At 38.2% G+C, this 144,179-nt stretch overlaps 1 protein-coding gene across 1 annotated transcript; it reads right to left on the bottom strand.

The window, feature by feature from the left end:
- Nucleotides 1-2,178: 2,178 nt before the first annotated feature.
- On the bottom strand, nt 2,179-69,678 carry LOC145991679 (leucine-rich repeat-containing protein 59-like). Its single transcript, XM_083127741.1, has 6 exons — nt 69,629-69,678; nt 56,208-56,334; nt 51,798-51,857; nt 48,348-48,470; nt 15,259-15,475; nt 2,179-2,546 (listed from the first exon to the last, which is right to left on the bottom strand). The coding sequence occupies exons 2-6, from the start codon at nt 56,295-56,297 to the stop codon at nt 2,179-2,181; spliced, it is 858 nt and encodes a 285-aa protein (XP_082983867.1). The 5' UTR covers nt 56,298-56,334; nt 69,629-69,678.
- Nucleotides 69,679-144,179: the final 74,501 nt, after the last annotated feature.

Below are 144,179 nucleotides of genomic sequence, written 5' to 3' on the forward strand. Positions count from 1 at the left end.
GCTTATTTTACATTTCTTGGATGTGAAGTGAAAGAAAGTAATAATTCTTTTCCCACAATTTACGCATGCGCCACATGCATCGCATGCACCCAGAATATGCCTCTGCAAATCATTAACTGGGTTGATGATCTTTACTTAGCCTATGTGGCTTTTATTATTTCTAACAGTTTCACTTTCTTATGAAGTGTTACAGGGAACAAAGAACACGTTTTGAATGAAAGTGGTTACCAGAAGTTGTCGGCTACAAGGCCAAGAGATGCTCACTCACGGGAACCTGCTGAACTCTAGGTCAGAGCTGGACAGATAGTCCAGACTTCCAAAGCACCACGCAGCTGTATTTTGGAACATTCCTGCGATCTTATCTCTAATTTCTCAAGGTGGTGTATTTATAGATGAAAGAGCTTGACCTGCCATATACATACACAAAGACTGCACGTCCAGCACAGTCATTTCGGTCTGTGTCACTGACATTGACTGTCATTGACACTATTGGATGAAAGTGAACCTCAACTTCATGACAATGAACAATTTTATCATATTCTAAATTTTCTTGCATTAAATCAATTTTAATCTTTTCATGAATCACTCAGTACCTCTGCTTGTCTTTGCAAAACCCAAGGCTGGTTCAAAAATTTGGACTAAGAATATTGATACAAGTTGAGACTTTGGTTGTCTCATTTATGAAGCTTTTTAATAGTTTCCAATTCTAAATTTAACATGCCATTTGATGTAATACATACACAAAATATATGAAGAAAGCCACTAAGAAACAAACAATTTAAAAAATGAATAAGCATTGAAACACAATTTTCTTTCCTGTAGAAATCATGTGTGTCTTATCAATCCTGTTTGTTTGAGGCCTCCCGATGGCACAGTAGTTGCATCGTCATCTTGTAATCAACGGGTCCTGGGTTCAATAGCCGGTGGAGGCACATAGTGGTTTGGATCCCACTTTAAACTGTAGGTCCAGTCCCAATTAGCCTTATTGTGCATAAAGTGAATTTAAAACACAAAATCACTCACTCAATTCTGTTTGTCAAACATTTCATAATGACCACAAAATGTTTCCAACTAAGAAGCTTTTAGTGTAACTTTGGACAAGGTCAAGGCTGTAAGGATGCTGTTTATATTTTAATGTATGAAATACGTTAAAATATTCTTCTCCTATGATCCAGATTTTGTACTGATGACAGGAACCACAAATTACCTGCTTGCGTAATGCTTATCTACTGCGAAAATTTCAATTATACAATAGATTGTTTTGGACAAACTTACATTTTTCAGATAGTGGAACTCACCCCAAATGCTAACATTTTTCATGAAGTAATGTTCAATTTCTGGTACACAACTCTACTTTTCTTTCACTTTCACCGCATCATGTGGTTTCATCTGGCCAAGATTGAGATTAAAACATGTTTAAAAAAAAAGCTCGGTAAGTTCAAAACAAGAAAACAACTGTGTTGAACCGTAGGTGGCCATTGTGATAATACAAAGTTTCTAATTAAACTTCTGTAAGATTATTTCCCTTACACATACTTAACTAGATATGTAGTTACTGTAATCCTAATACCATAGTGTTGATCCTCACTCAGTGACTCAATACACAGCCTAAGCCCCTGGAACTACAAACCTAAAAGTTTAAGGGTGTCTTCCTTTTATGACATAAGCAGCCATTAAGAATGAATGTTTGGAAATTCAACCCCTAAGAGATAAAAAATGGGTGTTAAGATTTTTTTATTATTTTATTTTGATACCATTACAGTCCAAAACTCTAACATAGAAACATGAAAATACTTCATTAAATTAGGCACACACAGGAGATGTGCTACATATAATTTTCAGCAAAAAAAATGCAGGCTCGACCAGGACTCGAACTTTGGTCTCTGGCATACAGTCCCATTGCTCTACCACCTGTGTGCCTAATTTAATGAACTTACATCTCTATGCTGGGAGGAACCAGGCAATGTCGATGTCTACAGTGTTTCAAAGGCAACATATCTCTTTGCGGTAGCACTAGCAGAGAGGATTCCATGGAGGTAAAACAGCAGCAGAGAAAAATCAGGTGAAAGCAGGCCGGCTTGGTAGCTTAGTGGAAGAGCAATTTGCTGAAAATTCTATGTATGAAAATACTTATATACTTTACACATCTCAATAAGATTGTGGTTTGCAGATATGCACTTAGGGTTCCTGAGTAGCCAAACAGCTAGTGCTTTCCCTTTTGAGGTGAGAGGTTCCAAGTCTCATTCCCAGTTGGAACCCCATATTTCGGCGTTGTAAATAGATTAAATGCACATGGATTATAGATACACTTTGAGACAAGAAAAAACAAAAATACATACCAGTTGTTGATCTCCTTGAAATAGTCTTTGTCCGTTTGCTAGGAGTGGGGCTGCTTTCTGCTGGAGGCTTAGCAGTTTTTAGTGACTCAGTTGTCCCATTCTCTTCTGAATGCCTTGGGCCATTGTGCACCTTTTGTTCAGTTTTAGCATTTTTTGATTTTTTCTTCTTCTTTTCTTGCTTTTCCTTTGGAGTGGTAGTCTTAGCCTCTGAATAATGGAAGTAATAAGGTTATACTATAAGTACATAATAATATTTGCTACTATACCAGTTTTCTTTGGCACACTCTTTCACATGAGAGGAAACAACATACAAAGAAGGCTGTAAATTGATCACGAGATGGCATCAGCGTGTACATTTGATCAATTAGAGAAAGAAAATAATGGCATCACATTTTATCAAAGTACCACATATTTATGTAATGCGAGGTTGTACCATCAATTGTTGATGAAAAGCATCAGCTTAATGATTTTTTAACCATTTGTGATTGTGTGTAATGGAACGCTATGAATTTTTTAATTGCAAATGACACTGAGTCAGGTAGAAAATCTGTGAACATCAGCCAAAATAGTGGGAAAAGATATAGTCGGGCAGCTGGGGGGGATGATGTGATGTGCCCCTGACCAGCTTTACGCCTTAAGTTTCCTCCAGGTACCCACTTTGTATGATGCTGGGTGGGTGCTGGAGCCGCTTGAACAGGTGGAAGAATCCCAGTTCTCCCCCGTGGGGGATCGGACACCCTAACAACTGAGCTTCTGCAGCTGGATGGTAAATTCTGAAATTAATTGTTGCCAAGCTAATAGAAGTTTTGTTAAGGTTCTGTTAAGCATTGTCAGTGAGTGATTTGTTGTTGTAAAAAACTTTATGTGCAAGTGAAGGGGAGGAAGTGAGAAGGTTGTTCCAGCAATCGCAAAACAGTGTGTAAAAAGCCAACCAGCGCCATCTCTTGGCATTAAATATTAACAACAACAATAGATCATCGAGAGGGCAGCAGACATACAAAGGATAGTTGTTCACAACGCAGTGTACTTTCATGTATTTTTATGTATATTTACAGTTCGCTCATGCTTTAAGAAACGTATAATCAGTATGCAAGTGTTTTTATCATAATCTTGGCAGTACAGATGCACAACAGTCCGGAACTGCAACATTTTGGTTCTCCAAATCCAGATGCAGCGAGATTGAGCACACCATGGATGTTAACCGTCGCATCGCAGCAGCAACAACAAGGTAGGTAGTGAGTGCATGCAAGTTTCGTCAATTTCCTATTCAATTACATCCTCACACCCTATGTGTTACTCTGTGTTAGTGTTCAGTGAAGTGTAAGTGAACTTTCAATAGTGCAATGAACATTTCCAGTGCATCAGTGTCATGACAAAACAGTTTGAATTTCTCAATAGCAACAATGAATGCAGACAGACTGAAAGAGCTTATCGTTAAGCAGGGACAAGTAAAGGCTAGAGTTACGTGTTTCAGAGCATACATTGATAGCCTCACAGAAGAACATGGAATCGCACAATTAACATTACGTCATGAGAAATTTGTTGAATCGTGGAAAGAATTTGAAAACATTCAGTCAGAAATCGAACATTTGAAAGATGAGTCATTACAGGAACAGGAAGGTTGCCAAAAGATACGCAGGACAATATAGCAGTGAAATTGCCAGTGATAAACCTACAGTTATTTCATGGACATTATGATCAATGGTTGCCTTTTTTTGATAAGTTTCAAGCACTAATTCGTCATTGCAAGCTATTCAGAAATTTCACTAGTTGCGTTCTTCGCTGCGACTTCTAGACAGCATAGTGAAACATTTACATGCTTTAAAATCGGTTGGTCAACCAACAGAAAATTCGGACGCTCATCTTTTTCATTTAGTCACAAGTAAATTAGATAGTGTTACTCATAAATAATGGGAAGAAACAATTCCACGTACAGAACATCCGTTGATGTCAGAACTCATTCAGTTTCTGCAACAAAGTTGTCAAGTTTTAGATGCCATAGATAACAATCGGCCCACACAAAGTAAACCTCAGTTTCGCAACAAAGGCTCTTATTCTCAGAAGAGTGGATCGGAAAGTAAGAATACGTTCAAAACAAACGTTCATCTTTCATACAATGAACCAAAGTGCAGGTTTTGTAATCAAGCACACTTCCTTTATCAGTGCTCTTTGTTCAAAACAAAATCAGTACCAGAGAGAATAAAGGAAGTAAAACTTATTTCACTTTGTCTCAATTGTTTGAAAGCTGGACACAGATATGAGACATGCCCTTCAGGTAATTGTAAGATTTGCAATTCAAGGCACAATTCCTTACTGCATATTTCTCAGCAGTCATCATCATGCAGCACTTCATCATCATCATCATCATCATAAGTCGTTTTTCTCAAACAGAAAACTACGTCACTCCGAGTGCAGGATGGAGAGATACAGAATCTGTTACATGTGTAACACAGAATACTCAGAAACAAACAAACGTAATGTTGTGTACAGCAGTTATTTACATTAGTCATGCACAAGGATCATATCATAGTTGGCGAGCGCTTCTCGATTTGGCATCACAATCAAACTTTATATCAGTTCAAGAATGGCGCAAATGTTGAAATTGAAAAGGACCAACAGGGTGTCTCACATAATGGAATAGGCGCATCAGAATCAAAGGCATGTCACAGCATTCAAGCCATTGTCAGATCAAGATTCAATGCTTTATTCTGTCACATTAGAAATCACGCAAGAACTGCCAGCACTTCCAATTATTATTAACAATTGGAATATTCATTTCACAGATCCACAATTCAATACACCTCAAAGATTAGACTTACTGATCAGAGTGGGAATATTCTTTGATCTGCTTTGCATAGGTCAAATACGTCTTGCACCAGGATTGCCAACTCTACAGAAAACCACTTTCGGTTGGATCGTGGGAGGTAAATGTATGTTGTCTTAGCATAGAAGAACAAATCGAGGATCGACTGCAAAGATTCTGGTCACTTGAAGAATGCAACACTAAGCCTAGCTTATCTGCAGAAGAGCTTGCTTGTGAAGAAAATTTTAAGGCTAATTTCAAGAGAGATGAAACTGGAAGATTTATTGTTAGATTGCCAGTAAAGGACAGCATAAGCAAATTAGGTGATTTGAAGGAAATAGCAACCAGAAGATTTCATTTAATGGAGAAGAGGCTCATCAAGAATCCAGAATTGAAAGATGGTTATGCCAATTTCATGAACGAATATGAAAGTTTGAACCATATGCAAAGTATTGAGGAATGAATGTCACATTTCAGAATGTTTCTTGCCTCATCTTTGGGTTACCAAAGAAAGAAGCTCAACATCGAAGCACCTTGTTGTTTATAATGCATCATGCAAAACTTCCAGTGGATTATCACTCAATGATATTCTAATGGTAGGACCCACAACACAAGATGACATATTCACTATTGTCACACGATTTAGACAACACAAATACAAACTTACTTGTGACTCAGAAAATGTATAGACAAATTAGGATTCATTCAGAAGATACTTGTCTGCAGAAAATCCTTTGGCGTGATTACCTCAGAAACCTCTCAAAACATTTCAGATATCAACAGTGACATATGAGACAGCTTCAGCACCATTTCTTGCTACTAGATGTCTTGAACAAGTTGCACTAGATGAAAAACAGGACTTTCCAAAGGCTACAGAAGCCATACTCAGAGATTTCTACGTTAATGATCTTCTAACAGGTTCCAATACAAAGGAAGAAATATTAGAATTGCAGAACAGCCTCATTGCATTATTACAACGTGAAGGATTTCAATTGAGAAAATGGTGTGCTAATGACCCAACATTATTGTCTCACATTCCAGCAGAACATCAATAAACAAAACAGTATCACATTGACAAAGCACAACAAACTATAAGGAGTTTAGGATTATTATAGAATCTAATCACAGATGAATTTTACTTCACAATAAAAGATACAAATCGAAATGAAAGAATTTCCAAATGATCTGTTTTATCCACCATTGCTGGTATCTTCGATCCATTAGGAATAATAGGACCAGTCAAAGCAAAGGTATTTCTTCAGCATCTGTGGAGACTTAAACTAGATTAGGATGAAACATTACCATCATCACTGCATTCAGAATAGGATCACATTCGTAAGGAACTACCACAGCTAGAGAAACATCATGTACCCAGATGGACAATGACCGAATCAACATCAGAAGTAGAGATACAAGGGTTCAGCGATGCATCTGAGCTTGGTTATGGATTTATTTACATTAAATGCAGATTCAAATGGACACATCACGTCTACTTTACTTTGCTCGAAATCTCGCGTTACCCCTCTAAAAACTCTGTGGAGCATTACTTCTTGCCAGACACACACACCGAAGGTCACAAAAACTCTGAAATGGACAGGAATCAAAATTATTTTATGTTCAGACTCTACTGCTGTACTAGCTTGGCTGAAAGTGCCTTCATCACAATCGAAAACTTTCATAGCCAACAGAGTGGGTGAAATACAGAAACTGACAAGCAGTTATGAATGGAGACATACGAACTAAAGACAATCCAGCAGATCATATTTCAAGAGGCTTGTTACCATCACAAATGCCAAATGCTAAATCTTGGTGGCATGGACCATCATGGTTAACAAATGAACTTATTGAACACAATGAGATTGCAGTTGAACCTCAGGAAGTGCCTGAACAAAGGAAAACTAGTCACATTAACAACTACAAACTCATTTGAGTTACTTGAACGATACTCCACATTAGAACGATTACAAAGAGTAACATCATATTGTATGAGATTCGCTCACAAGTCAAGAAAGTTACAGAACAAATGACAGTTTGGACCATTGACAACAACTTAACTGCAATCAGCTATTACATGCATAATAAAACGTACTCAACAACAAAAATCCAGACTGACTACTTTGATAGCTGCAAATGAGCACAGAAAACTACTCCATGCTGGACCTCAACTTCTGCTGATGTCACTAAGACAATCGTATTGGCCCCTCAGTGGACGAAACTTAACGAGAAAAACAAACCGAACACATTTGAACAGCTGATGGGAGACTTTCCAAGTAGATCATTTTTACACAGAGGTGTAGATTACTGCGGTCCATTTTACATCAAAACTAACAATCATCGTGGCAGCAGACTAGAAAAGGTTTACATCACAATTTTTGTCTGTCTGGCTACAAAGGCTGTGCATATCGAACTAGTCAGCAATTTAACCACAGATACATTTATTGGAGCATTGAAACGATTCATCTCTCGATGAGGAAGATGTGCTAAAATTTTATCTGATAATGCAACAAACTTTGTAGGTGCAAAACGTGAATTACGGGAGTTACAAGCATTGTTCATGTCACAAGTTCATCAAGAAAAGGTTCAGAAATGCCTAGTTTCTGACAACATTGAATGGCAATTCATACCCCCAAGATCGGCAAGTATGGAAGCCCTCTGGGAAGCTGCAGTGAAGTCGCTGAAGCATCATTTGAAAAGGATAATAGGAAACGCCTCATTCACGTAGAAAGAGACTTACACATATCTAACACTTATCAAAGCTTGCTTAAATTCTAGACCCTTGACTCCTTTAGCTAATGACCCAAACGACCTTAACCCTTTAACCCCTGCTAATTTTCTAGTTGGTGAGGCACTCACTACCATTTCAGAACCTGATTTGAACTTAATTCCAGTGAATAGACTATCCAGGTGGCAGCATATGCAACAGTTATATCAACATTTTTGGAACCGGTGGTCACGTGAATATCTCACAAATCTTCAACAACGATCCAAGTGGAAACCGAAGAACACAAATCTACGAGTTGGAAACCTGGTCTTACTCAAAGAAGACAACCTTCCCCCTTTGAGCTGGAAGTTAAGAAGAATCACCGAGCTACATTCTGGAGGTGATGGACTTGTTCCGGTGGTGTCTATAAAAACAATCCACGGCCAGACGAAGAGAGCAGTCGGAAGACTGTGCCCCCTTCCAGTGTAGTGTAGCTAGTGTAACTCAATTAGGTTAAAGGCATGTTCCATCAATCGCAAAACAGTGTGTAAAAGGCCAACCAGAACCATCTCTTGGCGTTAAATATTAACAAAAACAATAGAACATCGTTGAGCAGACAGCAGAGACATGCACCAGCACGAGAAAGGATAGCTGTTCACAACTTTCATGTATTTTTATGTATATTTACAGTTCGCTCATGTTTTATATACAATAACGCCACATATAATCAGTACGAGAGTGTTTTTATCATAATCTCAGCGGTACGGATGCACAACAGTGTGGAGCCGCAGCAAAGGTATTTCCGGATTCCATTGTGGATCAGGACAAGCCATGGTAGCCTAAAAGGCAGTTAAAAAACTTAATTTTGGGCATTTTTCGGAATGAAGGAGAATTTGTACAAATATTTTGCTCCATTCAAGAAAGCCAGGAGTACCATTTTGATACATGGATTTCGCAGGAAAACAGACTATGATTTTGTGTGATGAAACGATCTCCTTATATGAATGTTGGCTTCACTTCAAGCTAAGGAATTAGCATTTGCTCTTACGAACTCCTGGAAGGCAATGGCAGAGTGAAAAGTTTATTTTATAAGTCATGGTTCACCATTGCAAGATTTCCAGTAGCCATGATGGAATACAATTTTTCCATTGGTTGCAAGGCATGTTTGCGAGGTTAGAGCATAATAAAGATCTCTTCCACATAAGTGTAACGTTGCATCTTGTGATTAATAATCGGTACGTAACTGGCAGTCACAATTATGAACTAAAGTTCAGTGTAACATTACTTTAAAACCAAACATATACATGTGCTTTATTTATTAAAACGTATGCAATCCATATGCAGTTGTATCGTATACTGTTGCACGTTGATTCAGTGCCATTGTAATAGTGTTGTAATAAATAATTGTACAAAGACAATGCCTTTATATTCTACATAAAAAGAAGAATTTTACGAATGTCTGGATTAGTATAAAAAGTTTCGTATTACTTTGGATGAAAGTAAAATATATGTAATGAGTGAATAAACGAGGGGATCGCCAATATTTTCTGAGAGCAGCCAAATTTAGTGCACATCTAAATGCCATTAAAATGCGGGTGATCTAAGCTACCGCATAAAGCAGCTCTGGAGCTCAGCCAGCCTAAAATAAATTTGTACCTGGGGGCAACCTTGGGGGGTAAAAGCTGCCCAAGTGCGGTGCTGATATCATCACCTCCAAATTGTAAGAGATCAAAGAGTATGTGGGATAAAGATGGCTGGAGCATGGTGCTGATCACAAGATCTTCCACATCCCCTATAGTATATGCATCATGGCATGGGGAACTTTAAATTCGCCTTTTCCTCATTTGAAGGGGGGTTTGCTTTCTCATGCCCCCCTATGGTATCATCACTAGTCATGTAAATACTGAAGAGTGCCAAGTATTGCTGCCCTTACATTCTTGCTTGTGTGGAAATGAGCCCCCTTACACTAGACACCTTAACCAATTAACATAAAGGCGAAAAGAAATCTGCCATCTTCATTCCTCTGAGGTCTAAAATTACGCAGTTCCTCTTGAACCTGAATGTGCGTATTCAACGAACATAGCGTACTGCAAGTAAAAAGAGAAAAAGACTTGAGCCGGTTTTTCATTCTTTAATGAAAAATTCTTGCTCCTATGTCTGAAGCATTGACATGGCAACATGGGAGAGTGTCAAGCAGTGATTCCTCCTCCCCCCCCCACTTCCTACTTTTCTTTCTGCAACTTGACCAGGGCGCTCCACCACCTGTTCGTCTCCCCCTTCCTGTCCCTACCTACCTACCCAGTCGGAGGGGTGTCTGCAAGCAGCAGGCAGCTGGCGCCAATGTTTTGTCTCCTGGCTTCAGAGCCATGACTCATTCAGTCTGAAGGGAAGAAAAACGGAAGTGTTTTGAATCTACTCTCAGAAGGTTGTTTTGCTTTGACGAGCAGCAGACACGATGCGAGAGTTAAAAAAAGACGAGATAATTTTTCTCTTATTCTGCTTCTGATAACCGCCTTGCAAACACAGAGCAGTGCAGGAAGGAAATGCACGATGCTAAGAATGATATAATCCCTGTTTTCTTCAGAACCATTTACATGCTGAAAATAAATCACGCAATATTAAAACGTTGTAACATAATGATGAAGTGTGTATTACTCACTATCAAATATAAAAGAGTAAATACCTAAATAGTATCAAAAATTCACAACTTACGTGAGTGAATATAATTTTATCCAAACTACGTTTCGGAGGTCAATACTTCCTCCTTCTTCAGGTCCACATGAATATCTAGACACCAGCCATGGTGTCACGTAAAAAGTGTTATATAGGGATATAGATTGAAGGCTAGGGTAAAAACACTTATAAAAATCCTTGACTCTGACAAAGTAAAAGTTCCTGTGTTCCTAAAAAGCCCATACAAAAATACTAAAAGGTTAAAAGCAGGTCCACTGCAGCAGCCCAGGAATCCAATTCAGCTGTGAAGCAAAGCGTGTGGGAAAAAGTCTCCGTACACAGAGTTGAAGGTTACCTCCCCTCCATGGGACTGATTCTCCTCAACTCTCATTTCGCCAATCCAATGAAAATTCACGTTCTTCCCCTGCAGCTCGAAACTTCGGCTGTGACATGAAAATCTAACTCAGCATAATCATTACCAGTTTTACCCCCCTTTTTAAGAAAATGGACCCACCCCTCCTCTAAATTGCCCTCGTCTCTATTAAGTTTATTATCATTTCCGGTGCATATATGTGCAGCCTCATATACATTCCGGTCTAATTTACTACTACTTTTTTTAATAACTTCCCTTTTTAGGATTCTATGTTTACTTTCAATTATGTGTTCCGAGAGGCCGGTTTTAGTAATCCCTTCCCTAATTTAAGATAAAAAGGGAAATTAAGAAAAGCATAGAAACTAGTATCACCCTGGGAAGTGAGGAGAAAAATACACTCCTAAAAAAGGTTAAAGAAGGTAACATTGCTACCGCATTCAGTATTCTAAAGACCCATAAAAATGGTATCCCTCTTAGACCCATCATTCCTACATATGAACACCTGGGTTATGGACTGGCTAAGAAACTGATAAAGAGAATGAAGAAAATTACTGGGAGTACCCAATTTAGTGTTAAGAATTCAGTTGAAGTCAAAAACTCCATTGAAGAGTTGGAAATTGGGGAGAAGGATGATAATATCAGTAGTTTTGATGTAGTAAATTTGTATCCCAGTGTAAAAAGAGATAAAGCGGGGGACTGCCTTCAGAGGTGGTTGTTGGAGGAAGGAGTAGAAATTTTAGTGGCATGGGAATATGTTAGATGGTTTTTCCTCATAACTAGTTTCAACTACTTTTACATTAACGAAAAGATATTTAAACAGAAAGAGGAGTTAGCAATGGGCAACCCCATAACCGGCCTCGTGGCTAATATCATCATGCATTACATCGAAAAAGCTGCCTTAGACCAAGTAGTGGGAAGTTTAGAATTCTATGGTAGGTATGTTGATGACATCCTCATTATTGGGAAGGAAAAGGACCAAACCTTGTTTTCACTGAAATGGGAAAACAGAAGGAAAGGATAAAATTTACTAGGGATGACCTAATCAACAAGAAGATTAATTTTCTTGACCTAAGTATAACAAAAACTGATTGCGGAATAATGACGGGTGTATTTCATAAGCCCCTTACAGGTGATTTATACATAACCAGGAGATTTGAACATTCATGTAGAGTCAAATATAACATTTATCTCAATTTCTTTATTAGAGCCGAAAGATTGTGTAACAACAAAAGTGAGAAAGAGAAAGAAATAGCTTAGATAAGGGGAGTGGGCTTGAAGTACGGATATTCAATCTTGGAGATGAATAGAATCGCTAGGAAAGCTGGGAGAGTTGTAAGGAATGAAATATCCAATATTGGCGATAGGAAAATTAAAAAAGAGGAGGGACGGAACAATGGAGTTTGCTTTGTCGGTATTCCCTATCATAAAGGAATTTCGGAAAAAATAGAAAAAGCCATGAAAGAGTACGGTGGTAAATGTGGAGCAAAGCCTCCTGTAATATTGAGAAGTATTTTACTGAATATAAGAAAGGGGGGGAAGGAGACCTTGAAGGGCAGAACGGTGTTTACAGAATTGTGTGTGAATGCGGGAGGGAATATGTTGGACAAACCGGAAGGAGCATGCGAATCCGATGGAGGAGCATGATAAAGATATTAGGGAAGGGATTCCTAACACTGGCCTCTCGGAACACATAATTGAAAGTAAATATAGAATCCTAAAAAAGGAAGTTATTAAAAAAAAGTAGTAGTAAATTAGACCGGAATGTATATGAGGCTGCACATACCGTGCGTTCATTTCAATCTTCAGCCAAAAGATTGGGAGAAGCGTGGCGGGCGGCGCTGATGGAGATGCCGACATTTGCAGCCTGTAATGCCCGCTTATTTTTATGGACGTATGCAGACATTTATATAAATATTGCAAAACGAGCACTAACCTGTGTTATAAGAGTACGGTTTTAATTTTAGTAGCTTAGTGGCTGTATGTGCTGATGATTTTGACACGCCCATCTCCTGTGAAACACGGTGTAGAGGTTTGTTTGGAAAACGTTCTAACGCTGCACCAATTTCATCGAATTTTGCTTCGGTTAGAATCCGTCGTTTTTACTTAGGTGTTTTAAAACTTAACGATCCAGTTTCTCGTAATTTAAGGACAAGATGTCTAACCGTATCTCCATGTGGAGGTGAAACGCCAGGGAATTTCTGTACAAATTGCCTACACACGTCTCAACACGAGTCTATTTTCACATAAGTGTCATACATAAAAGTTCTTTGTTCTAACGTGAACCTTACGGCTGGCATTCCAATCATCTCACTGACACAACACACTACAAGCAGTGGACCTGCTTTTAACCTTTTAGTATTTTAATATGGGCTTTTTAGGAACACAGGAACTTTTACTTTGTCAGAGTCAAGGATTTTTATAAGTGTTTTTACCCTAGCCTTCAACCTATATCCCTATATAACACTTTTTACGTGACACCATGGCTGGTGTCTAGATATTCATGTGGACCTGAAGAAGGAGGAAGTATTGACCTTCGAAACGTAGTTTGGATAAATTTATATTCACTCACGTAAGTTGTGAATTTTTTATACTATTTAGGTATTTATTCTTTTTTAAAACGTTGACGGGAAGACAAAAAAAAGGAAACAAGTTATTTGCAGGGAAATTATTGATGGAAGGGGTGTTTGCCCTCCACAAGACATCTAAATCCAATAATAAATCATCGATAATATGGATGTAAAATAACACTCAGTGACATGCCCAAGGGGGGGGGGGATGATGGGGTCATACCCCCCCCCCCCCTTTGGCCAGTATTTCTGGGGGAAAAAAGGAGAACGTCATAGGCAGGAAAAGATGGTAAAGTGAGGGCTGACATGTGTTTATGTAACCCCATCCCCTTTCGAAAATCCCGCACATGTCACTGATAATTTCTTGTGACTTCTAAAAATGCAAAAGTTTGACAAAGCTTGTTTTGTTGACTTCATGATGTTAGACTGATTGGGACTGGATACATATGCATCTCAAAGTCGAATCTGAACCATTCCTCATGTCTTCGGGATACTTTGATTGCAGTATATAAAGATGCTTGATGTCCGGCTATAAATAATCACCTACCCCTCCAATAACTGGGTCTTTAAAAAAACTAGCAACCATGTTTACAGACTAAATGGAGACCCCACACAATCAAATGCATCAACTGAACCTAACAGGTGACAGTTAGAAGCAGTCATCCACCATCCCTACCCTACGAAAGTGGGTACCATTAATACGTCATTGACTTTCACAGCAGGTCTTGCTTTTTCCTTAGAAATTCATAATCATACATCTATCCCGTTGTTAAAACAATTTTTGATATAATATACCCCTAAAAAGTCAATTGTGTAGTCAATACTGACACTTCAGTTTCCCCCTCCCATATGCTTTCCTGCTTTTTTCGTTCCCATTTTACATTTTTTATTTATGGGCCCATGAAAAATGTAAAATTGGGGTTTGACTGTACCAGTTTACAGAGTAAAGGTCAGAATTTTTCGAGCCTTGTCCCCACATAAAACAGCGATGGGGTTCATCCAACATCAAATATAAGGGTATCTGGGAACAACCCTGGGGAGGAAGGGGTGGGGGCATAAAGGCAGAGTGGTGCTGATCAGATCACCTCGAAAATGGCAGAGATCAAGAATGTGTGTCAGGCCCTACACCCACATCTCATAAATGTGTCTTCATGGCACATGCACAGGGAACTTCACCTTATCTTTTCCAGAGTAAATGAAGACCACACACAACCAGATGCATAAATTGAACCTAATAGGCAGCAATTAGAAGCAGTCATCCACAAGCCCCTACCCACGAAAGTGGTTCATGTTAATGCACCACTGATTTTCACAGCATGTCTTGCTTTCTTCCATTGGGAATTCATAGTCATACTTCTTTTCCATTGTTAAATTATTTTTGACACATTATACTCTCAAAATATTCGATCGTGTAGTCGTTTCTTACAGACACTTGAATTTCACCCCTCCCTTATGCTTTCATCGTTTTGACTTGTCTCACATTTTACATAAAATTGGGGTTTCACTGCATTGACAGATATTAAGCTATTTAGTATTCCACTGCAGTTTATGCATCAATTTACTAGTTAAGCTTAAAAAAAAAAAACATTGGAATATTAAAATAGTTGAAGTTTAATCACAAAATATATTCTTTCTCACAACAATGGTGAACTTTGCTAAAGTGTTAACATACCCTGTGAAATAATCAAACTATGGAAAAGTATTAGCTGCTGCAGATATCAATACATCAATATCAATTAAGTCCTAGTCTAAATGTTTATTACTTCATCATTGTATAAAGGTTCAAGATCATTCCACGTTACCTTTTGCCATTTGTTGCTGCCTCTTAAGGCGTTCCACTTCAACTTGCTGGCCTAGATCTTTCAAGAACTGCACAACTTTACGAGCACACTGCTGGCACTGAGAAGAGTCCAGGCACGGCCCTGCAATATCTGCCAGTGCTGGTACCAAAGGGTTGTTCTTCAGATCCAGCCACTTCAAATTTCTCAGCTCACCAAAACTCAATGGCAGGCGTGCAATCTAAAAACAGAGGAAAAAAGTTTTGATTATATTTTGTTACTCTCAATATGATCAGTGATTTGTAATTTTTAGGGATTGATTGATAAGAAATTGTTGCTGCTACTCACAAAGTGCAGATGTAAAGATTTACAAAAAACAAGGTGATACAAAGTTGCTGATGTTCCACGAAGACCCTGAATGGTTCATGCATTTCCTTCATTAACACATGTAATCAGTAGAGGCACATATTTTTGATAAATAAAAAAGGAAAATTTCAGTACAAAAACAGTCAATTTCGGGTGCAAAAGCTGTAAATAAAATGAAATTTTGCTGTTATAGTGGAAAAAAGCAGCATATAAAATGACATTTTGGTTTTAAAAATGTGAATATAATCTCAAATTTGATTTAAAAACTGAACTATTACACAAAACAAGTGTATCCCTTCTAATAACACATTAAGTCATTACCAGAATATTAAGTTTATTCCTTTATAAAGGGGTCCATTTTTGCTTCTCAAATGTTTGCAGCAGAATTAATCAATTTTACGTGAATTGCATAAATCACAGGATACTTCAGACTTCAGAAAGTCTATATATAAATGGTAAATTTCGTGTTTAAGATTCTATTTTGCATTTTACAGTTCATTTCATGACAAAACAAAACCCTCTGGAACAAGTCGTTGTTTGTAAAAATTTTGTTCCAGACGTAGCACGACAATTTTGAGGGGCTGTGTAGATTCTCTGGAACGTGGCACGTCGTGGAGTACTTTACAAATTGCCTTAACAAGGGGGGGGGGGGGGGGATTTCCATGATCCCTTGTAGAGTAAAGCTGGAACATGTTTCAGCATTCTGGCTCGCAAGCTGGCGAATGCTGTCAGGATACTGGACACGCTGCCAGTCGTTCCTGGTTCGACATTTTCCTTTCGGGTTTGGGAATGCCGAATTATTCACCTTGGCTGTTCTCTGGCCGACAGCTGATAAATTTCGAATTTGTGACAGGTTTAAGGTAAAGGTAATATTAGCTTAGATTTAAGATAGGAATTTTTTTCCGGGAAAGGATTATTTTGATCCAATCTTTTTAGTACAACATTCAAGAATAATATTTTGCCACTCATGATTTTAAAATGTCATTATCAATTGAAATATACTTAAACTAGTAATAAACTCTTATATTATACCCATTAAAATATGACTAAAATGCTAATTCCTAGTGGAAAAATATAAAAAGAAATATGATGAGAATAGCTTCGTGAAAGCTACCATGTTTATTCCAGAATCTAGAAAGAAAATAGGATAGTGCCTATAAAGCAATCGGAATTTTAATTTATTTTTGTCCCCGTAAAGTACCAATGATATATGTCGTGATTCGATTAATTGAGTTTAATTCATTATTGCTTGTTGTGAGTTACTATTTGACAATGTTCTAACAATCTGGCAACCTGTTACAGCCTAAATAATTTATAGCCGTCATCATTTCTGCTTACAATAATTTTCCTGCTTCAATTCTGCATGTCTCCCTCGACCGGGGTTTTGCTGGCCAGATACCTGATCCCCATAACGGGAGAGGTGCGGAGGGGAAATTCTTAAGTTAGCAAAATTCTTCGTCCGGTCGTAGATTCGAGCCCACAAGATATGTAAAGCTGTGTAACTGAACTCTGGCCGCTGCTGTGTTTCTCAGATGCCGTTGAAATGTACCCTTTGCATCAATAATGTATTGCTTGCATCTACATCAATGCCTATGTCCTTAACATGCTTCTGCGTTTCACTGTACAATGACAATGAGGAAATAGATTCGTTTGCGTATGTATGCCCAGTTTGTTTATCAATTACTTCTAAAATACATGATGATTTGATGTGAAATACTGGTCGCTAGTAACTTTGCTTGAATGTATTGCTTCTTCAACTTTACTTTTGATGAGAAAACCAGTCTTGTTCATTTAAAATGAAAATACCACATTACTATAAGGACATATAAAAATGAATTTAAAGCTAAACGAGTAATAATGTTATTTTTCGCCTTGCACTTATTTTCCCTACTGGTTACATTTACTTGTAGAAGCCTGTTTAAACTTTGCTGTGTAAAAAAAAAAATATTATTTTAGTCTCTTATGTTACTCATAGTGTGCAAGTGGTCATTAAAAATTGTACTTAAATACAAAATTACATGGGAAACAATGCTAATTTAAAGTGTACCATCCAAAAAATAAAATAATTAATCTATAAATATGCGATAATTGCCTTATATTATGCGAACATCACTAAAAATGAAGAATCTATCATTCTCTCTATCCATTCTAAAATATGCTTAGCATATTATTGTAGCAAAGCTTAAAACTAAAACCGTTGTGGTTTAACCATAATCATTCTGTGACAGCAAAATGGATTTCCAGGACTTTGGTTGTGATCCAATATCCTACAAAAATACTTGTTATTTGGGCACAATAAAATCTTGTCGTCGATGTACAGGGTCTGTTTTGAAAGCATCCGAACTGTCCGCAGCGCAGTGTGAGAATTGGTTGAGGGTTCGGGTAAGCTGCACCAGGTAGCAGTGGGGACCTTAACCTACAAAACAAGGCCTTGCTCAGTTGGCTGCGAGCAGTGGTTGAGGTGCAATCGCTTGTGTTGTGTACATGGAAAAAACGTCGTGTCGAGAATTTGCAGTTGGTGGATTTGGTGAAAATTGAGCGCACTTTGGAACAGCGCTACGCTGTGAAATTTTGTGTTAAATTGAAAGAAAAAACTTTACGAAGACTTTAACCATGCTACGGGAGGCTTACGGCGAGGAACTGATGTCCCGCACGCAAGTTTACACATGGCACACGGCGTTCAAGGAAGGACGGGAGGTGGTCGAGGACGAACAATGCTCAAGGAGGCTGTCCACGTCAAAAACGAAGGAAAATGTGGCCCGTGTGAAAGCTCTGTTAGACAAAGACAGGCGTTTAAGTCTCCAGTTGATTGCAGAGGAGGTAGGACTGGCGAAAATGCAACTTTTTGAAATTGTTACGCAAAATCTGTGCAAAAATGGTTCCGAAGATTTTGACGGACGATCAAATGCAGTGTCGTGTGCGAATTGTCCGCGAAATTGTGGAACGTGTGGACGGTGACGAAACATTTCTCGACCGAGTGATTACCGGGGATGAAACCTGGCTATTCGAGTATGACCCCGGAAGCAAGAGACAAAGTTCAGAATGGCACCCCCCCCCCCCCCCACCCCCCGCATCCCCTCATCAAAAGAAGGCCCGGATGTCAAAATCAAAGGTGAAGACAATGCTCCTTGTCTTTTTCGATGCAAAGGGGGTCATGCACAAAGAGTTTGTACCTGGTGGGACCACTGTGAATGCAGCTTACTACAAAACAGTGCTTCAGCATCTCCGACAGAGGGTCCAGCGCGTCTGGTCTGACATCGTCGACAGGTGGGTGCTTCACCACAACAACGTGCCGGCTCATACAGCACTGTTGGTAGGTGAGTTTTTGGCCAACGTACGCATGGCAATGCTGCCTCATCCCCCTTACAGCCCAGACTTGTCACTAGCCGACTTCTTTTTGTTTCCCAAGGTCAAAAGGGTGCTCAAGGGGAAGCATTTTGCGTCAATTGAAGAGGTTCAAGCTGCCACGACCGCAGCATTAAAGAGGACTGCTGTGAACAGCGGAAAAGTCGCTATACACGCTGTATTGAGGCTGAAGGTGCCTACATTGAAGAATATTGACAGCAGTTGTAATTGTCATCAATAAATTGTTTGCAAATAAATAAGTTCGGATACTTTCAGAACGGACCCTGTATTCATATTCATATGAAATAAATATTCTCAATAATTTGAGCTTGATACAAAACTTTGCTAATATAAATGTTTACCTTCTTCTGAAGTATAACTAAAATTTTAGTGATGTAACTACTAAACTAGTATAAATTATACTGCTTAAACAAAATATTATCACATATTATGAAATTTGAATAAATTAATAGAAACTAATGCCTTGACAAAATTTACTTTGTGCACACTTGAGTCGTGTAGGACCTGTTTAATGTTAATAAATGCCGTAACTTGAAGCAAAAATTGCAATGTTTATATTTTAAAATTTAAAACAATCTACATTTTAAAGTTTTTAACATTCGAAGCTATAACATGCTAAGGATAAATATTCAACTGTCAAACAAAACAATATTTCGGACAGAAAAAAAATATATAAACATAATATGTAGCACAAAAAAAATCTCGGTAATATGTGAGAAACGTCTGCGCCATGTAAAGTGCTCTCCTAATTCTCTTTTAGTTATCCATATTAATTTGGCTTTGCCTAACTGTGGTGCTTAAAGCATAAGTATAAGTATATATGTGTACGGACTCTTTCACGTCACTACTGCTTATTTGTGTATGGACATTTCACATCACTACAGCCTATTTATACATCTATTACTTCTAAACTAGAACTTTTAATTAATCGGACGGTTTATACCCTTGATCATGGTAAGCAACTCAACTATATACACTTGGCGTAATTGCGGACATAATTGTACAGCATGTCGAGGAATATAATTAGCGTTTAGTCTCTTTAACATGAAATTAAAAATGAGGCAATGTATTCCTAAGTTAAGGTAACATACGGCAAGTGACTATCTCGTACATTCTTGACTATCTCCTTAATCTAAGCTCCCTTCTTGAAGTGCTAGGAGACTTTAGTCATTAAGAATATAAATGAGTGGTCCTCGGGACCTTATTCGTTCCCAAAACTATATATTTATTAAAATGTAATATCCTCGTTGCAATAATCTTAGCAGTTATAGTTCAAGCATTCTAAGTCATTTACAAGTTGCAGTCAGTTTTAAACCAAATTTAAATTGAACTTTTAAGGAATTTCAATTAATAATAATAACAAAAACAAAATTTGTTGTAATTTGGTATTAAACTGATGACTCGTTTTCATTTAAGAGTCATTCCATGCCAAATCAACACAGCTTTTGACCTGACCATCTCCGATTTTCATGAAATTTGGGGAATTGAAACTATGCATGGAACTTAATAACTATGGAAATTTTTAGTTTCGTGCGTCTTGTAATTGTTAAATTATTCAAGGTCAAACTTAGCATAAATTGCCCTTTTTGAGCCCGCTTAGCTATACTAAATCTACTGTAACTCCGCCCCTATTTTGCCTAGGAAGCTCAAATAAAGCTTATTGTACAGGGAATTGAACAAGCTTTCCAGTGATATATAACAAGCCTACCTTTGGATAAAAATATAATTTTGTCACGTGACCTTGACTTTTGACCTTGAATATCTCAAAACATGTCATCACCAAAAATCGTGAAAAAAATATATTTGGTCACTCATTCCATACTCTAAAACATATCAAAAAATCATTCTGGGACTGCAATGGGATCAGAAGATACAAAATAATATGTGTAACTATGTGACTGATAAAAGCCCCATTACATGAACTATGAAGAGTCAAATGTCCCTTAACACCCCCTACAAAATGTGAAGGAGTTATCCTGGGTACAATTGGTCATGAAAGAAATAGGTTAGGCACAGGGAGATCCCTAGCCATGTGTGTCAAGCGCAGATCCGGCATATTGTTGACCGCTATATTGAATTCAACGCAAAAATTTCAAAGGAAAGGGGGTGATGTGATATATCAAATCAGGCTAGAATTTCACGAGAAATGAAGTGACGAAGGATTTTCCAACGTATCTTACGCCAGCAAAAAGTTATACACATACCTTTCACTTACGATATATGCACATTATAATGTTGTCAATGTTCCTGTGAGCACACTCGTTGACGTCTCTCACACTCGCATAGAACATTTTGCAATGTAGCATGTGCAACAACATCGCAATCAGCAACTATGCCTTCTCTCAGATGGTCAATATCAGGGACTTTTAGTGCATGCACCATTCTCTTCAAATGTTTCTGAAGGTAAAAGTCCTCCTAAGATGTTAGATCTGGGGAATGTGCAGGCCTTTTAATAGATCCCCGTGTGCCCATCAATCTACCTAGAAATTTACCATGAAGAAATTGCGAAAATGTCTACATAGTGTGGTCACACTCTGTCCTGTTTCAAAACTCTCGAAAAGTGACATATCCCGTAAGCATGGGTGAAAAAACCTGTTCACTTAACAAATCCAAGAAGCCCTCACCATTTAAGGTTCCGTTGTTGAATATGGACCAACCATTTCCGTTCGCCATACATTATACCACATAATTAGCTTACCAGCAACAACCATTCGACTGAGCAAATCACAGGTATTGCATATTATTTTTATTAACTTCACCGTGAACATAAAAATTTGCCTCGTCACTGAAGAATTTTTCATTCCAAAGGAAGTGTCACGTAATTGTTTGAGATACTTTTCCCAATATTCTTCACTATTCAACTATTTGGTGAATGTAGCTGATTAAAATCATATGCAATGGTGCGTATACTTCTTTCTCTCAAAAAAGGTGTCAGCGGGATCTCGATGAGTTCCTAGCACGTTAGGAGCATTCCAATGCTTTGTTTTTAACACCTCGAAAAGGAGAAAATGGTTACAAGCATGCAGTAATAAATTTTTGCTGGTTAAATATATGTTGGATAAACCTTCGTCACTTTATTTCTCGTGAAATTCTAGCCTGATTTGATATATCACATCACCCCCTTTCCTTTGAAATTTTTGCGTTGAATTCAATATGGCGGTCAACAATATGCCGGATCTGCACTTGACACACACGGCTAGGGATCTTCCTGTGCCTAACCTATTTCTTTCATGACCAATTGTACCCAGGATAACTCCTTCACATTTTGTAGGGGGTGTTAAGGGACATTTGACTCTTCATAGTTCATGTAATGGGGCTTTTATCAGTCACATAGTTACACATATTATTTTGTATCTTCTGATCCCATTGCAGTCCCAGAATGATTTTTTGATATGTTTTAGAGTATGGAATGAGTGACCAAATATATTTTTTTCACGATTTTTGGTGATGACATGTTTTGAGATATTCAAGGTCAAAAGTCAAGGTCACGTGACAAAATTATATTTTTATCCAAAGGTAGGCTTGTTATATATCACTGGAAAGCTTGTTCAATTCCCTGTACAATAAGCTTTATTTGAGCTTCCTAGGCAAAATAGGGGAGGAGTTACAGCAGATTTAGTATAGCTAAGCGGGCTCAAAAAAGGCAATTTCTGCAAACTTTGACCTTGAATAATTTAACAATTACAAGACGCACGAGACTAAAAATTTTCATAGTTACTAAGTTCTATGCATAGTTTCAACTCCCCAAATTTCATGAAAATCGGAGATGGTCAGGTTAAAAATTGCACATATCTGTGTTGATTTGGCATGGAATGACTCTTAAATGAAATTTCAAGAAAAACGTAATTCCGGGTGTGAATTTTTTTGTTTGTTTTTTTCTTGTGTAGTGGTTGTTATGTGTTTGTGTGTCTTGTCCAGTAGTTGTGCTGTATAGTGTGTGAGTTTGTCTTGTGTAGTAGCTGTGGTGTCTAGTGTGTTTGTGTTTGTCTTGTGTAGTAGTTGGGGTGTGCTTCTACGTGGGTTTGCCTTGTGTAGTAGGTGTGCTGTCTAGTGTGGTTGGGATTGTCTTGTGTAGTAGTTGTGCTGTCTAGTGTGTTTGTGTTTATCTTATGTAGTAGTTATGCTGTCTAGTGTATTTCTGTTTGTCTTGTGTAGTATCGGTGATGTGTATGTATGTATCTTGTGTTGTAGTTGTGCTGTCTAGTATGTTTGTGTAGTAGTTGTGCTGTCTAGTATGTTTGTTTTGTCTTGCGTAGTAGTTATGCTGTCTAGTATGTTTGTTTGTCTTGTGTAGTAGTTGTGGTGTGTAGTTTGTTTATGTTTATATTGTGTAGTAGTTGTGGTGTGTTTGTGTTTATATTGTGTTATAGTTGTGATGTGTTTGTGTGTGTTTTGTGTAGTAGTTGTGCTGTCTAATGTGTTTGTGATCGTCTTGTGTAGTAATTGTGCTGTCTAATGTGTTTGTGTAGTAGTTCCTCCATTCATATTGGGGGTTAGACGTAGAGCTGACAACTCTGCACTGTAAAAAAAAAATGTCAAGAAACAGCTATATAAGGCCATGGATGTTCCCAAGGTAAAATATTCCGGAGGTAAAATAGTCCCCCGTTCGGATCTCCGGGTGGGGACTACTTTGGGACGTCCCTGGACTAAGGATAAGATCTACGTTAGGAATAAGGATATTAAATTAGGCACCTGGTATGTTCTGAGCCTTTACCGGCCTGGGGCATTTCAGTGTACAGTTAATGAGATAGTTAAGTATAAATTAGATGTAGTAGCTGTCCAGGAAGTTAGGTGGCCTGGAGAAGGGAACTGTAAAAATTATACTTTTTTCTATGGTGGTACTGAAAATCATAATTTTGGAACAGGCTTTTTCATAAATAATAGAATTATCTCGGCTCTTAAAACAGTAGAATTTATTAATGATAGGATATTATATGCAGTTTTACAGGGTAGGTGGTGTAAAATTATTTTAATAAACATACATGCACCAACGGAAGATAAAGATGATAATACTAAAGATGATTTTTATAGAGTTAGAACAGGTCTTTGATAAATTTTCTCAGTATGATATGAAAATTCTGTTAGGTGACTGTAATGCACAGATTGGTAAAGAAGAGACATTTAAACCCACGATTGGTAAAGAAAGTCTTCATGAATTAAGTAATGATAATGGTATAAGATTGATTACTTTTGCAACCTCAAAGAATTTAATTGTGAAAAGTACCACTTTTAAACATAAAGATATCCATAAATATACCTGGTCTTCTCCAGATGGTAAAACTCATAATCAGATAGATCATATTCTCATTGATAAGAGAAGGCATACTAGTATAATTGACGTTCGTACGCATAGAGGTGCGGACTGTGCCAGTGACCATTATTTAGTAATTGCTAAATTAAGAGAAAGACTCTCAGTGATAAATCATAAGCAACAAAATCTAAAAGTTCTAAAATTTGATACAGGAAAGTTTACTGATGAAAGAATTAAGAAAGATTACCAAATTAAACTGTCAAATAGATTTGATGTTTTGCAGGATTTAAATGATGATGAAAATATAAATGAAACAGACGTAAATAAGAAATGGGAGCACATACGTAATGCAATAGAATCAGCAGCTAAAGAAAGTATAGAATACCATAAACCGAGAAAAAGTAAGCCATGGTTTGATAATGAATGTCATAATCTAATAGAAATAAGAAATCAGGCTAGACTTAGGTGGTTAAATAACTCGGATGATACAAATCTAAACAATTATAATAGAGTAAAGCGAGAAGTTAAAAAGAAGTAAAAAAAGAGATTACTTGAAAAGCAAAATTAACGAAATTGAAACAAACAGCAAAAATAAAAATATCAGAGATTTATATAAAGGTGTAAATGAGTTTAGAAAGGGGTGGCAACCTAAAGTAAACTTGATAAAAGATAAAGACGGTGATTTTCTAGCTGACCCAAGCGATATTCTAAATAGATGGAAGAACTACTTTAATGATCTTTTAAATGTTCATGTAGGAGATAAATCAGAAGTAAATGAAGTCCACACAGCAGAACCTTTAGTTCCAGAACCTAACTTGACTGAAGTTAAGGATGCTATTAAAAGGCTAAAGAATAACAAAGCACCTGGCATTGATTTAATACCAGCTGAGTTAATTAAATATGGTGGAAATTCATTAATATGTCAAATTCATAAATTAATTTGTTTAATATGGAATAAAGAAGAAATTCCTCAACAATGGAAAGAATCCATAATTGTTCCTGTGTTTAAAAAAGGTGATAAAATGAACTGCAATAATTACCGTGGAATTTCTCTACTCTCAACAACATATAAAATATTATCAAACATTCTTTTAACAAGACTAACGCCATATGCTAATGAAATTATAGGTGATTATCAATGTGGATTTAAACGTAACAGATCAACTACAGATCAAATTTTTTTCATCAGACAGACACTTGAGAAAAAGTGGGAATATAATCAAAATGTCCATCAGCTATTCATTGATTTCAAAAAAGCATATGATTCGGTCAAAAGAGATAAATTATATAATATATTAGTAGAGTTTGGAATACCTAAGAAGCTTGTTAGTATAATAAAAATATGCACCAGTGAAACAGAAAGTAAAATTCGTGTGGGTATTAATATGTCTGACAAATTTACAATTCATGATGGGTTAAAACAAGGAGATGCATTATCTCCATTGCTCTTTAATTTTGCCTTAGAATATGCTGTTAGGAAGGTAAAAGAAACTAAAGAAGGACTAAAATTAAATGGTGTGACTCAGTTGTTAGCATATGCAGATGATGTAGACTTACTGGGGGATGATGTGAATACAATTAAGAATAATGCTAAAATATTTTTCAAAAGTGCTAAAGAGATAGGTTTGGAAGTTAACAAAGAGAAAACTAAATATATGCTTACAGGCCGAAACCAAGTGTTAGGCAATAATCAAAATTACTTCTCTCTTCATAAACTTTTGTCTTCTCGTTTAATATCTAAGAAACTAAAAGTTAAAATATACAAAACAGTAATTTTGCCTGTAGTATTATATGGTTGTGAAACTTGTTCCCTTACATTGAAAGAGGAACATAAATTGAGAGTATGTATAGGGGGGAAATCTCCTGAAAATACTTTTTCTTTTAAAAAATGGGGTTTCGCCCCCCCCCCTGCCCCCCATATAGAAATTATCGCTGGAATGTAAGAAACAGAAAAATATTTGCATCATTGTCGTATGACCAATGTAACTTGAGTTGTACCCCCAAAAGGAATGGTGGGCACGCCACTGATTCAAGCTTCAAAATGCAGCGGTACCTTGAAATGACTTTAGCTCAGAGACTATTTGCCTGGAGATATGAACGATATACCGTTGTACGCAGAATGAATCACAGATTCAGACGATATATAATTTATGCACATTCGGCGTACATATGGAGGGGGAAAGGGGGGAAATCCCCTCAAAAATACTTTTCTTAAAAAAAAAATGGTGTTTCCCCCTGCCCCCCCCGAAAAAAGGTCAAAATGCACAAAATGCAAAATTTATGCAAATTTGGCGTATATATGGAGGGGGAAGGGAGAAAACCCCCAAAAATTATTTTAAAAAATGTCACTTCACCCAAAAAATGTCCTCGCACTTGGGACCAAAACGACACCTACGCACAACATTCACGGACGAAAAGCTAGAACGCAGTGAAAATGAGTGGCGATTCTTGCAGCTGCTTGAAATTCTATTTTTAGACAATGCAGGGTAACCCCTGTCGCAACTTGTGGACACTTGTGCTAACAAAAAAAGGTTTCCTTCAGCGTGCTTCGAAATTATATTCTCACAACGCAGATTCAACAACCAGTCTTCCCCCTCCCCCACCCCGCACCCCCTGCATGCACCCTCACGGAAAACTTTCATTTTGACATCGGATACTGATAAACAAGTTTCCTTCGAATGCAGTTAACAGACGGGAGTGAAAAGCATTGCTTTAGAACAACAAAGCCCATCTTCCTTTATTGGCAAAAATTTGACGTTGAAAAGAGCCGCAAAAGAGAAGTACCTTTTCCCACCTATTTTCATGAAGACAAAAAAAAAAAAAATGCAAAAAACCATTTCTGTTAAATACATGTGTTAGGAACAATATAAAAAAATAAAATCGAAATTCTAGGCAAAAATAGAAAAGTTATAACGTAAAAACTACGACCTTGACACAGCATCTCGATCGAGACGCTTGGGACAGTGAGGGTTACATTTAGGTATCTCGTTCGAGACGCTTGGGCGGCAAAAGGTTAAAAAAGAAATAAACTGCACAGATCAACTGAAAATCAAAGTTTTGAGTGATGAGTTAGTTGTGCCCGGACCAAATTTTCCCAGGATTTTAGAAGAGGAGGGTTATGAAAACTATTTTTGGTGGTCAGTCCTCATTGCCATCTTTTCCTGTCTTTGACGTTCTTTTCTTTTTAAGGAATACTTGGTCAAATTGGGTTATGACCTCACCAACCCTCCCTTGGGCACGTCACTGGAGATAAATGAGTAAGCATTTAATCATATTGGGGGAAGAAACACTAGATGTGTTGGGAGCGGAAGGGTTTTCACTGTGAATTAATTGTTTCGAACTGTATTCGAGAAGACTTACTTTGTTCCGTGCCAACATATGACAAGACTGCGGAAGCTGTGACAGACAATTGTGAACACTTGCGAGTGCTTTCTCCTCAATATGAATACTTTGGTGGGTTTCAGCTTTCATAAGAACTGCAAACATGGGAGGACAAGACACAGTAGTGGTGTTCAGGCTCGAATCAGAAAGAAATATTCGAGAACTTTCTGCGTCCAGTTCGCAGCCCACAGTTTGAGTCTCTCGTTGTCGAGTAGATTGCCCACGCTGTGTGTGTGTGTTACAGCTTCGGAAAAACACTCGAAAACGCCATAGATGTTTTGATGCCTGATGAGAAGAAATGCACAAACACACATACTGAGATGGTTCCGGCACACAATGTTAAGGCATGGAAACAGAGGAGTTGAGTGGAAAAAAATGTTCCGATTTCACGTTCTGAATAATTTGACAGCCTTGAACAGTGGCAACGATTTTGGGGGTAGTTTCTCCCCATTTTTTTTGCCTTCACACTATGGCCTCTTTATGCTAACCCTTGTATACCAAGAGAAGAGAAAGTAAACTTTTCTTTCACCACCCACTCCCATTTTGAACCCAATTGCCACCACTGGCCTTAAACATACAATTGTGAGGTTCTATATATACCCATTAAAAATATGGTGTTTAGCCCCCACGAAAGGAATTCCTGGATACGTGCCTGACTCACAGAGAATACCTATGCCCATGCTGGAACTTGAACCGGGAACTTTGGAGGCAAAATCGAAAGTCGACCACTTAACGCCCTCGGCTACCAAGCCGGTGAATGAATTACATGATGGCTATTGTATAAAGGGTGTCTTTTCGGGAAACATTCAAATAGCAATATTTCTTCCAGGTAATATATCCTAGGAACTTCCTTCTTGTGGGCTTACTAGGCTCTGGCATGTAGACCAACAATCTGTGTATTACTCTGTACTGTTTGTGATCATCCCTACATCCATTTCATCTACTCACCATTCATTTTCATCTTTGCGATTAGCCAAGGGATAAATTATACTTGAAATAAAACAAAAGCAATACAAATACAAAACAAAAATAATGGAACGAATATGCTGTTACGTTTTCTTGTATTTTAGGCACGTCGCATTTATCAGCCAACAGTCAGAGATTGCTTTTCGGTTGAATGATACTTCTAATAATCGGAGGTAAATGCAAGCTGAGAATTATAATTTGGTCTCTGATGCACCTGAGTTGAGGATCTAAATTTTTAGATTTTATTTGTAACAATACTTACTACTGCGAGGAATAAAAAAAAAATAAAAAAAACTTACGGCTAATTTCGGCATTGCCTTCCTATTCTGTAATAGTTACATTTGTTGTAAGAACATAATACATTAATTTACTTTGTATAAATATTACATTTTCCATCACTTTTCCTAATTAAATCTCATACCATATCCAACACACACATAAAATGTGTTTTACTAATAATACAGTGCGCAATTAGAAAATATGACTTATGAAGCAACACAATATGACCTTCCCGATGGCCTAGTGGTAGCGCCATCGCCTTGTAGTCAAGAGGTCCCAGGTTCGATACGCGGTATAGGCACATAGTGGTTCGGATCCCACTTTAAACTGTAGGTCCAGTCACAATTAGCCTTTCTGTGCAAAAAACTGACTTAAAACACTAATTCAATCAAGCAACACAAATATGAAATATTAAATCTAGTTTTTTTTATTTAGTTTATTTTACTTCACTTTTCTGCCAATTTTGGCTAATTGCGAAGATGGGGATGAGTCATGATGATAAAATTGATGAATGAACACTCACAAACATCCATACCCAGGCTGGGATTCGAACCTGGGACCCTTGGCGTCATAGCGCGATGTGCTAACCACTCTGCCACAGATGCCGGCTATTAAATCTACATGGAAAGAGTTTCTGCAGTATGTTTGAGTTGAGTCAAACAAATTTCATAATGTGTATTCTCGCGGCATGCATTCAAATGTGTACTAATACAGGGCTAAGGCCTACCTACCGACTGCTGGCCTCACTTCCACCTGCCGAGGTGGGCGATCATCCAACCTGTTACGAGGTGACTTGTGGTCAGCACGACGACCACCCAGTCATTTTTGTAAGTTTCCATGACCGCATTACGCTACTCATTTGTAGCTCTCCAATTTCCTCACAATGGTGGGTGGCCACCAGTCTCATACACAGTCCGAAACCTCAGAAGGAAAGTTGTTATGCTTCCCCGAGGAGACTCCAACCTGCATGTTCTGTAGCCAGAGCCCAAAGCATGACGTCTTAGACCGAACGGCCATGGTGCGCAACTAAATATGCACTAAGTTTTAAAACCTTATGCACGTTGTAACATGCCATGAATGAATATAGGGATTATGATTCACAGTCCCGGCCATTTATGGAGGTGGTGTTAGCATCACGTTCCGGCCTCCAAAATACTATTTTTAAATACCCCTGGTGAACCTCAAAGCAGTTTTCATGCAAGGACGTTGCTGAGAAAATTCCCTTCGAGACCAACCACCCAGGGAACAGAATCCTCGTCTTGAGCGTGAGTCAGATTATTTACCAACTGAACCAATGAGGCTTTTTAAAGCACGTATAAAATAAATTAAAGCCAGCAAAATAGTATTATATTTGTACGATATCTTTAAATTATAATGTATAATAGACGTGTAGCCTATACAACATATTATATTGATAATACAAAAATCATTGATAAAATTTTCCTTGCTTTGATAAGTATGCTTTACATTGAACAGCTTCTTTGGGCATTATTTACATGACAGTTCTTCTAATTGATTGACGGGAAGATTGAAAGGATGTGCAGGGGAGAAACGTCTGTCCTGTAAGTCGTACATTATATTTTCAGCACAATTTCTCAACAAACGCACATAAAGTAAATTAACACAGTACAATTGTTAATTAGTGTTGGCTACTTACGAGATGTTCAAAGTATTATTTTCGTGGGCGATGTTTCAACTTCAAAGCTAATAAATCTTATCGTGCACTTAATATTCAATGAAGCAATACTTTGAAACTGAGTTCCGATTGTGTAAAGGTTTTTGAAAGTTGCATACGTGATGATACGGAAGGAGAGTGTGGAAGTAAGGCCAGAGGCGCAACCACAAATTTTTGTCTGGAGGGGGCAAGTACCAGGATAAACGTACCAATAATAATATTATTAATAATAACAACATTGATAATGGCATTATTATTACTAGTGGTAGTAGTATCAAAGACGTTATTATCCTCATAAATTGTGCAAAAAGGGAGGTAGATGTCTGTGCTAAAGCATTTATTTAGAACAAACGATTTGAAATATTTTTTCAACACCAGAAATTTTACATTAGCTAATAATTGAAAACAAGCACACAATCTGTATTTTTGAATGGCAGAAAATGAATGATAAATGCATGCCAAAGATATTTTTTTTGTACATATAACATGTATAACTTTCATATGATCACTTTATTCCAGGCGATTTTCTTCTATTATTATTGCACGTGGCAAGAGCACAAACAGGGTGATTTGTTCTTATTCTACCGGCATTCAAGAAAAGGTGTATATAAGTAAATAATCGATCCATTTATCTCAAGCTTCTGTATACGCTAAAGAAGTAAGTTCCATTCTGTCCTCTTAATGACATCATAGCGTGCACAGAATCATGGAAAAAAATCTCGGAACCTCGGGAATGGCCTACCTGATAAAGGTACCTTGGAATAAGTTCTTCGAATCAATACACGATAAGTGGCGATGATGGATTGGATACATTTGTAAGTTTAACAATTAATGAGATTATTGTAGTTGAATAGAAGATTCAAATCTTAGAAGCTAGAAAAATGAATACGTTGCCATTCTTCGAATCCTATGAGGTAGGAAGTAATATTAAAGCTTATGTGTGAAGATTTGATTCATTTCTAAAAGCACAAGAAGTTAAGGAAGATAAAAAGGTTCATTTATTGTTATCAGTGATTGGAAATAATGTGTATGAGGCATTGTATATTAAATTAGCTCCAAATGATCCTAGTAGTTTTCCTGTCGAGGTTTTGCTGACAGAACTCGTTGATATTTATGAACCTAAAACAAACAAGTTGCTTGAGATATATAAATTTAAAAATGCTAAAAAACAGCATGGTGAATCAATGGATGATTATATATCACGAATTAAAAAGTTGTCATTAACATGTGGGTTTAAGCCAGAAGATTTTGATGAAGAATTAAAGCAGCAAACCATTTCTGGACTTGAGGAAGGTACATTAAAAAGGAAGTTAATTATGGAGACTCCAAAGATGTACAAAGATGCTTGTGACTACATTAGGAATCATGAAGTACTAGACAGATTTGGTAGCCATATTCAGCAAGACTCAAACATTCAAAAAGTTAACACGTACAATCCACGAAATATGTACAAGGGCAAATTAGAGGTAAAGAAATGTTATAAGGGACAACTGCAACAGGACAGTCCAACAAATGTAACTGGATTTGCTATAGATGTGGTTCGAAAAAAAAAAAAAAAAAAAAAAAAAAAAAAAAAAAAAAAAAAACACGGAGCTGAAGGTTGTCCAGCTATGGGGAAAGCTTGCAGATTTTGTGGCAAGATAAATCATTTTTCTAATGTTTGTAGATACAAGAACGAAATAAAGGATGTAGATAAAAGATCACCAAGGAAGAAGGTAGATTTCATGTATCAAAGACAACCTAACTACACCTCAACGGGTGTGCAATATTTAAATAAGACTACAGCATCAAATGTAAGATCTTCTTCTACACCCTCTGAGGAGGAAGATGTGATACACAAAACCCCGAGGTAATAATTTTGACTGCAGAGGAAGCCAGCACAATATATTCATTATAAATTAATAAATACTGTACAGCATAAAAGTAAAGAAAGTAGCAAGGATGCTGAGGAGTTATTATGCAATGAGATTCAACCCTTATATGTTGAGCTATATATCTACAATGAACCAGTTAAATTCATAGTGGATACAGGAAGTTATGCTAACATTCTACCTAAGAGTAGTGTATGGAAAAGCAGAGACGTTTTATGATTGAATCCACTCAAAAATGGATATGGTACTATCACAGGAGAAAAGTTGAAGTTTGAGTGTCAAATTTCCTTACCTGTAAAGAACTGAGTTATGAAATGCCGTTTATAGTAGGAGATTTAAATGACCTATACTTGGTCGAGCAGGATTGCGTATTCTCTTTTGGCGATTCGAGAAGAAGTTCGGTAATTGATACTGTACAAGGGCAAATGGAAGAAAAAATTTGGAATAGTATTACAAGGAGCTTGTACACAGACACATCAAATGGGGAATCAGCGATATTTTAGTAAAATTTAAAATTTTGTTCAATAATGACATTTCAGAACCCATAAGAAATATTAATGTTAGAATTCCATTGAAGCCTGGATTTGTACCTGTGAAAAGGAAAGGTTACAATCTACCTTACTTTATGCGTGATGAAGTAGGCAAGGCAATAAAAGATTTGTGCCAGCAAGGAATCTTAGAAGAAATAGAAAGTTCTGATTGGAGTAGTCCTGTAGTTGCTGTGTGAAAAGCAGATGGAAGTATTCGTGTATGTGCTGATTATAGCAAAACTGTAAATCCAAATGTAGATACTTTACAATATCCACTTCCAACTTTTGACGAGCTTTATCATAAGTTAGGTTCACATAAGTGGTATACGAAGATGATCTACGTTCAGCTTTTCATCAAATATTAGTCGAAGAGAAGTCTCAACCTGTTCTTACCATTGTAAATGAAGGTCATTTATATGTACATAAACGTTTACAGTTTGGAACTAAAATAAGTTCTCAAGCATTTCAAAGAGCCATGGACACAATACTTGGTGGTATTGATGGAGTGGTATCATTTATTGATGACATTCTTTTAGGAGCAGATACATTGTATGGCTGTTACAAACTAACTGTAGTAGTTTTGGAAAGATTGATGCAGTACAATGTGAAAGTAAATTTGCAGAAGTCTGAATTTTTTGTTCATGAAGTAAATTTTCTAGGAAGGAAATTCACGGAACATGGAATTTTACCTACAAATGAACATGTTCAGGCAGTAATAAAATGTAAGGTGCCTGAGAATAAAACAGGAATTGGTGACTTTCATGGGTTTAGTGGCGTATCATGCACGATTTTTGCCTAATTTGAGTTCTAGGATACCTAATCTTTACTTATTGCAAAAGAAGAGTGTACAATGGTTTTGGAATGAAGAATGTGACAGGGAGTTTCAGCTAGTTAAGCAGCTATTAGTTTCTGCACCTGTTTTAGTATCGTTTGACACTCGATTGCCATTAGTTTTAGTCACGGATGCAAGTGGCTATGGGATAGGTTGTCAGTTGACACATGAAATAGAAGGAGTGCTGAAACCTATTGCATGTTTTTCAGATACTTTAACAAATAGTCAAAAAAGTTACTCTCAAGTTGACAAGGAAAGTTTGGCAGTAGTGTAAGGTATAAAACATTTTCATATATATTTGGCAGGAAACAAATTTAAAATTCTACAGATTCTTCAACAGGTAAATCGATATTAGATCCAGACAAAGAAATTTCTCCTACAGTATCTATGAGATGGCAAAGATGGAGGTTACTTCTAGCAAATTATGATTATTCCATTCATTACACGAAGAACGTAGGGATGGCTGATGTCTTGTCCAGATTACCTGTGTCATGTTTAGTGAATGAAGAAGAGGATTTACCTATTTATTTTTTGGATAATCAGACATTGATGAGTGAAGATCCTTTACGAGTTGAGGAAGTAATTGAAGCAATGAAACAGGATGAAACATTGTTACTAGCATATGAAGACACAGTGAAGGATTGGAGGAATATAGCACGTAAAGAAGCTGATGGAGAATTGAAAATTTATTCTCAGAATAAAAATGTCTTAAATCGCAATAATGAAATGTTATGCCATGGTGAGCGAATTGTAGTGCCAACATTATTGAGAAATAAGGTTCTAAAAGACTTGCACAAATTTCATTTTGGAGTTGTGAAGTCCAAACATGTTGCAAGAAAGTACTTTTGGTGGTCGAGCATGAACCAGGATATAGAGAATTATGTTCTGTCGTGCGATGTGTGCAGAAGACATTTAAGAGCACCAAATAAACAAGAGTATGTTTCATGGAAGCCTGAAGATGATCCATTTCACTGAGTACACATAGATCATTTTTTCTTCCATGGATATAAATTTCTTATTTTAGTGGATGCATTTAGTAAATACGTAAATGTTTGGCAACTTGTTCATTTAATGGCTGAAGAAACTGTTGATAAGTTGAGAAATCATTTTTCCATTTTTGGAATACCAAATACCATATGTTCTGATGGTGGCCCACCATTTGCAAGCAGGGATTTTCAGATATTTTGTACCAATCATGGAATAAAATTAATTCACAGTCCACCGTATAGACCGTGTGCAAATGGAGAAGTTGAAAGGCACACACAAATCATCAAAAGGTACATGACTTTAACAGGAGAGATAACAAAAGGCTTCTGTGGATAAATTCTTAAAGAGAATGTTGTTCTATCACAACAATACTGTAAATGTGATTGTAAGGAAATCACCAAATGAAATTTTATTTTCATACAAAGTAAACGCCAATAACTTAATTGACAATGATATAACAAGGGTAATTTATGAGGCAGAGCATTATAAGGAAGGATCTGGAGTATATTATTATTGTCCAGAAAAAAAGTAGTATGAAAAAGGCAAGATTGTAGGACAATTATCGCACTCAAATTTCAAAGTTAAGAGGGACAATTACACATGAAATGTTCATTTTTCGTTTTTGAAGCCAGAGATTTCTAGAAGGAACGAGATTGGAAGATATGGAAATGGTGAATGCTCGATGAATTTGCTAACTTGGACTATATGGAATTACCTTCTGTGGCTCACAATGAAGAAATGGAGCAGCAGAGACAAGGAGAAGCAGGGCCTGGAGAAGCCAGGATGTTCAAAACAAGAGACCGCTGCAGCAGCAGCATTTCCACAAAAGGTCTGCAAGGATACATAAACCACCCTGCAGATATGAACCAGTGTAGAATGGTTATGATTGTTGTTATTATTATGTTTTATTTTGCAACCAAGGGGAATATTGTTATATATTAGTGGAAGTTAAGTTATGAAGCCATGGGCTGAAACAACCTAAATTTCAAATGATATATATTGTTGATATGGTTCCTTGTTGTTGATTTTATATACATGTGTATTGGAATTAATATAAAAATGTTCAAACCCAAGTGTTTCATTGAATAAGTTCTTCGAATTAATACACGATACCCACTCAATCAGTTCAACCAATTCCCTGCAAAAAAACATGTTGAACATTAAGACGTTTATCTCGATCTTATATTTACCGTACCCCTTTTTCTCACTTTATACGTTTTCCAAGCCCTGCTGATGACAAAATTTGCCAGAAGGCTGTTCCGTATGCAAAGCGACCTCTCCCTTGGTTTTGCAGCAGTCTCATTCATATGCCATGTGCCCTTGAACACTTGCCTTACCATGGGGGAACAAGCACAGTATTGCAAAAATGATAATCACTAAATACTGTTTTCTCTAGGGTTTTAACACATTCTAAAAGTGTGACTCAGGTGTCTTTGTTGTCCCTACATCCACAAAAATGTATGTGGACAATTGAGAACTTGGCTCAAGTAGTATTTACACTTCTATACAGACGCTTTTGCGTAATCCTTCCTAGTGACTTGCTTGGAAAAAATTCCTTGCTTCTTATTTGCCGGGAAGAAGTAAGAAGAATTTGCCAACTGCAGTTATCTGATATTGGTTTATAAACAAGTGAAAAAAGTCTCTAATATGCTCTTACATGTTTTTGTGAAAACAAAATTTCCAGACTTTTCCAGACCAAGAACAAAATTTTTCCAGACCAAATCATTAGGGCAATTAATGTACATGAACAAGTATGTACAGTAGCAGCGATTAGGGGAGTGTGTGTGGGGGCGATTGTCTCCCTACTTTTTGCCCCACCAGTATGGTCTCTTAATGCTATCCCTTATCTACCAAGACAAAATTAACTGTCCTTGTCCCAACCCCAAAGTTTGGCACCCACTCAAATGTGATATATGTAAGAAAATCAGAGCACTTAGATGAAAATCCACACTTAGTCACATTCAAGTTTAAAACCGTAAACTGTAGTATATCAGATTAATATTTTCGTCACAAAGCATACTTTATCTTCTTATATCTGTATAATTATTGGAATTTACCAATATACTAGCAAGCTTTCATTATCACACAGGGTGGCTACAAACAAGCAGAAATGAAATTCCCTGACTTTTCCAGGTTTTCCAGGACAAAATTTACATTTTTCCCTGACAATTACAAACTAAACTAAATCGATGTTTTTGCAAATGGGAATAATAAACTCCTACAGATCCACGTATGGTTTTTTTTAAGTACCAATATTATCTTCTATGAAATTGACTTAATTTCTCTATTCTCTATTATTTGAATTCAAAGTGTAGAATAGTGAATTTGGAAAATAATTACAATTTATATACAAGCTAGGGAAGGATTACGAAATTTTGTCATACGCAGTAAGTTTAAAATAAAATACTTGAATATTTTTAAAGTTACGACTAAATGAGATAAGAGTGAAGTGTGAATGATTAAGAAATACAATTTGTAAGTTATTAGTCTCCTTATACATTCTCGGTATTATATGTTGATATTTCCACTGAGGTTTGGAACCCTCTGCATACAAGAACCATGAGTGCAGACTGCGGACTCATTTTTCAATGCATAAAGCTACTTCTCACTTCTCTGTAAGGCAAACAACTGAACTCTTGCATATAAGTGAAACAATTGAATCGAACAAAATAAAGTGTCATATTTCCTTACATTATCAATGGGATTTCGCTTCAGTACAGTATATCCAAGTGAAGTACTGTGAAACTGACAACATGCAGTTATACCATTAATGCTGACGAAAGGGGTATGTGGGTATTAGAAATTTAACGCAAGGAATTTATAGAATTGCATTGTATATGTACCTGATTTAGCTAACCTCACATTAAAACAGGAACATTCTAATAATAAAAGCTTCTGAAAGTTCATATACGAGGGGCATCCCGAAAAAAGCTCCAATGGTGCCTATACGCAGCACTAGTGGTCGGAGAGCGACACACACACATGCAGGCAGGAAGAAGTGGCATGTAACTGTAATAGGTACAGTTGCAATGCAGCCGTTTTAGGACAGTTCTAGGTTAAATATTGCAGCTCTCATACAGTCTCCCACCGACTGCGATGTAGCCTACATTGCACGCTCAGAATTTGGCACAGAGTCACCAGCAATCGTGTGAGGTGTGCAGACCGGACGTCGTGAGTGATAGTATGGTCAGACGATGGTGCAGACAATTCAAGGAAGGCCAATCGAATGTGCACAACCCCATACAGCTGATTACACACGGGCCCTTTGCATCACTTCAGGTGAGAGATCTTGGACCACTTCCTGTACAGCCCTGGGCTTGAATGTACAGACTTTCATCTCTTTGCTTAACTGAAGAGGTTTCTTGCAGGGCAAGGATTTGACAGCTACACTGCGGTAGAGATAGTTCCAGTCTTTTCTGTCAGACACACATGCCGTGGGCATACAAAATTTAGTGCCATGCTACGACAAATGTCAGAACAATGGTGGTGATTATGCCGAAAATTAGGTTAGGGACTCACTGTTACTAATGCAATAAATTACAACTGATATTCTTGTTTTATTTATGCCTAATCTGTAGGGACCTTGATATATTTTTTTTTAAAAAAAATTGGTTTATTTTCTTATTTTTTAATTTTTTACTATGCGGTGTTATTTTCCCCAAAATTCACATTTTCATTTTAGCTCATTTTTTGGCAAATATCTGAAATTATACCTTCATGTTAAACTACTGTTTCAAATTGTCAAATTGTAAGTCACATGGCTTACGCCACTTCGTGAGAGTTTGATATCTTGAAAGATATTTTGGGAAAGTTATTTTCCATACCCCTTTTTTAATATTAAGGTAAGGATTTTAGATAATGGAATTTTCTCCGTGTATACTGAAGGGTGCATAATGACCATAAGTGACGATGCACCCAAAAAATTTAAATCAAACAATCTCATGTGACACATACCGATATATTATGGCACCAAAAATTGGCATTATCTTTTTGTGACTTGTTAGTGTTACGTTTCCCAAAATTCGCGTTTTTGTTTTAGAACATTTATCTGCCAAATATACCGAAACGTAATATTCCATTGTGCTTTTAAACTATTTTTTTAAATTGTAGGTCGCATGGTCTACGTATTTTCGTGACAGTTTGATATGTTGGAACAGATTTTTGAGGAGTTAAAAGTAAAGTGCTCCCGTGAACTTTTCCATGAAGGTGTATAGTAAGGGTGTGGAGTTAGGGCCCCCACACTTTCTTGATCATAGCTGAAGGTAGGGGTGATGTGATCAGCACCACGCTCCTGGCTACCTTTATCCCTCAAAGTTTCCTCAAGGTACCAGCTTCATATGATGCTGGGTGGGCGTCGGAGCAGTGTGAATAGGTGGAAGACATCCCGGTTCTCCCCCGCAGGGGATCGAAAAAATCGTGGGAAATACATGATTTAATGTGGCTGTCGGAATTATTCCGTGCACGTATAACTCTATAGTTTACTCTTGAGTAAAATGTTGGAGAACATCTATGTAGGGGAGACCGGGGCACATTGTCACAAGGGGCACGTTGTCACAGTAGCAATTCTGAGAAAAGCCTAAACGTTAGCGAGCTGGTGCTGCTTTCTCCTTTACCTACTAGATATCACTTCCAACTGTACTCGCTTAGAAGTGTGCGGGAAACACGTGGCTGAGTCAGTTGAGTTTTGTCTGTTTTCAGTGCTTCAGTGTAAATTTTTTGAGTCCTGGAATTTTCCTACTGTGTGTTCGTGAAAGCGTGAACGGTAAGTATCTTCGTGTGTGTTATGTAGGTTAGAAATAGAGCTTCATGATGTGGTACTCTGAATGCGCTTAATCTTATTGCTTGGTACAGATATTTTTAAAAAAGAGGAACTACGACGCGTGGGGCAAGTTGTCACAAATAAGACGGGGCATGTTGTCACTGTGACAATGTGCCCCGCTGTGTGTTAGTCATGATACAAGTGGTGTATTCCTCTTTTAATAAGTGGTTCTGTCGCTTCGCAGATGGTGAGAACATACAAGAGAAAGACTGAGAGGAATGCCCCGTCCATGGGAGACCTACTGGCTGCAGCAAGAGCCGTGAAAAGAAACGATAACCCCGTATCAATACGTAAAGCTGCCAAACAATTTCATGTCCACTACAGAACATTGGCGAGATTTTGTGCACGTGTTACAGATAGTGAACTACAGTCCGGGCAATGCTCATTCACATTGGGTTACTCAACATGTAACAGAGTATTTGCGGAACATGAGGAAGACTTACTAGTATCATGCCAAAAACAAGCTTCGGACATATATATATAGGAATATTTTTGCAATTTATTAACTCTAAAATCACAAGAAAGTTGAATGCCACTGGCAAATTTCGTGTGTTGGAAGTGTAGGCCCTATCTTTTGCAAATGTTCTTACTGAAACAGTTTTCTGTAACCTTTAAGTTTGTAGTTTTGATTCATTATCTACTCTGTAAGCTAGTGTTGTTTTCATGAAGTTCTGGTTTACCTACAAAGATTGATGTAACAATATATGTATCTTTTGGGATGAAGAAAGTATACAGGCCCACCTACTTTATTTCTTGTTATCTAGCATAATTTACCTATTAATTTAATTAGCTTTTAAGTCTCTTTTACATGCTAAGTATTTAGTGCTAGTAACATTTCCAGTCTTTTTCTAGGAGTTGCATTAATAATATATACCTATTTAATGAAACTGCCACTAGAATAGCATGTGACAACTTGCCCCAGATATTGTGACAACTTACCCCGCATATGGGGTACATTGTCACAACTGTATTGACCATAAAGAAGAGTTAATAAGCCCACTTCAGGATGAGTTACATTGTACAGAGGAACATATGTTGTGCACAAGATAACTAAGTATTTGATTGTAAAAAATTATAATTCTCGGCCTTACGTGAGAGCCACAAAAAAATAAAATGTGAAAATTGTGACAAAGTGCCCCGGTCTCCCCTACACAAACATGGCCTAGAAGAGACAAGAATGTTGGATTTCATGGAATTTTTCGTTGTTTTAGGACATTTCTTTAAAAAAATCGCTAAAAACGCCAACAATTCACATTTTATGCCAAATTCGCATTATTTCGATATTCGAACGGGCGAAAAATGTGTCCAGACATCACTGCACCAGACGTCCTAAACATAACTTCGCAGCAATTACTATTTTTCACGGTTTTGGCGTTTGCGAAAAATCAATGTCCCTACTACTTGGAAATTCCTTTCTGGCCACCCCTCGTATAAATCAGTAGATGGAAAGTGAAAATTTAGCAGGGCTGGCAGAGAAAAGTCAATTCTTGAAGAAAGTGATTTGCTTTTATGATTGAATGATTGGAGTAAACACGAGTATGATATTAAAATATTTATGTATTTATTATTAGTATTTTATTTCATAATATTGGACATTAACCTTACTCAGTGAGAGATTAGTGACCATCTCTCACGCGTTTAAAGAGACAGGACAGAGAGTGGCGTTAATTTCATTGCAATACTAGTGTTGCAGTAAATTTGAGGTTGGGAGCATGCACTTGCCAATTTTTATAACGTTCACCAATGCAGATTTATGTTTCACTTTTTGTGATAGTATTCAATATATATCCCATTTGGTTGGATTCTTCTTGATATCTAAGAATAGAGCAATGTCATTGTAAACGTATGTTAATTTGTGCGAAACCAGTAATACGTCAGCATGATGAAAGAAAACCTTCGTAAGCACTGCTACATGAAATAAGATGAGGTGAGCCAGAAGAGTAATAAAATTCCTGCAGCACATTTGCAGTCTAAAGCTCTTCTTGATGCAATTTCTGTCGCATGTTGTAGTGAGATACTTTGTCGGGAGGCGATATTCGACAAAAATCGTATGTATCAATGGAACCTATTTGTTTTCATCTTCCTTCAGTTTGCCCAACAAAATACTTCACTACTACGTCCGACAACTATCGGACGGAACCACCCGCTCTTATCCCCTCCATCTGTTGACAAGTCCCCTTACTACTCCCATACGGACAAGAAAAAAATGATAATTCAATGCATTTTCCACGTAACATTTAGTGGCTTAACCTTTACTCTCCCGATGAGTAAGGTCGTACTCGCCCGATGATACCATATGGTATCATGGTGCTGATTACGAAATGAATGTCCTTATCGGACCTTCATACTCATATGTTTGTGTGGAAACTCTGACACAGGTGTGGAGCAAGCCTGGGAAATTCATAATTGATGACCAATCTCCCCCCTCTCCGCAACATATCCATGCCACATTTCCGAACAGAGTTACACATTTCTCACTATTCAACTTGTATGGCACCCTGGAACATGAAACATGTTTCAATCTCTTTGGAAACGTCCATTCTTTGAAGAAAATACTAAAGTTTGCGACTTCTCCCCAAAATAGCGGAAGAGGAGGGGGCAAACACAAGATTTGTGTTTTTTTCATTGAAATTCGGTGGTCGCGCCCCCAAACCCCCCTTCCTCGGTTCGGCGTTCTGAATTGTACACGGTTGCATGCGCTGATGTTTTAGCTGAAAAACAAAAGTTATCCGAAGTAGATTGCTCCCATAGTACCCGAGTTATAACAATTTTCCTTCAAAGAGTGTTCGAATTTAAAATTCCCGCCGAGAAGCCAAGGCGAGAGAAATTTCTCTCTCTCTCTCTCTCCTCCTGCCATCACTGGTTTCTGGCGTCGTGGTTGTGTTGCGCATAAAAGGGGCCTAAAAGTTGAGGCCGAAACTTACGAACGAGATTTCCTGTTCCCGTGCAGAGTTCCATAACGATATCTTTAAATAAATAATAAAAAAAAAGTCAATGAAGACGAAATTCCCTGACATTTCCCTGACTTTTTTTGACACCTCAAATTCCCTGACTTTTCCCGGTTTTCCAGGTTTTCCAGGTCTGTCGCCACCCTGTCACATTATGTGAAATTATTGATGGCCTCCCTTCACCCCTTATAGCCATCCGATCGACGCACACATTATAAAATAATTGTTTTACCAAATTTTTTGGAGTTAATGTATTTCCATAACAATTCAGTAGTCATACGAAAAATGATATACGAGGTGTGACAAAAAAAAAAACTGGATTGATTGCATAAGTGAAAAACAAAGAGGAGTTGGCAACAACAGTTTTGGTGACGTCATGCGACACCCCTAGTCTATCTGTGCTGCAAGTTTGGACTCACCCGATCTCACCAGTTGGGAGTATTGCATCATTGAGTGAACACCTGCAACCATGTTCTGCCGAAAAAATGTCTAGTGTGAAAAGTGAACAAATAATCAACATCAAATTCCTTGTGAAACTTACTTCCAGGGTCATGGGTAAAAATCCATGTCTCATCGCAAGTAACAACAGATTCCAACAAACTTGGCTCTTTTCTAAGGCATTGTAACATGTCCTCACTCAAGTCTTTATGACACAGTTTTTTGTCATCTGACAGAATGTTTGGTACAACCTTCACACAAATCTTCTGTATGTTCAATTCCTCTGTTAAAATGCATCGAACAGCTTCCCTATCCAAGTTAACTAACTCAGCCACTGCACGAACACTCAATCTTCGGTCACCTCGTACCACTTCAAGAACTCTTGCAATGTTTTGTTCCGTAATCGCAGTTCGTGGGTGCCCTGAATGTTCATTGTCATCCACACTGTCCCTTCCCTACAAAAACCATTCATGCCATTCAAACAAGCATGTCCTAGACAAAGTATCATCTCCAAAAGTCTCACTAACATTTGGAAGGTTTCTGTTGCCAATTTCTTAAGTTTCACAAGGAATTTTATGTTAATTCTTTGTTCACTATTCACACTGGACAATTTTTCGGCAGAACACGGTTGCAGGTGTTCACTCAATGACGTAATACGTACTCCCAACTGGCGAGACCGGGCGAGTCCAAACTTGCAGCACAGATAGACTAGGGGTGTAACTGGATGTAATTTTGTACAATAGTTTTCTTCCTTTAAAATAAATGCACAATTTGAATATTTGAAATGTTTTTTCTAACATATAGAATTGGTGTTCATTAACATGTGAAAGTTTCAAAAATTGCCAGGTAAGATTATCAGTGGCCCACGCTCCACTCTGTCAGACGACCACGTCAAGGTCACGATCAAGGCTTCGTGTGGCACCGTTAGGTTTCCACCTTGATCTCCGGGGACTGGACCGCCCATTGCATGCAATCCGTGGTCGTCTGACAGAGTGGAGCCTGGGCCACTGATAATCTTACCTGGCAATTTTTTGTATATAGAGGTCCTTGTGACCGACAGACACGGTGGAGCCTAGGCCACCAAGAATAATCCTCCTAGGCAACCATTTATGTATGTGATCTAACAGACTACACGCTACCCTGAAGACGGAGGCAGATTCAGCCTCCGAAACGTAGGTAAACCTCTTTAAAAAATAACAGTGGTTAAAAGTCCAAAACTAGAATCCACTATTTTCTTCTTTAATGCTTTCACCTTTTCAAGTTCTTGGATTTCCTTTGCAGATCTCTTGAGGATTTTAGCATTCTTTATACTCAGTTCTTTCAGTTCTGCAATACTTCTTTTCCTCTCTTCTAAATGAGTCTTCTGAGTTTCTGTTGTATCATGCTTCCTTCCACTTTCCATTTGCATTCCTTTCTGCATGGATTAAATTTTTTGTTATAGGGACTTTTTCAACCCCTCTTAAAGTTACAATTGCATTACATTGTTGGGCAATAAGTGTGTCCTCATCAAGATTATCTACAAGGCATTGCTTATTTACAGAGACACGGCACTCAACATAAGCATTTCCATGTGAAAGCATTAAAATCTTCTGGACAAACAGTATACAGGCACTGTTGTTACAGTCTTCAAGAACTGTCATCCACATCTGATCCAGCTGATCAACAGCAATGTCAAAATGTTTCATTCTTGCAATCGCGCTGTTATTACTACATAAGTTAGTATAGATCCATTTTATATCTGCAGCAGGGCCAGAAAAATGGCGCTTTTCAACTAGGACTTGTAATGCCACATTTACTTGGTCTTCACCTACTTTCCATCCGAAACAGATGCTGGAGACAAACATCCTGCACCATATGTGAGCCTATAGGAATTTCAATGGTGATTTCATTCATATCTTCTTACACAAACATTGTAATATTTTCAGACAATCTTCACAAAAATGTAACACCTGAACATCAGATAGTTTCACAGATCTAAATGCTGCTCGGGTTGCAAATCAAATGTCAACTTCTTGTGCAGAACACACACATTCTGGATCGGTTAGATTTAGTTTCAAAAGATTTTCAGAACTTAACAGCTTCAAGCAGAATGGACTTATAAACCTGGACATAAGGGATTTCAGTAGCTTGAGCAAATGTTCATACAGGAAAGGCACCATTAGTGAATCAAACTGAAACCTCACAAGAAAGGGTTCTATATCAGCTGCAATAGTCTGAAAGAAAGCTAGCCTGACGAGGATTGCTCACTTGTGACTTAATAGTTTTAAAGCTTTCATACCTTGGTTGTTCCTTGGTACAGTCATGTTAGAAAAATCTGTCGCATGGAATTTTTCTAAGTCCAACGTCTTACCAAATTATGTTGGTAGCTCTGAAACAAGGAACTGTTGTGAAATATACGATCCTCCAATCAGAGTGAAGTTCATTTCAGAGGAGCAGGGGGCGTGGCTCACGGTCTTCTTCACAGGAAGTTCAACCAATGCAGCATTTTCTGACATGAGATAAGTCCCCATTGGTTAAATATTGTTTCAATAACACGAATCAGCAGAAAGATTGCGCAAAAGTTTACATTGTCACTTTAATTGCGTTTAATAGTTTCAAATTAGTATTAAATTGTCCCATTTATAGTTCACGAACTTAATATATGTATTCACGTATGTGTTTGACAATATTATATCACTAATTTGAACAGTTTTCACATTGTTTTCACTACGTGAGATGATACTTCATTTACATTTACGATAAAATAGTGGTTTGCTTGTAATAACAGTTTTCATTAATTAATTTACAGATGCATTTTCTTTTTGTTGAATTTATGATTAAGTTAATATGTTATTTTTCGAGTAAAGAAGGAACCACAGCTGAAAAAAAATACACAAATTTCATTATTGAGGTCAAGATTTAGTAATAACATCACTTTTTGAACACACAGGATAATCACGACTCGGGATACATTTGAATTGGAATCTGAAACATTATGCCACCTAACTGGAACTCGGAAAAGACACTCTGATTACAAGACGTCGATACATTACCACTATGCTCTGGGGAATGCCTATAATAATGAGGGTTGTGTGAGAAGGAGAGGGTTGACGGAAAATAGAACATAAATAGTATTTTTTTGAGTATTGAATTTTATATTTATACACATACAAGCTTACGAAAAGATTTATTGTGGTGTATGTGTTGATTGATTGATTGAGTTGGTGTTTTAAGTCCACTTTGTGCACAGTAAGGCTAATCGGGACTGGACCTACAGTTTAAAGTGGGATCCGAACCACTATGTGCCTCCACCGGGTATCGAACTGGGACCCCTTGATTACAAGACGACGTCGCTACCAGTGCGCCATCGGGGAGGCCCTGGTGCATGTGTGTGGGGGGGAGGGGGAAAGAGAAGAACAGAAAGATTTTGGGTGAGATCAGATGAAGAGGTGATTATTTTAGTTGTAGAACATGTTTTTTTGACGTTCAGTAATAAAAACAATCAATAATGATTATCTTATAAATGCTATACTTAATGTAAATTTATTTTAGAAATGGGAAGGGGGGGGGGGGCTGGGAGCTGTTTGTTTAAGTTCAGTGCAGGATAACAAGGGGTTCCGGGTCATATACCCGCTGAAGACACATAGTGGTTTGTATCTCACTTTAAACTGTATGTCCAGGCCCGATTAGTCTATCTGTGCATAAAGTCGACTTAGAATTCAGTAGGGAAATAACATCATTCTATTATTTTGGATTTTTGATGCTTTGAGACCACTAAAATTACCAATTCTTATAATAAGAAACCTGTCCTCATCTTTTCATTTTGAAAGAGAGAGTTAATTGTATAATCTTTCGTTGTTAATTTCAAAGAAGACTAATTCAAATAGTAACAATGATCCCCACTTCAATTTCTCCTCATCTTGATATTTGAGGGGGGGGTAGCCCCCTAAAACCCTTTTTTCAGCTTAAACACAAAAACACGTACTTCTTCTTTGGGCCCCTCCATACACCTGCCAAATTTCATGGAAATCGGAGTGGTACACAGGGGACAGATCCTCGCGTCAATTTGTCTTCATCTTGACCTTTGAGGGGGGTTTTGCCCCCTAAAACAGTTTTCTTTTAGCTGAAACACAAAAACACGTGAGGGGGGCTTATACCTCCCTTGTAAGTGTATTAATTAATTATAAATCACGTACGCGTGCACACACACTAATAAATCAAACCTTTTGCAATGAAATTTTGCAGATTTTCAATTGTCATACCTTGTAATTTTAATTTATGGTAAGTCAAGTAATAAAACCTTATGTTACTATATTTTTTGAGTCTTTATTTAACCCTAATTTAAAAAGAAAAAGAAAATACTTCATTATTCTAAGTATGGAATGTAGTTTAACCTTACTTTGCAACATCAGAAATTAGGTAACATACGTTACCTCATATTGACCAAAACGAGTTGAATCTAAAAGTTGATATTTTTACTGTGAGTTAGGTTCATGAAAGGCTTCCTATGTGCCAAATTTCAGAATTTTTAAAGGGGACCCATCTGAGATATTTAACCCCGAAAACTGTCAAAATTCAATGAACGGCCATGTTTGAGCCCATGCTGTAAAAAAGGGGTGCATTTCTAAGTGCTGATATTTTATTTACAGACACCCTGCAGGTAGGACTACACGTGAAAAAAATCAATCCTTAGACTAAACCCCTTCATTAAAAAAAGCGGGCTTAAAAATGGAATTTTAACACACACATGTTGCTTATCTTAGGCTATAAGGTTTGTTTGCACTTTAAAATAAAATCATACGTTTTGTACGAGACATTTACAATCACAAGAATCATGTAGTCTATCGGTATCATAGTACATTTTTTTCGCTCCCTGACAAAAATAAATGTCAGTATCAACTGTGAATACTTGTGATGTGGTTAGAAAATGTCGTTCTTCGAGGATTCGTAGCATCGAAATGGGCAAACATTATCGAGTACATGAAAATTGTCTGTACAGGTGCAGAAGTCAACAAAATGTTATATAGTATCAACATGTCTTAAACATGTCTCCTCTCAAGTAATTTCCCTACAACCTCCCCTCCCCTCTACATATACATGTGTGTGTGCGTGAATGTGTATGTGAGAGACATTACAGTACTTGTTGTGCACCTCCAGAGAAAATTTCTAGATTTGTCTATGGATCCTGGGTACCAGACTGCCACCACACACACACACACACACACACAGAGAGAGAGACCGGGGAGGGAGGGAGGGAGGGAGGGAGGGGGAGGGGAGAGAGAGAGAGAGAGAGAGAGAGAGAGAGAGAGAGAGAGAGAGAGAGAGAGAGAGAGAGAGAGAGAGAGAGAGAGGAGAGGGAGAGGGAGAGTGAGTGAGTGAGTGTGATTGAGAGTGTGTGGCACTCTGTGTGTAAGTTTTGACTTACTTCATTGCTGTAAAGATCCAAATGTTTCAACTGCACCATAGAACCAAAGTCTTCTGGAAGTTCCGTCAATGAATTCTTACTGAGGTCCAATTTGACAATGTGGGTCACTTGTACAAAATTTTTCTGAAAAAATGAGAAAGCATAGTACTATTATACAATAATAATTCTTAGTATATGTACACTAAGAAATAATTAAAAGCCATCTATGCATAAGAACTTGGAACATCTGATGCAGATAATCATGAAACTCGTCTTTCGATTATATATTCAACAAAAATAAATTAAATTGTTATTCTGGAGAGACCTTTATGAAATTTATAAATGCTGTAAATAAAATTATTTTTTACATATTCTTGGAATGCAGAGCACTAAAAATGATCTATCTTAAACCTAGACATCCTGTACTTCAAAATTAATAGTATTATTTGGGCTTTCAGGATGCACATGGTATTTAGCTGTTACTACAATGTTTGACCTTCCTAACATTTAAAAAAACTTCCTGCATCACTTATATGTGTGTATCAAGATTGTAGAAAATTACATTACATTAATTTTTCTATTAATGTTAATTTAAAATCACTGTTATTGCAACTGGCCTATAACACTGTTCAACAATAAAAATGTAAAATAAATAAAAGTGGCCAATTATTAGTTTGGTGGAGCTGAAAATGAATATGGAAATGAAAATTGTAAATTAACTCTGATTTGTACTGTACACAGGGTGGTTAAAAATAATGGAAAATTTGCACCAAGATAGGAAACTACTACTTTAGGTTGGCAATATTGTATGAAATTTCATAGTAAAGATTTTTTTAAAACTTAATTATGCATTTTATATTCTGGAAGTAGAATTTCAGTGTTCTTAAATGTGGATATAGTGGTTACATATGAGGTGCATTTAAAAAATAAGAGCTGATTAAAGTGACTAGCAACATTGATCAGATTGCACCTGTCCAGTAACAACTAGTCCATTGGTGACACAGCATTCATATTTTTGCTAGTTGCTGTCAGTTAACCTGTGAGTTAGATCATGCTAAAATAGCTGCGTGATTACACAGTATACTCCAGTATAGGAGTATGGTCTGTGAATCAATTGCTTGAAGCCAAAGGTCATAATGCTGCAAAAATTCACAGAGAATTGTGAAGGTTATGTCCTGAGTGTCATGAGTGAAGGAAAAGTGTTCACACACACCCAAAAAAGGCAAAATAGTGTACGAAAAGTCACAGCAGCTGTTTTCTGTGATCAACAATGTGTGCTTTGGTGGATTTCATGAAGCCAAAGAAAAACGACAACTTGGCATGCTGCACTCAAAAACTGTTCTTACCCATGGCAACACATACAGTTGCCCTCACTCTCTAGGCTATTGAAAGGTTCGGATGGGAACTTTTTGATCATTCCTTGAATAGTTCGGACATTGCACCTAGTGACCATCACGTCTTTCTGCACGTAAAAAAGTGGCTTGCTTGTCTATGATTTGACGAAACTGAGATGTTGAAAACGGTAGTGTTGGATTGGCTGAACTCTTAGGCAGTGAAACTCCATGCAGAGGATATAAAAAATTTTGTTCAACAGTGCTAAAAGTGCTAGGAAAATAACTGTGACCATGTAGAAAAATAAAGTGGATGTGTATGTAACAACAAATATAGTGTTGCTACACTTCTTTTCTTGTTTGATATAATCAATCGGCCCTTTCTTTTGAAATATGCCTTGTACCTTGTATGTGGAGAAGTGACAGTTTGAGTCTAATATTTGTTTGAATAGAGAAAAATGCCACGAGGATGTGAGTTCTGTCTGTCATCAGTGCTACATGCATGAGAAAGTGTAATTTTCTTCACAAAAAAAGCACAAAATACTATTTCATTACAAAAACCTAGTATTCTCACTTAGTTGTTTATCAAGGATTCAAGATAAAAACCCAGAAACTGAGCATTGTTTGCAAACATTTATGTCCGCAATGAAAATAAACAAGATTAGTGCGAAAGGACATTCAATGCCCTTTGCTGTGCATAGTTTGGAAATAGCCCATTGAACACAGGCGAGATTGCCCTGTGGTATTTCATTTTCGCAAGATTTTACCACAGCCAACAAACACATGTTTTGTAATTTGAAATGAACAAGGCTTGCTCAAGGCAGGCCAATGGCATGCTATATTATATAATACGCTCCAAGAAACTGGTCATAAAATGTAAACTGAAAACAGCAAATGGGTCAGTTGAATAAACAAAACAGGAAACAATTCTTAACAACAATACTGGCAAAAGAGAGACAGCAGCTGCTGATCCTTGTACAGACCGCTGCTACCACCATTGTATGTTGTAGAGACTTTTTGCTAAATCCAGCTATTTTCCACCATCAGTTTTTTGTACTTGTGCAAAGTTTATGTTCTTCCTTGCTTCTTTTTTATAGAAAAGATTTTTGAAAAACTTGTGAACATTTCCAACGATTATCTTACTTTGTATTTTAATGTCCGTTTGGAAGGCATGCACAGAACCATTACTTCCACCTGCTAATGTACCACATGTAGGACACTTCTCCTTAATGTCATTCATGATGAATATTAAACCTTGCACAATACACCAGTGAAGATGAAATCAACCACATATGTACAACTTAAAACTACAGTTGTTAAATTGCCAAGTGTAAACTCTACAGTTATTCAAGAAAAAATCAAGAAATTATAATATTTTGGATGAGCGTGGACCTCAGAGCCATGCAGAAACAGGGAAATGCACTTTCTTCAATTCACTTTTAATTTCCAAAGTGTTCTTTCATGTTATCTTGGATCAGATACATTCAAAATATTGTATGCAGCTGGCAAAACTGTATGGCACACACCATGAATATGCACATAAAAAAATTAAATGTAAGAAATTCAGAGATTTACCCTACCAATTTGCAACCAACAGTTTATCCATCCTTCAAGAAATATTAACGAATCAAATTTTTTGATAGACAATAGAGTGGAACCGCAATTAGACATTTTCTGTGGATTGTAGCTAATAATTTCAAATCATAGACACGAGTGAATAATCTGGGAAAATTTATGACATTTTGCTTCACTGGAACAAGAAAGGCATACTACATAAAGCAGGAAAATATAAAAACCAGGAACACACGAGAGGTTCATACGTTTAACTTAGAACTGTGAAGTGTCAACAATTTGGTGCCAGCAATAAGTATTTCCCAAGTTTCAGATTCTTGCTCATAGAGGCACCACTAGGTTTGTACTCCAACAGCTAAACATGTTTTAGAGTTATTTAATGTGCCTTTTCCTCAAACCTGTCTTTAATAGTTATGCCACTTGTGCTCTGAACCACTCATATAATTGGGGTTCCAATGCGTAATGAAATGGCATGACTAATATCAGCAATTAGCTCATTAAAAATGTGTAATGAAGGTAATTTTTCTTTTAATTTCAAAACTAATGAAAATATTACAAATTAACTTACCCCAAGGCTTGTCAAATGATTATTAGAAAGATCAAGACTTGTTGCCTTCTTGATTGCCATCTAAATTAGAAATAGAAAAAAAATGTAAGAAATAAAAAAACAAATGAATGTTACACTAAAATAATTTACTACTTATTACGGAAAGAAATTTGAGAATTGGAACCTTCAGCTTACAGATGGTATAAAGTATTTCAACCACCCCATGTATTGACGCTGAGGACAGATGGTCGATGCAACAATTGACATGACATTTCTTGAAAACTAAACATGGTATTTCAGTTGTCTTTTTTATCTTTAGTATACATATGAAGGTATGGCATACTTGAATTACAAAACAATACAGGGTGTACACGATCAACCTCCGAGGTTTCGATGCAATGTTAAAAATCAGAAAATAAAGTTAGGACAATCCAGTCTTTTGTATTTGGTGCCATATACGCTGAATTTTGCTGTCGTAGTTTTTGTGAAAATGGTATCTTCTCAAGAGAAAACACACGCTGTAGTATGGTTTGCGGAGTCAAAATCAATTGTTACAGTGCAGCGTTAAGTTTTGGCGTGTCTTTAACAAAACACTCCTACTGGACAAGAGTATTGGGGCATGATACAGAAGTTTTCTCGAAACAGGGAGTGTATTTAAAAAGCCAGGGAGAGGAACGCCACACGTCTCCGACGAGACAGTTGAGCAAGTTTGTGATATTTTCGTCTGCAGTCCACGGAAGTCAAACAGGCAAGCTGCAAGAGAACTGCAAATGCCTCCTTCAACAGTTCATAAAGTACTACGAAAATGGCTGTGTCTGTACACATACAAAGTTCAGATTTGTCAAGAAATTAAAGTGGGAAACAAGCCCAAAAGGACTAACTTTGCAAACAATGTTAACCCCGAGTTTCTGAAATTAAGCAACATTTCACATATCAGGCAAAGTTAACAAACACAACATTCACATATGGAGATCAGAGAACCCACATGTCGTTCAGGAGCACATCAGGGAGAGCCCGAAACTGAATGTATGGTGAAGACTGATGAATAAGAAGATTATAGGCCCATTTTTCTTTTGTGAAGACACTGTGCACTCTGACAATTATCTGGGCATGTTGGATCAGTTTGCTTTTCGCAAATTGCAAATCTGTATCCAAATATTGTGTTTCAATAATATTGTGTCCCTCCTCATTGCAGTTTACATGTTCGCTGTGTGTTAGACGAAACTTTTAAAGATCGTTAGATTGTGCGAGGGGGCCCTATCCTCTGGCCACCACATAGCCCAGATATCACTCCTCTGGGTTAAGGGTGCAGTTTACTCAATGAAGATGCCAAACGTGAATGCTTTGCGTGACCGAATTGTTGCTGCAATCCCTGATGTGTTGCACCGCACGTGGTGCGAAGTAGAATACCGGCTGGACATTTTTCGTGTCACTAAATGTGCTCACATAGAAGTGTGGTAATTCTTTTTAAGAAACTTTTTGAGTTGCTCTTTGGTATAAAATTTCAAAAAAGATGTGCAGGTGTGTTAGTTTTAATTTCCCATCACTTCAAAACCCCAGAGGTTCATCCTGTATATCCACTGTGGCCAGGCCCGTAGCCAGGATTATTTTGAGGAGAGGGCCAAGCCCGAAACCTTGGTTATATATATAATTGTCATGAACTATATGTCAATTATTAAATAATTAATTAATATCATGAATGAATGAATTAATTAATATATATTTATAAACAAATTAATTTGCTACATTTATAAAAAAAATAGAAGATAGGTGAAATGTTTTTAATAAGTGTTAGATATTATTTAATTATTGCTTTTTATTAAAAATGATAATTAAATCTTCATACTTTCATTGTGTTATGTTTTTATAATGGAGTCGAAAGGAAATATCTCCTTATCAGAATTGATAAGTATGCCCCTACCTAGATGTAGCTGGCATACTTACATTGTAGAAATTTTATGTACTTACTCTTTTCTGTTAAATACGATGAAAAGAAAACTTAGCATTCAAGAAATGTGGCTAATAAAAATAAAAAGACATCCCACACCATTTTCATTGAAGCAGTCTGTCTTATTGTTAACATCTGCAAAATCGATTGCAAATTAAAGATAACTATACAACTTTTCTGGAGGGTCTGGAGTAGCAACGGGCAGAGGCGAAAGCTTGTGGGCAGGATCACACTAGGTGGGGAAGGGTGCGGGATGAAAGCAACGAAGTTTACTACAGAACTACTGGACCGCGAATGACCAGTCGAGTTGCCCCCTCCTCCACAACCCCTCCCCTCTGTGCATTCATTGGACGAGGCACACACCCGCAGTGTGCGTCCAGGATGCATTTGTGTTCCTTTACTCCAGACATTCCGGAAAAGGAGTTTAGGTGGAGGGACAAGAAAATGAGAAACTTTAAGAAGACATTAGTTTCATATTAAATTCACATGTTTATGCTATGCTATGTTTATTCCAGACGAAAGGAGGTGAGAAATGGAGGAGAAATGACAAGTCAGTCTAATTTCTATGTTCCAGGGGCCTAGGGTGACAATGAGAACCACCTTCGCAGCTACAGCTCCATTTCTTACTACAATTTGATATAATTTTAATTTGATTTATTTTATTTTATTTCCCGTTTTGTGCCTCTTGGCTAATTTGCAAAGATTGGGATGAGTGATGAAATGATCAAAAATTGATGAATGGACATTCACAAACAACCATGCCCGAGCGGGATTCGAACTCTCGGCATTGCAGTGTGATGTGCTAACCACTCAGCCACAGGGTCCGGCAGATATAATTTTAAAATCATATCTATGACTGTAGAAGTAAGTTTCTGCCCCATACTGTTACCAGCCCTACATCTCCTGTTCTCTCTCTCTCTCTAAGATATGTATGCAAGATTCACACACAGGCTGACATCATTCTTTGATCTTCCTTCCTTGTATGTGTTTATGATGTTATTTTTAGTAAACTATGTTTGAAGTCAAAACTAATTGCTTACCTTTGTTGTTACAACACAAACTCTTACCCTCAGAAAATTTTAATGGGGGAAAAATTTTAATAGAACAAGATCGTTGGTGGGAAGGTGGGAGATCTCTCTTCCGCCATGGGAATTTGTACCCTGGATTTGTCCACCAACGCTATGGAATTATCCTTATAATGAAGAACATGTCACAAAAAGAGGACATTTTCTCATCAAGACTGCAGTTGTAAAAAAGCCAAAACAGGGTGTAAATATGGTGAATTGTCCCGACCAAATTGGAACATTTAGTAGCTTCGCATAAATGGTTATAAAACTAAAATTACTGAATATAGTAGACTGCAGACTTCTGGAGTCTGCCTCTCTCCAGAGACAACCCATTCATTTATACAAGTAGAAAATCTAAATTCTAATGTTATTTTTGAATTAATACGTTTGGAACAAAATATTTCATGTCTCGAGGGGGGGGCATGGCTGCCTCTGATCAGGGTTTTTCATCAACTCAGATGCAATGCAGCTGTAGAAGGGTATTTTGCAAAACATATGAAAAAACACTTCTGGGTTGAGATAATGGCATTGGGAGCACTGCATTTCCGAAATAGTGTGAAAATGGACTTCACACCTCCATATGCCGACAAATAGTACTCATAAAGAAGATGTGGCACGATATCCCCAAAGAAAACACACCTGGACTAGCGAATGATGCACAAATCGCGTGTCGAAAATGAATGCGGCAGGGATTCCCCACAAGAAGTGAGGCATTCCCGGGAATATGTCCAACATGGAACGCAGGTATCGAATGGGGGTACAAAGGAAAATGACGGAGGTCACAGCACATGAAGAACATTTCGCCAGGAAGTGTCCGAAAAGCAGGCTGCAGAAGGGGATTCCCCAGAGAAGAGGGGACACAGACAACATGTGCAAGAGGTGTATGATGACACACACGTACACAAGTAGTATTCTTTATTGGCTGTGAAAATGACATCCGAGTTGTAAACGGAATTTTACACAACCCTGTACATTGAGATTATGTTGAAAAATAAAAACTACTTGGAAATTGTTAATTCATTCTTCCATTGATAGGCTGAGAACTTTTCAGACCACCATTGTAACCTGAATCTATTGTTATGTTCTCACGCTTTATCCTTGAATTTTTCTCATGATAGATAATCCAGTTGAAAAAAAAATCATAAAAATTCCATTCACAGGATACATCTACCAACTGGAAACACTTACGTTGAACTTTTCTTCATTGATACTAATTTTAAAAGGTGGCTATAACAGCTAACATTTCCAGACTACTACAAGTAGTATACACAAAACAAATCACTAATGGTGTCAAGTGTATACACAAGAACAGGAAACTAGAAATTATTATTCTTTACAACTTCATTTTATTATTGTAGAAATCACTGGAAGTGCCTTTGCTTACTGTCCCCTTAATTATAAGACATATTCACTTACAATTTCTTTGACTGGAACATCTTCCAACTCTGACATGCTAAGATCAAGCTCTCCATCTTCCAGTCGGTCTCGATAATTTATCTTCGGCATGGTTACTGGCTGATCACAGAAGAGAGAGTGAAGAATTCTGTAATATAAAAGAATGAGCATGGATTAAAAAGTCTGAATATACAAACTTCACTTGCAAACTATTTTTTTTTTACTGCAGGATATATGTTCCCCAGAATGCTATTTAAGGCATGTAAGTCAGGATAGGCTCTTTTAAGTATCAAGCAGGCCAATTTAGAAATTCAGTCACATAAGTGCTACAGGCTAACACAATAAGAAAATATTTACTAAGGACAGAAACACATGGTGCCAAGCAAAGAGGAAAGGAAACAAATCATTGAAGCTAAAGTTGAAGGACATGTGTGGAAGTATAAAGAACAGAACAATGTGGAAAGACAGCAATCACGATATAATAAATAATGGGAAAATGAAAAGAAAGCAAGCAAGCAACCAAACCCAGATGCTGAATAAGATGAAGTGGGGAATGTGAAAAGTAGAACAAGCTTTACTGGTTTGTTCTTGTACTGTGTTTTGCTCCTACTTACAACCCTATGGCTGTGCATGTAATATCCCACATCACCACGCCAACTGAAATGAGGTGAAAGATACGGTCTGGAGGATGTGCTTGTGACAATTCATATCCACACTTCAAATGTACCCGGTATACTATAAATATATACATATATTTGTGTTTACACTAATTTACAAAAAGGTTAGCCTACATGATACATTCTCGTAAAAATTTACACCATTGAGATTGCAGAGTGGAAGAAGGTGCAAAATGATACACAGTTCATTGGTATAAAGGATTCCCAGTTCATACAATAGTTGTGAAACTACAGGAATGGAGTGAAGTGAAAACTATCAAAGTGAATCAATACTGTGTTGACTTGACCTACAGGGAAAGTAAAAAACAATGAAACAACTTTAAACAATTATAATGGCGTAACTGTTTATGATAGAAAATTAAACAAGGCATCAATATAGCGAAAATCTCTGGAAGTTCTATTCCCACTTGGTGCCCTTTCCTGCTGCTCTGCTAGGATCGCTAGTGTGGCAAATGATTAAGTGAGCTGCAGAAGTTGTATTGTGTGTTGGAGTTAGCACAGACTGATTTGATCACAATGGCACATGCGTTTTGGTAGTAGTCCACAGTCTCGACACAACATCTAGTGTTCATACAAAACATTTAAACAGATTGAGTCTGTGTGTAAAAGGAAAGCACTGGTTGGTTGCATGTACCCGGTGAGTCTGTGAACAGAATTAGAAGTGTTCGCATGAAGCCCACAAAAATCCACTCACCTTGCAAGTCATGAACTGCAGCTCATCAATGGTACATGTTTTTACGAGTTGGTGGATTACTACCAAAATGCGGAAATGTCTCTGCACAATTGTGATCGAATCAGTCTGTGCAAACTCCAACATAACAATGCACCTTCTGCAGGTCACTCATTTGCCACACCAAGTGGGAATATAACCTCCAGAGTCTTATGGATTGTTTGATTTCCTATCATAAATAGTTACATCATAAGAACTGCGTAAAGTTGTTTCATTCTGTTTAACTCACCCTGAACACACAATAGTCATTTTAGCCATCTGCACTCCTTTACACAGATTGGTCTACCATGCTACTATTCTAAGGAATTATTTAACTTTTCAAAGGAGAAAAAGATTTGTGTTTTTGCTTGCTAGTACTCATGGTCTGCAGTTAGAGTGGAAAGCAGTTTGAAAAAGAAGGGGAAAAAAGTTATTTCACCCCATGGCTTCTTTGGTTGGGCTCTTTCTTCAACTGTTTGAAATCAATACAAATACATTAATTAATAGGGCCCAGGACTTCATGTTATAACATATTTTTTATTTGGCATCGGATCGAATACTGGGGTGATATCCTTATGTATCTCATGAAAATCAGCCGAAATAAACGAACTTGATAAGGCATATTTTGACATAGGCACATTTCAAGTATTTACAACATATTTATTGTAATAAGACATATTTTTGTATAATTTCGTACTTGTCTTGCATATAAATGGTTATTTTATAACTTATTCTTCATATCTTTAGCACAACAGCTAGTTTATATTATCAATGGCAGGATAAGGAAATTACAGATGAAGATAATAAATCAAAAGCAGATGCTATCTTTTCTTACCTACTAGTACAGAACAATAATAACCCCATTTTTTATCCTGCTGACAATTGATAGCCACGTGAACATTATTGCGGAAAAATGTTCTTAGCCATTGTTGTGCAGACACGAGAACTACCTGACAGATTAAACAAGTTGCAATTGTTCTCATTTCTTTACCTTTCTCTATCCTTCTCACAACAATCAAGTCAAAAGTAAAAATAACATTCGGTACATTACAGCCCCTACTTGATCGGCAATCAAGTATGGGAGTTTCAAGATCACGTGTCGTTTAAGCCAGGCACGAATCACTGTGTAACAGTGTGAGTGAATAAAATGTCATGAACAGGAACTTGCAAGATTGTAAGTGCATTGTGAAACAGAAACGTATTTAGTGTAACATGTTCTGACAAAAATTTTGTGGGCTGTTTTCAGATTCTACATAATTAAGATCTGCCTTAAAAAGTGGTGTTTGTGTATTGATTGCCTAGATTTACCAGAGCTGTAGCAAGCTACCAACTATGGTTTCCACAAAGGTGTAAATGTGCCATAGTAGTAAATGAAACTTAGGATAATTGCATTGAACCTCATTATATTTTCAGTATTTTCCCAATACATTCTCAGGTTAAATAAATTCTGACTTCATTTAATACCCCATCCCTACCCTATATTCGATATTCCCATATAATGAGAAATTTGAAAGTATCTACTGTTGTTTATATTTATGGCTTTGCTGGAAATGTTTTTGCATTTTTTGGACATATTTTCAATTATCACAATTTCTAAATTTTATGACATAATTACATACATATTTTACAGATTTATAGTCCAAGGCTTGTTGCATATTTTTTTTTTTTCGTTCCCATGCTATTATTTCCCTAATGTTAAAATACATTCATTTCTAAATTGAAAACAGAACTTTTGACATCTAATTCACAGCTAGACAAAAGAAGCAGAGCTGCACTGGAAATGTATATTTTTTCCCAGATTTTAGTAGGCTTATTAAATATATCTACAGAGTGTAAACATGCACATAACTTGAGTAGTTTTGTATATGTTTTTTTGTAAATAAAAACCTCATAGAGTCCCTGCCACGAAAACTGTCCACCTAGTGTTGCCAATAAGCAACAAATTCAAATTTTAATAATAATTCCGAAAAAATGTTAGAAAATACTACTACGTACAAAAAGTACCCAGTATTTGTGAATAAAACACATCATCAGGGCTTGAAAAATCTGGGTCACCAGGTCGCCATGGTGACTAAAAATTTCAGCCTGGTGACTGTGATCTTTTGATGTAATATTGCCATTTTTTTACGTTTGCATGTACGAAATAATGAAGATTATAAGTTCAAATTGCAGTACAGTGTAAGTTAGTTAGCAAATGATTTTTTTATCAACGTTGTGAACATCCCATAGAATCAGTAACAATTTTTTACTCTTTGTTCCCCCCCCCCTCCCCCACTTTCCGCTTTCTCATATGATTCAGCTTCTTATAGATTGTTTGATTTTTTTATTGATTTCCTTTATTTTACTTCGCTTTTTATGCCACTTTCGGCTAATTTACGAAGATTGAATTGAGTGATGATATGATGAATAAACACTCACAAATATCCATGCCCATGCCAGGATTCAAACCCGGGACCCCTGCTGTCGTAGCTCAATGTGCCACAGGGGGCCGGCCCAGCTTCTTACAGTATGCACTACGGGTGTGTGGGACATTTTTTTTTTTTTTTGGTCGGGATGGGAAATTTTTAAAATCCCGATATTCGGGACGGGAAATGATCAAAATTTCCTGAAGCTCTGAAAATTTTGAGTTCTACACGTCATTTTCACCTTAAATGATTGTTTTTGCATTTCTGGTACAAAAACTTATCATTTCCAATAAGTTCCAGACATTTACAGTGCAGAAAACGTTCAGAATTAATGACCATTCGGCATTTCTCGACTGCTCAGGATCCCAAAAAGTCGGGAAGTCATTTTCTGAAGTCAGGATCAGAACGGAATTTTTTTTCCAGATGCCAACTTTTCGGGATCTTGCACACCCCTAGTGTGCACAATTGCTAGTAGGTGGTTTCCTGGCGACTGATTTTCAGATCTGGCACCTAGGCGAGAACATGTGTTGAGTTTTTGGTTAAAAAAACTCCCGAACAAGAGTCGCCGCGTGCGACATAAAACTCTTCATTTACAGTTCGTCTCACTGGAAGGAATTCTGAGTGCACAACACCACGATAATCAAAGAAAACAATGAGCATGACCTTAATTTTTGAGCAACTTTGGTGTGGTTTTTTGAGTTCTGGCTCATTTCCGAAGTGAAATTCCGAAGATTGTTGACCTGTTTGAATGCCATACTCATACACCCATGTCTCATCACCAGTTATGATGCGTTTCATGAAGGTTGAGTCACTAGAGGCTTGCAAAATCATGTCTCCAGCAACATCCCTGCGATGTGTTTTTTGCAGGAAATTCAGCTCCTTCGGAACAAGTTTCTTGTATTTGACACGTTTCATGCCTAACACATCAGTCAAAATCTTGTGAACGGACATGTGTGATATGTCAAGCTCACGAGCCACCTCTCTCTCACACACACACGCCATTTTTCAGGCACCATTTTCCTAAGTTATCGACGTGGAAGGTCGACCAGAATGGGACAAATCAGCAACAACTTCTCTGCCTTCTTTGAAAGCCTTGTACCATGCATACACTTGTGTTTTCGACAGACACAAATCACCAAAGGCCTTTTGTAGCATTTTCAATGATTCAGCACATTACAGTCCGTTGGCAACACAAAATTTCCAACAAATTCTTTGCTCGATATTTGTCTGCAAATCGCAGGACACTCGTCAACACAACTAACGTAAACAGCGACTGTGCACAAATTGATGGAGATATTACTCTACCCCTCTGCGTGGTCATTCAGTACAGTGCTGCCATCCTACGGACAAAATGAATTCTCGATACCTCCAATGTGGGACTTTTACGAGCCAAATTCCGGGATTTTTTTTACTGAAGGTAGTACTTAACATAAAGAACATTACTATGTAATTTTTACACTGAAATACTTTCTTGGCCATTCAGGAAAAAATAAAAACATGTTTCCATGAATTTCATGAGGAAATCATTATTTTTTACTTCAAACTGTAAAAAATAATTAAAGCAGTGACACAAGAGTGTTGGAAAAAATAGTGACACATTCTTAAGGTTCATAGATGTCTACACTATATATTTATTTATACACAAAATGTAATAGCATGTGAAGTAAAAAAGTAAAATGTTTCAAGATTCGCAAAAATGTTTGGGTTATGTAATGTAAAATACAGTCGCTGGTTAACTCACATTCTATTTGATCACGTAAAAACTTTCAGCAAGAAACTTTGTAATAAAACATTGAAATTAATTTTAAGAACATTTAGAGTGATATTTCAGCTACATTTTATTTTTCATTTGAACAAATTTTGCTGTGCATCGATCTTGCACTCATTTGAGTACAGCATTCCCGGCTACTTTTATTTACGGGGGAAACAAAATATTTCCCATACGTCCACATATTTGTACTTGGTCCACAGTAAGAATCATCACAATCTCTCTCCATAACAGTGGCGGCAGGAGGATTAATCATCTAGGGTTGCTGAGGGGAATGCGGAATCAAATTAAGGGGATACTATATTATGTTTACACTTCAGGAAAGTAGTTATAAAATGTAAATTGAAAATTGCTGAATAAACAAAAGGGGAAACAATTATTAACAAAAATGATGGTGAAACTGAGACAGCAGCTGCTGATCGTTGTAGAGACCACTGATACTAAAGCAAACAAATGTTAAAATCGTGCAGTTCAGTGTTTTTGCGTTCAATTTTGTAACTCTCTTTTGGTGACTCGGACAACATTCACACCCGCGCCCAAGTACTGCTAATACGTTGTACAGAAAATCCCAAAAGCTTCCGCCAGCAGTTTTTGTACTTGTGCAAAGTTGATGTTCTTCCTTGCTTCTTCGTTATATGCAAGATTTCTGAAAAACTTGGAAACGTTTCCAATGATTATATTACTTTTGTTTTGCAATGTCCATTCGACAGGCATGTGCACCACCATCACTTCCACCTGCTATTGTACCACACGTAGGACGCTGCTCCTCAATGCCATTCATAATGAATGCAAAAGGAAAAAATCTGTACACAATATACCACATATGTACAAAGTATGAAGTGCCAACTGGGCAACTTAGAAGTGTGGCAACCCTGGAGGGCCAGGGCTGTGGATGAGGCAAGGAGAAGCTCCGCCATTGATTGGACAGTTTCGGGCAGGGACGAAGTATGATATCATTGCAATGTTTGAATTTGACAAAAAAGTAAATTAGAAAAGTCCTACACTTTAACACACACCAAATATTCCCTCAGTGATACCATTCTTTCTCAAACTATTTCTAAAGTTGATAATTATATTCAATGTTTTAGTCTTCTCAACTGAAGTTCAGAAAACTCCATTGAAAATCTAGTAACAAGCACCTTTACATTTCCATATTCTTGATCTATGCCAATTTGGAGGTGATATGATCAGCACCATGCTCTGGCTGCCAGAGTTACTCGCAGGTACCCATTGATTTGAGGCTGGGTGAGCTCCTGAGCCACTTTATGAGTGGGATAAATCTGGAAAAATTCCAACCTTAAACCACCCACTCTGGGGATTGAACCAAGCCTCCCAGATGGCAGTCACCCTACCGACTAGACCAACATGGCTCTAATTCCATATAACCAAAAATATTTCTCAGGAGCTGCCAAAGCATCAATAAAGCTGCAGGTAAATGGGTTAAGTTACTGAGGAGAAATTTTTTCATTTTAAAAAATTCAATCCAAAAGATCGTTTTCCAACAAGAATACCTTTGGGCTCTATGGGCTAAATTACATGATAATCTCCTTTGTAGTATCAAATAAAGTATATAAAGGTATTTAATAGGTGTACTTCTGCATATATATACACAGTCCATCCAGTAGGAAACGTAACTGACTTTTTTGCCACAGAACCAGAAGTGACATCTATGGAGAAGTACATGTACTACGTAGCGACACATTTATACACTTCCTTCAGGCAAAGTTGCAAAGCACTAGCGTCAACAGTCGACACATACGGATCTTGTGACTGACAGTACCTGCTGAACGTCGGTCGGAAACAGAGCAATGTGCCAACATTAAATTCTGTTTCACATTGGGTAAAAGTGCAACAGAGACATTTCAAATGATTCAAACTGTTTACGGTAGTGAGGCATTGAGTCGTAAGAAGGTGTTTCAGTGGTATGCAAGATTTCGTGATGGTCCAGGGTCTCCAAAATCGAAGAAAGTGCGCATGCAGAAGAGCCAAATCAAAATCCTGCTCACGGTTTTCTTCGATTCCAAAGGCATCATCCACAAGGAATTCACTCCAGACGGTCACACTGTGAACGTTGAGTATTACATGGATATTTTGCATCGTCTATTGGCCAGGATTCGTAGAGTTCGGCCTGAATATAGGGAACAGGGCTCGTGGTCTCTGTTGCACGACGTTGCACCCATGCACAAGAGCAGGTTGGTATGCCAGTTTTTTGGCCAAAAAAGGGATAGTGGAGCTTAATAACCCCCATATTCTCCAGATTTAGCTCCATGCGACTTCTGGCTATTTCCAAAACTGAAATTGGCATTGAAAGGAATGCGTTTCGGCACCATTCTAGACATCCAAAAGGTTTCGACCGCGATTTTGGAGGCAATTCCGAAACAGGAGTACCAAGACTACTTCACAAAGGTCTACAACCGCTTCAGTGCATGTATTGACTCACAAGGTGTCTATTTTGAATAAACGTTATTGTAAACTACCAGTCCACATCATCTTGAATTTCATTTCTCATTAATCACCTTTCCCACTGGACGGACTGTGTATATTGTGATTGATAAAGTTTTCAACTGTCATGAAACATTTATTATTTTGACATAAGCATTTGTTTCATATTTTATGGTAAGAGAGGATGATTAATTTGATTTATCTTACTTTCCCATCTAGTTCGCTACACTTTTTGATTCTCTGTGTCTACTTTACAACATTTGCACTATGTTCTGGAGCAGTACAGTGTGGTGTGTGGTCATGGGTTATGCACTAACAAATCAAATGAATGCAGAAAGCAGTAGGCAGGCATTTGTTGAACCCTCTGAACTTGAACATAGCTCTTCTTGTATTTGTATACAGCATTTCCTTGGTTGAACAGTTTACTTGCATTTCCCATGCTAACAATAGCAGGTACCTGCACTACACGTAGTGTCAAAAAGTGCAGCAGACTGGGCTATTATATAATAATAATCCGAGGCACGACAGCCCTTGAAGGGCCTTGGCCTATCTCCAAATGCCAGTCTACCTCCACAATCCTACTTAGAGATGAAGTTCTTCAACAGGTAATGGGGTGACGTGGGGGTCAGCACATCGAACCCCCAGCCGTTATAGGAGATTTTTGAGACAGGATCACACTACTCACTCGCAGCTCCCCAATCTCCTCACGATGGTGGGTTGCCACCAGCCCTATACACAGGCTGAAAATTCCTGGACACTGAATCCGGGATCGAACGCAAGCCGTTCCGCAGCCGCCGTTCAAAGCAAAAAAATGTCTTAGATGGGGGGGGGGGGGGATGCTATTATATGGGTACTTGAAAAACATGGCAATCTAACCTATACATTCACAACTGAAGTTTCAAGTGCAATAGGTCGGCCGCATTTGGCAAAAATCCATTCAAAAAAGCTGACTTGTTTGCAACTCTAGCAAATTTTGCAAACCGGGCAGATTAGGGTAGCAGTCTAAATATTTTGAAAGTTGTGTCATGAAGAGGGCTATGTACTGAATGGTGTGACGTCATGTTTACATGATATCTGAAAAATGCTGTAAGAGAGAGGGGGATAAAAGAAAAATGAAATAAAAAAGTAATATTACAATTTGTTATATGTTGAACATATAAACTTCTACTGTAATAATAATAGTTTTGTTTTCTTGTATGTTTGAGCATCAGACATTTTCAACAATAAGTAAAACTGTAAAAAGCTACTGGTTTTCAATTTAAATTTAACAATTTGCTGGTTGCACCACAACACACTATTGCTTCATTTTTTGGTTGTTTATTTTTTCAATGCAAATTGTGGATAGAATAACACAAAAAAAGACAAAATCTCTGTCCCTTCAGCTAATATCAACGAAGAAGTCTCATCATACCCAAACTTTCCAAATGTTGAATGGTCAGTTTATTTTATATAGGAACACAGAAAAACGATCACCATCTACAAATTGTTTAATGATTTATTGCAAATATTATACTGTACATGTATTGAACTGTTTTAGAATACTGGAAATAATCATGGGTGTAAGTTCGAAGCTTGGAGAAAGTAATTAGCACAGTTCAAAAGCTTCACTAAGTATTACTTACCGGAGAAAATATTTTGAAATGTAGCTTGCACGAGCAGGCATTTTTGATTACTTGTTCGATCTCCGGTCAACACCTCTCACTAGTTTATTTCTTAATATTTAACATTTGTATTTACCTATTCTGCATTGTGAAAGATTGTTTAAGGTGGGGTTTTGCTTTTTTCACGAAAATAATTTCAATTTTTAACATTAACACTAATTATTGTTCTTGCTTTTTACGCTTCCGTAACACACAATATGGCAGGCACAGCTGTGGATCATGAGTGGGTATGCAGTGTTTCCAACTTTCTTAACCTAAAAATGCCCCACGAACCATTCCCGCATAGCCCCAAATACCATTCACGGTAAGGTTGGGTTACGGGTCCACGAACCATTCCCGCATAGCCCCACACACCATTCATGCTAAGGTTAGGCAAACATAGTTAAAGTTTGGGGTCGTAGTAATATCAGGACTGTATATTTCGTTTTTTTCATATTCTTGCAAAACAAAGGCTTGGTTGGAAACACTGACAGGGGTTACGTCATCAAACGTACGCAACACGTAGAGAAAGCAAGTAAAAGCAACGGCAATTGTGCGTCGGAAATATATTTCTCTTCAAAAATACATGAATTCCGGGTCTAATAGATTCAACGATGAAAGAAAATACATCCACGAACTTTCACAATGCTACAGAAACTCATTTTCGTAAGTCGTTTCGGTACTAGTTTACTATTGTTCAGACACATTTCTTCATTTCTACAGAAGAAACTACTTACCGTAATAAGTTCCTGTAGTATTGTCTAACATCGGGAAGGTGTTTTTGAGTGATGTGGAAATGTATGATAGAGGAAATCCATGTTCATTGTTGAAAATTAATTCTCCGACGGACAATAGCCTTTGGCGCGTACACCTTCATACATCATCACGCGTTGTGATTGTGTGTTTTTTTTTTCATGTTCATTGGGTATCCATGTTTCGAACTGTCTATGTTTGCAACGAAAGTTAGAAACATGACGTGTAGTGGATGCGTGGTGAAATTCAGGTAAGTTTTCCGTATCCTGGAAATGGATTTCTTCAAAATTTAAAAGTTTGGGGCTCATTTGGGGGCAGGTGACTCCGGCCAATTTCAAACATGCCATTAACAGGGACTCTATAGAGAAAGCCGGAGCGAAGCAGAGGCGGGGCCACGTCAGCGCTTGGGGGCGGTAGCTCATGGGTAGAGCCCGGAATCGGTGGGAAATTTGGACTCAAAAATTTCAAACGAAAATTTTTTTTTAGTTTAAATTTCCCACCGATTCCAGGACAGATAGCCCCAAAAACCATTCACGGATAGCACCACGAAACATTACAATTTTCTTCGTAAAACAATGTGAAAAAGTTAGTAAAAAAATGTGATCAGATGAGCTTTGATCACAGGTATTTCTTGGGTTCCGAAAGTTGAAACACTGCATAACGAATGAAAATCGACAAAACACAAGCACGACGCGCGATTATGTGGAAAGGTGTACGTGCCATATTGTGTCTCAGGCAAGTGAAAAGACTACAAGAAAGAAGTACTTGTAATGTGAAAAATTGCAATTACTTTGATGAAAAAAAGCACACCTTAAGGAATGTTCTGTGAAGGAGATAGGGGTAACAGTTAGATATAGTGAAAACAGAGTTCTTCAAATTTATAGGATAAATGACGGGATAGTACTTACGGAATTGAGTTCCTGTGGAATTTTGGAAGCTGGGAATAGTGTTTTTTCCATTAGTGCAACTTATTTGGCCGGTAAATAATGTCATTTTCGACATTCATGTATCTCCATTGAACGATAGCTCGTGCCACCATTACCGTCGACTACGTAAATCAAATTTTCCATGCGTTCGAACATGTAACCCACTGTCAGTGTAGCAACCATGCAGTAGTTTTACAAGATGATGTGTGAGCGTTTTTTGTTTTTTTCCAATTTAATTTTATTTGCCTAACCTAACTGAACCTAACCTTCCATGAATGGTTTGTGGATCAATGTTAGCCTAAAAAACCATCATTTTTCGGTTAATAAGTGTTAGTGTAGCAACCACGCGGTAGTTTTACAAGATGACGTGTGAAGGTTTTTTTTCCTCAATTTAATTTTCTATGTTTGCCTAACCTAACCTTCCGTGAATGGTTTGTGGATCAATTCTTGCGTAAAAACATTTTGTGAATAATTTGTGTGGCATTTTTCGGTTCATAAGTTTGGAAACACTGCATATCAGCTGAAGATAGACAATGTGAGTCAAGATTTGACCGCCATATTGTGTGTAACGAAAGCAAATTAGCAACAACCAATAAATACTTGTAATGTAAAAAGTTACACTTTTTTCAGTGAAAAAAACATAATCCCAAGTTGAAAAATTTTCCGCTATGCATATAAGGTAAGTACAAATGTAAATAATTCGGAAATAAATGAATCAAATGTGTTTTCACTAGTACCCAGATGGGTAAGTACGAATGTCAAAAATTGAAGAAACGAAGTAGTTATAGGTGTCCGAAGGATAGTAAACTTGTAGTTTCTTCTGTAAAAATGAAGTAATCCGTTTACCGGAGATCGAACAGTTACCCACCGTGTAACCAAATGGACGCACGAGTGCAAAGTCAAAAAATGCAGCGAACTAGACCCATGATCAATTTGAAATTAAACAATCAGAACTTGCACAGTGGCCAACACCTGTGTTCAAAGTTCGTTAAATATGCAATATCGCCCGAACAGATTTCTTTAAATTTACAGGAGAAACTATTTACTGAAATCAGTTTCTGTAGCATTGTTGAAGTTCTTCGAGGTATTTTCTTTCGCGGAAACTGAAAACTTCAGCATAGAATGCTGCAGAACAAGAAACAAAAGCTTTTTATGTAAGGAACTTGCATTTTCTGTAGAGCGACAACATTCTGCCGTTGTTTCCATTATGTACCTGCAGATGGCGCGAGCGTCGAAAGTCACGCGGTCTCGCCAGTGTTTCCAAACGTGTCTTTTTTTTTTACGAGAATTATTTTTCTTTTTTTTTTAACTATGCTTACCTAACCTTTCCGGAAATGGTCCGTGGGGCTATCGTGAATGGTTTTTTGGGGCTATCTTGAATGGTTTTTGGGGCTATTCATCAATGGTTTGTGGGGCTATCCGTCAATGGTTCGTGGCGCTATCCGTCACTGGTTTTTTGGGGCTATACGTCAATGGTTTGTGATGACATAATGAACACGAAAGTAGGTATTTTTCGGTTAAGAAGGTTGAAACACTGCATACCCACTCCAAATCGACAAAACACAAGCACGACGCGCGATGATCCTTGCCGAGTGCACGCCATATTGTCTGTTACACAAGCGAAACAAGGAAGACAAATAATGACTCGTAACATGAAAAGTTGACACTATTTTATGGAAAAAAGGCATAACTTCACCTTAAAGAATCTTCCGGAATAAAGAATAGGTAAGTATCAATGCTAAAATTAACGAAATAAACGCGTAAGAGGTGTTCGGGCGATATCGCATAATTACCCCAAAGTTCAAGTGAGAAGAAAATCTATAAAAAGAAATACCAAGAAGCATCCCCTACGAATTTTTCAACACAATTCGTATCCGATGCATATTTTAACACAACTCATTCAAATAGTAAGATAAAAACCACAAAATAAAAAATAATATATTGATCCTTGTGAGTTATGCAACTATAATCATCACATTTACCTTTGCAAAAGGGAGAACAGCAGTACCTCTAAACAAAAATCTTCCGAGAAGAGAGAATATCAATATGCTAAGTACACCGGGTACCCGTCCTGTCATCAATGAGAAGAAAGTAGAAGAAAGCAAAATATTTTGACACGTACGCGTGTTGCCAGGTACAGCCAGATACAGCATTTCTTCCACAGATTAGAAATAGTTTTCTTCCTTTTACAGCGTTCGGCGAGCAAGACAACTCAGGAAATACGTCACAACAAACTTTAAAATCAGGCGCTTTCCAGAATCCAGCGGTGCACTGGCGTTTCGTTTTCACCGGTGTCCACAGCAGTGGCGCAACCACTGGGGGGGGGGAGACAAACAATGAAGTAATAAAAGCAAGACTAGCAGAATCTAAGAGTAACAGGACAAAAGGGTCTTCACGTATTTCTTGCACTTTTTTCCGTCCAGACTGCCAAACGCACACAGAGATGTCCATTGGACATTTCCACTTTGACATGAAAAACGTTTTAAAGCCATTCATTTTACAGATAATGACACAAACATGAGACGTGCAAAATATCTCGGCGATATTTGTTTCGGTTCTCGAGAAACACGCCTTCAAACACCGCTGAAATTTACCTACTACCATAGAGGAGTTAGGGAGTAGAGGATTACCCCACATTTAAACCTCGCTGCGCTTTGAAATTGCATTTCCATCGGTGGCCAGTAGATGGCACGGCCGTCTTCTTTTGCTGCTCGCAGTAAATAGGGGGGAAGATTCATTGTCCCACTGGAGTGTCCTTCACCACAGAAAGGACAGGGGTGGGTTGTGAAACAGGTTTTCTGAAAACGAGGGGGGAATATATGTCTTTTTCTGATTTCATGCAGTTCGTGAATTTACGGAATGAGGACTTTGCCAGGCTGCTACATACCCTACCAGGGCGCGAAATCATTGAAGATTGATTTTTTTTGGGAGGGGGGCAAGAAGATTGTGGTCTACACAGACATACACAAACTATACATATATATTATGTATGTGCATGAAACTTTTCAAATTTTCTACCAAGCAACTGAGAAGAAAGAGCCTATATGATTAATATTTATAATGTTATTAAATATAAAAGTAAATTACTAAACATGTAAAAATACATTAGTATTTAATACATATAAGGGAATTTATTTGATATTTTTTATGTATCAGATATTTATAACTGCCTTCTCGATTGCGCCGTGAATAAGTATTCGCCTTGCAATCAAGGAGTCCCGGGTTCGATACCTGGTGGAGGCACATAGTGGTTCGGATCCCACTTTAAACTATCGTTTGATTGACTTGTTATTGATTTTTAGTTTTGGTTATTATGTATAGGGTTTCTACCTACCTGTGGGTGATCGCGGCGATAGGGTTGAAATAAAACATTATCTCTTATGCCTTTAGAATCGGTTTGGATGGAAGGGGGAAGGGTGCGTGGTATTCGCATTAACACAAGGTTAGTCGAGCAACTGTGCAGAATAAGGTTGACTAACAATGGCAGTGAGCCTAAAGTATCCAAAGTAAACATATATTGCTTAAATATGTCTGCATTATACAGTGACTCAACTACAGGGGGGACAGGGGCTAATGCGAGCAATTACCCCTTCGATTTCAAATTTTATGCAAATAAAAATTCATTTTGTAAAATTTTCTTGCTTGTTTAGCTCGCATTATCTGCTATTCTTGTTTTCATCAAGTTCAGAGGGGCGGCGGGAGCCAACCATTGGGCACGAATGATCTAAAAAAAGTTGTAAAAAGAGAATGCCATGGCGTCCAGGGAAATTAATTGCGCACTAATAAATCAATATTGTTTTCAATTGCACAAATTGGATCTAAAAATTTTTGAGGTATCTATCTGCATTTTTCCGGACCTTCTCATCGGACTAAAATGTATGATATAAAGTAATCCCCTCACATTAGCCTTCTAATACTAATAGTAACTAATGTGTTCAACAATGTGCTCATTTCTGTTTTGGGGGTTGAACTGGACCTCTAGATTTCCAGTGTTAACCCAGCATCACAAGTTCAATTGAAATCTAGTAGAAGGAAATATGGTGGAACTCCAGCCTTGAAAGACGGGTAATAGGGCGGTGATGGGACTTCATTCACTGAAAATTCGTCACTCAATGAAAGTCGATCAGAAAGACTGAATTCCGAAAAGGATTTCAATTTTAATAATAGTGGACATTATTAATAATAATTTCAACAATAGCATTTCTTTTCGATATATTTCATGAAACAAGACCTGTTTATATTAATAATAGATCATCAGTGCTGGAGTTGTGGGTGTGGAGAAGGAGTGCAGAGGGGTGTTTTCCCCCCAGTTATGTACATTTCCATTAACCATCCCCTCCTGTTAGGATAATTTGCATAAGCATCCCCCACTTCTTCATTGTCTCCATGCTGATCTACACAAAGACCCTCCTCGACCAAGAGGCCTCCCCGATGGCGCAACGGTAGCGTCGTCGCCTTGTAATCAAGGGGTCCCGGGTTCGATACCCGGTGAAGGCACAAGTGGTTCGGATCCCACTTTAAACTGTAGGTCCAGTCCCGATTAGCCTTACTGTGCATAAAGTGGACTTAAAACACCAAATCAATCCAATCCTCCTCGACCAAGCATTCCAGCTATAGGAGTATCCACTTCGAGCACTGTAGATCATAAAATAAAAACACACTGGAAAGAAGGAAATGTCCACAGAATTTCAATATGGAAGAAAAATTAACTTCACAAAATGCCCCCAAATAATGGTAACATTTAACCCATACGCTGTGAACCCTTAGGGCAAAGGGATAATTCGACTCCACATCAAACTGAGTTTTGGGACCACTTTGAAGTAACATGGAACAGGTGTAAACTATTTTAGAGTTTTTTTCAGCTCTTATTTGAATATAAAAAGGCTTAGAGCCATCTTGAAAATATTTGATGTGAAGTTACATTCAAATACCACACGTAAAATTAAAATTAGTGATAAAAGTTCATGATTTATCAAATTTAATTCTTTATATTGTGCAGCAACAAAGCAACGACTGGTTGAGTAACTGGATCTTTCTATACTGGATTCATGCAAGAAATAATAAGTTATGTCAGCGTTTCGTTAAAAAACGCAACAAAAGTTTTTTAGTGCCTAAAAACCTATTTTGCTTGTTAGAACCTATTTTAGGTTCCACTGTTACCTGTGCAATACAAAGTGGTCTGATCTGTGTGGTCTTGCTCACTTTGGCGTCACTTCCATGCTTTGTGGCATTCACGCCTTGCAAACTAACATTTCAGCATTGAAGTTTGCACCACTCACTATATTTTTGTTGTAAGATTTTCAGAATATAAGATGATCCTCACAGACAAAATTGCGCAGTTTTACTGTGGTTAACATGAAAACAGATTGGTGTCTAACTATACGGCGATGAGTGGATTTTAATAGCAAATTTCCAATGTTGAGTTCTGCCATCGCCGTAGGGTTAGGCAACACACATAACGTTATGCAAGATAGTGCATATTTCAGGATATATGTGTCCCATTTTCATTGCCGGTGACTATACCTAATCAGCAGTATTCAGAAATTTTGAACTATTTTAAGTTTTTTTAACCTACTTCAGGATTTTTCGAGTCTAACTTAAGATTTTTAGGACCTATTTCAGGATTTTTAGAACCTATTTTAGGGTTTTTCGAACCTATTTTAGGGTTTTTCGAACATATTTTAGGATTTTTCGAGCCTAACTTAAGATTTTTAGGACCTATTTCAGGATTTTTAGTATCTAAAGTCCGAGGTCTAGTTATGAGATATGGGATTTTTCCTATAGATGTCCACCTGCGAGCAAGGAAGTTAATTCTGCATTTCGGAGGGGACACATATGTTAAGTTAGCCGGTCCCCTCTGGCCGAACCAGAACGCCCCTGCTTATTATCGAAGATGTCGTATCATATGTTACTGGAAACCGGATTTCTGTCTTGTAAATTAAATTATTTCATAAGCGACACTTCCTGTTGAATTTCAAAGCTATATAAAATTTCAGAAGCAGAGAGAGAGAAAGAATATGCCACACCCTGCATTGCCGGGCGGCCACTACGCCACTGTCTCTAATTATCATGATCAATTGAGCTTTCGTGGCTCCCTTCAGTAGCTGTTATGTCAATCTTCGCAGGTTTCAGATTCAAATCTTCTGTGGAAAAATAGCGACGCATTGGCTTCGAGGAGGAGGGCGGGGGTAACCTTGAGTTAGGACTCACTCACTGTCGTAATGTTCCCAAGTTTACGACCGCAACCATTACCCCGATGCCCAAACTCCTCGTGGATCTGATTCAGGTTTGGCCCGCTTTTGAAGGTCCTACAGGCATTTTCTTCCCCCAACTCTCGTGTTTACAATCCCGCCAGAGCCAGTTTCTCTGTGACGCAGGCCCGTAGCCAGGAATTTTTAGTAGGGGGGGGGGGCGAAGTCAATCCTAGAGGGGGCAAATTTTTAATATATTGTGTTGCATTGGAAGATGCCCCCTCCCCCTCCTCCAAAAGTGATAAGTAACAGGAAAGGGATGATATCTTGAATGAAACTCCAACGAACAAAAAAGTTCGAGCAACATCAAATAACAGTATTTCGATAATGACCTTTTCGGACTACCTAGGCTAATCGGGACTGTATCTACGTTATATTTACAGGTCAATAATGTTCATAGACGATTAATATGTACCAACAGCTTTGGGCTTCTCTGCAGAACTGATTAAGGAAGACGTTTATAAATCGTGCTTCATAATGTTTTCCTCTAGTTTCCAGTATGCAAGATTTTTACGCACAAAGGAATCTAACGAGAATCCAAGAACACCATTGTGTTGTGTTAGGCAAGAAAAATAGAATTAATTAAATAATAATGGTTACATATTATCTACACTTTGATGAATTGTGTAAACATTTACATTTTATTAGACTTACTTGCTAAAACATTAAAATGGGTCCCTTACTCCACCATGGATTCTATTTGCTTCAAATGAAAGACTCTTGCATCACTTCAGACAATCTTTGCCTACGTTAACCATTTTGCAAAATATTGTGTTGACACCTTACAAACAAATAGGAATCCCTTGATTGATCAGCGACTTCTTGGATTACACTGTCATCATTAATATTTCATGTTTTATCAAGTTTTATCGAGGGAAATGCTGTATCCTCTTTACATTTTGAAAAATACCTTCCTTAATGACTATGGTACGAAACCGAAAGATATAAGGGGCCTCCTTCGCTTTACCCCATTTGAGCGGCACGAAGTCTCTGAGCAGCTTATCGTCACCACTTTTTGAGCAGAAGAGTACAAACCCCAAATATCAGGGATTTTTATTCTGATACTAATTTTTACCAGTCACACAATGGCTTAAGATATATGAATAAAATTAGGAGAATCCACTACATAGCAGAAGAGTTGACATAATTATTTGTCAAAAAATTAGGTTGTGCCTGAGGTAGGTTTAACAGACAACTTCTGCTACAGACATAATTTATTATTATAAATATAAGAAAATAAATAGAATGTAATTTGAGAGATTTTCAATCGTATTTATTTCACTGCAGCTTTTTTCTACTTGTCATTTTCTTGAACCTACATTCATAAGGTGCCGCCTGATAACATCGACAACTTTCACAGTGTGTGCAGGACATCAAGGCAAGCAACTTTTCTCAGTCACTATTTGCGCCTCTAATTCATCTTTCGATGTTACAAGCAATCAAAATAGGCATCTTCTGTCCTTAATGGATGCAATCCCATTGTAAGCTTCGTAGTAGCAAATGTCATTTATTTTTACTGCCGTTTAAAATTCTGAGAGCAATATATAACATGCTATTGAAACGATATCATGCAAACAGTCAGGGTTAAAACTTAACTTTTCCTTTATAAAATGGATATCATAACACACACCTATGTTGCTTACCATATTTGATGCGTTTGCATAGAGAAATGATTCATAAGATTTGAAATTGATATTTACACTCCATAAGATGCTTAGTGTAACCCTATCGAACTACAAATTTTATCGCTTTCTAACCGAAATAATAATTGTGAAACACTATCACATTTTCATCGTGTTTGATAATAATTTGAGCCAGTAAGCTGTCCTAGATCTTTCACTAGCCGACCTACATGGTAGGATGGTTACATAACACACTGCGAAGCCAGGGGTTCCAGGTTCGAGCCTGGGCATGAGTCTTCTTTGTGAGCAGAGGCGAATTGTTCATTTCAAGTAAGCTACTCTTGTGTAGGTGGAAGTCGAGAAAAAAATTTCCGTGTACAAAGCTCTCTTGTCCAAAAACCGACAATCATTCGTTGTGTACTCTAGGGATGGCCAGATCCGGATCCTAGCGGATCCGAAATCCGGATCCGGTTGGTTCCGGATCCTAAGGATCCGGATCCTAAAATTTTTCGGATCCGGATCCAAAACTTTCGGATCCGGATCCAAAACTTTCGGATCCGGATCCGGTACTTTCGGATCCGGATCCGGTGCTTTTGGATCCGGATCCGTTTTGCCATCCCACATGCGCTTCTTTGGAAAATAACAATGTGCTTATAACATATTGTTACCAGCTAATATACATATAACAGTTGGGCTGAAAAGTTCGTAGGCTAACAAAGTAAAAAATATTTTTTTGACAAAATTCGATTTTATTATTCAATATAGTTGCCTTCGAGGGCGATACAACGATTATAGCGGTCATACAATTTTTCGATGCCATTGTTATAGTACGATTTCTCTTTAGCCTCAAAATAGGCCTCAGTTTCGGCGATTACCTCTTCATCAGTGCTAAATTTCTTTCCAGCGAGCATTCTTTTAAGGTCTGCAAACAGGAAAAAGTCACTGGGGGGCCAGATCTGGAGAATATGGTGGATGGGGAAGCAATTCGTAGTCTAATTCATATAATTTTGCCATCGTTTTCATTGATTTGTGACACGGTGCATTGTCTTGATGAAACAGCACTTTTTTCTTTTTCAAATGGGGCCGTTTTTTCGTGATTTTATCCTTTAAACGCTCCAACAACGCTATGTAATAATCGCTGTTGATGGTCTGGCCCTTTTTGAGGTAATCGATGAATATAATACCATGCGCATCCCATAATACTAATGCCATAACCTTGCCAGCCGACTGTTGCGTCTTTCCACGCTTTGGATTCGGTTCATCACGTGCAGTCCACTCGGCTGACTGTCGATTGGACTCTGGAGTGTAGTTATGGAGCCATGTTTCATCCATTGTAATATATCGACGGAAAAATTCGTGTTTATTACGGTTGAATATCGGTAAACATTGCTCCGAATCATCAAAACGTTGTTGCTGTTGATCGATTGTGAGCACGCGCGGCACCCATTTTGCACACAGCTTTCGCATGTTCAAATATTCATGCACAATATGTCAACACGTTCCTTTGATATTTTTAAAGTCTCAGCTATCTCGATCAACTTCACTTTACGATCATTTAAAATTATTTTGTGGACTTTTTTGATGTTTTCGTCGGTAACAGCCTCTTTGGGGCGTCCACTGCGTGCATCGTCTTCGATGCTCATTTCGCCTCGTTCAAATTTAGCAAACCACTTACTTCTCAACGGTTGATTTTCCTGGTGCAGAGTCCGAATAATGTTTATCAAGCCAAGCCTTGGCTTCAACAGTATTTTTTTTCGCCAAGAAGCAATGCTTTATTAACACACGATTTTTTTTTATCCATTTTTTCACAATAACAAAAGCTGCTTCACTCACAATGATATATCTCACGAACTAATTATCCGGCAGCTGTGAAATTTATACACGTATATTTTGAAGGTTAGTACTAAGTAAAAATCACATCGATTTAATTCTAGTAACGCCATCTATGAGTCAGCCTACGAACTTTTCAGCCCACCCGATATATATAATATACATACACACACATATATATATAGTGTGTGCGCGCGTGCGCGATTTGTAATTAATTAATACACTTACAAGGGAGGTCTAAGTCTCCCCCTCCGATTTCCATGAAACTTGCAGGGCCCAAATGAAGAAATACGTGTTTTTTTTGTTTCGGCAAAAAATTTGTTCTAGGGGGCAACCACCTCTCAAATGTCAAGATGAGGACAAATTGAAGTGGGGATCTGACCCCTGTGTTCCCCTCCGATTTCCATGAAACGTGGCAGGTGTATAGTAGGGATGGTCAGATCCGGATCCTAGCGGATCCGAAATCCAGATCTTTATTTTAATTTGTAGAACTGTAACTGTAGAACAATTGTATAATTTTTGTATAACATTTCTATCTTGTTATATGTGTTAAAGGTTTCATCCTGGAATGGAATTTCTCACATTTATGTGTGTTTTCATCCCCCCCCCTCAAATGTCAAGATGAGGAGAAATTGAAGTGGGGATCTGACCCCGAAACCACGTAAATATGGCATAGGAAGAAACAAGGGGCATACGGACTCTCTATACACCTGTCAAATTTCATGAGAATCGGAGGGGGACACAGGGATCAGATCATCCTCACGTCAATTTGTCCTCATCGTGACATTTCAGGCGGGTTTTCCCCCTAAAACAGTTTTTTTTAGCCGAAACAAAAAAAAACACGTATTTCTTCCTTTGGGCCCCTCTATATACCTGCCAAGTTTCATGAAAATCGGAGGGGGACACAGGGGTCAGATCCTTACTTCAATTTGTCCTCATCCTGACATTTGAGGGGATTTTGCCCCCTAAAACAGTTTTTAGCTGAAACAAAAAAAAAAACGTATTTCTTCCTTTGGGCCCCACTATACACCTGCCAAGTTTCATGGAAATCGGAGGGGGACACATAAGTCTTAAACACTTAAATTTGTCCTCATATTGACATTTGAGGGGGGGTTTGCCCCCTAAAACAGTTTTTTAGCCGAAACAAAAGAAAAACACGAATTTCTTCATTTGGGCCCGTTTATACACACACCTGCCAAGTATCATGGAAATCGGAGGGGGACACGGGTCCGATCCTCACTTCAATTTGTCCTCATCTTTACATTTGAGGGGGTTTTGCCCTCTAAACCAGTTTTTTAGCTGAAACAAAAAAACACGTATTTCTTCCATTGGGCCCCACTATACACCTGCCAAGTATCATGGAAATCGGAGAGGGACACAGGGGTCAGATCCTCACTTCAATTTGTCTTCATCTTGACATTTGAGGGGTTTTTGCCCCTTAAAACAGTTTTTTAGCTGAAACAAAAAAACACGTAATTCTGCCTTTGGGCCCCACTATACACCTGCCAAGTTTCATGGAAATCGGAGGTGGATACTTAGATAACCTCCCTTGTAATTATTTAACACTGCATATATTATAATGTTTTATTTTAATTTGTAGAACTGTAACTGTAGAACAATTGTATAATTTTTGTATAACATTTCTATCTTGTTATATGTGTTAAAGGTTTCATCCTGGAATGGAATGTCTCACATTCATGTGTGTTTTCATTTCCAATACATTCGAATGAATCAGTAGCGTACGCAGGATTTCATCAAGGGGGGTGTTATTTCTAAAACTTTTTTCCAAATTCACATTACCATTGTTTTATTATACTTTAATTAAATAATAATAATCACAATTAATTAATAATACTTATAATTAATTAATTAGCTGGATTAATACTAATAATACTACTAATACCACTACTACTACTATTAAGTAGTAGAGATCTACATAAATATAGTATTTATGAAAACAATAGAACGAAATTACTTTCTAGTCATTCGATTTTTATCAAATCCCGAGAGCATTTTTTTTTCTTTGTTACGAAATAATTGCCTGGTCAACGAGGTGAGACATTTCAACGCCAGTGTGTTGAACATTGTTGCAACTGAGATACAAAACAACTTTTTTCTCTTTTAAATCATAGTTATCCTAACCTAACCTCATAAACTCGTGTTTATTTTCAAGGCATCAATCTGAAAGACGCATGTGTTTGGAATGCTCTGCTTTTCTCCATGCTGCATGGAAATAATAATTCAAATTATTATTATTATTATTATTAGTAGTAGTAGTAGTAGAAGTAGTAATAGTAATATTATTGTCCCAGATGTTTGACTGTGAAAATTGGCCATTTTTTTCCACAAGCTCAAGGGGGGGGTTTAAACCCCGTAACACCCCCCTTGCGTACGCCACTGGAATGAATACATATTCGTTTCAATGGCATTTACAAAATCACCTCTGACATGTGTGCACGAGTGTGTTAGCCGATGCGTAGCAAAGTATTTTAGGAACAACACTTGAAAAAAATTCTTGTTGGACTAACGAAAAATTTCTTTGTAATAGAAGATCATAATTCCTTTTAAGTTGTGGTAATATTATAATGGGATTGAGATACGAAACTCTCGGATCCGGATCCGGATTTTCGAATCCGGATCCAGATCCGAATCTTTCGGACCCGGATCCGAAATTTTCGGATCCGGAACTTTCGGATCCGGATCCAGATCCGAAACTTTCAGACCCGGATCCGGAATTTTCGGATCCGTATCCAGATCCGGATCCGCGGATCCGGAACTCTCGGATCCGGATCCAGATCCGGAACTTTCGGATCCGGATCCAGATCCGAAACTTTCAGATCCGGATCCAGATCCGAAACTTTCAGATCCGGATCCAGATCCGAAACTTTCAGATCCGGAATTTTCGGATCCGGATCCAGATCCGTAACTTTTGGATCCGGATTTTTCGGATCCGGATCCGTTTGGCCATCCCTAGTGTACTGTAACTCACTACTTAAAGTGTAAAAGATGACAAAAAGTGAACTTTCTTACTTGTACTACCACCATACGCAATGAGCATGTGATAGATACTGTAACGTTGATTTGTAATTTGAATTTCTCTTGGTAGTTTATAAATTTGTTTTAAAAATCTTTCAGAATTTTTAGGTCATTTTTCTAAGTTTATAGGGCATTTTCTTGCATGTATTAGGTCATAAATGCATTTACAATGTACTTAAACCTGAGTTGAAGAAATAAAGATGAATAAAAAATAATAGAAAAATTGGTATTTTAGGCAATATTATATAATATGGGCAGACCCGTACCCAGGGGAGGGACAACGGGGGGCATGCCCCTCCTCGAACTATGAAATATTTAAATGTGAACTTACAATAAGCTACGAAAATAACATCGGCGATTTTTCAAATTTGTAAAATTCCAATTTTCTTCTTGCAAAAATGAATGTGTTTGTTGTGTAGAGAGGCAGACATCAGAAGTTTGCAGTCTGCAATATTGTGTATTTTTAGTTCTATTTTACAATCATTGATGCAAGGGGGGATTCTCTTCGAGATTCAGACTTCGGGAAATGATTTCGCAATTTTCAATATCTAGAACAGTTGTGGCATTTTGAGTAGTGTTGTATTAAAGTTCCCTAATGTGTTCGGATGTTTTTCTTTGATGTGTTGGTATGAACTTCGAACTGCATAAATTTTTGATTCCCAAGTCTACCTTTTGGTAATATTGATTCATATCATATGAATCATATGGTAGAGAGAGGGAGTGGATATTTGATTTTTGTTACTTAGCGTTGCTTTTCTGCCTCATCTAGCTTATCGCAACAATGAGTGATGACCTGAAATTGATGAAGAGACACTCATATACAGTGCCGCAACTACAGGGGGCAGGGGGCATTGTCCCCTTCCCCCGACATTGGACGGAAGTCCATTCAAGGGGAAGCAAACATTGAAGTAAAAAAACAAGACTAGGAGAATCTAAGAATAGCAGGACAATTGGATACTCATGATGGAATTAGTTTTTACGTGTTCCTTGCATTTTTCTATCAAATTTTATACAAATAAAAATACATTTCGTAAAATTTTCTTGCTCGCTTCGCTCGCAATATCTGCTTTTCTTATAGAACAAGTTCAGAGCCATAAATAGCTGTGGGGCGACGGGAGTCGGCCCTGGCAGCCAAACGATACATATGAAAAAAAAAAAAAAAAAGAAATCTTAAAGAGAATACCATGGCGCCCCGCCCTATTAAAACTATTTCTTTCTATGAAACTTAATATGAAATATTAATGATGACACTGTAATCCAAGAAGTCATTGATCAATCGAGGGATTCCTATTTGTTTGTCAGGTGTCAAAACGTGTATTTCAAATAGCAATATAATACTGAACAATTCACACAATATTTTGCAAAATGGTTAACGTAACCAGTAGGCAAACATTGTCTGTAGTGATGCAAGAGTCTCCCCTTTGAAGGAAATAGAGTCCGTGGTGAACTAAGGGACCCATGTTTTAATGTTTTAGCAAGTACAAAAATGTATTACAATTTTTTACAGAATTCATCAAAGTGTAGATAATATGTAACAATTATTATTTAATTAATTCGATTCTTCTTGCATAACACAACACAATGGTGTTGTTGGATTCTCGTTAGATTCCTTTGTGCGTAAAGATCTTGCATACTGGAAACTAGAGGAAATCATTATGAAGCATGATTTATAAATGGCTCCCTTAATCAGTTCTGCAGAGAGGCCCAAAGCTGTTGGTATATATTAATCGTCTGTTAACATTATCGGCCTGTAAATATCAAGTAGATACAGTCCCTATTAGCCTATTTATGTTAAACTTTATATTCTTTGGCAATCTGGAAAAGTCATTATCGTAATATTGCTATTTGATGTTGCTCGAAGTTTTTTTTTGTTCGTTGCAGTTTCAAGATATCATCCCTTTTCTGTTACTATCTCTTTTGGGGGAGGGGGCAAGTGCTTCTATGTACCCTGCCAATGCGACACAATATATTAAAAATTTGCCCCCTCTAGGATTGACTTCGCCCCCCATACAAAGAATTCCTGGCTACGGGCCTGCACTGATGTTCCTGTTTCTATACGCTTCCACGTGAACACATCACAGGAAGGCAAGTTCTTCGAGCCGATGTGACGATGACGTCACAGAATTTTCAGACCGCGAGGGTTGACAAAATCCGATTCATTCTCTTTGCAAAAGGGGATGAGGCCTTGCACGAAACAGGTTTTATATCCCTGCAAAAGGGGACCTTCAGGCAGTGGGAGTGGGCAGAGAACACAACTATACACAACGTAACCCGACTGCGGGACAGAAGGGATGCCTTCTTGCGAGGCATAGAGGACCAGTCGTCCTTGAGCGAGGGAAGGTTGGGGGAGAGACGGATCCATTGACCATAGTTTGATGTCGTGCGTCAACGATTTCTTTAAAAACAACCCGTAAACTCCGTGCTGTGACTTCCTGCGTGATGTAGGCTTTGTCTTGGTTACGACCAGAGGCGCAAACACGAATTTTTGTCTGGGGGGGGAGGCAAGTACCAGGATAATCGTACCAATAATAATAATAATGTTAATAAAATAATGTTAATAATAATGTTGTTAATAATGTTATTGTAACATTATTATTATTATCGTTATTATTGATTTACTTTATTTTACTTCTCTTCTTGTGCCGATCACCACAAAATATTCCCGAATCAAACGATAGTATGTTTGTTAGAAGTTTTAATTTAAATTTTAGATTAACTGAATACTTAAGAAGAAATGATACCTCTCGCGTTCGTCTCCCGAGTTTTCCCCGTTTACTTCTGAAAGAAGTAATCAATTCCACTTCTCCGTAACTATTGGACTTACGACCTTCAAATTTTTATGGGACACTTTTCAAAGGTTTATTTCATAATCTATTCATTCAAATTTTCATTCTCACAAATGGTTTGATATTTGGTTTTATTTACATTAAATTTGGCAATGTTCATTCCAAATGCCATAAACAGGCGAAGTCAAAATCGACCCTTTACACGGGACGGGGTCTTTCCCGGCGGTTGGAGTTTTTTCCCCCTCATTTCGGCAGAACCGCGAAGGAAGGGAGGGGTGCTGCTAATGGCCCGCCTGCTTTTGACCACGGAATGCTTGAACCTCCTTTCAGTGTGTTTTACGAAGCAACGGGAGTTTGTGTTATTTGTAACAAGTGCCAACCCTTCGTTGGAAGAGTAAACCTTCAAGAAATGGAAGATCGAAGAAAGAAAAGGCGCAGAATACCACATTCAAAGGTTCCAAAGAAGAAATCTCGGCAGGGTGCTCTTCTTCGGAATTAATGGAAAAACCTCCATTCATCTCTTTTCATTTAGATCGTTCGGCGCCCAAGGCCGACTCTCGCCACCCCCAGCTACGGTTCGGAACTTGATAATACTAAGAAAATCAGGTACTGCTAGCGAAGCGAGGAAGAAAATTTTACGAAAAGTATTTTTATTTACATAAAATTTCACAATATTTTTTTATTAGCTTTATTTTTACTTCAACTTTTGTTCACTTTTTGGCTAATTTGTGAAGACGGGGATGAGTGATTATATGATGAAATTGATGAATGGACACTCACAAACATCCATGCCCAGGTCGGGAACCCGAGACCCCTGGCGTTGGAGCGCAATGTGCTAACCACAGCGTCATGTAGGTCGGCGATTTGGTGTATTAAAAATAAACAGAGAATCCTTGTGTATTAAATCATTCTTAAGCGAAGTGATAGTAAGGGACACCAGATCACCAAAAATAAAAAAATAAAGACAAAATGAAATAAAAATAAAGAATACGGCTTCGGTAGTCTACTCGGTAGGGCGTTTGACTGCCACGTGGGAGACACAGTTTCGATTCTGGAGGTGGGCCTTGTCCCCTCATAAAGCGCTCTGAGGTTCACCTAGCGGCTAAAAATATGAAAACAGTAACGTATAAATTAGCAATTACAGCGCAAAATAAAGGCAATTATCAAGAGGAATATCATCTGTCCCTGAACAGTACGAATGTATATCCTCTAGCGCGACACAAATGAAAAGTCTCATTATAGCTCAGTTCATTGCTGATGCAGGACAAATTTCAAATTCATTTTTCTCTCTTATATAAAAAAAAAACTCGATAAAACTTTATTAGTATGAAGCGGAAGGATGGTAGTTAAAAATATTCAAAAATGAGAAAAATCGATGGGGGGATGTTTTGAGCTGTTCAAACTTGAAATTTGAACATTTGAACAGCGTGTTCAAATTTTACAAAGTTTCAACATTTTATCATCTCATAATATGCAACCGTTTTTCCCCTTTACAACGAGCTCAAGAACGCTTCTGTATCTTCGTTCGTTCCCGAGATATACTTAATTGAAAAGAGCATGTTGCTCAAAAATGACATTTTGAACAACCATCATATAATTCGTAATAATCATATTTCAGCAAAATCCTTTCACAGGTCTTGGAGCAAAGCAAAGCTGTGTCCGAAATATCATCAACATCGTGACTATGAGGGTCAACTCCTGCCTGATTTGACATGGAATGAATGACCCGACCCATATATATATATATATATATATATATATATATATATATATATATATATAATGTCATTAAATGTCTCAAATTATTTTATAAAATATACAATATATTATATCAAGTGTCTTTCATTCAAAATGTATAATTGCAAATAGATGAACAATGATGTGCATAAGGGAGGAGGGATAAAAAATAAGATATATTAAGATGATAATAGTTTCATGTATAAAATTCACATATAAATGCTATTACGTGTTTTATTAATATATCTATGTACTTCGTGGTTGCTAACGAAAGACGATGAGAAATGGAGAAGAAGTAACAAGTCGGTCTAATTTCTGTGTTCTGGGGATTGATGGGTTTAGTGTCCTTAGACAATACTTTTTGTATGTTCTCGATATTATTCCAGTCATGTATATTCAAATCTCAAACTAATTGTTTATATTTGTTGTTAAAACAAAAACTCTTCCCCCCTTGGAAGTATTTTGTGGGGGGAATTTCAAGACAAGATCGTTGGTGGGAGGAATTCCCCCCCTCCCCCGGGATTCCGTACCCTGGTTTGGAACATTTATGTTACATATTATGCTGTTCATTAAATCACATTTTTGTAATCTGTAATTTTAAGGCAGTATATTGTTTGAAATAAAATATTCCAAACCATTTCAAAGGTCAACTGACCCCGAACATATCGTCAACTCACTCCACATACAGGTTGAATTGACAATTGTCACTCTTCAAAAAAAAAAAAAAAAAAAAAAAAATCAATAATTTTACAAGTTTTTTGGAGCATGGTGAATTAAAAATTTGTAGTGGTTGAGGAAAATACAAATATTGCTCGTAGGATTTCATCAATAGTATATCTTAATTTTTAAAAGCTGCAAAAATTTAAACATAAAAACATGGTCAAGTACGATTTGATGTTGCTCTTAAAGTAGGGTGACCATAATATTTTGACCCAAAGGTCACTTTACTCCCTCCTGAAAAATTGGTTAGGCCTAATTAGCTATAAAATTATTGTCATTAACGTATTATTATTATTATTTATAGTAACCGCTGTAGCTCAGTCGGTGGTCGGCCTCCGTGGAGGAGTGGTTAGCATAGTGGTCCCGGGTTCGAATCCCGGCTGGGACTTGGATGTTTGTGTTGTCCGTAAATTTAGAAAACCGAGAATATAGAGAAAAACTGATATGTACGAATGTTGAGAAAATGTGTGTGAATGACGGGGGATACCACCGAATAGGGGTATTTCTTTATTTTATATATATCAAAAAGTCGGTATGGCGTCTGACTACCATGCGAGAGGCCCGGGTTCGATTCCCGGCTGAGAGAACCGGGACTTTTTCCACCTGTTTATGCGGCTCCGGCGCTCGCCCAGTGTTGTATAAAGTGGATACCTGGAGGAAACTCTGGGAGGTAAATGCGGCCGGCGGCGTGGTGCTGATCACATCACTCCAAGCTTCGGCCGAGATACGCCTTCATGGCGTGGTGCAAAGCACAGGGGAGCACTTTACCTTTCTTATTATTTATTATAGTATGGATCACATAAATGATACATCATGAACAATATCTATGTAAAATATGATCTCTCGTTGTCAAGAGCTATTAATTTTTATAATCTCCGTATGACTACTATGCCAGAAGTATTTTGCAGAAGGACCAATGTTCTTGAGAACAACTTTATTCTTTACTAACCGTTAATAAAGCTCCCCGAAAAAGTTGCATCACATATTAATATCTAACACAAAACGCGGGATTTGACATTTGAATTTCCGCCAAGACACAGAAAGTCATTCTTTTTAAGAATCTCTCAAATTTCAGAAGCGTGCGGTAAGGAAAGGCGGGGCAAGCGCCGCTTGCGTTGTTCAATGCCTCTATACACATTAGAATGGAATTTATTTACTATAAGATATTTACATTGCAGAATTTTCATTTCCTCTATTTTCTGTTCTTTTGGCTTGAAACATAAACCGGCTACACCCTTGACGACGCTGGGCGATGCGCCACGACTGACCGCGTTTAGAAGAAGAGGACTGCTCGCCTTTCTCCCCGCTTTTCGAGTGACTTATGCAGTTCTTGCATGGACACTGTCCATCCCCGTTTACGAAGAGAAAAGGCCGAGGGCAAGCAACACCAAGACCGCATCTATCTTTGGCAAGGGTGGTGGAAAGAATTCGTCCACACGGCCACAAGTGTTGCTAACTTCCAGAATTTTCTGTGCATCCGGACATAGAGGAGTTAAGGAGTAGAGGATTACCCCACATTTAAACCTCGCTGCGCTTTGAAATTGCATTTCCATCGGTGGCCAGTAGATGGCGCGGCCGTCTTCTTTTGCTGCTCGCAGTAAATAGGGGGGAAGATTCATTGTCCCACTGGAGTGTCCTTCACCACAGAAAGGACAGGGGTGGGTTGTGAAACAGGTTTTCTGAAAACGAGGGGGGAATATATGTGTTTTTCTGATTTCATGCAGTTCGTGAATTTACGGAATGAGGACTTTGCCAGGCAGCTACATACCCTACCAGGGCGTGAAATAATTGAAGATTGATTTTTTTTTGGGGGGGGGGGCAAGAAGATTGTGGTCTACACAGACATACACAAACTATACATATATATTATGTATGTGCATGAAACTTTTCAAATTTTCTACCAAGCAACTGAGAAGAAAGAGCCTATATGATTAATATTTATAATGTTATTAAATATAAAAGTAAATTACTAAACATGTAAAAATACATTAGTATTTAATACATATAAGGGAATTTATTTGATATTTTTTATGTATCAGATATTTATAACTGCCTTCTCGATTGCGCCGTGAATAAGTATTCGCCTTGCAATCAAGGAGTCCCGGGTTCGATACCTGGTGGAGGCACATAGTGGTTCGGATCCCACTTTAAACTATCGTTTGATTGACTTGTTATTGATTTTTAGTTTTGGTTATTATGTATAGGTTTTCTACCTACCTGTGGGTGATCGCGGTGATAGGGTTGAAGTAAAACATTATCTCTTATGCCTTTAGAATCGGTTTGGATGGAAGGGGGAAGGGTGCGTGGTATTCGCATTAACACAAGGTTAGTCGAGCAACTGTGCAGATTAAGGTTGACTAACAATGGCAGTGAGCCTAAAGTATCCAAAGTAAACATATATTGCTTAAATATGTCTGCATTATACAGTGACTCAACTACAGGGGGGACAGGGGCTAATGCGAGCAATTACCCCTTCGATTTCAAATTTTATGCAAATAAAAATTCATTTTGTAAAATTTTCTTGCTTGTTTCGCTCGCATTATCTGCTATTCTTGTTTTCATCAAGTTCAGAGGGGCGGCGGGAGCCAGCCATTGGGCACGAATGATCTAAAAAAAGTTGTAAAAAGAGAATGCCATGGCGTCCAGGGAAATTAATTGCGCACTAATAAATCAATATTGTTTTCAATTGCACAAATTGGATCTAAAAATTTTTGAGGTATCTATCTGCATTTTTCCGGACCTTCTCATCGGACTAAAATGTATGATATAAAGTAATCCCCTCACATTAGCCTTCTAATACTAATAGTAACTAATGTATTCAACAATGTGCTCATTTCTGTTTTGGGGGTTGAACTGGACCTCTAGATTTCCAGTGTTAACCCAGCATCACAAGTTCAATTGAAATCTAGTAGAAGGAAATATGGTGGAACTCCAGCCTTGAAAGACGGGTAATAGGGCGGTGATGGGACTTCATTCACTGAAAATTCGTCACTCAATGAAAGTCGATCGGAAAGACTGAATTCCGAAAAGGATTTCAATTTTAATAATAGTGGACATTATTAATAATAATTTCAACAATAGCATTTCTTTTCGATATATTTCATGAAACAAGACCTTTTTATATTAATAATAGATCATCAGTGCTGGAGTTGTGGGTGTGGAGAAGGAGTGCAGAGGGGTGCTTTTCCCCCAGTTATGTACATTTCCATTAACCATCCCCTCCTGTTAGGATAATTTGCATAAGCATCCCCCACTTCTTCATTGTCTCCATGCTGATCTACACAAAGACCCTCCTCGAGCAAGAGGCCTCCCCGATGGCGCAATGGTAGCGTCGTCGCCTTGTAATCAAGGGGTCCCGGGTTCGATACCCGGTGAAGGCACAAGTGGCTCGGATCCCACTTTAAACTGTAGGTCCAGTCCCGATTAGCCTTACTGTGCATAAAGTGGACTTAAAACACCAAATCAATCCAATCCTCCTCGACCAAGCATACCAGCTATAGGAGTATCCACTTCGAGCACCGTAGATCATAAAATAAAAACACACTGGAAAGAAGGAAATGTCCACAGAATTTCAATATGGAAGAAAAATGAACTTCACAAAATGCCCCCAAATAATGGTAACATTTAACCCATACGCTGTGAACCCTTAGGGCAAAGGGATAATTCGACTCCACATCAAACTGAGTTTTGGGACCACTTTGAAGTAACATGGAACAGGTGTAAACTATTTTAGAGTTTTTTTTCAGCTCTTATTTGAATATAAAAAGGCTTAGAGCCATCTTGAAAATATTTGATGTGAAGTTACATTCAAATACCACACGTAAAATTAAAATTAGTGATAAAAGTTCATGATTTATCAAATTTAATTCTTTATATTGTGCAGCAACAAAGCAACGACTGGTTGAGTAACTGGATCTTTCTATACTGGATTCATGCAAGAAATAATAAGTTATGTCAGCGTTTCGTTAAAAAACGCAACAAAAGTTTTTTAGTGCCTAAAAACATATTTTGCTTGTTAGAACCTATTTTAGGTTCCACTGTTACCTGTGCAATACAAAGTGGTCTGATCTGTGTGGTCTTGCTCACTTTGGCGTCACTTTCATGCTTTGTGGCATTCACGCCTTGCAAACTAACATTTCAGCATTGAAGTTTGCACCACTCACTATATTTTTGTTGTAAGATTTTCAGAATATAAGATGATCCTCACAGACAAAATTGCGCAGTTTTACTGTGGTTAACATGAAAACAGATTGGTGTCTAACTATACGGCGATGAGTGGATTTTAATAGCAAATTTCCAATGTTGAGTTCTGCCATCGCCGTAGGGTTAGGCAACACACATAACGTTATGCAAGATAGTGCATATTTCAGGATATATGTGTCCCATTTTCATTGCCGGTGACTATACCTAATCAGCAGTATTCAGAAATTTTGAACTATTTTAAGTTTTTTATAACCTACTTCAGGATTTTTCGAGTCTAACTTAAGATTTTTAGGACCTATTTCAGGATTTTTAGAACCTATTTTAGGGTTTTTCGAACCTATTTTAGGATTTTTCGAGCCTAACTTTAGATTTTTAGGACCTATTTCAGGATTTTTAGAATCTAAAAATCCAAGGTCTAGTTATGAGATATGGGACTTTTCCTATAGATGTCCACCTGCGAGCAAGGAAGTTAATTCTGCATTTCGGAGGGGACACATATGTTAAGTTAGCCGGGCCCCTCTGGCCGAACCAGAACGCCCCTGCTTATTATCGAAGATGTCGTATCATATGTTACTGGAAACCGGATTTCTGTCTTGTAAATTAAATTATTTCATAAGCGACACTTCCTGTTGAATTTCTAAGCTATATAAAATTTCAGAAGCAGAGAGAGAGAGAGAGGAAGAATATTGCGGGGATGGTTCTACACCTCGCCAAACCCTGCATTGCCGGGCGGCCACTACGCCACTGTCACTAATTATCATGATCAATTGAGCTTTCGTGGCTCCCTTCAGTAGCGGTTATGTCAAACTTCGCAGGTTTCAGATTCAAATCTTCTGTGGAAAAATAGCGACGCATTGGCTTCGAGGAGGAGGGCGGGGGTAACCTTGAGTTAGGACTCACTCACTGTCGTAATGTTCCCAAGTTTACGACCGCAACCATTACCCCGATGCCCAAACTGCTCGCGGATCTGATTCAGGTTTGGCCCGCTTTTGAAGGTCGTACAGGCATTTTCTTCCCCCAACTCTCGTGTTTACAATCCCGCCAGAGCCAGTTTCTCTGTGACGCAGGCCCGTAGCCAGGAATTTTTAGTAGTGGGGGGGGGCGAAGTCAATCCTAGAGGGGGCAAATTTTTAATATATTGTGTTGCATTGGAAGATGCCCCCCTCCCCCTCCTCCAAAAGTGATAAGTAACAGGAAAGGGATGATATCTTGAATGAAACTCCAACGAACAAAAAAGTTCGAGCAACATCAAATAACAATATTTCGATAATGACCTTTTCGGACTACCAAAGAATACAAAGATAAAGTTTAACATAAATAGGCTAATCGGGACTGTATCTACGTTATATTTACAGGTCAATAATGTTCATAGACGATTAATATGTACCAACAGCTTTGGGCTTCTCTGCAGAACTGATTAAGGAAGACGTTTATAAATCGTGCTTCATAATGTTTTCCTCTAGTTTCCAGTATGCAAGATTTTTACGCACAAAGGAATCTAACGAGAATCCAAGAACACCATTGTGTTGTGTTAGGCAAGAAAAATAGAATTAATTAAATAATAATGGTTACATATTATCTACACTTTGTGATGAATTGTGTAAACATTTACATTTTTTTAGACCTACTTGCTAAAACATTAAAATGGGTCCCTTACTCCACCATGGATTCTATTTGCTTCAAATGAAAGACTCTTGCATCACTTCAGACAATCTTGGCCTACGTTAACCATTTGGCAAAATAGTGTGTTGACACCTGACAAACAAATAGGAATCCCTTGATTGATCAGCGACTTCTTGGATTACATCATTAATATTTCATGTTTTATCAAGTTTTATCGAGGGAAATGCTGTATCCTCTTTACATTTTGAAAAATACCTTCCTTAATGACTATGGTACGAAACCGAAAGATATAAGGGGCCTCCTTCGCTTTACCCCATTTCCGCGGCACGAAGTCTCTGAGCAGCTTATCGTCACCACTTTTTGAGCAGAAGAGTACAAACCCCAAATATCAGGGATTTTTATTCTGATACTAATTTTTACCAGTCACACAATGGCTTAAGATATATGAATAAAATTAGAAGAACCCACTACATAGCAGAAGAGTTGACATAATTATTTGTCAAAAAATTAGGTTGTCCTTGAGGTAGGTTTAACAGACAACTTCTGCTACAGACACAATTTATTATTATAAATATAAGAAAATAAATAGAATGTAATTTGAGAGATTTTCAATCGTATTTATTTCACTGCAGCTTTTTTCTACTTGTCATTTTCTTGAACCTACATTCATAAGGTGCCGCCTGATAACATTGACAACTTTCACAGTGTGTGCAGGACATCAAGGCAAGCAACTTTTCTCAGTCACTATTTGCGCCTCTAATTCATCTTTCGATGTTACAAGCAATCAAAATAGGCATCTTCTGTCCTTAATGGATGCAATCACATTGTAAGCTTCGTAGTAGCAAATGTCATTTATTTTTACTGCCGTTTAAAATTCTGAGAGCAATATATAACATGCTATTGAAACGATATCATGCAAACAGTCAGGGTTAAAACTTAACTTTTCCTTTATAAAATGGATATCATAACACACACCTATGTTGCTTACCATATTTGATGCGTTTGCATAGAGAAATGATTCATAAGATTTGAAATTGATATTTACACTCCATAAGATGCTTAGTGTAACCCTATCGAACTACAAATTTTATCGCTTTCTAACCGAAATAATAATTGTGAAACACTATCACATTTTCATCGTGTTTGATAATAATTTGAGCCAGTAAGCTGTCCTAGATCTTTCACTAGCCGACCTACATGGTAGGATGGTTACATAACACACTGCGAAGCCAGGGGTTCCAGGTTCGAGCCTGGGCATGAGTCTTCTTTGTGAGCAGAGGCGAAACCACAATTTTTTATCTGGAGAAGGGGGTTAAGTACCAGGACAAACGTGCCAATAATAATAGTAGTAATATAGTGGTGGTAATGGTAGTAATAATAGTAGCATTACAAGACGTTATTATCGTCGTAAATCATGCAAAAGGGGATAGAAGTCGGTGCTAAAGCATTTGTGTTTGAACAAATTATTTGAAATATTTTTTCAACACGTTCAATTTCATATTAGCTAATAATGGAAAACAAGCACACAAACCGTATTTTTCAAGGACAGAATAATGACGAACATTATTATTTTGTACATATGACAAGTATAACTTTCATGTATACAACATATATTTTAAACATATGTAACATAGAGCGACATAAAATAAGAAAACACATATGCAACATGTTAACGCTAAATTGTGTACGTATTCAAAGTTTCTTTAATATATATATATATATAATTTAAATACATTACATGGTCAATTCATCCGCCAAATTGTCTCTGAAATGTGAACGCTCCATTTCCTCAAAAGAATTGTTCATGCACTTAAGCAGCAACAGTCTGAAGTATATATCTGGCCTTACTTCTCTCTCGGGTAATTTAGAATGCATTACAGAAAATAATCATATTGGGATCGAAGCGAGCAGGAAAGTCTTTAGTATCAAATATTTGCAAACTGAAAACAATATTTATTAAATAGGGCGCAACAAATTCTCACGGGGAACATGGCATTCTCTTTAACATTGTTTTTTTTATTTAGATCGTTTTGGCTCCCAGGGCTGACGGCCGCCGCCCCCTAGCTATAGCTCTGAAAATGGGATTATAAGAATAGGAAATATTGACTTTGCGAGCGAAGCGAGCGAAAATTTTACGAAATGTACTTTTATTTGTAAAAGAAAGTTGAAATCGAGGGAGCAATTGCCCCTCTTTGTCCCCTGCAAGTGCCCTTAGCCGTCTGGAGGAAAATAGCAAGAAACACTTGAAAACTAATTCCAACTTGAATATCCATTTTGTTCTACTATTCTTAGATTCTGCTAGTCATGTTTCTTTACTTCAATGTTTGCCCCCTCCCAGATTGGACTTCCGTTCAAGAATGGGGGGGGGGACAATGCCCCTACCTACTGGGGTTGCAGCAGTGTTTGTGAGTGTCTCTTCATCAATTTCACGTCACTCCCTCTCTCTATCACATGAATCGCTATTACCAAAAGGTAGACTTGGGAAACAAAAAATTATGCTGTTCAAACTTCTTAGCAACACATCCAAGAAAAACATCCAAATACATTAGGCACTTTTAATACAAGACTACTCAAAATATCACAACTGTTCTACATACTGAAAATTGATAAATCATTTACTGAAGTTTGAATCTGGAAGAGATTTTATTCCCCAAATCCTGATCCGACATTATACGGAATCCGACACACCTTCATAAATCACAAAATCAATAAATGTCTTTGTTGTGTTGCTAGAGTAATACAGGATCAAATTGTAAAGATTAGTGAGAATTCCAGGTAGATATGTATTCTGTATTTTTTACAGGGGGGGGCAGTTGCCCCTTTGCTCCCTATAGCTACAGGCCTGCTGTGACATCACCTACGTAGGTGAAACTTCTTCCGAGGGTCGCCATTTCAGCAACGAGAACATGTTCATTTGAAGAAGGCTCACACAAAGCATTTGTGTGTGTGTGTGGGGGGGGGGGGGCAGATTCGAAAGTGTTGAATGCTCAATTGATTGAATTAGGTTATTTACGTCGTTTTCTGCCACTTTGGCTAATCACGGCGATGATGATGAGTGGTGATATGATGAAATTCATATGAGAACATTCACAATGAACATCCATGCCCAGGCCGGGCATCGAAATATACGTAGAACGAAACAATTTAATAATGATTGACTACTATAAATATGGAGCTGAAAAAAAGGAAGGGGTGGGCTGACATCTGATTGGTGTCGTTCTGTCCGAGTCACCAAGTAGCTATCCAGGTTCTTTACTCTGGTGGTGAGAAATTGGAATTTCAATAATATTACATCCTTTGTAATGTGATAACTAGGGCTAGGATTTTGATGCAAATGCATATTTTTTTTGGTAAGGCAGAAACATTGCATAAGTAGATAGGAACGTATTTTACACGTAAGTGAATAAGTGGTAACGCCATTGTTTGGGCACTTTTTTGCAATTCTTTGAACCTTTTTAAAGTAAATGTAATTTTTTAGACTTTTAAAACCGTTTGTCATTTTTCGGCCATTTTTTAAGTCATTTTATGAATTTTCTACATTTTGGTGAAAGAAGGGACATTTTACATGCAAATGTAACCCTTTGAAGGAGAGAGGTTCCCGACTCTCGTCTCATTGTCTTCAGCTCAGTTCTGAATGACTGTGTTTGAAGAAACAAAGAAATTCTGTGCAGGATTGTTGACACAAGGTGTTGTATAACAATTCAGCTCAAACAATGTGATTTCCCCTATATCAGTAAATATATTGTCGCCAGACGGATTATTGTAAAAAACAAAGGGTACAAAGTTTTGTGCTCTGTATCGGATATTTTGTCAGGGAGCAATTTGCACTCTATGGAATTGAAAGTGACTTAACAGGAAATGATATTGTTCATTTCAAGTAAGCTACTCTTGTGTAGGTGGAAGTCGAGAAAAAAATTTCCGTGTACAAGGCTCTCTTGTCCAAAAACCGACAATCATTCGTTGTGCACTGTAACTCAGTACTTAAAGTGTAAAAGATGACAAAAAGTGAACTTTCTTACTTGTACTACCACCATACGCAATGAGCATGTGATAGATACTGTAACGTTGATTTGTAATTTGAATTTCTCTTGGTAGTTTATAAATTTGTTTTAAAAATCTTTCAGAATTTTTAGGTCATTTTTCTAAGTTTATAGGGCATTTTCTTGCATGTATTAGGTCATAAATGCATTTACAATGTACTTAAACCTGAGTTGAAGAAATAAAGATGAATAAAAAATAATAGAAAAATTGGTATTTTAGGCAATATTATATAATATGGGCAGGCCCGTACCCAGGGGAGGGACCACGTGGGGCATGCCCCTCCTCGAACTATGAAATATTTAAATGTGAACTTACAATAAGCTACGAAAATAACATCGACGATTTTTCAAATTTGTAAAATTCCAATTTTCTTCTTGCAAAAATGAATGTGTTTGTTGTGTAGAGAGGCAGACATCAGAAGTTTGCAGTCTGCAATATTGTGTATTTTTAGTTCTATTTTACAATCATAGATGCAAGGGGGGATTATCTTCGAGATTCAGACTTCGGGAAATGATTTCGCAATTTTCAATATCTAGAACAGTTGTGGCATTTTGAGTAGTGTTGTATTAAAGTTCTCTAATGTGTTCGGATGTTTTTCTTTGATGTGTTGGTATGAACTTCGAACTGCTTAAATTTTTGATTCCCAAGTCTACCTTTTGGTAATATTGATTCATATCATATGAATCATATGGTAGAGAGAGGGAGTGGATATTTAATTTTTGTTACTTAGCTTTGCTTTTGTGTAACTTCTAGCTAATCGCAAAAATGAGTGATGACGTGAAATTGATAAAGAGACACTCACAAACAGTGCCACAACTACAGGGGTGAAGGGGGCATTGTCCATCCCCCCTCCCCGACCTTGGATTGAGTTCATTCTAGGGGAAGCAAACATTGAGGAAGAAAGAAAAACAAGGACAAATGGATACTCAAGATGGAATTAGTTTTCACGTGTTCCATGCATTTATCTTTCAGACGGCCGAGGGCACTTGCAGGAGGGCACAGAGTGGAAATTGCCCCCTGGATTTCAAATATTATACAAATAAGAATACATTTCGTAAAATTTTCTTGAAAGCTTCGCTCGCAATATCTTCGCACTTATAGTCCAAATTCAGAGCCATACCATGGGGCGGCGGGAGTCGGCCTTGGGAGCCAAATGATCTATGTGGGGGAAAAAATGTTAAAGAGAATGTCATGGAGCCCCGTAAAATTATTTGCACCCTTTTAATTAAATTTCTCTCTATGAAACTTCATATGAAATATTAATGATGCCACTGTAATCCAAGAAGTAACTGATCAATCAATGGATTCCAATTTGTTTGTTGGGTGTCAAACACATGTATTTCAAGAATAAAATAACAAAATTCACACAACATTTTGCAAAATGATTAACGTAACCAGGAGGCAAACATTGTCTGTTGTGATGCAAGAGTCTCTGCCCTTTGAAGGCAATAGAAACCGTGGTGGACTAAGGGACCCATGTTTTAGCAAGTAGAAAAAAAGTATTACAAAGTTTTACATAATTTATCATCAAAGTGTAGATAATATGTAACCATTATTATTATTTAATTAATTCGATTTTTCTTGCATAATACAACACAATGGTGTTGTTGGTTTCTCGTTAGATTCCTTTGTGAGTAAAAATCTTGCATACTGGAAACTTGTGGGAAATATTAAGAAGCACGATTTATAAAGGACTCCGTTAATCAGCTCTGCAGAGAGGCCCAAAGCTGGTGTTTTTCTGGCTTTGATTCTCGGGATGGGTTATCTAAGGTTGGTATTTTTCCGGCCTTGTGCCTCCAAGGTTCACCCACCCTTATATCAATGGGTACCCGAGAGTAAATCAACGTGGTAAAGGCTTCCGGAGCGTAGTCGAGATCGAGAATGTGTGGGCCCCACCCTTTCAGATCCTTATGCAACAACTTCAATCTCAAAATACAGAGAAACAAATTTGTCCCTATATTCTTCCATAATGGCAGTGGTTATGATTTCCTAAATTTGGTTAGACATCTCGGTTATGATAGAGAGCGCATAGATGTCCTAGCAGAGAATCAAGAGATATATAAGTCTCAGCAAAAGAGTAAAGATTCCTAGGGGCACTATTGGGATGAGATTCCTGGACCCGCTGCGATACCTCTCTGCCGGCCTGGATGCTTTTGCAAGCAAACTATCTGATGACAGTTCCAAATCAGAACCAATAGTTTTCCCGGCTTGGCCATAGAACCCACTAGACAAAAATTGGAGTATCCATATGAATATGTGACTTACCATACTAAGTTTGATCATGAGTCTCTTACTCCTCAAAAGGAGTTCTACAGCCAACTAAGAGAAAAGAATATCACAGATCATGCACAACTGATCTGGGAGGAAATATGGTGTTGGACACTGGGAGACTACCATGATGCCTATCTAAAACTGAATGTGACAATCATCGCCGATGTATTCCAGGCATTTAAAAAATTGTCCATGGATATCTATAAATTGGATCCGATCGGCCATGTTTCTGAAAATAGAAATCAAACTGGAGGTGATTTCGGACGTAGACATGCTTATTTTCATAGAGAGGGCGGTACGCGGGTGCATGGTGCAATGCACACAGAGATATGCGAGGGCCAACAACACACATATGACCCAAATAAACCGTCCAGCTATATATTCTATGTAGATGTGAACAATTTGTATGGTTATTTGATGATGCAGAAACTCTCCTATGGTGGTTTCGAGTGGATGGATCCCACAGCAATAGATATCCAAAACTTCGATGACACTGAGCATGGTTTCTTTGCCGAGGTGGATCTCGATTTTCCTCATAATTTGCACTATCTGTTTTCCAAGTGTTTTCAAGTGTCCACCCAAATCAATACCAGAACAGATAAAGCTTCTGATGACTCTCGACCCTAAAGAGAGATATGTCATCCACTATAAGAACCTCATATTCTTGATGGAGAAGGGGCCCATATAGTGCAAATCCGAAGAGTCCTCAGATTCAGACATTCGGAATGGTTGAGTCCTTATATTGAAACCAACACAAGACACAGAACAGTCGCCACTCCAGATTTGGTTAGGGATTTCTACAAATTAATGAATAATGCGGTCTATGGTGAGACCATGGAGAATATTAGGAAGCGCGTAGATGTGAGGCTGGTCTCCGATCGAAAAAGTGTAATAAATGGATGGCAGATCCAAGATTCAAATCTCACACAATATATCATGAAGATTTGTGACGCTTCCAAATAGAGAAACCAATGATGAAATTCAACAAACCCATCTATGTGTGAGCTGCGGTCCTGGATATGTCCAAGCTACACATGCTGGAGCTTCACTATGATACAATGAAGCCCTATTATAAAGATAATCTCTGTCTTCTGTATATAGATACAGATAATTTTGTATATCACATCAAAACACTAAATCTCTATGAAGACATAAAACGCCCTGAGTTGCTCGAATATTTGTACACGTCTTCATGCCACCCTAGTTTAAGTATCCCCTCCAAACAAAAAGGTGCCGGGCAAACTAAGGATGAGAAAAATAGCGATATTATTAAAGAGTTTGTCGGATTGCGAGCAGATATATGCAATTAGAGACACTATCAAAGAAGCCAACGGAGTGGGTAGAACCATAGTAGAACAAACTCTCCTTTAATGATTATTACAATTGCCTCAATACTAGGTCTCCCAAACTGAGCGAAGAGAGGAGAATCTAAAGTGTCAATCACATATGGACCACAAATAAAGTGAGAATAATTGCCCTGGATTTAGAGGACAACAAGAGGCAGATTCTCTCATGTGAGATACATACATTACCATGGGATCGCTATCGCCTGGGCGATGGCAACCAATGTGATATTTGCCAATAAAATAAATATAAATCTGTTCGGGTTTAGAAAAGAAGGCATGAAAGTGCCTGTTCAGATAGCCCCACCAAATCTTACCGATCTATTGTCTAAACTAAATCGACTGCTAATTATCCACTTGAATAGTATCCTAACAGAATACAATGATGATACTGGTAAAATATTTTATGTCTTCAATAACAATCTAAATTATTACATATTCCGCATTGCTGGGAAACTACAATTCACCATAAATCCCGAGAACAAGAGCGAGATAAGAATTTCCACTGGGAGGAATATTTATCGCATCAAATATGATAAGATGAACACTGCCACCATATATGATATATCTGCGGATAATTGTCTGTCTGTAGAGTTGCTGGGAGATTACGACAAACTCATCCCTCTGTTCCTAGAGCTGAAAATCTGCTATCCTATAAAAGATAACCATCACCACAATGCCTAATGATATTTTTGGTCACACTAAACACAATGATCACAGCGCTGAGATTCTTATGCTCGATATAAGAGTCAAAAAATTACGCACTGATCTGCGAACATTACAGGAAACTCTCAACTCCCGTCTCCAATCCGAGATAGCCTCCAGTCTCAGTGTCTGTATCCTATTCTCAAAATCCATGCTGAACTCAAATCCCTACTGCAAAAATACACCAATTTGGTTTTAATGGACAATTTTCAAAACGTAGAGGAGTGTAGGCAAATTAAAAAATGAGCTCGAGAAATTCCGACAAGCCCAGGCCGACAATGCAGAACAATTGAAACAACAGTTGAATAATCAAACAAACAATATTCGCACAGAACTACAAGCCATCATCCAGGGTATCAAAATTCAAGAGGATTATGATAGTCTAATTGCCGATTTGCGAGAACAGGTTCAATCCTTCGAGATTCCTACACTGGAAAATATAAAAATCGAACTACAAACAGATGAACTGCACACTGCCATAACTGAAGTCGAAGCCAAACTTCAAACATTGGAAAATTTTATAAACAATTTGCCCCCCTCCAGCAAACGCAATGCCATCGCTCTCTGTGTTACCAACATCAAACTCCAGCTCGAGACTGACGAGGATTTCGGGAAAATCCGAAGCCCCATAGCCAACCATAATCTGGCAACCATGAAAAATGAACTGACGAGTGTCCAGGAAACACTGAAATCGAAATTACCCGGCATCACCGAAACTCTGAGCATAGTCCAGCAGCAGGTTACCAAGCTGGAAAATCCGAACACCGAATCCGAACTATCCCATTTCTATCATCTGATAGATGACATATAGAACAAGTTGGAAACGCTGCAGCACTCGGCACCTACACAAAATTACAAAACGCGACTCCAAGATGCCCTGAGTACTGTAGCTGATGCCACCGAATTGGATGCTGTGAAAAAAGCCCTAACGGCACTCCAGAATACTGTTGCTAGAATACTTCTCAGAAAATGAGAGCTGTGAAGAGAACAGTGAATCGAATACTCAAACCGAAGATATCAAAAGTACCCAGGTGGAAATAAAACAAATTCGAGAGACCATCGCCACTTTGCCCACCAACCAGATCGTCAGCGAACTCCACTCACTGTTTGTGGAAATCAAAAGCCAGGTACATGATCTCTCCAGCGAGAACTCCAGATTGAGGCTCGTGGAGAGCTTACAGCAGATTATCACGAACATCGAGCTTCAAATCGGGACCATGGAAACAAATCAAGAATCGGCCTTATCGAGTTTCACCACCCAGCTCTATGATTTGAAAGAGCAGTTCAAACAACTGTACGTCGACGCGAGGATCAAACCCAGCTATGTTGAGCTGGTGCGCACCATAGGGGAACACCTGGAACCGGTGCTGAGCAAATTGGATGAAGCAGAATTTCGTCAATTGTTCTCTGTCGAGATTGTCAGACTTCACAGTGTTCCAAATACTCGAGGGCTTACAAATTATATCCCTACACACATACTCATGAATTTTTTCTCCTCGAAACTAATCGGTTTTTGAAGTTTTGGATATTTGAAAAAGGGAAAACAATCCGAGGTGCCGCTCTTCACCATACAAAGAAGAGATGGTGTGTTCAGGGCACTTCAAATACCAATAGCATATTGTGACAATACCACCAACAAATATAAAATACACGAGGATGAACAATTGTCTGTTTTTTATATCAAAACTGGTGACTAATTATTATTCGAAGTCAAACAATTGTACCCCGAGGATAATCCCTTTTATGTAACCTTCTCTCACCTCAATCGATGTCTAGACAAGATATAGTCAATGAACTACACAGACCAGCTCGTCGTAACTCAAGTGACTATCTGTGGTAACAAAAGGAATCGATGATCTGTAGCAAGCGGATCGGGTGGAAATGAGTACAGGAAATTCAAATACCAATAGCATATTTTGAAAATATCACAAACAAATATAAAATACACGAGGATGAACAATTATCTGTTTTTGAATATCGAAACTGGTGACTAATTATTATCCGATGTCAAACAATTGTACCCCGAGGATAATCCCTTTTATGTAATCTTCTCTCACCTCACTTGATGTCTACACAAAATATAGTCAATGAACTACACAGACCAACTCGTCCTAACTACAAGTGACTATCTGTGGTAACAAAAGGAATCGATGATCTGTGGCAAGCGGATCTGGTGGAAATGAGTACAGGAAATTTAAAAAAATTGCATAAGATAAATCATGGTTTTAAGTATTTGCTCACTGTAATAGACATTTTTAGTATATATGCTTGGACTGTTCCTCTGAAATCTAAAACAGGGGTTTGTATCACCGAAGCCTCTAAGTCTATTTTCGAGAAAGGAAGAATACCCCATAACTTACAGACAGACACAGGAAAGGAATTTTACAATTCCATATTCACCAAATTAATGGACCAGCATAATATTCGGCATTATTCCACATACAGTGATTTAAAAGCCAGCATAATTGAACGATTCAACAGGACACTAAAAAATCATATGTAGAAGTAGTTCAGTTTGCTGTGTAACTACAGGTGTGTAAGAATTTTATCTGATCTTGTTCATAATCACAATAACTCGATACATAGAACCATACGTTTGAAGCCTGCTGAGGTGACCAAATCTCACGAGGTGCGATTGATTTCCACTGTTTACTGAACCAAATATCAACCCCACAACCAAGAACCTCAAGTACAAAATAGGATTGAAAGTTGACTTGGTGTTTTAAGCCCACTTTATGCACAGTAAGACTAATCGGGACTGGACCTACAGTTTAAAGTGGGATCCGAACCACTTGTGCCTCCACCGGGTATCGAACCCGGGATCCCTTGATTACAAAGTGACGACGATACTACAAAATAGGAGATCAAGTGAGAATCAGCAAATTCCAACATTTTGTTTGAAAAGGGCTGCACCAACAATTGGAGCACAGAGTTGTTCGCTGTGATTCGAGTCTTACCAGGGAATAGGCATCCATATATAATAAAAGACAATCGCAACGAAATATTGAAAGGTCGCTTTTATGAAGAGGAACTCAGCAAGACTAAATACCCAGACACATATCTCATCGAGAAAGTGTTACGTAGAAAATACAATAAGCTATTAGTGAAATGGCTGGGATTTCCGGAAAAAAATGGATGGATGCAGACCAAGTGATTCTATGACAGCAACATGGAATGTGGTAAAGCGCTTGCCCGATTTACTAGAAACAAGGAACAAATTGGTGAGTTGCTACCTGACAATATCCGGTGCTTCATTGCTTGCTTGTGTATAATTCTCTGCTTGCTTCCAATTGGTTAGACTGGAAGAATAGATACATGCATGTGTTCTCAAAAAGTTTGGAGCAACCAAAATACCAACAGCTTATGAAATTGTATGAGGGACTGGGCATAGCCACTTTTGGATCAGAAATAAAGACACTCGACCACTGCCTCGAAAACTCAGTTGTGGTCTTCGACGATGTGATTTTGGAAAATCATAATGAAATTCGTATTTTTTTTCACTCAAGACCGTCACAGGAGAACAGACTGTTTTTATCTGGCTAAGTCTTATTCCAAGATTCCCAAACAGTTACTTCACGATAATACAAATCTAGCTTGTCTTTTTCGTCAGGACTACTACTACACCAATCTTAAACATGTCTAGGATGACTATGTGGGAGGAGATTTAAATTACAATCTACTTTCGAAATTCTGTTCTTCCTGCTAGAACAGAGACGATTTCGGATTTGCTACAATCGATATGACTCGAAAACCAAACAATGAAAAATACAGAAACAAAATCAACAATTTTATAAATGTGGAATCGATATTAGATACTTCGTGACGTTATAAACAACCCCTAATCAAAATTACAAAACATAAAATCGAAGACAATCTGAAATTGCGCGACACTCTGGCCAAAAGATTTAAGGTCTGGAAATTCGAGAATCGAGGATACTATGAAGAGCACAAGCGTCAGGACCAACCAATTATTGATGCCATCAGCGGTCTTGGTAGAGAAATTAAGGGTGTCACAGAACAAAATACGAATCTCATATATGAGATGGTGCCTTTTGCTGATAGAAATTATGCAGATTTTCCTACTACACCACTATCCAGTATTCACACTCCTTTGTACTCCAACTACCACCTACGGCCATAGGAGAACGCACTTCGGAGAAAATCGAGTTGGGTCCCTTGGCGAGAGATTACCTGAGTATTGCGAAATGTGGTGTTTGGATTGTATCCAAACATGGAGACTAACGAGGAAGCGGTTTGGAAAATTGAAAGTCTAGAGTCACATTTAACGGGGATGATGTGAAAATCAATTTGGGTGGAAACAATTGCTGGTCCAGATATCCCGGTACTGTGGGACTGTGAGAACTCATCACCAAGAAACACCCCAGAGATTATATACATGTAGATTACCAGAATTACACAGAAATTTTGATACTATCTGATGCTCTGTGTGACGTGGTCGCGTCCTTCGAATATAGTGATAAAAATTTTGGAAGCAAAACAAAAATATTAAATAGGTTTTCTTATACCACTAAGTCCACGACCACTTCACATCAGCATTGGCCAAAATTAGAGCAAAAAAAAAAGGTTAGTTGTCAAAAACTAGATCTGTAAGAATACTTGGTAGAGAAATTAAGGGTGTCACAGAACAAAATACTCAATTCCACCATTTATTGCCACTGTGGTAAAATCATCATTCATTCCAAGCTATGATAACAGCTATAACAAATTTTGGCCCCTTATGCTGACTCAGAAATTAACGTGGATCTCGAGCACCCAATCCCCACCATACAATATACTTCCCATTTTATTTAGTAGTCGCGATTTGATATTGGTTTCCGTGTTCGTGGTCGTCTAGCCACGAAAATGGAATCGCTCTCAACGTATATCAAAACAAGGTGGAACGCTTAATCAACAAAAATATAAGAACAATTGGAAACGTCGAACTTCATTTTAGTGGCCATTTATTTTAACAAACTATTCACCGTACAATTAGAAACTTCTCCGCAACAATTGACAAATATCTCTCCCTATATATATATAATTGTCTGTACAATATAATAAAACCCGCGTGAATAACCATACATATCGTTTAAAATTATGACAATGAACACACATTAAATAAATACAATGGCATTTTCATGGTTTACGTGATCGGAAGCTTTACGTTATTATATCGACGATATTCTCAAAAATCAAGATGTCGAATTTTTAATACTGTGCTTGGCATGGAATAAACGAACTAAGGTTTAATGCACTAAATGGATAATTCGAAAACTATTCCTGAAAATCATAATGAACTAAAAATAACCGGTCAATTAACTTTAACATAAACCGAAATGAGTTAAATTATTATACCTAGTTATTCCATGTCCAGCCATCAGTCAAACGGCACAGTCAAATTCATGTGTCGACGTGGATCCGATCACCCTCGCCAGTGTTCAAGGAGGGAGAAGGAAGCTCCTTATCGTACGAATGCCTCAGCTGCAACTGCTGTTCTCTCGGGAGAAAACCTCGCCCGTAGCCGTAGCTTTCTCCCTTCAATTACAAGGTTCTCCCGCTAGGGGAAACAGCGTTGCCGGATTTACTTTGTTCGACGTCTAGAGCCGAGCTTCAGGAACACAATGACGCAAAACTCCTTGTTAATTTAACGAGGAGAATGTGGTGGAGCTTTTAAAATTATACGAGTTATAAGCAAACACCACATCTGTACGAAAACAATGATGCCAGTCAGAACCGAGTTAAATCTAGCAGTAGGGACAAATACCAAAATCTTATCAAACTTATATGGAACCAACTCAAAACCGGTAGTGTGGGTGGATGATGTGAGAAAACTCATAGATAGATTTTTGGTCATTGCGGGAGAGGAAAATGCTGGGAACAATAATTTCTGTAATGAAAGAAATAGGCATTGTGGATATGATCAGTGCCAAACTAGCTAATTTTATTTGAAATAACAGCAAAGGCATAGGATACTTAATTAAAATTATCAATACTCTACCCCCAAATTCTGGAAGGGTCGGGGTTTGGTTAATTACATCATCAACAAACTTCCTTTCGAGATGCACTTACCCGGTTACCAATGCTGTGGCCCAGGAACCAAACTAGAACAGCGACTTGAGAGAGAAAACAGGGGAATCAATGCTTTGGATGCCCGTCATGAAGCTGATCAAAAATTGGAGCAAGTGGCATTTGGAAGATTGATCAGCAGAGATGCCACATTAGGTGAAAAAATAGCAGTCCTGTGTACAACCATAGCCTTGAACACGAAACAAAAATTGGAGTGTGGAATATAATATCTCCCAAATATATAAATACCCATCATAATCAAACCCAGGGTACCGTATACCAAGTACCTTACTCGGATGAGAAATCTCTGGGATCCCTAGACAGTCTCCTCACCAAAAACAACAGGAGAAAAGAAATCTTGTTTGAGTAGGGGCCATGGAATGAAATAAACTCTCAGTACACCTCAATTAAAAAGACTGCAGAGTTCCAGAAACAAGAAAAACACCGGTGGTTTCATATTCAGTATTCCCGCCATCCTAGCAGCTCTGGGCGCTGTGGGGAGTTTAACATAACAAAAACAGTTATTGATGCAAAAAAGAACAAAGCTGAACTGGAAGAGCAAAAGCGCCACAATCTGGCAATGGAGAGAAAGGTCAAGGGCATCAAAGCTTTGAGAAAATATAGAAAAGAACCGCTCTCCAACTTCGATATTGAAAATTTGATCGAGTTACTGGGGATCAAATACTTCAGGTGTGCTTTCATGTCAGATTCCCTACCCATCAAGGGACCATAGAAAAAGAGTGTGGAGTAATCAATTTGGATAGTTTAAAAAATCGAGGCACTCACTAGATCTGTTATTACAAACAAGCCAACACTGCTTTTGTTTTTGATTCTTTCGGTGACATACCGCCATCGGTTTTAGTCAGTTGTCTCAATACTCCTAATCTCTATTATAGTGTCGAGCGCATCCAGGGTTTCGAGGATGTAAATTGTTGCCACCTATGTGTTTCTATGCTAGCCGAATAAATAACCCATCAATCGAAGATTTCCAGAAAGCACTGTGGCATCTGATGCATCATGGGAGAGTTCATCTCACCAGCGAGACGTCGGTGTTGAAACTCGGCTAACACGATGATATTATCTATCCTAAATCCATAGCTCTTCGCGCTTTCTACTGTATGTATCTTATTCCCAATATCACAGAACACAATAATAGGATCGCAGTAGGAAATGAAAAAAAATGTTATCACTCCTGGTCAGTATGATCTATCTACATTACAAGCTCAACTGCCGAGAAGAATGTTCCTATCACAAAACTCCGTTACACACAGAGTGAAATTGGTTTCTGCAACTGAAACAGTGGATCTGGGCACACTCGGCAAGCTACTGAACAACAGAGAATACCAGTAGTGGAATGCGAGACTAATTACGCCTTCAAATACAAGACGAATATTCTGAAAAATCCACAAGTCCCCATTCAGTTTTACACCTACCAGTGTGTCCAGAAACTAGCCTCTGGTGGGCATTAGGAATTTGATGCCACTAATCAATTCAGTAGAATACAGTATGATATGCCAGATTTCGTAATTGTGCTGTTCGAGACCGGGAGAGAGAACAATCAGGAAAGAGATTCCAGCAAATTTGACAATTGCAAAATCAAAAATGCCTATCTCAAAAATGGGCGCAATGATTTTTTTCCTCGTGATCTCGACTTAGCACAGGATGATTATCTCAAATTATATGAAGCATACACCGCATACAAGGGAGTGACTAAGGGAAACATATGTATACTACAATCCCAGCAAATTCAAGGTGCACAGTCCTATGTTTGTCATCAACACATCGAAAAAGAAACAAGTGGTGATCAATGATAGAACTAATATCAATATTGTGTGCGAATTCCATGAGCCCCAACATTTGGTAGTGTTATTCTTATCGCAGAGAAGACTTTTGTATATGATGTGAAGAATGAGCAAGTCACAGAACAATTTTAATACACAAACTCCTAAGTCCAGTTGCCGAGAATCAAATCCAGAACTCTCTTAATTAACTAGGCCACAACATTAATACACTGCTGTCTGAGAACACTTTTAATACAGAAACTCCTAAGTCCAGGCAGGGTATCCTCTCCCAGGAATCATTTTGTTGTTTCAAGTCTTTTCTACTTATGCAATTCTCCTTGGCAATCAAAGTATGAACTCCCACTGGCATAATACTATGAAGAAAAACTCACTTAAACCAATACTTTTAACTAACTCTGCATGCGCTTAGGCAACATAGTCCTTACAGCTTCATCTTGAGCGACTATTCTGCTACACAGTTTGTCTAGCCTAAGTGGAGTAGTTTTAAACGTACATTTACAGGTAATGGACAAAATAATATGAACACCAATGCAATTGCAGAAAACTTGCATTAGTAGGGGGTTGGGCCCCTCCTTGCCTGAATGACAGCTTGTACCCTACGTGGGATAGACAAATAAAGGTCCTGTACAGTGTGAACTGGAATACATAGCCACTCCTCGCACAAAACAGTCTCAAGTTCCGAAAGTGTCATTGGAGGTGGAAACCGATTACGCACTTTGACCTCCAAAGTGACCCCACAAAGGCTCAATGATGTTAAGATCGGGGGACTGTGGACACCAGATGAGATGTTCTACCTCATCACTGTGCTCATCAAACCATGCATCAACGTACCTAGCAGTGTGAATAGGGGCGTTATCATCTTGGAAGATGGGGCATGCATCGGGAAACAAAGTTTGAACCATGGGATGGAGGTGGTCACCCAGGATGGTGCAGTACTTCTCTGCGTTGATTCTCCCACGCAGGACAAGTGGGCCAACACCATTCCAAGATATAGCCCCCCAAACCATCACAGACCCCCCCCCCCACCATGTTTCACGGTAGGCACTAAGCAGTCAATATCAAATGCCTCAGCAGGAGTTCTCCACACATAAACACGTCCTGTGGTCTGAAATAATGCGAAAGACGATTCGTCTGACCATATCACATGTTCCCATTGCTGCTGTGTCCAATTCTTGTGCTCTTGGCACCACCTTTTTCGTGTCACTGCATTACATGGAGTCACCAACGGTTTGGGGATGGCAACTCTGCCATGAATGTTCACAGAATGCAGCTCCCTTTGAATGGTTTTCGTTGATACAGGGTCCTGGAGGTGATTGTTCATCTCTGCAGTTATCTGGGACAGTGTTGTCTTGTGCTTTCGAGTGACTATTCGCTTCAACACACGTCGATCCCTGTTGGATAACTTTGTTTTTTGCCCACTATTCTCCTTTGCAGACGTTGTCTTTCCATGTTGTCTGTAGGCTGTCAGAACAGTTGCACTGTGCTCCGTGCTACACCAACAAGTGTAGCTGTTTTTGTCACAGATGCTCCAGCCAGGCGGGCTCCTATGATCATGCCTCTTTTGAAGTCTGAAAGGTCGGACATACCTGCATTTGACGGATAGCTGACTGCTCGCATGCAACTCTCACACCAGCTTCTGATAGACTGATATGTTTGCTTTCATCGCCACTAGATGGTTGAAATCTCTGCTGAGTGTTGTTCCTTTTCCACGACGGCGTATATAGGCCTTTGCAAACCAAGGTGTTCATATTATTTTGTCCATTACCTGTATGTCACTGTTGCGGCTGTCGACACTATCTACGTAGGTGTATTATTACGATTCACCCTGTGTAACTAGTTGAGTGCAGATTGTGTAGATATTATTACGAGAGAGCCCAGCCAGTGTATCTGTTGCCCCGTACATATTATTACAGAGAACGAATTTCTCCTCTACAAGACATAAAGAGCGATGAGCGCACGCACACACGTACACAAAAACAAGGCGTAAAATGCTTCGGCTCATCTACCTCACCTCGGATGAGCCTGGGTTTCCTGTTGCTATCTACGGCCATGGAGGTATGATGTCACTTGCCCGCCTCACCAGGCGTGAGTATGAAATGGAGGGTCTCATAAAGGGCTTCGACGCACATGCACACACACGCACAAAAACAGCTCAAAAAAGGCTTTAAGGCACACGCACACACATGCACGAAAGCAGCTCATAAAAGGCTTCCACTCAGCCTTGAGATCAGGTAAAACTATTTTGTATTTTACATTGTTTGAAATGGAGAGTGAAAATGTAGACAGAATATATAATTTTGTTCCCAACTTCGTTTGTTCATCGTGTTTATGAGCAGAAGTCTAAGCATCAGCAATAGTTTAGAAGATTTTCTAGACTTTAGAAAGTTCTTTCATAGGGGTTATTCTTTATCTGTATCTTCCCTGCTCCTGTTGCAGCCTCTCGTTTGACAGAAATCTATGACTTTGACGTCATCATCCACATTCCTTCCACATCTGCGTCAAATGTCAACAGCTCCCAAGTTTTGGGAACGAAGGGGAGTTTTATTGCTTTAGCCGGTGGTGGAATATACGGTAGGCACTATGATTGAAGTGAATATTGTACATTTTAATATGCATGATATAAATATCTGTATTATCAAAAATAGTATGGAGTGTGTATTAAGGGATGGTGTCAGTAGCAGTCATTAGCACTTCAAGAGATGCTGTAGAAGATATAGAAATAAACTATAGTATTTGTATGATATTTCTAAATTTTAAGATCACTTAATGACCCCGACGCACATAATTTACCTTCATTTAATACTGCTAAACTTTTGAAACATGGACTTGGTTTACAAAGCCCTCCCGATAACCCGTGAGCGCCCCTGATAACGCGGGAGTCCCCCTTGGTGATCAGTTCTAGCTACGGGTCTGCCACGATCACTGGCACAATGCTGCGTCGAATTTCACACAGTACCTGGAGGTGCATAATTATCTGTTATGATAATGAAGATGTCCACACAGACAATCTGGACTAAATTGTTGTCTGCAACCTCCTCAGCTAACATGTCTCGTCTCTTATCGTACTCTATTTACTTCAGACCCATAACCTTCCCTCGTCGCAAAATACATATATGGGACTTTCGGCTCACCCTGTACAAGAAAAATGAACTTGGTCTGTGAAAGATATGATAAGTAAAAATTACTAAAAACACTGTTTTATTTAATAACAATGTAATGCATTAGCATAGGCGTAGCCATACATTTTTGTACGAGGTAGGGGTTCAGTCTCTAATAAAACTCAAAATAATAGAAATAATAAACATAATAATGGTTATGATTGTCATTGTAGATCAATATTATAAATTAATAAAATAAAGCAGTTTTATTTCTGTAATAACTTTATTGCATTCTTCCTTCGGGAGGCTGTTCTATTAGATCCACTAGATGAGCGAATATGTAGCTAAAAGGTTTTCTATTTTCTTTTTCACATTTCAATACAGTTATTATACTGAAATGCAAAGTACTATATTTTGTTATTACATTTACACGAATTGTTAAAGAAAATAATTTAGGTTAGGGGTAAATTTTTTATCATAAAATTTATATTCTGAGACGTCTCAAATAAAAAAAATCTATTTTTTGGAATTTTGAAAACTGCAGAACAATTTATTATTTGACCTGCATTTTACACTTAACTTTTTCCATCTCGGGCATTTTTCACTTTGTTTTTTCTGTTGGTATCATGGGCGTAGGAAAGGAAGAGGAGTTCGAACTTGTCCGTCGACCTCCTTGGAAATTGGATTCGTTTATTTCCAGTTACAAGAAAGCAGAAAATTTGTTATTCTTATTCATAATCATAATCTTTATTTATTGTTAAAAACATAAATAGAGTTCTTTTAGTTAGTTTTATAAAAGAATAGCGACAGCAGAAACCGTGTTAAAAAGAATATCGGAAAATAGAGGAACCAGGTTGTATTTCTATGTTCTATAAACCCAGATACACCGATCGTCCTACTTGTAGAACAAAGAGAATGGAATCCCATTCTCTTTGTTGTAGAACACCTACTCAAAACATCTGGACGTAGTTCAAGGAACTACCAACAGATGGTGTCTACGTCTCTCCTTTGTAGAAGGTGTGTCGTAATAAATCGAGCTACAGGGTGTCTCAACCTTAAAAGTAGCTCCATTACCCCCCTCGCAGACAATCGCCGAATCATTTGAGATTTTGCGTGCCATAATGTGCGTTTATGTTCGCGAAAAGTTTCCATTTGTGCGCGGGGTGTAAGGGGTACTCCTTCCACGTAGTGCACCCAATAGTCAACCTCACTTCTACGTAGTACACCCTGGACTGCGGACTAACGAGGCTCTGGCGACTGGACCCATGGCCAGTATAATTTTGTTTGTGTTGTCCTGTGTTTTGTCCTTATTTGTGCTGAGTGCTCCTTTACAGCCTCAGCTTTTAACGAAAGTCAGAAGATTTTAATATTTTATGATTTTAGTTATGCAAAGATAGAGTTGTTATATGTAACGATAAGGGGCTGGACACCGTATAATGTGACGGGTGCAAAATAGCCTTAGTGCTGACGCACCCAAAATTTTAAATTCAAATTCAAATTTGTGCGCGCTTAATAAGAACGCTAGAAAATGTCAAAATCCGCGGAGCAGGTTAACGCCTCTCCGCGACTTTTAGATAATGACCTCAAACTTCGTCCCTTATATGTGCTCCTTATTTGCGTTTATGTTCGCGAAAAATTTCCATTTCTGCGCGCTTAATAAGAACGTAACAGGATGTCAAAATCCGCGGAGCAGGGTAGCGTCCCTCCACAACTTTCAGATAATGAGCTCAAACTTCGTCCTCCATATATGATCTTTATGTGCGTCTGTGTGCGCGAAAATATTTCATTTATGCTCGCTTAATAAGAACGCAATAAGAACACAAAGTAGCTTCCCGGAGCAGGGTAACGCTCTTCGCGACTTTCAGATGATCTCAAACTTGGTTCCCAACATGTGCTCCTTATGTGCGCTTAAGTGCGCGAAAAAATTCCATTTGTGCGCGCTTAATAAGAACGCAATAAGATGTCAAATTCCGCGGAGCAGGTTAACGTCACTGCGACTTTCAGATAATGAGATTAAACTTCGTCCCCCATATGTGCTCCTTATGTGCGCAAAAACGTTCCATTTGTGTGCGCTGAATAAGAATCCAATAAGATGTTCAAATCCGCGGAGCAGGGTAACGCCTCTCCGCGAGATTCAGATAATGAACTCAAACTTCGTCCCCCATATGTGCTCCTTATGTGCGTTTATGTGCGCGAAAATATTCATTTTGTGCTGGGTAAATAAGAACGCAATAAGAACACAAAGTAGCTTCGCGGAGCAGGGTAACGCTCTTCGCGACTTTCAGATAATAATGTAGAACTTGGTCCCCAATATGTGCTCCTTATGTGCGCTTAAGTGCGCGAAAAATTTCCATTTGTGGGCACTTAATAAGAACGCAATAAGATGTCAAAATTCGCAGAGCAGGGTAACGTCTCTCTGCGACTTTCAGATAATGATCTCAAATTTTGTCCCCCATATGTGCTCCTCATGTGCGTTTATATGCGCGAAATATTTCCATTTGTACGCGTTTAATAAGAACGCAATAAGAGCACAAAGTAGCTTCGCGAAGGAAGGTAACGTACTCCGCGACTTTCAGATAATGATCTCAAACTTCGTCTCCCATATGTGCGCCTTATGTGTATTTATGTGCGCGAAAAATTTTCATTTGTGCGCGCTTAATAAGAACGCAATAAAATGTCAAAATCGGCGGAGCAGAGTAATGCCTCTTGTCACGTGCCTAGTCGGCCGAACACAATCACTAATGCGATATGGAATATTTCATGGAAACGACCACAGATGGCAGTGCGAAACAGAACGGGAAAGAAAGCAGATTGTTGAAATTAGAATATGAGAAAGATGATTATATGTATTAGTGCAAATGGGAAATAGGTAAATGCAGATTATAAAAATGTATATAAGGAATAAATTACATAATATGAATAGGAGATTATGTAAATTAAGGATATACCCATATATGGAGAATTCAGTAAAGTTAATAAGTTGAGTGACGAGTTCAGAAATCTGTCCTTTTTTGATCTTTGAAATCGGATTTGATTCTCTTTAACTCTGGCGAGGAGAATATTGCCAGGAGTTGGTTGTTTTCTTCCTGGTGTCGCTGAATTGAAATTAGACGCCCCAAAGCACTTCTGGTTGCACTAGTTATATTAGTAGCACGGAGCCACAGGATAGTGCTTTTCATTAGCGACCCTTGGTTATTTCCCTTTGTTTTTGGAATAGGAGGCGGCGCTGTAGTCAAATTAGGCGCACCTAAATTCCATTAAAGCTTTGACTTCCATTCAGGGAGTCGTAACGTAACGAAATGGAACGGTATTTTCAATTACGGTTTCCGTTACGTTACAACCAGAAACAGAATAACTTTTTTCGTGAACAGAAACGTTACCTCAGGTATATGAACATTACGTTACAGGTGTGCATAACGGTACCGAACCATAACTGATCTGTAAATCAGTAGGTCGTTAGGTGACGCTTTAACGTTACATCCATTGCCGGCAACCAGTAACGTTACAGGGTAAGAAACAAGTTCGTCACGTATTGACTAGTAACTTTAGTGTGTGTGGAAAGTGATAGTAACGTTACAATTTACCAGTAACTTTATTGAGGTCACGACTGTAAAAACGTTACACTCCTTGCTTCAAAGCAACAACGTTATTGATAGCTGGTATCATACAGACGTTCCGATGTGCAATACCGTGTCCGATGCCTTGTTCCGGAGAGAATAACATAGGTCTCTCGTATAATTGTGCTCGTTACTTTTGTAACGTTACAGTTCTTTCCCTCCACAAAAGTCTGTTTCAAAAAAGTGATACACATATCCGTTACGAATAGCAAATACCGTTATCGAAGGCGTGTTCGAAGAAGCCTCATAATTGTGATCGGCAGCATAGTAACATTACAGTATTTTGACATTTTGAAAGTCATTAAATTATAATACGTATTTTCGTTTTGGATGTCAGTGAAAACATGAAATTGTAAAACAAAACGTTTGAAAACATCCTTAAAAAAGATTCGGCGTGACAGAAGTTCTGGTTATTGGAATTTACTGATTAACTATGTATTTATCACAAATATATTTATTTTCTGCATAATAAATCACTTTACGTGGATTTGTTCTAATTTGATTATCTATGCAAGATGAATTTTAACATGTGCGTTCACTTTATACGATAGGAAAACAAAAGTTTGTTGTAAGAAAACGTTTATGTATATCTTTCTCTCTCTCTCTCTCTCTCTCTCTCTCTCTCTCTCTCTCTCTCTCTCTCTCTCTCTCTCTCTCTCTTTCAGTTTACATGTGTTACATCAATTAAAAAAATACAGTATGTTTGGCGATGAGAATGATTCGTGCTTAGATTAAGTTGCTGAAGGACGAAACATAAAGGACCAACCAAAGAATCATCTGTGCTACGCGTTCATCCACGTAAGTGAGAGGCAAGCTTCTTCCTATCGGAAGAATTGCTTGCTGCACGACCTTGATAAGGCGAACTGAACCACAAGGAAAGAAACCTGTGCAGACCCGCGACTCCTGTGCACTGTACCGCTTGGAGGGGAGGGGGAGAGTTGACCGTTCTTCCTTATGGGCCGAGCTGAAGAGTAGAAGGGAAGCTGCGCGGGGACTTTTCGTCCAAGGTTTTTTCCCTTGTGTTCGCTCGTAGCAGCAGCACCACGCAAAATCGGAAAATGTGAATCCTCAAACTTTGTACACGTGACCTTCGGTCACGAAGCAGCCGAGTAGACAACGCCCTGGGGCGATATGAAAGGCACTTTTAGCAAGTAGAAACTACGTAGAAAAGAAACGAAACGTTAGATGGAATTGTTGTACGAAACAAACGAAACCGCGTTTGTGCAACTGGTTTGTGGCTAGACAGGGCCATTGGACTCTCAAGAAGGCAAGAATTGTATGGGAAGTGATTCTCAAAACTAAGCGAATAAAAGGAGAGTATATTTTATCATTTACAAGGGCCCTCATCCGCTTACAATTTTGAAAATTACTTTCAGTAAATCTTGTCTTCTTGGACAGGAGGTTCATTAAACTTTTTGCGCCCACCTACCACGTTTGAAAGAAGAGCATAGGCAGACATGAAAGTACCGTGCGTTCATTTCGATCTTCAGCCGCGAGATCGGGAGAAGCGTGGCGGGCGGCACTGACGGAGATGCCGACATTTGCAGCCTGTAATGCCCGCTTATTTTTATGGACATATGCATACATTCATATAAATATTGCAAAACGAGCACTAACCTGTGTTATAAGGGTACGGTTTTAATTTTAGTAGCTTAGTAGCTGTATGTGCTGATGATTTTGACACGTCCATCTCACGGCGTAGAGGTTTGTTTGGAGAACGTTCTAACGCTGCACCAATTTCATCGAGTTTTGCTTCGGTTAGAATCCGTTGTTTTTACTTAGGTGTTTTAAAATTTAACGATCCAGTTTCTCGTAATTTAAGGACAAGATGTCTAACCGTATCTCTATGTGGAGGTGAAACGCCTAGGAATTTCTGTATAAATTGCCTACACACGTCTCGACACGAGTCTGTTTTCACGTAAGTGTCATTACATAAGAATTCTTTGTTCTAACGTGAACCTTGCGGCTGGCATTCCAATCGTCTCACTGACACAACACACATACACGCTGCAATAACACAAACAAGTAACGGCAAGTAACCAAGAATATCACTCTTGCGCACAGTACGAAATTAATACGCTCTTGGTTTACATCTGCTCGCCACTATATTCACAGCTCTGTCTTCATCTAGTCACGAAGGAACAAAAAACTCGAGCTCTGAGATTTCGGATTGCAAGGAAGCTCACGAAAACCATTGACTTTTAACGGTTTTGTCTGCAGCGTAATCTTGATACAGTGTTGCACATTCGAAACCTCCAAACGATCGCCACAAAACTCTTTCAAGGATATAAACTTAAGCAGGACGTTACTGGTCAAAACTATGATTAAAATGTTTCATTATCTGTGGCTCTTAACATCGTTTCTAAAGCGTATTTTTTTGTGTATATAAGGGCAGAACTTGGATGAATTACAGATGATGAATTATAACACAGGTTAGCGCTCGTTTTGCAATATTTATATGAATGTATGCATATGTCCATAAAAATAAGCGGTCATTACAGGACGCAAATGTCGGCATCTCCGTCAGCGCCGCCCGCCACGCTTCTCCCGATCTCTCGGCTGAAGATCGAAATGGACGCACGGTAATTTTCAAGTACTTAAGGACGACAGTCGACGTGAATATTGAGCAACGTGTGACTGAGAAATACAATCGTAACAAAGGACATAATTCTTCAAGAAACAGTAATTTTATAAAACTTCCTATCATTAACTCAGTTCATCCTTTTACCCTCTTTTGTTTGTTATACTTTTGTATTATTCTTGTTTTATATCGCTTTTCTGCCACTTGTAGATAATCGCGACGATGAAGATGAATGATGATCATATTAAATCTATGAAGGGATGCTTACAAAAAAAAAACAGCCATGCCCAGTTGTCTACTCGAACTTGAAATGTTTGGTACCGAGTGTATGAGTGGACCACTCAACGACTTCGGTGTTCGAGGCTACGGTTTCAGTTGCAACATGCAGTATAATTACGTTTCTACTACTACTACTTAAAAAGCCCCCTTGATACATGAGATACTACAAATAATTTCAGGCATACCCTCGAATTTTGATTGCCTGGCACTTTTTTAAACTAAGTAATGAAGTGACGTTTATATTCATATTAGGCCTACGACTAGCTCGAACTAAAACCTCTTGTGAAATACTGTGTATATGTTATCCTTGTGAAGTGAGAAACTTCATATTTTGCTAAGAAAATATGCATGAAAAATTATATTTGTAGCTACTACTTGAAGAATTCAAATTATTATGATGGAATTTCAACTTACGTATACTCTGCATATAACGTGGTATATAGTTATCGCAGAGGAGTTTTTGTCTCGCAGTCAATTTACTTTTAGTTGAGGAACTCGAGAGTAAGTTGGAAATATTTAATGACCCACGTTGTGGTGTGCTGTTCGATTAATCAGAATTGGAGTGAGAGAAATCTGTAGTTAAGGTCATTCAACACGTCAATTTGTAACTGTGAATGCAAGTTTTCTTTGATTTAGCGGGAAATCAGTCTGCTATTGTTGTAAGTAATAAATTGAAACATATATATTTTCTGCTCGAGTAGGAATCCACAGCCCTTATCCAATCAATGAGTTTCTGTGTTTGAAACGTCTGTCTAGGAAAGATACGTACAATTTGCTTTTAATAACAGCAGCTTCAAAATAACCTATCCATTCTTGTCTTGCAAAGAAACGTTTGATTTTGATTTGTTATATTTAACTTTGGTTTTCTGCCACTTTTGGCTAATCGCGAAGACGAGGATGGGTGATGCAATGACAAAATTGATGAAAGGACATCACGAAGAAAATAATGAAAACAATACACAGTCTGGGATCTGAACTCGGGACCTGTGGTGTCGCATTGTTCATGAAATAAAAACATAACATGTACAGTGGCTCACATTAGTAATCGAATATGTAGCATTTTGCTGCATTTCTTCACAATATTTCAAAATTAACAACATGTACATAAATATAAACGATAGTGAAATATTTATAGACATTTATTAAAGCTATATTCCCTGTTACATTTTTTCTTTTTTAATTTTGGGTGCGTCAGCACTTAGGCTATTTTGCAACCGCCACGTTATACGGGGTCCAGCCCCTTACCATAACAAATAACGTAACTGTAATATCGAATAACTGAAATAATAAAATATTCTGACTTAGGTTAAAAGCTGGGGCTCTAAAGGGGCACTCAGCACACATGACAAAAAACAGAACACGCAGAATTATACTATCCATAGGGTCAGTCGCCAGAGGCTCGTTAGTCTGCAAAGAGCAGTCCAGGGTGTACTACGTGGAATGAAGTTGACGATTGGGTGTATTGGAAGGTCACCCCTTACACCCCTGTTACGGTTTCAAATCTGAAAATAGTTATTTATGTTTGGGTGTGAAAGAAGAGATCACTTTAATATTCAGACAAATCGTGAAAGCCTTCTGTTTCTGTTAAGCTACGTTTCCATTCAGACAAGTTCCAGACTCATGACGTGCAACATGTGCCGGCGCATGTTGCGCGTCATTTAGTGTACTCGTACTGCTTCCAATTCAAAACTACTTCTTCAAAATACGTCCGCAACAACACTGGAGTGCAGGATCGCAGTGTAGCGTTGTGCAGTGCTTTAGAGTAGTCAGTGTTTCTTCTCTTGTATTGTAATAATTTGGTGGTGATTTAACTTGGGTAAAGATGAACAATAAAGCTATGGCGGGTTTTGTGGTTATGACAGGCGCGTATCATGGATTTCTAAAAAAAAAAAAAAAAAAAAAAAGCTGCGAAAACAACCTAGATGGTGGATTAGAAGTTTGCTAGCAACAAATTAACTCGTTGATGAGAGACTTACGTCTTCAAAGTGGATACGAAAACTTTGTAAGAATGACTGCAAGTGATTTTGCATTGTTATTAAATCTTATTGGACCACAGATTGTAGTTGCGTCGCCTGTTTCTACTCTAGTTCGTATGCCCGTGCCCCAGGAACTTGCTGCAGGCTGTTTCCATTGTCCGCCGCGCACGTTGTGCGTCTTAATCGTTTGGGGCAATTTTGTCCCCGGCACTTGCGCCGCGGCATGTTGCAGACAGTTTATATTTCAACAAATGCTTGTCACATGCAGCGTCGCATGCTGCGTGTCATGTTGCGCGGTAAAATTTGTGGTAATAGGAACGAGACTTTACATAGTTCCTTTATCGGTCAACTACAGTGCGGGGAAGAAACAATTCATGGTATTTCCTAACTACGTCTGTTACCAGTAGCTCCATTGCCCCTGACTGAAGTACGAGAAAAATGGGTAACAAAAACAAAAATACAACATTTGACGAACTGCAGCTATTTATTTTTCCCTAACCAAAGGGTGCAGGTACAGGGAAATTGAAAATGTTAAGTACATGTAAGAGTACCGTGGGTGACGCAATAAAGCGTAATGAAAAGGAAAATGAGGTAGATTCCGTATCTCAGAAAATTCAACCAAGAGAAATAGGAGAACGAAATGAACGAGCTTCAGTATGAAAAATCAAGACCCTTTCCTCACCCCCCCCCCCCCCCCCCCCCCGTTCCCAAACCAAGGGCTCCGAAAGCAGCTGTGCAACTTGGGGCAGGCACTGGGACTGCTGTACGGTTCAGTAGCGTTTCGTCCGAAAGCGAAATTCCTAGAAAAATGCTACAGTTCGTCCGCGACGGTTTAATGAGTTGCATTTCGCCCGAGCCTGGCTGATGATGAGTCACTCCTTGACTAACCGGTGGCAGCGGTGGAATTGGTGACTAGGATACCTCAGTTAACAACTTTTAAAACTACATTGCATAGACAGCGGAGTGTAACGCAGGGAGTGCAGACTCAGTCAAATCGTCGAGAGAGGGGTCCCGGGTTCGATACCCGGTGGAGGCACAAGTGGTTCGGATCCCACTTTAAATTGTAGGTCCAGTCCCGATTAGCCTTACTGTGCATAAAGGGGACTTAAAACAACAAATAAAATCGTTGAGAGGAAGTGAATTTGGATCCAGAAATTTGAGTCATGGCAGTCAACACTACTACTTCTAAGCAGCTCCCATAAGTGACTGAGGTTAGAATGAAAGTTTGTCTTGTTTTAAGTTCACTTGTATGCACAGATAGGCTAATTGGGAGTGGGCCTACAGTTTAAAGTGGAATTCGAATCACTGTGCCTCCACCAGGAATCGAACCCGGCTAGAATGCAAGTGGTTTCTCATACTCAGATGGGAAGTTGTTTATGTTATTGTTTCACATAATTTGTAGGTAGTCACACGTGGTCTGAGAAACAGAAAAGTCACACATAGCCTACGCATAATTCTCTCGAGGCAGTTTGTTGCAAGAACTTTGCTTGCAGACCACGGACAATAACTTTCATGGGTAAAAAAGTGTAGCTTTCCTGGCGAAGTGTTCTCGGCTTGCGAGCCAGCTTAAATCGGCGTTAGCGTCCAATGTTTCGAGCACATACATTGCTTCCATCATAAGGTAGAGAGCATCCTGATTAGAGCAACGTATGCGCTACAAACGTTGGACGCTGACGCCGATATAACCTGGCTCGCAAGCCGAGAACACTGTTCGAATCTCCACAGGCATATAATAAGAATGTATCATACCCAAATGAGTACACCTGGCGTAATACATAACGTGCCAAATTTTGAAAAATAGGGGCTGATAGCGTGTGTGAGAACCAGAGCGACTTAACTCTAATTTATCAAATTAATGTATTCTTAGGAATATGACTCTTAAACGTGACTCCGCCTTGCAGATAAGCATTAGAAGTGGAAAATGTCGATTTACTCCAAATACTCTTCAGAGGATTTTTTTTAACGAAACTGAAAACAGCATTTTTGTAGTTACGTTCCTCTGATTCCCGTAGGACGATAGGTGAAATATATTTCATGAGCGATGTTTGAAAGAAGTTGTGTTAAGATGTCAAACATGTAGCCGACAGCCATGCTGTATGAAGAAAGCATAGAGGATAAGCTCCAATCACACTTAATCTAGGCTCCCAACAAAGATAGCGTCTGAGTGACCTAGCGTAATGAATGGCAAAGAAAACAGTTAATCATTGGAAGAAACAATTAGTTTCATGTCTAAGATCATTCTATCAATTAATGCGGTTGCTTATAAAAATAAAAAATGGTCCAAAATGCTTCAAAGTAATTGAAAATATGAGGCGTTGCGGAAACGAAGGGCGAACTCAACAAAGTGCATTGTGATGGGAATGCGTTTCAAGTTGATTTGATTTTGATTTATTTGTTGTTTTAAGTCCACTTTATGCACAGTAAGGCTAATCGGGACTGGACCTACAGTTTAAAGTGGGATCCGAACCACTTGTGCCTCCACCGGGTATCGAGCGTTTCAAGTTGCCAGGCACAGTGCAAACTCCATAAAATCTTTGAAACATTCCGATCTACTGTTACCAAGTTTTTGTGGAGCTCGAACTGTGCCTGACAACTTGAAACGCATTTCCCTCACAATGAACTTTGTTGAGTTCGCCATTCGTATCCGCAATGCTTCATATCGTCTCTAGGAAAAACCTAGAAAATTAATACGCCCATTCAAATTTAAAACCTTTATTTGCATACTAAATAGAAAGCATTTTCACCAGATACTTGAAATTAGTTTGAGAAAATCTAAAATAAGAGGAATTCCTATCCCTGTTCTCGTGTTGATATTTCCTGGCAAATACTCTGCAAGAGGCTGTCGCGGTCTATTGCCGCGCTATACATTGACGAAACAATGCTTTATACTCCGAAGTCGATACTAAAGGTTCATGGACGTCTGCAGGATTTTTTCCGAAGAGGGGCAAGCAAGGTAGTTATTCCGGGGGGGAGCAAACAAGGTGCATAACAGTGTTGTCTCCTCAAAAAACATTGCTTTAATTTGAAGTTATCATATTCATCTTATTTGAAAATAAGATCCTTAGGAAAATATTTGGACCTAAAAGGGATGAGGAGACAATTAGAATAATTAAATCAAGAAGACTTAGGTGGGCAGGCCATGTGGCACGAATGGGAGAGGAAAGAGGAGTTTACAGGATTCTTGTTGGGAAACCTGATGGTAAGAGACCTTTAGGAAGGTTAAGACGAAGATGGAGGGACAACGTTGAGATAGACCTAAAGGAAATCGGTAGGGATGGAAAAGAGTATATAGATCTTGCTCAGGATATGGACAGATGGAAGGCCTGTGTTGCTGCAGCCATGAACCTTCGGGTTTAAGAATGCTAGAGAGTTAGTTAGTTAGCTAGTTATGTTCATGCAATAATTAACATATATTATTGCAGCTGAAATGGAATTGTGTGATATATATATAATGTTTGGTTGACTTTCATTTTCCAGGTGGGTCGTGCACACCCCCCCCCTGCCTCTCTTTCGGACTTCCATGCAAAGGTAAAGGTAAAAGGTAAAGTGCTCCCCTGTGCATAACACCACGCCATGAAGGCGTATAGGGGGTGTGGGGGTAACGCCCCACACTTTCTTGATCCGGTCATGAGTGGGGGTGATGTGATCAGCATCACGCCCCTGACCGCCTTTACCCCCCAGGGTTTCCCCCAGGTACCCATGTTATTCGACGCTGGGTGGGCGCCGGGGCCGCTTCCATCGTTAGAAAAGTTCCCGGATTTGAACCGGCCGGGGATCGAACCCGGGACATTTAGCATGGTAGTCAGACGCGTTATCCATGCAAAGGTTCTATTTTTATTTCGCGTCTACCACTTTCGGTTAATCGCGATGATAAAGGATGTGATAGGTGATGGAAGTGGTATAAAGACAATGACCCAACCCATCCATATTCGTGTTTGTCTGCTCATCAAATGATTAATTAGTTATTCAAACTATATAGGTAGGAAAGCTATATAAAATAACGAAACAGAAAAATAAATCCACTTGACGTCTTGTAGTACTGTCATTAACCTACAATTTCATGCTCACAAATCCACACAGAAAACGTCTTGTGGAATTAGTTTTACGGAATGGCCTTGGGGAATAAACATCGCCCATTTCCTGGTTCAGCTCGAAACAATTCAGGTGCCTTATCGAAGCTGCTCTTGAGCACGCAGGGTTTCTAACCAACTTCGCCGTAATTCAGTTGTTGTATCTTGATTAATATGCTGTATTGTAGAGTCAACCGCAGATTAAATAGGAGAAAAAAGATTTTCCCGACGGAAAATAAGTTGGTAATGCTGCAAACACCGAGGCATTCTTGATAAGACGCTTGAGGAGCGTCCAGCAAACTTTCCTGAAAGAGCACAACCCCAGTATCGAAGGTCATGCTACACGTGGATTGGCAACTTTCGGGAGCATGCTGTCTGTCTACACAATTCTACCCAAATACCTGTTTGAAAATAAATCTTCTGTTCGCATTTTATTTTTCAAATGTAGTTCTGACATTGTAATCATTTTGCAATTATTTTTATTTGTTCTTATTTTGCTTCGCTTTTATGTCACTTTTATAATTAATCGAAACTATGAAGATGGATGATAATTAGATTAAATTAATGAAGAGACACCTAAAAAAGATATTTACAGACCAGGACTCGAACCCGGAACCTAAAGCGGATAGGTTGTGGGGAAAACCGTCAATAACTCCCGCCACGAACTTACTTATAATTTTTGTAATTTCTCAGGAGTATTTTTTGTTCTGTTCATGCATAATACCTGCTTTCGGAAACTTAATTTATAAGTGACACACTTCGTTCGGTAGGGACAAGCCACGCATTGTTTGAATGGAGGGACACATCTCTTTCATATACTACTAGATACAATAATGGACTATACTTGAAATGGCCTCCCCGATGGCGCAGTGGTAGAGTCGTCGCCTTGTAATGAAGGGGTCCCGGGTTCGATACCCGCTGGAGGCACAAGTGATTGGGATTTCACTTTAAACTGTAGGTCCAGTCCCGATTAGCCCAACTGTGCATAAAGTGGGCTCAAATTAATCAATCATATATGATAGAAGTTAAGAAAAAGATAAAAGATAAAAATTTTAGAAGAGATACTGTGAACAAGTCGAGTTGGAGAGAGATTGTCTTTTGTGTTTGTTAAATGTATTTCATGTACTTTATATAACATGAAGTTATAAGTTAAATAAATGTTGTTTTGTTCGTTAACGTTTGGCCTAATTGAAGATTATTACAATATACTTGAAATGTGACGTGCTAAACACTACTTTCGGAGATCAGTTGGACATGACAATTTTGATATACAAGATGCATTTTCTCTACTTAGATTCATTATGTCCAAATTTTATCCTAATAGATAATTTCCCAACAACGCAAAATGTTTTAATTGACTCGAATTCACAATGACTCATATACAGTGTGTTTATAAATGAACGGTGGGGTTTCAAAAATTAATAATACATCTATATATTACCTTACACGGGCAAAACGTACACCGTAAAGCAGCAGCAACTGTCCAAGTTTATATAACTTTATTTATATTTGTATAAAGATAGAAATCAAGAAGGGGCAATTGCCCCTCTGTGCCTCCTTGCAGGTGCTCTTGACCGTCTGGAAGAAATATTGCACGACAGACGTGAAAACTAAATCCATCTTCAGTATCCTTTTGTCTTGCTACTCTTAGATTCTGCAACCTTTCTTTCTATAGTTCAATGTTTGCCCCCTAACCCCCTAGAATTGATTTCCGTACAAGTTTGAGAGCTAATTTCCCCTGCATCCTGTGGTTGCGCCACTGCACCTTCTTCCGCCGTTGTTGCTTTGTGAACTTTCATCGGCTTGAAAATACTTAATTTTCTTCAAGAGCATAATATCGTTTAATAACCGGCGATAAGATTCGTCAACCCTAAATTTCTGGATTAAAGTATAATAATATAGGAGCATGGAAATCTGAAAGGGTGCGAGGATGGCCACATCTCCCCTTTAGAAAACGAATGTCAGCTAAAAGTATATATTTCACGCGTATAATTTGATCCCAGTCATAGTAATGTACATTAATTATTATAATGGGAATGCAGGAAAGCGAAAATTTCGAATTCAAGTGGTGTTTCTTGAGGGGGCAACACTATTATCTGGTTAATATGCCCCATGGAAAAATACCTTGCTTGTCCCTGCGTTGAAAATATCGGCAGACGTCAATGATTAGGGGGTGGGGCATGTGCCCCTCCCCCTTTGCACCCCGTGCGCACGTCTATGACTACTCATTTCTACACTAGTTGGAAGCTGTATTCAATTTCGAGCCAAAAATGTAATTTTCAAATCAGGATTGTTAAACGTCCACGAACCCATAAATTCTAATGGGTTCTATTGGGTTCCGCAACAAGACCGGAACCTTCTTTATCTCACAGTTTTAATTCGGTCTAAGTTGCGTATTCTTTCATTTCAATATGGAACTTAGACCGTCTTTAAATTGATCCGGAAAGAAGGTCCCTGTGCCGTATTTCAATTGATTCGGCTGCTGAATCCGGCTCTGGTCGGAATTTTATTCGGCCTACGTATAGGGCCGGTGGCAACCCACCATCGTGAGGAAATTGGGGAGCTCCGAATGAGTGAGCGGTAACCCGGTCGAGAAGACCTACAACGGCTGGGGGTTCGTCGGGCTGACCACCCGTCACCCCAATACTGGTCTAAGATCTCCACGCTATAACAGGTGACGGAGGAACAGTGTGGGAGGGAGACCAGCAGTCGGTAGGTAAGCCAAGGCTCTCAAGGGCTGTCGCGCTGTGGGTTATTGAACTGGAATTGAATTGATTTAAAATTCCTGACCCTTTAACAACCCTGGTTGAAATTCATTTTTTTACAAACAACCATATTTTTAACGGCTATTTCACATTAATCCCATACGATATACTGAGTTATTTTTCGCAATGTTCAAAAGAAAGGTAAGAGATTTGGGCTATTCCTTTTTCTTCCTTGATGTTTAATAGATTATATTTGTCACGCGCCTATAACGTTACTAGCTAACATTTGTGAATTGTTCTTTCCTTGTAACGTTAACATCTACCATACTGAATTTATTTACGTTCCTTATGCAGATGGTATGTACCCAACTGCATTTTGTTTCGTTCCGCTACAGTGGTTTACATTTTGCTACATTCCTATGTAACGTTAATTAACCATATTGCCTTTCACTTCATTCCGTTACGGAGGATTGCATTCATTACGTTCCTATGTACCGTTATTTACTACCATGTTGCATTTCGTTATGTTTTTGTAACGCTAGTATATACCATATTGCATTTCGTTACTACGCTCCTTGTAACGGTAGTATATACCATATTGCATATTACGTTATGTTCCAATGTGCTCATTTCGTTCCGTTCCTTTATAACGTTAATATCTACCATAATACATTTTGTTACGTTCTCTGTAACGTCAGTCTATAACATATTGCATTTCGTTACGTTACATGGGTACCAGCAGTTGAACCATACTCTTCCTCCTACCGCGTAACGCAAATTGGGTACGTTACGACTCCCTGCTTCCATTACTCGATGCCGAAGAAAATAGGAAAGCATGCTGGGAAGATAGTTCGGGAGTATGTTATGAAACGGAGGAACCAAGAGGGAGGCGAAACTATCCAACCTCCTGTTGTAAGCCATGATCCTTTGGGTCTTAAATACGATATTTCGAGAAGAGAAAATAATTTCAAACCTATCGCAATAGATATACTAGTTTCCGCCAAGGGAACTTACGATGCTAGTCAAGGTAGTAATGATGAGGATCCAAGAAGGATGCCAAGTCATAAAGAAGAAGGCCTAAGACGATTTGTTGTCAATAGAAGATTGAAGAAATAGATGATTTTGCCAAAGAAGAAATTGATGAAGAAGGCCAAGACGATTTGTTGTAAATAGAAGATAGAAGAAATATATGATAAATAGAAGAAAGAAGAAGTCAATCATCTATTCATAAAATAAATTGATGTCATAAGAAGAAATAGAAGAAAGAAGAAGAAGCGAATCATTTATTCATAAAGATAAAGATAGAAGAAATATATGATAAATAGAAGAAAGAGGAAGTCAATCATCTATCCATAAAATAAATTGATGTCATAAGAAGAAATAGAAGAAAGAAGAAGAAGCGAATCATTTATTCATAAAGGAAATCCATATCCTTAGAAGAAAAAAGAAGCCTATTCCTTTACTAAAGAAGAAATTTACGTAAGTAGGAGAAAGAAGAAGAAGCCTATTCTTTTACTAAAGATGAAATTTACGTTAGTAGAAGAAAGAAAAAGAAGCCTATTCTTTGAACCAAAGAAGAAATTTACGTTAGTAGAAGGAAGACGAATAAGAATATTATTTTACCAAATAAGAAATCTACGTTAGTAGAAGAAAGAAGAAGAAGCCTGTTCTTTTAATGTAGAAGAAAGAAGGCAAATATAATCTCTTCCATGCCCTCCCCCTTCCCCCACCTTGCCCCATCAATTTTGAAACCCAATCGCCGCCACTGAGCATGCATAGCATAAATATTTACAGTAATATCATATAATATTATATTACGTTATTAGAACACTTCGTACTCGTTAAATAAAAAGGAAAAAATAATAAGGAAAGGGTGGGATTTGAACCTACGATGTTTCGATCTTGACGAAAACAGTAAAAAAACGAAAGTGCTGTCATCTAACCAACTACTCCAGGAGATTACTAATAGAAAGCTCAGAAAAACACGTTAATCTCAGTTGAAGCAACATTGTGCCGGAGTTTCGAACCATTTCTCGTCAAGAACCAAGGAAAAGACACACTTTGAAGAATCGTTTGGTGTTGTGCAAGGTATCTTTACTAAACATTTCGCATAAAACGCTCGTGATTTTTTTTTTTCATTCTTTCACATTCCATTAGGTAAAGATACCCTAAAGCAGTAGTAAAATATATGAGTAGACGAAATAATGTTAAGTAGAAATACATGTGTTGAAAATATTTCAAGATTCTTCGTTCTGAATTTGAAAATAGGAAAATGTATGTGCATTGTGAAACACTGAACAGGTTCTCATCAACCTGGAAAGAATTGCGGTCACATTTGAATGCAAGAAGGCAAATTTATGATGATTTTATGCGAAATGTTTAGTAAAGATACCTTGCACAACACCAAACGATTCTGCAAAGTGTGTCTTTTCCTTGGTTCTTGGCGAAAAATCGTTCAAAACTCCGGCACAATGTTGCTTCAACTGAGATTAACGTGTTTTACTGAGCTTTCTGTTAGCAATCTCCTGGAGTAGTTGATTAGATGACAGCACTTTCGTTTTTTTACTGTTTTCGTCAAGATCGAAACATCGTAGGTTCAAATCCCACCCTTTCCTTATTATTATTTCCTTTTTATTTATCGAGTACGAAGTGTTCTAATAACGTAATATAATATTATACGATATTACTGTAAATATTTATGCGATGCGTGCTCAGTGGCGGCGATTGGGTTTCAAAACTAATGAGGCAAGGTGGGGGGAGGGCAAGGACAGTTTCTTTCCCTTGGTAGATAATGTTTAGCATAGTGCTGGGTCATCTGACCCTCCACACTCCATAATCGTCGCCTCTGTGCATGCCTCAAGTAATGCTTCTACTAATGTTTTTAATCTTTCAGTGATTGGCAGGATTTTAGGAAATAATTTTCCTTTCATTCAGCTGTTATAAGTTAACACATATTAAGAACTTACATGTCAACTTTCTGCATCCGGAAATGCTTCACATAAATCGCATAAATATCAACGGAAATATCCAAGAAACGTAGATAAGCATTCTCATCCAAAGCCGTTTACTTCCCGAACGCATGACCTTCCATTCCTTAAGCAAACCATCCCCCTACACCACACGGTTCACGTTATTTTATGCACTCGGCACCTTTTAACACGAGCTACCTGGCGAAGAGGTCAGTCTGCCTGCAGCTCGTGCAGGTATTAGTTCGTAGCGAGCTCCGCTCTTCGCGTGAGAAGGCTTAGTGATCGTACTGTCCGAGTTAGCTAGGGCCGTATACGGTTTGCTAGTGTTGTGTTAGTCCTTTTTTTTTCTTTTGTAGTGCAAGCGAGGTTTTGGCTACAATTACCGTGAGCCAGTGAAGATACGATGAAATAGTTCACGATGAATACACAAAGAGAAAACACCTTGAAATTTGTTTTCAGTAATGTCAAAACGCGACCTACGTCATTGGATTTTCATCGATGGTTTCATGATGTCTACCAGGTGCCTACGAACCAAGTGCTCAGTTTTGAAATAGATTACTTTCGTAAGTGTTTGTACGTGAAATTTGCGACAAAAGTGGTAGGAGAACGGATACTAAATGATTTTGGTGCTGAGGTAATTTATAGTGACGTAGATGGTGATCATAAAGTTGAAGTAGAATGGGCCCACCAGCGACATGTAATTGTCAGAATCCATGTAGTCCCAATTGAATTAAGTGCAGAAGTGATAAGTCGTGTCATGAGGTCTTATGGGGAAGTGTTGAAAATCGAAGACGAGACACACTCTGCAGATCACATGTACCCTACTCGAACTGGACGTGTCTTGATCAAAATGATTCTACGTAAACCCATACCCTCAGATGCAATCATGAATGGAGACTCCTATTGGGTAACATACCCTGGGCAGGTTCGTACCTGCATCGCGTGTTCCGAAGAGGGTCACGTAGTGACTCAGTGCCCTAAGCGTCGATCCTCTGGGAACCAGCCCCGCAGGGGGCCGGTTAATATACCCGCTGAGAATGTCCCGATATGAACCAACTGTGCTACCCGTCCCTGGGGCAGGAGATAACAACGGAGAGAACACGGATAGCCCCAGAATCACCGGCGAGGAGACAGGTACCAGACAGGAAGTTAGTGTGAAGAATGCACCAACAGGAAGGGAAGAGATGGAGCAGCCAACATTGACCACTTCGGAGGAGATGCATCACATACCCCCACCCCCACCCCAAGTGCTTTGTTCGCGGAGACAGAATTCCCCGTAGTTACCTCTCCTAGGAAATCACGGTCAAGATCTGTATCAAGGTTAAGGTCAGTGGCGGAAGAGTCCATGGTGCTACGTAGAAAGAAGAAAAAAATAATGAATGCGTAAGTTCCACAATAGTTCATAACGAATTAAGAGTAGAACCTGGTACCCCAAACCTAGACGTTTCAAAGGGTAGTTTAACAAGTAATTCAGCAAATGTAACTAAAGAGAAACCTTCGACGAGTAACAAACTTACCCCAGATTTATTTAGTGGAAAGCATAGTTAATGCATTATAGGCAGAAATTAGAGATCAGTAATGTTGAAGAATGTAAGTAAGTTTAGTTTTCTTTTGTGGACAGTTATAATCATGCAAACATTTACATTGGCATCTATAAATTTGAATCAAATGCAAAGTACCAAAATAATTGCTCTTAATGACTTTCTCATTAAATCGTCTATTGATGTGGCCCTCTTACAAGAGGTCGCCATAGACGATTTTTCTGTACTGAGCATGTTTAAAGTATATAACAATTTCACTCCCCTTGCACAAGGGACTGCCATAGCATGTAGGCGACACTTGGATTTACGTAATGTAGTGCTCCATCTCACGGGCAGACAAATAAGTGCCCAATTAGGCTCAATGTTTCTCTGTAATGTGTATGCTTCGTCAGGAAGCCAAAACAGACGGGAAAGAGAAGATTTTTTTCAACCGCTGTAGGGCCCGAGTTGACATCCCACACACTAGACACTATACTAGTGGGAGATTTTAACTGCGTAATTCGTTCACAAGATCAAAATCCAGGATACAACTTTTCACGTGCGCTCTATGAATTAACGCAGGGGTTACAACTGCGTGACGCTTGGATACACGCCAACGGCGAAAGTCCAGGTTACACACATATCACCTCCAATAGTGCGTCAAGGATCGATAGGTTTTATGTCGCACCAAGATTTCAGGAATATATAATTAGTGTTCAAAATTTTCCAGTATGCTTTAGTGACCATAGTGTCCCAATTCTCAAAATAAATTTAGATTTGATCAAACCCCCCACAAGGTAGCGGATACTGGCTTTTAAATAGCACATTATTACACAATGGTAGTTATGTCCAGCTAATCAGGGAAACGTGCAACGAACTCAAGGCCTCTCGGCCAGTGCAAAAGACCCTAATCGAGTGGTGGGAAACTCGAGTTAAGCCTAAATTTCGTCAGGTCAGTAAATTCTTCAGTGCAGAGGTTAGTAGAGATCAAAGAAACAAATATAATTTTTTGTATGCAGTCTTGAATGATCTCCATCGTTTAGCACTGCAAGGTAAATTTGATCGTCCCTATGCAAATGAAATAAAAGCGCAATTACTTTCTGTACATAGGAAACGAAAATCTGCAGCAATAATAAAGAGCAAGATTCTTCCTATAGACCCTGACGAGCAAGCCACACTAAGTCACATTCTTCAAGAACATAAACACGCCAGGAGTCACGTCATTCACAAATTAACTTTAGATTCCGGTGAAGTTGTCACCAGCCCTCATAGTATACACGACAGGTTTTTGCAATACTATAAAAATCTTCTTGGTCAAGCCTTTAAACTAACAGAAACGCAATGTAATTTTTTGAACTACCTCCCTGCATCACTGACAGAAAATGAAAGAACTGAGCTCACACAACCGTTTAGTAAAAAGGAGGTTCATGATGCAGTATTCAAAGCTCCGAGGAATAAAACTACAGCCGAAGATGGATTACCATCAGAATTCTATCAATGTTTCTGGGACCTAATAGGAGACGAATTAACGAAATGGGTCAACGACGTGTTGACGACAGGGACAATAGGGAAGACCAGTAGCACGGGAGTTATAGTGTTAGTTCCCAAAAAGGAAAATCCAAAGTTTGTTACAGATTTTAGGCCAATTTCAATATTGAGTAGTGACATCAAACTTATAAGTAGGTGCATAAATCGGCGTTTAAAAAAATATATTGTTAAACTTATTGGCAATTTACAGTTCGCTTGTAATACGTCTCAAAGTATACATCACTTGCTGCAAACGATAAGAGACGTAATTATTACCAAACACAATAAGAATGCATCAGAGGCAATTCTATCTTTAGACTTTTCCCAAGCATATGACAGAGTGAGCCACGAATATCTGTACAAAGTCTTAGAAGCATATGGCTTGGAGACACTTTTATTAATTGGATCAAACCATTATATAATCAAATGCTGCTAAAACTCAAAATAAATGGTTTCTTGACAACAAGTTTTAAAATGCGACGAGGTGTACTACAAGGTAGTCCCTTGAGTAGCACATTGTACGTCCTCACAATAGCCCCCTTTTTGTTTAGTATCCAGAATCATTTACAGGGCATTTCTATTGCTTCCACCACAATACAAGTTGGCAGTTTCATGGATGACGTCACGATTTTTCTCAAGGATGAAAGGGATCTGTACAGTGTTAAAAGCCAAATACATACTTTTGAGCTAACATCAGGTGCAAAACTAAACAATCGAAAGTCATTCCTGATGCCCCTTGGCAAGGAGAATCCTTTCACAAACAATACGGAGATCCCTGTAGACAAGAAAATAAAAGTTTTAGGTATAAACTTCTATGCAAATATCGATGAAACGATCGAAGCCAATAGTAAACTCACGTGCGAGAGGGCTATCAACGTCCTCAGAGTGAACAAGATGCGATCTCTGAGTTTAAAAGCACGAGTAAGATTTATCAACGTTTTTGCTCTCTCTAAACTTTGGTATGTAGCAAAAATCCTGCCTTTCAAACCACAGCACTTAGCCAAGGTCAACAAAGCTGTTGGCTGCTTTTTGTGGCACGACACAATTTTCCGGGTGGCAATAAATGAGGTCACGTTATCAGAGAAGACAGGTGGGTTGGCACTAATACAAGCGAACACACAGGCAAGAGCATTGTTTGTACAGACTGGCCTTCAAACAGCTTTCTCACTGCACGAGTCAACGACCCAAGCATGTATACAGACGATAATACGGAACATTCCATTAGAAGCTCCCATCGATATCCAAAGTATTCCCAAAAGGTTTTTGCTTTATAAGAACATCGCTTTACAGGTATCCTACCAGTTATTACGACATGAGTCAATTACACCATCTGTTAAAAAGTTATATAGTGAAATCAATAGTTAAAAGGACACAGTACCACGAATAGTCAGGGAGTTCAATACACATAATTGGCCACAAATATGGGAAAATGTCTCCGCCAAACACCTTTCAAAAGCTGGCCAATCAATATGGTACAAAGTGGTTCATCGTGTTATAGTGACAAGAGATAGGACATACCAATATGGAATCAGTGACTCTCCTAACTGTATATCATGCAACGTGCCAGACTCTTTAGCCCACAGAATAACGAAGTGTCGAAACTCCTCCACGGCATGGAACAAATTGCGAACAATGCTCAGTCGTATATGCCGCACCTCATTAACAAAGTTTACGGATACAGATATAGTTTTTCCCGATTTCAATTTTTTTCCACCAACAAAACAACGAGCAGTGCAATGGTTGATAACAGAATACTTATTATATATATTTCACAATAACGAGAGCAGTTTTCAGAAACAATTCAGTATCTTCTTGCAAGAACAATACGAAAAAATTCCTCTCCAAGCAAGGAAGAAATGGTATGCAAATTTCTTATTAGTGCTTCATACTTAATTTATTTCAAACAAAAATGTAAAGGTTAACCAGATAGAAATACAAATTGTAATAGCAGTAATACACTTATGTCAAAAACAATGTAATTCCATAACTTGTATATCAGAATGATTCTTACGAGGGAGGTCGTAGGTTCGATTCTCCACCTAGGTAGGTTTTTTTCAGGAGTATATCGTTGGGTGTAAATTTTATCCACCGTGCTAAGAAGTTAACATTGGTCTCTGTATTTCACGAGAGGAAAGGAAATTGTAAGAGAAAGTTATTTCGATGATAGGAGCAAGTCACATGCCACGTGGAATGCGCAGAATCAAGTTACATAGAGCTAAGTCTGTAATGGTGGTTTCGAATATTGCAAAGTTAGTGCGGAAAGTTTGTTATATCTAATACTCGTACTTTTTGTTCAAAGAAGACAAACATTTTAGATACAAAACAGTGAGGAATTAACGATCATAATGAGTTTTTTTTTTGTTCGGCACTCACTATATAAATACTTATTAGTAGTTTCTTATCGAATCGGCCTTCGTCGCAATAACAATTTATTTATGTTAATTAGCGATTTACTATTAGTGTTAGACGCATGGCAAGATGGTGGTGAGGGGATTGACAACAGTCATTACGAAGAAACGGACATAAAATTACCAATCTTAGCAATTCGAACTCATTAAACGCTCTCCTTCGTTACAGTACTGCACTATATCCCTACTTAACATAACTGTATATCTTTTTTTAGTATATCGAAATCAAATAATCAATATTTTAGGTGTCAGTGAAGAACAAACAATACATAACTTAAATAACATTACATTTTGCATCCTGAATACATATATGTGATTTGTGAATTAATCATGATGTGTGTGTTAACACAACATATGAACAATAACTAAAAAGTAAAGTTTTAACTTTAAATCCTGGAAATCTCCAACTTCTAAAGGGAAATATGCGCAGGAGGGGCGTCTCTCAAGTGTGCATAGGATTCATTTTTTAAATATTCTAATATCAACGGTATCTGTTCAGCAAACAAAAAAAAGAAAGAGGAGAGGGTGGATTTGAACCCGCGACCTTTCACGCTTGATGAAAAATAAGGATAGCAGCGCCTAACCAACTGCTCTACGTCATGACGTAATACCCTTAAAAACATGTTCATGTTTATGAAGACTCCCACCTTCCTGTGTTTCAACCACATTTTCTCGACAAGTCGTGTAAAATATATTTTTTTTGAGAACTATTCGATATTATGCAAGGTATTGTAAATAAAATGTCGCATAAACTCCTCACAAATTTGCTTCTTTCTTCACAAACTTGATGGCAATTTCCTCCAGGTGGAGAAAAACTCTATTCAGTGTTTCAAACCCCCCCCCCCCCCCCCAAATTTCAAGTCGAGCAAGCAGAATCGTAAATATCCTTCAAGGTTATTTTTCCAATTTATTATTTCTGTTTGATTGTGTATTATAATAGCTGTTTATAGTTTCTAAGTTCATGGAAAGTGCTAAATTGAAAACCTATCACCGCAGCGTTTTTCGTCTAGTGGAAGGACCTACTCAAAGTTGGCTACTCTCGCCTGGAGCTGAAGTGCAATGTTGCTAAGTTTACGATTTCGGGACTTAGAATTCTTTTGGGGCGGTCAAATAAGATGTTGCGAGGTGTACATAGGATTACATGAAGGGTGGGAGCAATTTCTAAAACTTCCGCCAAATTCACATTTCCAGTGTTGTATTATACTTTATTTAATTAATAATACTTATAATTAATTAATTAATTAAATTAATACTAATACTACTACTAATGCAGCTCATGTCACTACTAATACCACTACTACTATTAGGTAGTAGAAAACTACATGAAGCAATAGAACGAAATTACTTTCTAGTCATTCGATATTTAACAAATTCTAGGAGCAAGCAAATATATTAAAGTATATTGAAATAATCAAATTTGGAATTCATGCAAGGAGCCGCGGTGGTCTAGTCGTTAGGGTGTCTGACAACCACGCGAGAGATCCGGGTTCGATTCCCGGGATGGGTTATCTAAGGTTGGTACTTTTCCGGCCTTCTGCCTCCAAGGTTCACTCACCCTTATACAGGTATCAATGGGTACCTGAGAATAAACCAGCGGGCTGAAGGCTACCGGAGCGTAGTGATCACATCACCTCAAAATGGTCGAGATCGAGAATGTGTGGGGCCTCACCCTTGCATATGCCTTCATGGCACGGTGTTATATGCTGTTCTTAGCTAGACGTCAAATCCCACGTCATCGGCTCCATTCATTCTCGTTCATAGCACTCTTGGGTAAGACTCTGTTCTGCGGTGGGGAAACCCTCCTATTCTACTCTTTACCATATTGGAATCGTCTTGGGACGCCTCGTAACCTCTTCCGTTATGGCTACATTGCTTGACTCGACGTTGTAATGGTACCTGGACAAATCACCTTCCAATTTGACCGTTACGGGACGAGTAACCTCTTCCGTTATGGTTACCTTTGCTTTACTCTTAGACTCTATTTCACGACGCACCTCATGCGTGACCAATCCAAGGTGGCCGTTCTCGTAGCTCGTCCAAGACCGTTTCTGCCTTGCAAACGATCTATGTCAACGTTGCACGTGCCTCGTAGGAAAGTTCCATTTGTGCACTAAATCGAACACATAGTCACGCAACTTGATCGTAAAAACAATCCCCGTTGTAAAGATTCGCCATATCTCACTCTACAACTTGTCTTATCACGTAGGTCTGGTAAGCGAAAATTCAATGTTCAAAACTTGCTCCCAGATAAATCTCGACGAGTCGAAACTGTAAAGAGCTTGTAAAAAAGGTTGCTTATTGTGCGCGTCGTCGGGCAAGTCTGATTTCGTTCTCTCGGAACAAACAAGCCTATGCAGATAGCGCCACACTGCCCTCTATCGGAACTTCCGACAAATTACGTCATCGTCGAAATAAACAGACGCATAGCGTAACAGCGGATTACAACTGGAACAAAGTTGTGCAGATTTTATGTTGCGTAATATGTTCAATCGCTCAAATGCGATCACGCAACAAGAAAAACGTCACAAGAAATGGAAATTTTTCGCTCACATAAACGGACATAAGGAGCACATATGGGGACGAAGGTTGAGATCATTATCTGAAAGTCGCGGAGAGCGTTACCCTGCTCCGCGAATTTTGACATCTTATTGCGTTCTTATTAATCGGGCATAAATGGACATTGTTCGGGCACATAAACGCACATAAGAAGCACATATGGGGGACGAAGTTTGAAATTATTATCTGAAACTCGCGGAGAGCGTTACCCTGCTCCGAGAAGCAACTTTGTGTTCTTATTGCGTTCTTATTAAGCGCTCACAAATGGAATTTTTTTCGCGCACATAAACGCACATAAGGAGCACATAGGGGTACGAAGTTTGAGACCATTATCTGAAAGTCGCAGAAAGCGTTACCCTACTCCGCTAAGCTACTTTGTGTTCTTATTGTTTTCTTATTAAGCGCGCACAAATGGAAATTTTCGCGCTCATAAACACACATAAGGAGCACATATGGGGAACGAAGTTTAGATCATTATCTGAAAGTCGCGGAGAGCGTTACACTGCTCCGCGAAACTACTTTGTGTTCTTATTGCTTTTTCTTATTAAGCTCGCACAAATGTAAAATTTTCGCGCACATAAACACATTGTGTTATTCATGGTTGAAGTTGAGTAAACAGACAGAAAATGGATAATTTCCGCTTCAAATATGACAGGTAAGTCAAACACTCATTATTTACAGTGCTTTTGAACTGATGGCCTGATTATTTGTTTTAGTGTAGTTTTCGTAGTGTTGAGAGCAACTGTCAAAGAGGCTTGCAAACTGCTGAAAGTTAGGTGTCCTACATGAAGGACGCCAGGAACGTGGCTATCCTTTATCAGTTGCAAAGAATCACTTATCCTTTTTGAATTCATAACTATCAGATCTAAGAGCCTGTGTACTTATGTACTATAAAAGTTCTGTATGTCTCTCTCTCTGTGTGTGGGGAGGGGGGTTGGAAAGCAGGGGGTTAGGAATAACCTGTGTTCATGTTTTTGCAAGCCTTTCTTGGAAGAGAATTGTTACACATTCGTTTGTTTTATGTATGATTCATTTTATGTTTTTGGCTGAATATCACTTCTTCTTTTGTTTCAGAGGGCTTACTCTTCATACCATTTTGAGTATGATTGAAGAGGATGATGACGACATACCAGCCAACGGTGCTACTACCATTTGTCTTCAACCATCAGTCAAATCCTGTTGGTAACATCACGGATGAAGTTTCAGGAGAAGAAGATAATGTATCAATAAATCATTTTCATGGTAGCCAACTGCGAGCAGCAGAAATTCAAATTGAAGAGACTGTGGATCAACATTTAGAGGAATTTCAAGATTTGGGAACAGATGGGATAGCTGCCACAGACACTGTGGGAAGTGATGCGACTGAATTGCCCTCCCCTCCTCCCGTGAAAAAACGAAATGTGTATTCATGGCAAAAATGTGATTTAGTTACAAATACATCTGTTTGGCCAGTGCAGTGTTTGGTTGAAAATCAAGAGAGCCCTCTGGAGTTGTTTTGCTCAATCTTTGATCAACAAGTGATAGACATGTTCGTTTCCTACAGCAACATGTATGCAGCTGCAAAAAGCAGTCCTGCAGATATCACTTCAAACAAAATGAAATGTTTTTTTTTGGAATTCTTCTCCTTAGTGGATATTTACAAGTTTCTCGACGAAAAATGTACCGGAAAAGGAGTTCTGATGCTCTTAATGACTTAGTGTGCAAAGCCCTAACTAGAGACAGATTTGATTTCATCAAGTCAAATCTTCACATAGTTGATAATAATGGACTGGACCCTGCAGACAAATTTGCTAAGGTTCGTTCTTTGTTTGATATTCTGAACAGGAAGTTCCAATAGTTGACTCCACTGGAAGAAAACCATAGTATAGACGAAGCAGTGGTCTTATTATGGGCGTCATGGCTGTAAGCAATTCATTCGTGGAAAAACGATTCGCTACTGTTATAAACTTTGGACTGGTGCTACGCGGCTGGGATATTTCACATGTGATGCTTAATATTTATTTTATCTCCCATCAATTGACCACATATCTCAATTAATCTAGTCAGGAGAAAAAGTGCATAAAATTGCCGATTATGCATTCGTTCATGTCAGACAAAGCTGGAGTTAAAAAAAAACAACTGCAGACACCTCAAAAGAAAATATGAAACATTAAACTGGTAATCATTATTAATACCTTCAATTGTTTACAAAGGAATAGAGTTTTACATGCAATAACAAATCTCTTTGTGGTTTGCTGTGCCACATCACAAGGAAGGTTGGATTGAGGGTGATGTTATCAGCATCATGCTCCAGTCACTTTTCGCCCACTTTACCAATTGATGATAGACTGGAAGCATGTAAACATTTTACTAAATACTAAAATTTACTTTGTGCATTGTGTCACTTTACGATGAAAAATCTGGTACAATAAGGTATATTCTATATATTAATTACAAAAGAATGAACAGATAATTTGAGCATATCATCCCAAATAAAAATTCAAAATTAATGTAACAGTTAAACTGCAAACTTGCATGTTTGTAATTTATCACCACCTTGTACATAGCTATTGTGAATTATTTACACCATTTAGATTCTAATAATATTGGTTCTGTCACATTATGCATTATTCTGGAAACATCTGAGATACCTTATTGGATACTTTCTGGAGATCATGCAGAGTGACCTACAAGTTACCTGAATTGGCAGTCTATACATTTGATAAGAATATCCTACATACTTACATAATTGGAGAAATTGACAACAAAGTTGGCAACCGTTAAGTATGCTGTGCCACCCCAAGGTCTGCGGAGCCATGGATTATTATTATTAAAAGAATCAGTAAAAAATAAAAACTTGGAACACTATCAGTTCACAAGAAAAAAGAGCAAAATGGACACAAACTAAACTTGGGCAATTTTTGGGAACTAACAATATAAATAAGAATTGAACAATAACAGCAAATCAAAGTTTAAAAATTGATGAAATGTGTTTTGACATTCTCTATAATCTTGAAAATGTGCAGTATCAGAGGTTGTGCTTGCCAGTCAGAATTACCAATGCTATTACTGTTTCTTGTGAGAAATTTCCATTGTCTTGTTGCTTCAAAGATGTTCTACGATTTCCTACATTACCATTTCTTCATGAAAACAATTTTACATAGATTTCCTAACTTATACCAAAACATTTCAAAATGAGAATGTGCAAGACCTGATTTGTGAATGATTTATATTATATCTTTCATTGATTTTCAAAATGGTTGTGCTAGGCTAGGTTCGTCAGTTTCAGAATACACTGTGAGAAATATAAATAAGAACCTTGCAGTGAAGGGATCCCAAGTTCAATACCATGTGAAGGCACATTGCACAGTGGTTGGAATCCCACTTTAAATTGCACGTCTACTCCCGATTAGCCTATCTGCACATTAAGTGGACTTCAAACAACAATTCACACATGAAACAAATATAAAAGGATAAGTATTATCAAAGGAATATATATTTTTTCACGAAAGAGTCTTTATTTTTTTGTCTAAATACATTTTTTTGTTCAGTTGAAATTTCTGCAGACCACAAGTTCTCACTCAGACAGCCTCAGTGGAACAACATTCAGTTTTACCTGTAAAGAGAATAATGTCATGTAACATCAATTCTGAATTAGCATTCTGTGGGCAGAAATATCATTTAAAGAAACAAAATTTTGCATAAGGTCATTCCACATCAGACATCAGTTCAACCAGACCACGGTACCCATAATCTCAAATTTTCATGAAACTCGGCACATTTAATAATACTTTCATGGTGGTGAGAAAACCATAGTTTTTCTCTCTCTCTCTAAGTTGTTCAGTAATTCCTCTTTCTTCCATTCATAAAGCCTCCAAGTGTGAGCTGCACTGTCCTGGAAGAAAAATTCTAGCTCCCTTACAAATTATTCAAACTTCTTTGAAATTTCACAACATTACCAAAATAATAGAAAGAAAATATGACAACGTATCACATTCACATTTTAGCACACCAATAAATTAGTAAAATATTACCAGATTTTAGGCCAAAAACAATGTTTACTACAATTTCGATTTTTCTTAGGTTTGATATATCATCTAACTAGCCCAGAAATAAAATAGATGGTGATTCATTCCTCCTCTGCTTTTTTTTAATGACTACCAGATTTTATACTTTTCACATTAACTCTTAAGAATCTAGATATCATTGAAGCACATTTTTTGGAGTATAAAATTTTAAATAGCGTTTTCATGGATGCCAGGAACGCAGGGCATGGAAGGAAAAGCCAAACTGGTGCCTTACTACTGGACCACCAGATCCACTTGGCAATTGGACAATATCTTCACTACTTGAGAAGCGGTTGGAAAACTATGAAGTGCTTTTTGTTGAAAATGGCTGGCTAGTGCATGCTAGTACCTTGGTATATCAGTAGCTATAATGTGCTCAAACACTACACAAAGTCTCATCCTAAACCGAGGGATCAAATCTACAAATTGTACTACAAGTTACATTCCTCGTTAATTTTATTCCATGTATTAAAAAGTTATAGTAGTATTCAACTACTTTTTAAGATGTGTCTTTGTCATAGTAAATGTAAATAAACTAATATTAGTAATTATAAAGGTAAGAACAAAACATTCATTTTTGACCACAGGATGTTTTCAGGTAGGGTCAAGCACTGATTCTTTTTTCAAAAGGGAGGGGGGAGGCATATTTTCTCCATAATAGTGTCACTCCCTGAAAGAAACACCGTCAATTCAAAGTTATCATATTTCTGCAATATCCTTTTAATAATTCACTCAAATGACTGTGACTGAAATAAAATTATATGGGTGAAGTATGACATTTTAAGGTGACACCTTCCTGGCATCCATGAAAACCTTTTTTAAAATTGTATACTCCAAAAATTGATTCTGTGATATCTAGATTCTTAGAGATAATTTGAAAACTATAAAATGTGATATACATTTTTTAAAAAAATCAGAGAAGGAATGAAAACACCATCAATTTTATTTCTGTGTAAGTTAGATTATATATATGAAACTTTAATTTAAAAATATTTGAGTTGGTGTTGCAACTTTCCCTTTAAAAAAATCGAAATTCTAGTAAACCTTGTTTTTGGGCCAAAACCAGGTAATATTTTACTAATATAATGGAATATGAATGTCACATTTTTCTCTGAAATCTATATTGTTCGGTTAACGTTGTGAAATCTCAAAACACATTATATAATTTGAAGAGCAACAGAATTTTTTTCTTCTAGGACACTGCAGCTCACACTGGAAAGTTTGGGAACGGAATAAAAGAAAAGGAATAACTAAAAGTTGTATGACCATTTTAGAAAAAAAAAACTTATTAATACATGTTTCTAGATATCAGAAACAATGTTCAAAAATATTTATTGTCTTTAGTTCTCCTGGAACATCCTTTTTCCAACATTACAAAGGTGTTTTCTTTTCTCATGTAGCAAATTACGGAAACCTTAATATCTCAAAAATCAGTAAAGCTAGAGACCTGAAACAAAATTCATTCTGTAGTTAATGAATCATACTTTCTATGATATTCAAGTATGTTTTGCTCAAAATTGCATCCTAAGAACAAAAATTAAGGCTGGTAATTTGGGTAACAAGACAGTGGCCATGGTGGCTCAGTTGGTAACGCGTCTGACTACCATGCTAAAGGTCCCGGGTTCGATCCCCGACCGGTTCAAATCCGGGAACTTTTCTAACGGTGGAAGCGACCCCGGCGCCCACCCAGCATCGAATAACATGGGTACCGGGGGGTAAAGGTGGTCAGGGGCATGATGCTGATCACATCACCCCCACTCACGACCGGGTCAAGAAACATGGCCGTTTATGGAATTTTGACAGTTTCGGTTTTAAATATCTCAGATGGGTCCTTTTGAAAAATTCTGAAATTTGGCATGGAGGAAGCCCTGCATGAACCTAACTCACAGTAAAAATCTCAACTTTTAGACAACTTGTTTGGTAAATATGACATAACATATGCGATCTAATTTGTGACATTGGTGTGTAATGTTAAGCTACATGTATACCTAGAATAATGAATGAAGCATTTCCTTTTTCTTTTTTAAAGTTGGGCTTAAAAAATCAGAAAATATAGTAACATAGGATTTTAATAGTTGACTTACCAGAAATTAAAATTACAAGGTATGACAATTGAAGATCTGTGAAATCCATCAACTTCTACATGAGGAAAAAAAGTCACGGGCAATTGTTGGAAAAATGGCTGGCCCAGGAGAACTAAATACAATATTTTTTTGGGATATTGTTTTTAATATCTACAAACATGTACCAACATTTGTACTAAAAATGATTTTTTTTTTTTAAATGGTCATGCAACCAATTACTTGGTTGGTTTGACATGGAATGACCCAGAATTGACATGAAACTATCCTTGAGTAAAATAAAAGCAAGCCATATATTTGAACTTCTGCAACCCATATCTGTTCTACAGGGCTACAAAATATTTTTACATTTCAGTCTTAATAAATACATTGTGTGTTTGTTTGTTGCAGCCAACTGATAAGAGGACGTGATAGAAATATGAGCAAAAGCATACTTATGCCTCGCTAGGGCTTCTAACCAAAGGCCACTTTTTATTAACCAAAAAGACCATTGTTCATCACAGTTTAAGACAGAATATCGCACAAATTTCCATGGAGTGGTTAGCACATTGCACTGCAATGATAGGGGTTCCAGGTTAGAATCCCAGCCTGGCCATGGCTGAACTGCATCCATGAATAAAGAATTTCTAATAATAATAATAATCTTTACAATTAGCAAAAATGTGGCAGAAAAGTAAAGTAATATAAACCAAATCAATCAATCATCACCGGCGGTCGGTAGATAGGCCTTGGTCCTCACGGGCTGTTGCGCCACGGGTTATTACTATTTGGAAAAGAAGTTTGCATTTCATTGTCACTGGATGAAAAGAAAGAAAATAAGGTATGACTGAAGACGACCGGACCCCTCTCAGATTTTCTTCATATTTGGCATACTTACTAATTGAGGCCTGCTAATGATGAATCTGAAGTTAAAATTTGTCGGAAACGTCCAGAAATTGCAAAATAATTGTGAATTATTGACGCTAGCCCCACAAACCATTGACGTGTGGTTAGGTTAGGCAAACATAGTTAAAATTTCATGTCGTGGTAGTATCAGGATCTAGAAATTGCAAAATAATTGCGATCCATTGACGTGTGGTTAGGTTAGTTTCGGTTAGGTTAGGCAAACATAGTTAAAATTTGGTGTCGTGGTAGTATCAGGAATATATATACTTTGCTTGTCAAACAAAAAATTTTGTAAAAATCGATGGTTACCAGCCCGAAA

Source organism: Lepisma saccharinum, chromosome 8 (genome assembly GCF_977018435.1).
Source record: "Lepisma saccharinum chromosome 8, izLepSacc3.1, whole genome shotgun sequence".
NCBI classification, from domain to species: domain Eukaryota; kingdom Metazoa; phylum Arthropoda; class Insecta; order Zygentoma; family Lepismatidae; genus Lepisma; species Lepisma saccharinum.

Excerpts from the sequence above, each read along its gene's own strand:
- LOC145991679 (XM_083127741.1), bottom strand. The coding sequence starts at position 56,297 with ATGCCGAAGATAAATTATCGAGACCGACTGGAAGATGGAGAGCTTGAT. Across the intron at positions 48,471-51,797 it reads ATCATTTGACAAGCCTTGGG|AAAAATTTTGTACAAGTGAC; the intron begins GTAAGTTAATTT and ends TCATTTTTTCAG. Across the intron at positions 2,547-15,258 it reads GCAGCAACAAATGGCAAAAG|AGGCTAAGACTACCACTCCA; the intron begins GTAACGTGGAAT and ends TCCATTATTCAG.